The sequence below is a fragment of the Mustelus asterias genome, chromosome 7, assembly GCF_964213995.1.
Source record: "Mustelus asterias chromosome 7, sMusAst1.hap1.1, whole genome shotgun sequence".
NCBI classification, from domain to species: Eukaryota; Metazoa; Chordata; class Chondrichthyes; order Carcharhiniformes; family Triakidae; genus Mustelus; species Mustelus asterias.
In genome coordinates this window covers 46,014,423-46,158,601 of record NC_135807.1, presented here as the reverse complement: position 1 = coordinate 46,158,601, position 144,179 = coordinate 46,014,423, and the positions used below count along the sequence as shown (strand labels likewise).

At 42.3% G+C, this 144,179-nt stretch overlaps 1 protein-coding gene across 1 annotated transcript; it reads right to left on the bottom strand.

Moving 5' to 3' along the window:
• Positions 1-53,988: 53,988 nt before the first annotated feature.
• Positions 53,989-143,062, bottom strand: pip4p2 (phosphatidylinositol-4,5-bisphosphate 4-phosphatase 2). Its single transcript, XM_078216008.1, has 7 exons — positions 142,809-143,062; positions 113,586-113,734; positions 104,159-104,265; positions 95,868-95,991; positions 87,309-87,361; positions 75,129-75,219; positions 53,989-55,031 (listed from the first exon to the last, which is right to left on the bottom strand). The coding sequence occupies exons 1-7, from the start codon at positions 142,918-142,920 to the stop codon at positions 54,888-54,890; spliced, it is 780 nt and encodes a 259-aa protein (XP_078072134.1). The 5' UTR covers positions 142,921-143,062; the 3' UTR covers positions 53,989-54,887.
• Positions 143,063-144,179: the final 1,117 nt, after the last annotated feature.

Genomic DNA, 144,179 nt, shown 5'->3' with positions numbered 1-144,179 from the left:
TTTGCAATCCCTCCATATGTGCAGAGTGCCACCATTTTTAAGAACGGGAACAACTGAAGCTGCGCAACATGAGAATTGAATGGGCCCAATGATTCCAAGGCTCTGCAGCTGCTCAAACTCCTCCACCACTTTGTCTTTCATGGTGTAGGGCACTATCCTGGGCTTGTAAAAGTGAGGAATAGCCTGAGGATCTACGAACAATTTAACTGTAAGCAATGTATCCAGTTCATCTTCGAAAATTTCAGGATATTTCTGAATGGCGTATGTGTGTTTAATCTCACCCTAGTTTAACAGAATTTTACTGAGCCAGTCATGTCCTAGCAAACTAGGCCCTTTCCCTTTTTCCACCAGGAACTATGCTCATGCTTCTTTGCTGTTGTATGCAATGTTCACCTCTAACACCCCAAGCAATGATATAGCCTCCCTGATGTACGTCCAAAGTTGGTTCTTTGTCTGAGTAAGGGCTGGTGCCTGCTTAGGGCCCCTGTAGGTCTCCTCATTAATTACAGATGCAGATGTTACCTGTCCACCTCCATCTTGATTTGTTTTTTTTAAAAAATCGACTTCCACAGTAGCATAGATTGACGCCGCATGCTCCTCATTCACATTAAACAAAATTTCAGAGTGCTCCTTTGCCTGCTCTGAGCTTTCCAGGTGATCCGTAGCTGACTTGAGGTTTTGTGAATTTGAATTTCCTTGCTCAGTCTTCGACTTGCTCTCAGCAACGCTGCATTTCTTAGGTAAATGACCCTGTCTGTTGGAATGGTGACAAACAGCATCCATAAATTTGCAATGATTTGCATAGTGTGTCCTTTCACACCTGAAATATTTCACTGCTTTCACCTTCTTATTTGCAGTCTCTTTCTTTACTTGATACACTGCACTCACCTGTGCAGTGCCATTGGCCTTTTGAATATATTTTGTATCGCTGGCAGCCATTTCCATGCCCTGAGAAATTTCTAGAGCTTTCTTGAAAGTTAGTGTGGCTTCTCCCAACAAACAATGCTGAATGTGATTTGTATTAATGCCACAGACTAGTCTGTCCCAAAGCGTGTCTTCCAATACTGCTCCAAGCTCACAATGTTCAGTGAATTGTCTTCATTCAGCGACAATGTTATCTACACATTGCTCTGTCTTCCAAAAATGACAATGGAACTTGAACTACTGGTCAATCACTGAGGGCTTAGAATTGAAGTGATTCAAAATGAGTGCAACTAAAGCTGCAAATGAAATGTCCCCCAGTTTCTGTGGTGTTGCTAAATTTCTTACTAACTTGTAAGTCTTCACCCCACACACGCTCAGGAGAATTGAGTACTTTATAGCCTCACCTGCAATTCCATTTGCCAAAAAGAAGTGTTCCAACCTTCCCACATATTCAGTCCAATCCCTGTTCTCTTCCATAAGCTCAATGATAGTCCCAAACAAAATCATGGCTAATCTGTGGCATAAATCACATTGCAAACTAACTGCTCACTGTACAAATCTTCATAGCGCCATGCTGAACCTTGAATTTTTCTTGTCCTTTTATTCTGGCATTTTTTTCCTGTCGCCAAAAAGATTTGGTAACTTGACCACAAAAAGGTGGCCGAATGCATTGTGATATTCAATCTTTACTTACAAAAAATATTGAAATACAACACAGCATGGATTTAGGACTGAAGGCAGCTAGTTACACAGGTTCCTCGTGGTAAAAGCCCGTACTACCGACAACGTCATTCGCACATGCTCATACCTGTTAAAGACATTAGTGCATTCTTTCAAATAGGAAGATGCTTACTATAACAATCTATAACTCTGATCTATCATGGTTGCCAGTTAAGCAACACCTCAATTTTAAAATTCTCATTTTCAAATCCCTTCCTATATTTACATTCTCCTCCAGCTCCACAACCCTCCAAGATACTTGCACTCTGACGATTTTGGCTTTTTGAACACACCCAATTTTAATTGCTCCAGCACTGCTGACAGTGCCTTGAACTGCTGAGGCCCTGAAAACTGGAATTCCCTTCCTAAACCTCTCTGCCTCCCTACTCACTTTCTTCCTTTAAGAAACTCCTTGAAACCTACTGCTCTGATTAAGTTTTTGGTCATCTGCCTTAATATTTATGTGGCTCAAGTGCATTATATTGCATTTTATAATGCTTCCGTGAAGCACCATAGGATGTTTTATTATGTTAAACATGCTATATAAATATAAATAATAGGAGTAGCAGTAGAGGTGCTGATCCCAAACATCTGTATTGGGATTATTAGGATTAAGGAATAAATATAGAAATGTATATACAGGATTGCAGATGACATTAAGTCATGAGGCATAGTAATGTGTGGAGATGGGAGTAGAAAGTTAAGTGACAGGGGGAGACCAGTGAGTGGGTAAAACTGTGGCAAATGGAGGTCAATATGAGAAAGTAGGAGGTCACTTACTTTGAATCCAAGAAAGGTAAATGGGAATATTTTTATAATGGTGATAGACTAGGAAATGTGGAGGAGCAAAGTAATTTGGATGTCCATAAGTGCCCATCACTAAAATCAAGTGCACAGGTACAAAAAGTAATCAAAAGATGTTAATAGAATGTTGGCTTTTTCTCAAGGAGGTTTGAATACAAAAAAGTTGCTTTAGTTATACAGAGCCATCTAGAGTACTGCATTCAGTTTTGGCACCATATCTCAGGAAAGATACAGTGGCCTTGGAGGAATTCAATATAGATTCACCAGAATCATACTAGGTGTTTAAAAAATGAGGACATAATGCACAAGTCTGTTTAGAAGTAATCCAACTTAAAATGCTTAAAGTAATAAAGAAACTTTAGAGATACAGAGAATCCAGAATCAGGGAAGGGTAGAAAAGTGGAGTTAAAGGAGATGATCAGCCATGATTATGTCAAATGACAGAGTCTATGGTAACTGACTTCATTAGTGTGTAGAAGACTGTGTCAAAGAAGCAAAGTGCGTGTTTCCCAACCAGAAACCGAGGATGAGCAGGGGTAGCCAATGTTTGGTGAAGTCTAGGTCTGAGACATTCAAGTCAGGCAACCCCGACCTATGCAAGAAAGCCAGATATGATCTAAGGAGATCCATCAAAAATGCCAGAAGACCAAGCTAGTCTCAGGCTAGCCACATGGACCCACATCGACTATGGGAAGGTCTGCAAGATAAAACAGGCTACAAAATGAAGACATGTAAAATCGCAGGCTCCAACACACCCCTCCCGATGAGCTCAATACATTCTATGCCCGTTTTGAGCAAGAGATCAGTGAGAGCACGCCCTCCACCCCGGAAGCCTTGGATGAACCTATACCTGAGGTCACCATTGCAGATGTCAGAACAGCTTTCTCAAAGATCAACCCACAAAAAGCAACTGGCCTGGATGGGGTACCCGGACGAGCGCTCAGATCCTAAGCAGATCAGTTGGCAGGGTTATTTGCAGACATTTCCAACTTCTTTTTACAACAATCTGAGGTCCACATCTGCTTCAAAAAGACGACCATCATCCCGGTACCAAAGAAAAGCCAAGCAGCGTGCCTTAATGACTATTGTTCAGTGGCTCTGATGTTCATCATTACGAAGTGCTTTGAAAGGTTAGCCAAGGCATGAATCAATTCCAGCCTCCCAGATTGCCTGAATCCACTATAGTTCATCTACCGCCGCAACAGGTCCACAGCAGATGTCATCTCCCTGGCCCTGCACTCAACCCTGGAACACCTAGATAACAAAGACACCTGTGTCAGACTCCTATTTATTGACTACAGCTCAGCCTTCAACACCATTATTCCTACAAAACTCATCTCCAAACTCCGTGGTGTGGGCCTCGGCTTCTCCCTCAGTGACTGGATCCTGAACTTCCGAAAACACAGATCACAATCAGTAAGGATAGGCAACAACACCTCCCCTACGATCATCCTCAACACCATTGCCCCACAAGGCTGTGTCTTCAGCCTCCTACTATACTCCTTATACACCTATAATTGTGTGGCCAAAATCCCCTCTAACTTGATTTTCAAGTTTGCTGACAACACCACCATAGTGGGTTGAATTTCAAACAATGACGAGACGGAGTACAGGAATGAGATAGAGACAATAATCTCTCCCTCAATGTCAACAAAACAAAGGAGATTGTCATTGACTTCAGGAAGCATAGTGGAGAACTTGCCCCTGTCTATATCAATGGGAACGAAGTAGAAATGGTCAAGCGCTTTATGTTTTTAGGTTTCCAGATTACCAACAACCTGTCCTGGTAACCTCATGCCGACACTATAGTTAAGAAAGCCCACGAACGCCTCTAATTTCTCAGGAGACAAAGGAAATTTGGCATGTCAACTTGACTCTCACCAACTTTTATAGTGGCACCATAGAAAGCATTCTTTCTGGTTGTATCACAGTTTGGTATGGTTCATGCTCTGCCCAAGACTGCAAAAAACTACAAAAGGTCATGAATGTAGCCCAATCCATTACACAAACCAGTCTCCCATCCATTGACTCTGTCTACACTTCCCACTGCCTTGGCAAAGCAGCCAGCATAATTAAGGACCCCATACACCCCAGACATTCTCTCTGCTACCTCCTTCAATTGGAAAAAAGATACAAAAATGTGAGGTCACGTACCAGCCGACTGAAGAACAGCTTCTTCTCTGCTGCCATCAGACTTTTGAATGGACCTACCTCATGTTAAGTTGATCTTTCTCTACACCTTAGCTATGAGCGTAACACTACATTCTGCACTCTCTCGTTTCCTTCTCTATGAATGGTACTCTTTGTCTGTATAGCATGCAAGAAACAATACTTCACTGTATATTAATACGTGACAATAAATCAAATCAAATCAAAGGCATCAGTGGCCATTTGGTCTATTTGTGCTATTTATATTCCAAGAAAAAGGGACAGAAACTTAAAATATACGCCAGGTCATAAATGTGTTTTTTTTAATATAGAGCAGTCTTTAACACATACTTAAAACTTTATTTTTATACTACCTTACTATGGCTCCTGAGATCTGCCCAGTGCCGGATTTAGGCATAAGCTAAACAAGCTACAGCTTAGGGCCTCCCAAAATTTCAGAAGGTTTACAATGAAGAGAACATTTAAGAGCGGATACCAGAAAAAAAAAGCACCAGCTTGAAAAGCAACTCAAAAAATTACCAAAATTACCAAAATCTATGGGAGAGATCAAGCCAGCCAAATGATAAATACGTAATCAGTAAATGCATTCATTTGAAAATAATTTGTATTTTTCACTTTAAATACCTTGCTATTAAATAATTAAAAGGCATAATTGTGTTTTCAATTTTTTTTGTGGCGACCCAAGGTCCTGTTTTGGTACGCACCTTTGTGAGACCTTTTGGTGTAACTTTTTAACAAGGGGCCTCCAAGCTTTATATAGCTTAGGGCCTCACCAAGCCTAAATCCGGCACTGGATCTACCCATGATGGATGCTGCATGAATTTGCATGAAGGGTGCAAGGGAAAAGGGTAGTGGGTGGGGGCATGGGTTGGCATGATGGCAGTAAGTTGGCATAGGGGTTAAAGGATCTTGGGGATGACTGGAAGATCATGGATTGACATGAGTTGGCGCATTGGCATGGGGCTATGAAGGGCCATGTGGGTGGAGTATGTAGAGGAGCAAAGGTTGGCATGTATGGTATGCAGGACAAAGGAAGGTGGATAGAGAGGCATAGCTTGGCATGGAGGATATAAGGGGTCATTGCAGTTGCGTAGGAAGGCACTCATTGACAATGGAGAGTATGAGGGATCATGGGGATTTGGTGGGGCATGAGTTAACATGGATGGAGTATGGGCCGTTTTGTTTTGCTGCTTTTGTTGAAACTGAGATGAATCCCAGCGCACCAGAGCGGACCTTTTAAACAGTCCACATCCACACTCGGCAATCCTTCTACCTTCGCACTGTTTCTGGAGGTGGCTAACGCGACTTACGCCGCAGAACGAAAATCTAGGCTTTCGGGGAAGAATCTCCTGAGTGGAGTTTGCCGAGTGGGGGCATTTCCCAACTCTGCTCATCTGACGCTGGTGCGAAAATTCAGTCCCTTAACTCTGTTCCTCTCTCCTGATGCTGCCTGACCTGCTCAGCATTTCCGACGTTTTCTGTTTTTATTTTGGAATTTCAGCATTCACTGTGTTGATAGGTTATTAGACAAGGATATCAAAGGGGTATCAAAGACAAGTTAATGGAGTTGAGGTACGGTTCCAACCACGATTTGACTGAAGACAGAACACGCTCAAGAGGCTGAATGGCCCTGTTCTACTCTTTTCTTCCTATGTACTCCCTCCTGAACTCTCCGCTCCTCTGACTTTAGCTTCTAGGGTTCCCTAAATCCACCTCTTCAGCCACTTTTAGTTCACCCCTTCTAACATAATCTCCCTTTTGGATCAGCCTCTTTTTTTTATTGAATCTCAGTTAAATGCCTTGCGAGGTTTCCCTACATTAAATGTATTACATAAATGCCAAGTTGTTTGCTGCTGCTATGGTTTGATTATTCTTTTTTTTTTTACAATATTCTATCGCAATAATAATCTCAATCCTTGTATATTCAGGAATAACCGTGACAGCCGTATTTTTTTAAAAAGATGAAAGAAATTAAAGTAAAATGATGTCCGGTAAAAGAGAGCACGCTTTGAACAATTTTCCTTCCCACAAATTCCTCTTTGTCAACATATCCTGTCTTAGAGCAAATCCTGATGACTTCGGGACAGAGCATAACGGGTCAAGAAGCTCTCAGATTTGATCTCGGATCTTTGCGAAAATCAGCTGGACCTCGGCAAGAAATGCCATCACTGCCCTCAGCTGTCTGAGGAGAGGTGAGTGTCAGAAGCGTGAGAATCCAGATTAAAGCAAAACACACAAAAAAAACCCAGAAAATGCTGGAGGAACTCAACAGGTCTGACAGCATCTGTGGAGAGAGAACAGAGCTAACGGTTCGAGTCTCCGCTGAAGGGTCAACCAGACTCGAAACTTTGGCTCGATTCTCTCTCCGCCCCCCAGATGCTGTCAGACCTGCTGAGATTTGCCAGCTTTTTTCTGTTTGTGTTGTGAGAATCCAGTCTCAGTTGCGATGCCGCCCGCAGTTGAACAGCCCCAACATTCTCGGTCGGTTTACGCACGAAGAACCCGAACGCCCCCCCCCCCCCCATCATCATCATCACTACCCCCCAACTCAAAACACTCAAAACAACTTTTTGATTCGAAACGGCGAGTGAGTGGGGGCCATTTAAACTTCGGGTCGGGCTCCCGAAAACCGAAACCAACTGTCTCGGACAGATACCGAGCTTCGAGTGAGGTGAACAGAGATCGCTGACAGGCGGGAGGTTGCTGCCGTGAGAGTGACCCTCTGTCTCCCTCACCCTTTTAATCTTTCTGTGTCCTGTGGCAAGAAAACACGTTTATTATATCTGTATTTTTTTTTCAAAAATAAAGAATCAGCTCGAGTCCGGTCAGATTTGAACGGTCGTACTCACCCAGTTTGAGCGACGCCCTTCACCTCCGCCATCCCCCTCCTCGCTCGAGCGCCTCCCACGCGACCAGCCGCTCCGCCTCCGCCAGGTGGGGCACTGCCCCCCGCACACAGAGCTCGAGCTGCTTCGGCCGACCCCCTTCGTCAGACTCGCACGTGCCCTTCCGTTGGTCTCGAGCTCCTCCTGCGCGCAGAGCGAGCCCGAGAAAGTGAGCGAGCGAGGGAGGTGTCCCGCACCAGCCGGGGGGGAGGAGGAGGAGGTGGGGAGATGGCGTTCACCGAGAAGGGAACGTCCGACGGGGATCTATAAAAACAAACCTGCTGAAGAAATGCAGAGGGAAATGAAGATCATTAACCAAAAAAAAATTAGCAGGGGAAACAAAATCAAGGCGGTGGAGTCAGACTTTTAAATCTGGAAGGGGAGAAAAAAGTTTTAAACGCCGCAAAAAGAAATTAACGCAATGTGTCTCCAACAGGGAAAGGGTTATTTTACACATCGGGGTTTCGTTATTCTTTTGAAAAGCACATACAATCGGAGGGAGAGGTAGTTTTCTCCCCCACAATGAAATACTCACAGAGAAGTTGCATTGAGAGGAGGGGGGGTTATGAAGCTGGATAACCGATCGGACTGTCACCTGGAACGGTTGCCCCGCCAACCACAACAACAGGTACCGCAGTGACGTGGCGCGTGTCATCTGTCAGTGTGTCAGCAGCAGCTGTGGGACATCTTTCCCAGCGCATTCCTGCCAGCGCTTGGGGCAAGCTGCAGCTCACCCTCACTCGGCCTCCAACACCAGCACATACATTCCACCCCTAGGACCTGTTTGTGGGCACAGGTCCCCGAAATTTAAATCATAACGTATTGTCTCACCTGTCTGGCAGAGCGAGCCTTGTTTTTTTTTCCTTTTGGAAGAAGCACCGCCGCTCTCAAAGTCCAAAGAAGATCCTCAAACTCCAAGAGCTGGCGCTGTACTTTTAACTTTACCCGATCTTTTTTGTATTTGAATATCCAGCATCGTCGCACCAACGAATTCGGTAAACGCTTAACCGAAGAGTTGGCCTTCAAGGACGATCTTAAAGGAAGGGGGGAAGATGGTGAGGCACATGGGTTTAGGGAGAGAATTGCCGATTTTGACCTCTAAGAATCTCTGAAACTAAATTGAGAAATCAACAATTTGCTCAATATGGAGTGTGCACTGTGTCCCCAAGTGCACACTCTCCATTTATTGTTAGTACAGAGCTTAGACCTAATTGTTAAAACGAAGGAGTTTAAGAAGTCCAAGTCTATGCAAAAGTGGGGCTCGAGTTTATTTTAATTACATAAGTTAACAATACAAAACACACTAGTAAGCATCCTGCCACTGCCACTAGATTACAGGTCCCCTGGAAAGATCTCAGCATCCAATGGCAGGTTCACCTTTAGGAAAGCTATATCGAGACATTCTGTAAAACAAAGGTTTTGTCTTCTTAAAAATGAAATCCAAACTGATTATTTCTGCACCCTGGTGTTACCAGGTCACTGGGTCCTATACCTGCTTGGGTGGAAACCTTTAAGGATGCAGAATAGTAAAGTGAGTACTATGCTTTGGATCTTGTTGATAAAGCTAAGCCTTGTAAGATGGTATCACAGCTGTTAACATTTTAGTAGGTTCCATCTCAGAAAACTGGAAAGTAAAAGTCTAACACATATAGCTAAAATTAGACAAATGACTGAAGAACACAACTATATGTAATAACTCATTCAAATTGTCAACATTCACAACAAGTATAGCATCTGTATCATTATAAAACATCCCAAGACCCATCACAGAATGTGCTGAGACAAAAAGACATGTAAGGTGTTTGAACATGTGACCAAAAGTTTAGTCAAAGAGTTTTAAAAAGCATCTTCGAGAAGGAGAGTAGGTGGAAAGGTGAAGAGGTTTAAGGCAGCAATTCTAGAGTTTCATACTAGACAGTTTTGAATCAACTGAAGTTGATGTAAGAGTGGAAGATGGGAGGTTGGCCAGGAGAGTATTGGAATAGTTGAGTCATGAGTTAACAAAATCAGGAATAAAACTTTCAGCAACAGGTGGACTGAAGTACACAATATTATTGAGATGAAAGGTGAATGATTTTCTTAAGTGCTGTGACCCACAGCACTATGATCTCCGCCACAGGTAAGGCAAGGTCTCACATCCTCTCCAACCAGAACAGGTATCAAACCCCAAGCCAATCCACACCATCTGTCCAGTCAACTGACAGCATGCATTTTTATATGCATTTTGTAGCCTGAGGCTATGGATATTGATGGTAGAGGCTCCAAGTTTTCCAGCACATGCTGACCAGTAACCTTTCCTGCCTTTACCATCTACCATTGGCGTATGTTGGAAGGACTTACAAGTTGATGCTCACCTGTTTGGCTGTTTTATAAATGCAAGTTTCTTGACCATCAAGTCTTGGGGTGGGACTTGAACCTGGAGCTTCTGAATCAGAGGCAGAGACATTACCAGTGCACTACAAGACCTCATAGATGGACATTATTTAGATAGAAATAGATGGTCTTGGTGATAGAGAGGATATGGATTTGGAAGCACAATTCAGAGTTAGATAGAATGCCAATGTTGCAAGAAGTCTGCTTTATCGTGGATAGAGTGGGAGATGGAATCAATAGCTTGACAAATGAGTTTATTACAAGTGCCAAAGGCTATGGCATCAGTCTTCCCAACGTGCAAATGGATAAATTTTTGCTTTATCCAATGCTGGATGATGGTAATGAGGTGGAGCTGAATGTCATTGAGCACGTTTCAGATGATTTTGCTTATGATGATCAGTGGTGATTTCCTGAAGTAATTGTGTAGAGCCAGGAAGACAAGTCATTGCAGGAAATGCTATATCTACAATTGGATAAATGATAGTGGAATCCAGGTGAGGATGACTCCACTCAGTTTGATGATGGAGGATTGGTTTTTGAAGAAGGTGGTTTGGTCAGGCATGATGAAAGCTGCAGAGAGATTGAGAAGCAATGAGAAAGGATATTGCACCACAATCAAAATCACTAAGGATGTAATTTGTGACTTTAATTGAAGTAATTTCACTGTTGTAGCAAGAGCAGAAATCTGATTGGAGAAGTTCAAATATGGAATTTGGGGAGAGATAAGCATAAATTTGAAAGGTGGCATCACTTTCAAGAGGAAAAGGAAATTGGAAATGAGGCAGTAGTTTAATTGCTATCTCAGAGGGGTCAAGGATTTTTTTTAGGATGAGTTCATGATGGTAGACTTGACAGTATGTGAGAAGAGAGAACCAGTATGGGGACAAGGAAAGAAAATTGAATAGCCAGCATTGTAGTGAGAATAGTGTCAAGAGAGCAGGGTCTCTTGAAATCGGAATAAGGATAGGAGAGAAATTAGAGAAAGAGTTAGGGCCGAGGGTACTGGGGGAAGACTTGGCTTAGTAAACAGAGGTGCAGCAGTGGTAGCTAATAAACATTCTCAAACAAAGTCCATTAATTCCTCATACTTGTTAGAGGTAAAAGTAAACCAACTAGGGGAGAGGGGTTTAAGAGGATAGTTGCTGATTAAGAAGAGGAACTGGGGTTATCTTTGCATGCCAGGATGATCTAATTAGCAGTTTGCCAGGCAAGAGTAGGGCTAGACCAGTTGAGCAAGCAATTCTATACACATAAATAATACACACATCTCTGATATTATCGAGCTCAGGTAGCTGATTACCAAGTTTGCCACTGAGTGTTCAATTGGTTCTGAACTTGTATCACTAAGCATGTCATACTGGAACAAGTCAGATCCCCAAAGAGACATTCCTCAAGGAAGAATAGTCACCAGTTTTGAGTCCTAACTATGCAAACAGCAAATAGTATGGAACTGTGGTTCTGTTTACCTCTCCACAGATGCTGCCTGAACTGCTGACTGTTTCCCAGCATTTTTTGTTAACAGCAGATAACAAAAAATCTTCAGGGGAAGTAGGTGAACAGTAAAATATATTTCTCACCTGACCTTAGATACCTGAGCATACATTCACATATCCAGTTTTCCAGTCATCATGAATTGTCCCTTGATTTGAGGAGGACATCCATTCAATATTGTAAGTTTCTGCCATGGGTCTTCATGTGGTTGATGAGACTAATTATTGACCAACAGATCTTTGAGCACATGGGACAGGAAATCCCACAAAATAGTGGGATCTGGTGTGCAGGAATTTCTTTCTTTCCTTCTCTGTCATGCTTTGCTCAGGATGTTGGGACTCAATAAATGATGCAGCTTTATTTACAAATTGTTGCGATTCTGAACGCTTTATATCAAGTTTGTCCTAGTCACTGATGTCAATGCTGCTGCACTTCAAGGAGAGCCTCCGTGTCTTTGAAGCATATTCATTGTCCTCTCCTGGAAAGTTGGCTGTTTGAGAGTTGAGAAAACAGGACCTAGTGGGGAAGTCTGTTATTGAGCATCTGGACACAGCATGTAGGACCAGAGGGTATATTCTGAGTAAGGGATCACCTTACTCTCCTACAAGGGAAAACAACCTTACAACATCTGCCCTGGGAATCCTATATGTCTCAATAAGGTTGCCTCTTATTTTCTAAACTCCAGAGTGTACAAGGCCAATCTACTTAACCTCTCCTTATAAGAAACTCCCTCCATACCCGGAATCAACTTGGAGAACCTTCTCCGGACTGCCTCCAATACCAATATATCTTTCCTTGCATAAGGAGATCAAAACTGTTCACAGTATTCCTGGTCTGGTCTAACTAGTGTCTTGTATAATTTTAACAAGATTCCCTATTTTTATACTCCATTCCCTTTGAAATAAAGGCCAACATTCCATTTACCTTCCCTATTACCTGTTGAATTTGCAAACTAGCCTTCTGTGGCATAATCATGAAGACCCCCAAATCCCTCTGTGCTGCAGCTTTCTATAGTCTTTCTCTAATATTCAGTTCCTTGATTCTTCCTACCAAAGTGCATAACGTCACATTTTCCTACATTATATCCCATCTGCTAAGTTTTTGTCCACCCACTTCACATGGCTATATCGTTCTGCAGACTCCTTGTGTCATCCTCACCACTTGCCCTCCCATCTATTTTTGTCATCCACAAACTTGGTCAAAGTACATGCATTATTTATGTAACTAATTGTTGCCCAAGCACTGATCCCTGTGGCACTCCAGCTGCTGGTTGTACCCTGAAAATGCCCCACTTCTCCCAATTCTCTGTCTTCTATAAGCCAATCCTCTATCCATGCTAATATTCTACCCCAAACACCACAGGCTCTTATCTTATTAAGTAGCCTTTTATACAGTATCTTACCTCACACTTTTTGGAATTCCAGATATATTACACCTAACAGTTCTCCTTTATCTATCCTGCTTGTTACCACCTCAAAGAATTCTAATAAGTTTGTCAGGCATGATTTTCCCATCATGAAGTCATACTGACTCTGTTTTCTTATCTTATGTATTTCTAAATACTCTGTTCTTACATCCTTTATAATGGACTCCTACATTTTCCTAATGACAGATGTGGCTAAATGGCCTATTAACTGCTTTTTTGTTTCCCTCCCTTTTTAAATAAGGGTGTTATTTGGCAGTTTTTTAAATCCTCTGGGACCTTTGCAGAATTTAAGGATTCTTAGGAGATTACTACCAGTGTATCCACTATGTAGTTACTTCCTTTAATATCCTAGAGTGCAATACATCAGGTCCAGGGGACTTATCAGCATTTAGTCTCATGGTCCACAATAAAATATTTTATTGTCCCAAAGGATTTAGAACTATGAAGGAGTACATTTTAGAAATGACAAAGTCATTTCAGCCAGAGTTCATGATATAAAATGACACCCTTATGGCTCATAAGATGATGGTTTGCACCATAGTAGTCAACTGTGTGTTAATTATCAACTGGCGTGGCTCTGAAGTCCCACTGTGGCATGGCAGTCTCTGCCACATTTGCTGCAGCAATAGACAGTGGACTGAGAAGGTGCATGATTCATTGGCCCTTGTTTTCTCTGGGCCCTCTTCTTGGCCAACTGAGCCTGTAATTTCTGTTCATCTTTCCAAATAGTCCGCATCCAGAGGTCAGAGCCATCAGCAACTGCTGTGTAGTTGTTAGGGATAGTGTCTGCCATCTTCCTATCTTGCTTGTAGGTGTCCTTGTTGTAGAGAAATTGACACTAAGAGGTCACAACCAGTAGCAAAAAAAAGCCATCATTCATCTGATGAATGTGATGGAGCCAGTGCTGATGGCGTTGGCTTAGCTGATGGAATTAGCACAGACCAGGACCTCTGCATTGGTGACTTTGTCCTGCCAAGAGATGCTGAGGAGATGCCTGAAACAATGAATGTGCAAACTGATTAGCCTTTTCTCCAGCCCAGCATATATTGTTCAGGGCTTACCACTATAGAGGTGAGTGCTGAGGGTGTAGACTTAGTAGATTCACAGTTTGGTGTTCTCAGTCAGGTTGCTGTTACTTTATTCTCCTACTCAGTTCGGACATAGTTGCAGCTTTTGTGATGCATGTGTTGATTTCAGCATCAAGTGACAGATTGCGGGTGATTGTAGAGGCTAGATATGTGAACCTTTTAACGACCTCCAGAGTCACATTGTCAATGCTGATATATGGTAGTATGGCAATATTCTGGACAATGATATTCGTCTTCCTGATGCTGATGGTCAAACTAAACTCTTCACACGTATGAGAAAGTTTGTCCATTTGCCACTGAAGGTGTTCCTCGGTATGGAATACCGGCTCAACATCATCAGTGTAGAGCAACTCTCTCATGAGGACTTTGCACCTTTGTTTAAGATCTCAAGTGAGCAAGGCTAAACAGCTTTCCATCAGTTTTGGTATGTAAGCAGACACTCTCTGTAGATAGCCTTAAAGCATATGACAGCAGCAAAGAGAAGACTATATGGAAGAGTGTCGGTATCAGCCTCCATTGCTAAACATAGAATCAGCAGTTGTCCACCATCTCTGCACCAACTCCATGAATGAGCAATTCACCTAGTGCCATTCCCCTGCCTTCTCCCCATAACCCGGTACATTCTTCCTTTTCAGGTAACTGTCTAATTCCCTTTTGAATGCCTCAATTGAACAAGCCTCCATCACATTCTCTGTCAGTGCATTTCAGATCCCAACTACTCGTTGCATGAAAAAGGTTTTCCTCATGTTGCCATTGTGTCTTTTGCCAATAACCTCTCATTCTTGATCCTTTCATATTTGGAAATAGTTTTTCCCCATCTCACCTGTCCACACCTCTCGTGATTTTGAATACTTCTATCAAATCTTCCCTCAGCCTTTTCTTTTCCAAGGAAGACACTCCCAACTTCCAGTCTATCTTTGTTAGTGAAGTTCCTCATCCCTGGAACCATCCTTATGAATCTTTCCTCCACTCTTTCTAATTCCTTCACATTTTCCCACAAGTACTGTGCCCGGAACTGGAACCGGTACACCAGTTGAAGCTGAACCAGTGTTTTAGACAAGTTTATCATAGCCTCCCTGCTCTTGTACTCAATGCTCCAATTAATGCATCCTAGAATACTATATGCTTTATTAACCCCTCTTTCAATATACCCTGCCACCTTCAATGACCACTACACATATGTATTCTCAGATGGCTCTGCTCTTGTACCTCCTATCCAATACCTCCTTCTTTTCAATTTTAAATCCTTCTAGTGTACTAATTGCCTGTCCTTCTATCTTGACCCAAGTAACATCTTCTTCTTTGTTAATGACAGATGCAAAGTATACATTTAATACCTCAGCTATGCCTCCTGTTTCCATGCATTAATCCCCCTTTTTGTCCCTAATCAGCCCCACTCCTTTTACCAATCTTTTATTATTTATAAGCCTATAAGAAGACTTTGAGATTCCCTTTTATGTCAGCTGCCAATCTTTTTTCATACTCTCTCTTTGCTTCCCTTATTTTCTGTTTCTCTTCTCTTCTGAGCCTTCTATCTTTAGCCTAGTTCTCCATTGTTTTATCTACCTGAAATCCATTATAAGCATACTTTTCATTCTTTGTCATCTGGGGAGCACTGTGTTCATTTTCCCTACCTTTCTCGTTCACGGGAGTATACTTTAATTGTGCTCAAACTCTCTCTTCTTTGGAAGTAGTCCGTTGTTCAGCTATTGTTTTTCTTTCCAACCTTTTATTCCAATTTATCGAGCCTAGATCCATTTTTACGTCTATTAGATTTGCTTTCCCACAGTTAATTATTCTTACTTTGGATTGTTTTTTGTCCTTTTTGAAAGCCAGCCTAAACCTTATGATACAATGATTGCTGTCCCTAAATGTTCTCCTATGAACACTTGATCCACTTGACTCATCTTGTTCCTGAGAACCAGGACTAGCAGTGGCTCCTTTCTCTTTGGACTGGAAACATACTACAGAAAACTTCCCTGAACACACTTAAGGAACTTTTGCCCCTCTCTGCCTTTAACCTTACCACTATCCCAATCTAATTCTGATATTAAAGTCCCCCATTATAACTACCCTATACATCTTGCAACTCTCTGTAGTATCCTTGCAAATATAGTACATATTTTCTACTATTTGGTGGCCTATAAACCACACCAAGCAATGTAATTATTTCTTTTTTAATTCCTTAGCGCGAGCCAAATAGATTTTGTCCTTGACGTCTCTAGGACACCTCCAGCACTACCAAACCGCCAACCTTTATAAATACCTGAAACAACACTGCCACCCCCTCCCTTTTCTTCCATTCCAATTCCTAAACACCATGCATCCAGAAATATTTAATACTCAGTCCCAGTTTTCTTTGAGCTAGGTTTCTGTTATTGCCACAACATAGTATTTCCACATGACAATTTGCATCAGTAATCTTGGCAAGGGTGGTCTCTTATAGGGGAGGCATGTCAATGTTCAACCTATGATGTTCCATGTTTATCACTGCTATTTGTGTTTATCGACCAGTCTTAATCATCTGCCAATGTCATGCATATGGTCCTGATGTCCCAGTTTTCCAAAGGGTTAACCTATTCTTTCTTTTTGCTTCTTTCAGTTGTTTGCCTGGTGTGATGGATTCTAGCAAGAGTAAGAATAGAAGAATAGATCAGATGAATGTGTGGCTGGGGAGATGGTGTAGGAGGGAGCAATTTGGATTCTTGAGGTATTGGGACCAATTCTGGGGAATATAGAATCTGTACAAGCCAAAGGGGATTGCACTCCAGCAGGATTGAGAACAATATCCTTGAGGGGGTATTTGCTTTTGGGGGGGTGGGGGGATGCTTTACACTACAGTGGCAAGGAGGCGGTGACGTAAGTGGAGAGACACAAGAGAGAGAAACAAAGGTAAAAATGAAAGATGGCAAAGTAGAAAAGAAAATGTATAAAAATGTTATATAGGCACCATATTTGAATGCATGGAGCATTCGCAATGAGGTAGATTAATTAACAGTGCGGATTTGGTATAAACAGCTACGATATGATTACGATTATGGAGACATGGCTGCAAAGTGACCAAAACTGGGAACTGAATATCCATGGGTACTCAATGTTTAGGAGGAACAGGCAAAAAGGAAAAAGAAGGTTGGGTGGTATTATTAGTTAAGGATAAATCAATGCAATAGCGAGAAAGTTTATTGGTTCAGAAAAATCTAAATGTAGAATCAATCTGGGTCGAGCCAAGAAGAAACAAGGGGTGGAAAACATGGAAATAGGGTTGGAAGAGAACTGGGGTTGTCTATAAGCTTCCAATCAGCAGTGGTAAGTTATGACATTAAACTAGAAATTAGAGATCCATATAACAAATGTCTATAGGACCGCTCAGTAACCATGGGTGACTTTAATTCACATCTGGATTGGGCAAATCAAGTTAGCAACAATACCATGGTGGATGAATTCCTGGAGTGTGTTTTTAACCAGTATGTTAAGGAAACAACTAGGGAACATGCTATTCTAGATTTGGTATAATGCAATGTGAAGGCATTGATTAATCATCATGTTGTGTAGGGTTCTTTAGAAATCATAGAATCCCTATAGTGCAGAGAAAGGCCATTCAGCCCTTTGAGCCTGCAACCACACAATCTCATCCAGGCCCTATCCCCACAACCCCATGCTTACCCTGATAATCTCCCTGACACTAAGGGGCAATTCAGGGAAATTTAAATGAAGTCTTTTGGGGGTTTCCCAATCCTGGTGCAGCAGCATAACTTCTCTGTCTGGGGCACTTTCATTGGATTGCTGTCAGCCAAAACCAAATGACAGGTGCCTCTTTAGACACAGGCTGTTCAGTTTATCTGTTTTCATTAAGGTGTTGGTTGTGTCTGCCACAGGACGACCAGGTACTTCAATGCTTAGGTAGTCGGCAACATTTCCAGATGGCAATTTGGCTCCTGATGGCAGTACTGGCTGCTGGGGCAACTCTTGCTCTATATGTTCCTGGACAATCCTTACTTCTATGTCTACTTGAAAGGACAGGGGTCCAGTTTTGGATACAATGACTCCAGGCACTCAGCTCAACCCACTTCCAAATTTCCTCACATACATGGCTTCATCCATTGAAAATGACCACGTTGACTTACATGTATCATGGTTTGTCTTCTGACTGCTTTCGCTGGCCTCTATCTACCCTGGCAAATTTGGAAACACAAGGCTCAGTCTTGTTCTGAGATGACAGTTTATTAACAGCTCTGCTGGTGGGTCTCCCATTGTTGCAAGTGGAGCAGTCCTACAGACCAGAAGAAATCGTGAGATTCTGGACTTCAGGAGCCCTCAGGATTGCTTCTTTAGGCCAGACTTAGAGGTTTGGCCCTTTCTTTCAGCTAGTCCATTGGCTGCTGGGTGGGAGGTCTCTGTCCTAATGTGCTAATACCATTGAGGGCAATAAAGTTCTGAAACTCAGCACTGGTGAAGGCTGTTTCATTATCAGACAATATGGCTTCAGTTACTCTGTGGGTGGAAAAACATTGGTGTAATTTCTCGACTGTAGTGTGTGATGTCAGAGATTTTACCTAAAACACTTCCATGCACTTTGAATGTGCATTGATAAGGAACAAAAGCATTGTGCTCATAAATGGACCAACAATATGGACTTGTGCCTATGGCTGGCCAGGCCACTCCCAAGGATAGAGTGGGGCTTCAGCAGGCAACCTTTGTTGCAATTGGCACTGTTTCCAGTGCATGACCAGGCTCACCATGTCAGCATCAATGCCAGGCCATCAGACATAACTTCTGGCGAGCATCTTCATCTTAGATATATCCAGATGGGCCCTGTGCAATTCAGCTAGGAGCAACTCTCTTCCTGGTATAGGGACAACTATTCTTGCTCCCCAAAGTAATATGCCATCTTGGCAACTCAACCTTTCATATAAAATATGGTTTAATCTCTTCAGAACACTGGCTCATTCACCCAACCCATTAGTATCCTGTGCCTCACTTTGGACAGCAGTGGATCCCAACTGGTCGAATGTGTCGAAGAAATTCAATGCCATGACAAATTCCTGCAATACTGGGGGAGGTGCAACAGTCTTTTGCAAAGGTAGGTGACTAAGTGCATCCAAATTCGTTATGTATATTCCAAGCCGGTAATGTGTATTCTTAGGCAAAAGAGGATTAGCACCCAACCCTGAATTCTTGCCAATACCAATTGGCAGAATATCCTTGTCTTCTTTAAAAACTCCCAAAAACAGTCTGTGATCAGAAACAATGATAAAGTGACTATCATACAAATATTGGTGGAATTTCTTGAACCCAAAACTATTCAGAATCCTTCTTTCCCATTTTGCGGATAGCCTTTCTCGGCTTCTGAGTTGGTTCTTAAGACATACCCTATTGGCCTTTCAGATCGGTCGTCCATCTCATGGCACAACACCACACGAAGTACATTTCTCCTTCTTGACGTGAACTCCAGCCTCTTGCAATCTCTTTGGCACCTCCTCTAAGTTAGCTGGGGGCTTGTCATGCATATTATTTTTATGACTTCCTGTGTAAGTTAACTTTGCTGCAGTATTCTTTAAATTGAATGCCTGGACTTCTTCTCTCAAGTATCAAAATAAATATTCACCTATCACAGTACCAAATGCTCCAATGTGTACTTCCATATTAAAAGGATTACTATTTACCAGAAGTATTGCAGTAATGGGGCTATCTTGCCTGCTTTCACATTAAACATGGAATGAACATCTAAATTGTTGGTGCTAGCTTCTTCCACATTATATATTGTGACGCTCTACTTAATTAGTTACTGAGTAGACTTGACTTGCTTTTTCACCAATCCCTTAAGTGGCCTTTCCTGTAACAGAAAAAAACATTCAGCCCCTTTATACCTGCAGTATTCAAAGGAGTGGTTATCCCCCACCAATTGTAGCATTCTGCTTCAATCTTTGTGGATTGATTTCCTCTTATAAATCTTCTTGTTTTACTTGTGGCTGATTTTGCTTCCCACTTCACTACTACATCTTTGTGTTTAGCGTCACTGCTGACTGCAGGTTCCTACCCTAACTGATGGACGGTGGCATTTTGCATACTTTGTAACTCTTGTGCACCTTTTTCACACTCTCCATGGCCAATGCTATCTCCAACACTCGCTTAAAATTTATATCTGCCTCTGTTAGTAACTTACGTTGAATTGCCTTATTATTCACCACACAGACTAATCTGTTCCACAGTATATCATTCAAAAGTGGATCAAAAGTTGCAGTGTTCTGAGATTTCCTTCAACTGGGTGATTTAAGTCACAATAGTTTCCCCTGGAGCTCTCCACCTTAAATTAAACTTAAATACTTGCAAAAACAACAAATGGTTTTGGATAGAAATGTGACTTTACCAATTCAACAATTTCACTGAATGGCTTGGAGTCATTGGATTTGGGGTTGTGAGACTGTAAGTCAAATTATAAGCCTGGGTCCCACATGCAGTCAGGAGGATTGTGTTTCTGTCCCCTTACTCCTCTATTCCATTAGTCTGAAAGTAATAGCCCAAAAGCTCTTTGTATTATGTCCTGCCCTCCACGGATGCATCAAAAGGATCAATTCATCCAAATAGGGGCATTTTTATAATTGTTCTTCTTTGCCTCAACTTCAGTCAACTTCAATAGAAACTGTATACTCAAAGTTCAAGGCTTGCTTTTATCCTTGTTGCCAATGTAATAATTCTTGTTCACCAGTTAAGGGAAAAACAACAACACGCTTATTTTCAGTGAAAGGCTATACAGAACAGCTTTGTGACTGCAACCAGCTCCCAAGAAGGTTCTGAAACAGAAACCCGAGCTCTCAAGGGTGATTTCCCCACCCTGTTCCTGATTGGTTCCCTGGGCCATTTGACTCTTATTCTGTAAATTGATCCTGAAAGGGTTAAATCACCACAATGGTCATCAGCATAAGATCTGGATTTATTGTCAATCCCTAGTTGCACTTGAATGGCTTGCTCAGCCATTTCAGAGGGTAGTTAGGAGTCGACCACTTTGGTGTGGGTGAACATTCATCTATCAGTAAGACTGGGTAAGGATGGCAAGGTTTGCTTCTTAAAAATAGCCAAATAAGCTAATAGGGTATTATTGGCATCTTGGAACATTAACTGATACCAATCTGCTATTTCTGATTTTTTAAAAGCAGAATTCAAATGCGACGGTAAGATTTGAACGTATTCTTTGGTTAGTAATCCTAGTCTCGTGTTTACTATGAACTTTTCTCTAAATAAGCTTAATTATAAAAGTATTGAATTCAAGTTGCTAGTAGATATTGTATCGTCTGGCACAGTTTAACTTTAATTTACGTATATTATATCTACAATGCCTTTATAACTAATCCCACGAGGTAATCCACAGTATCATGATGCTGATGCCAAAACCTAAGCTCTTTGTAAAATAGAACCATTGAACCATGCCAAAAGCATATTCAGTTTCCAGAAAAGTAGCAGTGATAAGCAGAAAACATTGTCATGATTAAGCTGCTGTGGATGTTTTCATTCTACAGATGAAAACCTAATAATTGAAGAGCAGGAAGCAACAAAGCAAAAAGAATGCTGAGCAGTGTAAATCTGCAATTGTCTTGCAGAAGATCTATTGGGTAGAGTACACCTGAAGTATTAAATTCACTTCTGGTTACTGCGACACTTGGAAGTGGTGTAAACAAATTCCCACAAAATTGACCCCAACTGAACTTTGAGGAAAAGATTCGAAAAACTGTGAACCTTCACCTTTAAAAGGTGAATGAGAGATGTCTTTATTAGAAAAATAAGCAGGAATGATTGTAATAAAGAGTTCATTTTACATGAAAGACTGTGCTTTATTAAAAAATTGTTTTTCCAGAATCTGCTAGCTACAGCATTCTAGAAAACTTCTATAAATCAGTCCACATCTTCAAGGTCTCTTCGTATTTGGTACCACCCACTCTTGTCAAAAAGATAGCTGTTTTATTATTCACATAGTTCTAACATTCTGTGAGATCAATCTGTACGTTTGACAATGGTACGTGTACTTCTTCTGAACAGATAAGGAGATAAGAGAAATTTTATTATATCCTGAACTTTACCCATATACAAATTTATAGAACGAATGAATAATGTAGTCATTGTAAAACAAGAGTAAATATCATAGAATGCAGGGCATGGTGTAAAGACTTTTCAGCTGAAGGATAAAAGCAAAACCATTGCAATGCAAAGTTAGGAAACCCCCACGGGCTAATCTTTTTGCAATTCTCCTGTCCCTCCTGCCACAGAAATCGTAGTGGACCTGGGGAGGCGGGGGCGCAGACCTTCAGTTTTGGGGCAAGCGCAGCCAGAGAATCCCACCCAAGACCTCCTGTAACTTCATCATCGTCATTTATGTTGTTTGTATCATTTCCTCTAATTCATCTGTGCGAAACTCTAGATCTGAACCTTATTTCTGACACAGAGACAATGGCTGAAATTCTCTGGCTGCTCACGCCAGCAGGATTCTCCAGGCCCGTCGGCAGTACACCCCTGCACATGGGCTCCCCGTCGGCTTGGAAGAATCCTGCCGCTAGCAAACAATGCACCACTTCCTGACGGTGGGAAACACGTGGCTGGGAGGCTGGAGAATCTCCCCCAGTAGCTCCACACTTTAACTCACTCCAGAAAGAGTAGTGAGTAGTCCATACAGAGTTTTGTTCTTATAGCAGTAAGGAATGTTATAAAGGCAAGAAAGGTTATTTGTTAAATATACAGAACTACCTTCAAGGTAAGTTTCTTGGACCATTAAGTGCTCAGTTCATAAACAATTCTTTGGTAGAAATGAAGAAGCTTCTTCTTTCCCAGAAAAAGACAAGGAAATTAAGGTTCTCTACCACTTTGTACTAATTTCAAAATGTTGTCTTCAAATGGAACAATTTTGTTTTAATTTGGATTTTCAAGTCATAACACTTCATCAGTGAATCTGGAGATCACACAATAGATTTCATTGATGGTATATTGGGGATCCGGAACACAGAATATACTTGTTATTCAAAACTGAAGTTCACTCAAATTCTCTAATCTCAGCTCATACACTATCCAAAGTGTTTTTAAAGCTTAAATATCCAGGCAGGTGTCTTTATTTGGATAGCTGATTCATTGAAGTTCCCAGTAGGATTTTAGACATTTTCGAATAACTAAAATTATGCTTCCTTCACAGATATGGTACTGCAGAATCTACTTCATGGAAGCCCAGTTTCAAATGGCTACACTTAACATTAGTTCCCTGGATCACCTTGGTCTTTCTGCTATCTAATGAGAATTGCAGAAAATCAGCTCAAATTTCAAAATATATCATAGAATCATATATTATTTTAACTCTGTTAAAATTTTACCAAATCTGGGAAGAAGGGAAAAGAACATAAGAACTAGGCCCCTTGAGCTTGCTCCGCCATTCAATAAGATCGTGGCTGATCTTTTTGTGGACTCAGCTCCACTTACCCGCCCGCTCACCATAACCCTTAATTCCTTTACTGTTCAAAAATGTATCTATCCTTGCCTTAAAAACATTCAATGAGGTAGCCTCAATTGCTTCACTGGGCAGGGAATTCCACAGATTCACAACCCTTTGTGTGAAGAAGTTCCTCCTCAACTCAGTCCTAAATCTGCTTCCCCTTATTTTGAGGCTATGCCCCCTAGTTCTAGCTTCACCTGTCAGTGGAAACAACTTCCCTGCTTCTATCTTATCTATTCCCTTCATAATCTTATATGTTTCTGTAAGATCTCCTCTCATTCTTCTGAATTCCAATGAGCATAGCCCCAGTCTACTCAGTCTCTCCTCATAAGCCAACTCTCTCAACTCCGGAATCAACCTAGTGAATCTCCTCTGCACCCCTTCCAGTGCCAGTATATCCTTTCTCAAGTAAGCAGACCAAAACTGTACACAGTACTCAAGGTGTGGCCTTACCTGCATCTGAAACAGCTGCGACATAACCTCGCTGTTTTTAAATTCCATCCCTCTAGCAATTAAGGACAAAATTCCATTTGCCTTCTTAATTACCTGCTGCACCTGCAAACCAACTCCTTGAATTCCTGCAGAAGGACACCCAGGTCCCTCTGCACAGCAGCATGCTGCAATTTTTGGCCATTTAAATAATAGTCCATTTTGTTGTTATTCCTATCAAAATGGTGCAAGACAAATAAAATGCAAAGAAACACAATATGGTGACAGAGAAATGGAATTTGTGACACAAACAGAAAATGCTGGAAAATCTCAGCAGGTCTGACAGAATTTGTGGATTAGTTTTTTAAATTCATTCATGGGATATTGACATCGCTGGCTGCGTCAGCATTTATTGCCTATCCCTAATTATCCTTCAACCAAGTGATTTGCTAGGCCATTTCAGAGTCAACCACATTGCTGTGGATCTCGAGTCAGATGTAGGCCAGACCAGGTAAGGATAGCAGATTTCCTTTCCCTCAAGAACATTAGTGAGCCAGATGGGGATAATACTTTCATGGTCATCGTTATTGGGCTTTTAATTCCAGGATTTTTATTTAATGCAGATTTCACTCACAAGTAATGGAATGATCTAACAACAACCTCCTGTTTGATCACTGTTAAAGTGAACACAACTGGTACAAGAGCTAGGAACAAAAATGTTGGTGTGTGTGATATTTCCCAGAGGACAGCAGCACACTGTCTATCAGGAAATGGCCAGGATCAATGGTTTGTGCAGCACACAATGTCATGTACAGTACTTGGTAAATCTGACATGCAGAAAATGTTCTGTGCCGTGTTCAACTGGTACCCCTTTTTCAAGACAAAAGTGATAAACATGTCTCTTACAAACACTACGGGTAGAATTCTCCCATTTTCAAGTTAAGTGCTCTCACTGGCAGGAAAAGCGGAGTGAGTCGTGCTGTGCTGACAGTGGTGTTTACAAGACACCCAGCATATTCTAATGGGCTAGCCTGACCCCCATGTGAAACCCACGGATCCTCCGACCCCAGCAGTGGCTGATTCACTGGAATTGGGGATCATTTCAATGAGCAACAAGCAGAAGCAGCTTAAAAATGCTCCCTGCTCACCACATGGTCACAGCACCAGGGAAGATGGCAGGAAGAAGGCCAGCCTCACGCTTCCTTGACATGTGGACTGTATGTTGAATGCTATTCAGGTGAGGAGGGCCACCCTGTTCCTCAGGGTAGACTGGAGACTACCTGCAAAGATAGTGGCAGAAGCCTATGAAATGGTGGCTGAGGCTGTCAGCAGCAACAACATAACCAGGGGTAATGCAGTGCAATGCAAGAAGAAAATGAACAACCTCCTCAGAGCTGCAAGAGTAAGTGCCCACTTGTCCTCCCCTGGCATTATCCCCAACTCACACCGCAGCCATGTTACAATCAACAGTTCCAGCCTTCAACCAGCTGGCCTACCAGCATCTGCTTCAGAACCTCTCATTTCCTTCACCCCCAATGATCCCCATCATGGTCACCCCCCTCCCCCAGCTCCTATCATGATCCTTCACAGTCTTGGCCCAGATCCCACTCGTGGCACTGACGTTAAACCCAAACCCACCTGGTCAACCTCTCAAAAACTCATTTTTTTCTTCCCAAAGGATAAAACAGCACATAACAAGAGGGAGCGAGGGAAAACAGGCGGGGGCATTCCTGCGCTGAGGGTCCATACCCCCCCCCCCTTTGAAAAAAGGACTCTGTAAAACTCATGGGAGACCCAGGAGAGGTCAGTAACCAACTGAGAGGTCGGGATGCTCTGAGCAAGTGAGAGTCCAAAGCACCTTAATCCAGATGACATATCTCAAGTGTGCGTAGCATTCTTCATATTATTGAGGCTCCCAAAAGCTAACCCAGGTCCTTTCTCTTCCAGGATCACCAACCGCTCAGAGCAGCCCAGATCACAGCTCCAGGTACGACACTAAGTTCTCAGCACTGTTGTCACTTACACCATCAACCAGCGCATATACACACACCTCAGAGGGAAATGTTAGTGGTCAGGCTTCTGGGGCACTCCCTGGTGAGTACCACACAGCTGCTGCTGCACATTAGGTGGAGGTAGGAACTTCCAGGCATGCTAGCATTCAGAGGACCAGGAACCAGCTGTCCCGAAGGCAGATGTTGATCCTCTGGAAAAGCTCATCCCAGCACTGATAGAGATGTAGAAGCAGAGCTATGCTTTTCAGGAGGGGGTGTTGGAACCTTCCTGCAACTGCAAGGCCAATCTGGATAAAGCCTTCTATTGCAGGAAATGGTGCCAGCAATGTGTGCAATCTATTCACCGGGGCATTAGGATTCTTGCCGGCCATCTGAGGAGGTTGGTGAATCGCTTCCCACATCTATGGACAGATGTAGAATGAAACTCAGGCAGCTTCTATAAAGAGTGGGTGATTCACTTCAACAGATTACCACCCAGGCAGTGCAGAGAAAAATCCTGTGTGTATCTACTATTAGAGGGATCAAATGAAGGTGAGTATAGGCAGGTCACAAGAGAAGCAAGTACCACTGGCTAGGAAAAGGCGGCTCCTGTAACTTCCAATTATGAAGAAGTCAACATAAGAACAAAAAATGTTGGAAAAGCAGGTCTGAAAGCATTTGTGGAGAGAGAAGAGAGCCAACATTTCGAGTCTGGAAGACCCTTTGTCACAGTAGCTCTGACGAAATGTCATCTAGGCTCGAAATGTTGGCTCTATTCTCTCTCCACAGATGCTGTCAGGCCTGCTGAGATTTTCCAGCATTTTCTGTTTCATATTCCAGTATCTGCTTGGACAAGGGGGATTACAATAGGATGAGGGCAGAGTAGACTAATGTAGACTGGGAACACAGACTAATTGGTGGGACAGTTGAGGAACAGTGGAGGATTTTTAAGGAGATTTTTCTCAGTACTCAGCAAAAATATCTTCCAGTGAAAAAGAAGGAATATAAGAAAAGGGATAACCAGCCATGGATAACTAAGGAAATAAAGGAGAGTATCAAATTAAAAGCCAATGCATACAGAGTGGCCAAAATTAGTGGGGAATTAGAAGATTGGGAAGGCTTTAAAAAACAACAAAGAACTACTAAGAAAGCAATAAAGAAAGGAAAGATAGATTATGAATATAAACGAGCACAAAATATAAAAACTGATAGTAAAAGTTTTTACAAATATATAAAACGGAAAAGAGTGGCTAAAATAAATGTTGGTCCCTTAGAAGATGAGAAGGGGGATTTAATAATAGGAAACGAGGAAATGGTCGAGGCTCTAAACAAGTTTTTTGTGTTGGTCTTCACAGTGGAGGACACAAATAGCTTACCAATAATTGACGGTCATGGGACTGTAGGGGGTGAGGACCTTAAAACGATCACTATTACTAAAGAGGTAGTGCTGGGTAGGCTAATGGGACTAAAGGTAGATAAGTCTCCTGGTCCGGATGGAATGCATCCCAGGGTACTAAAAGAAATGGCAGAAGTAATAGCAAATGCATTAGTTGTAAATTATCAAAATTCACTGGACTCTGGGGAGGTGCCAGCTGATTGGAAAACAGCTAATGTAACGCCACTGTTTAAAAAAGGAGGTAGACAAAAGGCAGGCAACTACAGGCCGGTTAGCTTAACATCCGTAGTTGAGAAAATAGAACAAAGAACAATACAGCACAGGAACAGGCCCTTCGGCCCTCCAAGCCCACGCTGCTCCCTGGTCCAAACTAGACCATTCTTTTATATCCCTCCATTCCCACTCTGTTCATGTGGCTATCTAGATAAGTCTTAAACGTTCCCAGTGTGTCCGCCTCCACCACCTTGCCTGGCACCGCATTCCAGACCCCCACCACCCTCTGTGTAAAATACGTCCTTCTGATATCCGTGTTAAACCTCCCCCCCCTCACCTTGAATCTATGACCCCTCGTGAACGTCACCACCGACCTGGGAAAAAGCTTCCCACCGTTCACCCTATCTATGCCTTTCATAATTTTATACACCTCTATTAGGTCACCCCTCATCCTCCGTCTTTCCAGTGAGAACAACCCCAGTTTACCCAATCTCTCCTCATATCTAAGCCCTTCCATACCAGGCAACATCCTGGTAAACCTCCTCTGCACTCTCTCCAAAGCCTCCACGTCCTTCTGGTGGTGTGGCGACCAGAACTGGGTGCAGTGTTCTAAATGCGGCCGAACCAACGTTCTATACAACTGCAACATCAGACCCCAACTTTTATACTCTATGCCCCGTCCTATAAAGGCAAGCATGCCATATGCCTTATTCACTACCTTCTCCACCTGTGACGTCACCTTCAAGGATCTGTGGACTTGCACACCCAAGTCCCTCTGCGTATCTATACCCTTTATGGTTCTGCCATTTATCGTATAGCTCCCCCCTACGTTAGTTCTACCAAAATGCATCACTTCGCATTTATCAGGATTGAACTCCATCTGCCATTTCTTTGCCCAAATTTCCAGCCTATCTATATCCTTCTGTAGCCTCTGACAATGTTCCTCACTATCTGCAAGTCCAGCCATTTTCGTGTCGTCTGCAAACTTACTGATCACCCCAGTTACACCTTCTTCCAGATCGTTTATATAAATCACAAACAGCAGAGGTCCCAATACAGAGCCCTGCGGAACACCACTAGTCACAGGCATCCAGCCGGAAAAAGACCCTTCCACTATCACCCTCTGTCTTCTGTGACCAAGCCAGTTCCAAAATGCTGGAATCTATCATTAAGGAAAAAATAGCAGGACACCTGGAAAAAAATGGTTCAATCAAGCAGACGCAGCATGGATTCATGAAGGGAAAGTCATGTTTGATTAATTTACTGGAATTTTTTGAGGATATAACGAGTGCGGTTGACAGAGGGGAACCGGTGGATGTGGTGAATTTAGATTTCCAGAAGGCATTCGATAAGGTGCCTCACAAAATGTTGCTGCATAAGATAAAGGTACACGGAGTTGGGCGTAAAGTGTTAGCGTGGATTGAGGATTGGCTATCTAACAAAAAGCAGAGAGTTGGAATAAATGGGTGTTTTCCCGGTTGGCAATCAGTGACTAGTGGCGTGCCGCAGGGATTGGTGCTGGGGCCTCAAATATTTACCATATACATAGATGATCTGGAGGAGGGGACCGAGTGTAGGGTAACAAAGTTTGCGGATGACACAAAGATGAGTGGGAAAGCAAGTTGCGTGGAGGACACAGAGAGTCTGCAGAGAGATTTGGAAAGGCTAAGTGAGTGGGCAAGGATCTGGCAGATGGAGTATAACGTTGGTAAGTGTGAGGTTATCCACTTTGGAAGGAATAATAGTAAAATGGACTATTATTTAAATAGTCAAAAATTACAACATGCTACTGTGCAGAGGGACCTGGGGGTCCTTGTGCATGAATCACAAAAACTCAGTTTGCAGGTGCAGCAGGTAATCAAGAAGGCAAATGGAATGTTGGCTTTTATCGCGAGAGGGATAGAGTATAAAAGCAGGGAGGTCATGCTGCAACTGTACAGGGTACTGGTGAGGCCACACCTAGAGTACTGTACAATGTTGGTCCCCTTATTTAAGAAAGGATATATTAGCTTTGGAGGGGGTACAGAGAAGGTTCACCAGGTTGATTCCGGAGATGAGGGGGTTAGCTTATGAGGAGAGATTGAGTAGACTGGGCCTGTACTCATTGGAGTTTAGAAGGTTGAGGGGAGATCTTATAGAGACATATAAGATAATGAAGGGGCTAGACAGGGTAGAAGCAGCGAGGTTATTTCCACTTACAATGGAAACAAGAACTAGGGGGCATAGCCTCAAAATACGGGGGAGTCAATTTAGAACAGAGTTGAGGAGGAACTTCTTCTCCCAGAGGATAGTGAATCTTTGGAATTCTCTGCCCAATGAAGCAGTAGAGGCTACCTCGTTAAATGTGTTTAAGTCACAGATAGATAGATTTTTAACCATTAAGGGAATTAAGGGTTATGGGGAGCAGGCGGGTAAGTGGAACTGAACCCACTATCAGATCAGCCATGATCTTATTGAATGACGGAGCAGGCTTGAGGGGCTGATGGCCTACTCCTACTCCTATTTCTTTTGTTCTTATCCGCAGTACTTTGGTTTCATGAAGAAGTCATATTGGACTGAAACATTCACTCATTTTCTCTCTCCAAACTTGCTGAGGTTTGCCAGCATTTTTTGTTTTTATACCTGAACCTAGAACTCCAGTGGAAGTAAAAAGCAGTTGGTGGCTGCAAACTTATTATGCTTTTCTATTTGTTGTATTCTGCAAAGCAGAATTCATAATTCACAGGGGTGGCAGGCGAATCCTCCTGAACAGCCTGCGAAAAATCAAAGACGGGGGCAAAAAATTCAGTGTGGGATTTTCATGGAGTTTCAAGGCTGTTGGAGGATGTTCAGGCTGACACGCAAGATAAGCACTTAGAGGCTGTTGCATTGTTGGACAAGGAGTTAAACCATCTGCCTGTATGAGTGTATTCAAGAGATCCCCTAGCATTATTTCGAAGAGGAGCAGAGGAATTAACCCCAGTATGCTGGCCATTATGTCTTCCTTAATCAACATCATAAGAACAAATGATCTTCATTATCACATTGCTGTTTGTGGGTGTTTGTTGGGCACAAATTTTCTGTCACATTTCCCACATTACAACACTGACTACACTTCAAAAGTGCCTCACTGCCTGTAAAAAGTACCAAGACATCCAGTGATTTTTAAAAGTGTTGGAAAAATGCAAGTCTTTTTTTCTTCTTTCTCCCATTGATTGTTTCATACAATGGCCAATTGGCCTCCAAACCTGCTAATTATCTAAACTGTTGCTAAAAACTGTTTGTTTTTTGTACAAAGGGCTGGCCTGCAGCCTCTAAACACACTTTCTCATGCTCTTTTTTGTCAGAAAATGAGCCGAAACTCAATAAAAAGTACAAAAGGTTTTATCGTGTTTACTTAAAAATTAAATGCTACTCTCTTTTTCCTGACTATTTTAATAAGAAAAGTAATTTCTAATGAATAATGCAATCTGTACATAGAAATAAATCCTGGAGTTATATTTTAAACTCTATTCTTGCCCTAATACTATTCAAATTATTACTAATCATAAATAATATTGAAAAAGTAATGATCAAACAGGAAAACCTTGCAGAACTACATTATTAATCCTTTAGAAAAATGACCCATTGATATTAATAGTTACTACCCGAGTTGGCTTTTCCATTGTAAAGTCACTTGCAAAACCAAAATATGACAAAACAACTTTAAAAGAAGCAAATTCACTGTCAAATGGTGAACAGAATATGCGATATTGAAATGTAGGTACAGATCAGAGCAAACTTACAGTTTGTTCTCTCTATACGGCTTCCATCATGGTGCAACAGAGGCATTCTGGCGTGATGAACATTTGCTGACTTTGTACAGTGTTATTTCAATACACTGAATTCAAATCGTTCTCCAACTTGCTTTTACAACTTTGACAATCGTTCCTGGTAATACTGCCATCTTCTGGGAGAGAGACTTAAAACCAATCTGTAATATTAATTTTCATCGCAATGAAGAACTAAAGGAAGTGCCAAAATAGGAAGACATTGAGCAGAATTTTACTGCCCCTGCCATCAGCAGGATTTTCTGCTCCTGTTAATGTCAATGGACTTTTGAATTCCTCGCCGCATTTTCTGCTCTGCTGCAACAGGGATATAAAATGCTGTCCATGTTTGTATAACTTTACGGACAGTCCACAGATCCCTGCTGAGGATTTATCACATGACTTATTCCATAAGACATCATACAGTTTTTCTAATCGTGCTGCTGGACTAACCTTTTCTTGCTGCATAGAAAGAGGGCATTCCTAATTTTGGAATGAATGGGAAATTGGCTAACAGAATTTAAATGTAGTCCAGAAGTTAAAATACCATGGCCTCATTTCTGAAGCAGATTTGACTTTGCAATTCACACAACAAAAATCTGTCCCAGAGTTAAAATCAGAAGCAATGTAAACTACTAAACCACGGTGCCACAGTGGTTAGCACTTTTGCCTCTCAGTGCTAGGGACCCGGGTTCGATTCCCTGCTTGGGTCACTGTCTCTGCAGAGTCTGCACATTCTCCCTGTGTCTCCGTGGTTTCCTCCGGGTGCTCCAGTTTCCTCCCACAATCCAAAAGATGTGCTGGTTAGGTGCATTGGCCATGTTAAATTCTCCCTCAGTGTACCCGAACAGGCACTGGAGTGTGGCGACTAGGGGATTTTCACAGCAACTTCATTGCAGTATTAATGTAAGCCTATTTCTGACTAATAAATAAACTTTACTTTTCATATTTTAAGTGTTATGTCACACTCAATTATTGCACTGGATGCTCATATCTCACTTTAATCAGAAATTACTCAAAATGCTTTCTGAAAAAGTTTCTATCCATTTTCCCCCAGTAACCTATTATTTTAACGGGAAGATTTTATCAGTCAGTTTCTAACAGGTGGCTCATCTGACCTCATCACTGAAATTCATACCATTACAATAGTTCGGGCCTCACTTCAATTTCAATTTGATTTTTGGGCTGGCCATATTTTAGCAGTGAGCTGCCTTCTACTTGGAGGGTGGAATTTTCTGCATGCTATCTATCGGTAATTACAGCATGATTGTGCCTCTCAAAGGAAGATTTCATACAATGGTAATTTTTTTTTGTCTGAAATAGAACAAGAATGAATCAAAGAGCATCTTTTTTTTGTCTGAAATAGAACAAGAATGAATCAAAGAGCATCTACATTCTCAAACACAGCTGTGATGTTCACTGAGGCGAGGACACCATTTAATGGAAGAAAGGTCCCCAAGCAAAATCCTCAGCAGGCTTGGAGTTGACAATTTAACTCCAGGATTTATGTCAACCATTTTAAAAATTATTTCACTAAAAATGATTTTCCTTATTAAAATGTGCAAGAAACAGGCAATAGCATTTAAATTTATGTGCTATGATAAAATCTGCAACAGGCATGGAGATAAGTGGCATACATTGTCTATATTCATAGGATCACAACCAGGACCTGGATTCAGTGCTGGTAATTGCCCTGATGGTCCATGTAGAACAGCAATACAGCTCTTTGTATTGCTATTTTACTGCATCATATGCAGTCACAGAATTTCCATCCTCTCAAATACATTGTGGTTCTCTCCCTAAATGTATTTCTCCCTCAATCACAGGAAGAAAATTACAAGCAGAAATAACTGTTAGTTAATTGTACAAGATGAGACTTGAGCCAGCTAGCTCAGATTCAGTCATTCTTGTAAAATGGATTCAGACAAAACAGAGAATAAGTGGAACAGATAATCTTGCCACTGACTGGCTGATCAACTTGACATTCCACAAACCAACATTGTTATTCCAGAGGAGGATTATCAGTTCAGCCATGTCGCTCACAATGAACAAGTGCTATGATCTCTGTGGTGGAAGTGTAAACCAAAATATCAAATTAACCCCAAATGAAGAAATTGCTGGCAAGATTTCACTTTTGTATCTTTTATTTGAATACAAATCATGAATTTGAATACGAAAAGTGAATCGTGTGGAGGACGTAGAAGGTCTGCAGAGAGATTTGGACAGGCTGAGTGAGTGGGCGAGGATCTGGCAGATGGAGTATAACGTTGACAAATGCGAGGTTATTCACTTTGGAATAAATAATAGCAAATTGGATTATTATCTAAATGGAAAAAAATTACAACATGTTACTGTGCAAGGGACCTGGGGGTCCTTGTGCATGAGATGCAAAAACCCAGTCTGCAGGTGCAACAGGTGATCAAGAAGGCAAATGGGATGTTGGCCTATATCACAAGGGAGATAGAATATAAAAGCAGAGATGTCTTGCTGCATCTGTACAGGGCATTGGTGAGGCCGCAGTTGGAATACTGTGTGCAGTATAGGTCCCTTTATTTGCGGAAGGATATATTGGCCTTGGAGGGAGTGCAGAGAAGGTTCACCAGGTTGATACCAGAGATGAGGGATGTCGATTATGAGGAGAGGCTGAGCAGATTGGGTTTGTACTCGTTGGAATTTAGAAGGCTGAGGGGGGATCTTATAGAGACCTATAAGATAATGAAGGGATTGGATAGGGTAGAGGTGGAGAGATTCTTTCCACTTAGAAAGGAAGCTAGAACTAGAGGGCACAGCCTCAAAATAAAGGGGGGTCAGTTTAGGACAGAGTTGAGGAGGAACTTCTTCTCTCAGAGGGTGGTGAATCTCTGGAATTCTCTGCCCACTGAAGTGATGGAGGCTACCTCGTTGAATATGTTTAAATCACGGATAGATGGATTCCTGATCGGTAAGGGAATTAGGGGTTATAGGGATCAGGCGGGTAAGTGGAACTGATCCACTTCAGATCAGCCATGATCTTATTGAATGGCGGGGCAGGCTTGAGGGGCTAGATGGCCTACTCCTGCTCCTATTTCTTATGTTCTTATGAATCAAAACCAATGCAAATTACACTTGAATGAAGAAGCAAATGATATCACAAATAAGGAAGTAAATTTCACTTCAAATACTTGATACAACAAAGCTACATCTCACACAGCACTGAAGTACTTGCATCACTCCCTGAACAAATGTGACACCAGATGCAGCTTTGAAAATCTCTCAGTCTCTGGTACTTAGGAGCTCTCATTTTCCCACTCGATTCAGCCTACAAGCCACCAACGGCCATATTCCATCTGATGTTCCAGGAGATGGTTGTCATCTGAATGGCACACTCTTGCAGATCCTCCTTAGCTAGGTTCACATAGCCTTGGTGGTACAGATTATCTAGAGATTCCTTTATCTGAATCCTTTATTAAGCCCTGTTAAACAGTCTAGTTAGTTCTGGCTAACTAGAAGCAACAGCAGCAGTAAAATTGTCCAAGTCACAAGTCTTTCTCCAACATCCTTTGGGTGTTTGATTTAAGTGTATTAAACAGACACAGCTCCTTGTTGAAGTGCCTTCTCTGTTCACCCCTCTGCTACAGCTCTCCTTTGCAATGTCCAGCCACATAGCTTCCATCGTAACTTGCTTTGTGTTAGTACTGCAAGGAGTAGAGAAACTGCCAGGATGCTGGGAGAAACTTTAGGATGGCCATCAATGCTATAGGTGCACCAGTAGCATTTGGGGTATTGGTTTAAAGTGAAATTTGTTTATCTGAAGTAATTTGCCTGTAAATTAATGTTTGAATTATGTTGATTTTGGTTTGTTACAGTAAAAGAATTAAAAAGTGAAATCTTGTTCATCTGTTCCTTCAGATGGGTTCTTTTGGAAACTCGTTCTGTCTCTATGGGGATTGCGACATGACAAAGGGCTTCCTGGATATGTGTTGTGGGAAAAATCCACTAGTAGTCAGATCTCGAGATTCCAAAACACAGTTTATTCAATGGAGCTCCGTGGAGACAAGGCACAAGTCTGTAGCAAACCTTCTCTCGGTAAAATGTCGAGAACGGTCCATCTTTATACTTTTTACACAATAGATGGACCAGAGATTTGAACATTATCACATCGTTATAATGCAGATACAAACAGATACAGACATTTAACATAGGAAATGTGCCCATTCATAAGAACAATACTATGTCTGTGGCTATCAATGGTTGGTTTCGGCTCATTCAGGTGCTAATCGGTTTTCCTGCATTCATATTTTCCCGCTCTTCCTATGACTAATCTACTCCCTTTGTCTCGGGTTTTTTCCCTTATCTAAAAGATGTCTCAATCCTTGGCTGGCTTCCTGAAGTGTTTGTTAACTTTAAATCACTGTCTGTGATTCTAAATGGCTTGTCTGTTGGGTTTGATTTCAAGTGATCTTTGTCTGTTTTATGGTTCCTTTCCCAGTTAACTCTTTATGTGCCAGGCAGCTATTTTAAAGTGTGTTTCCCTTACGTTTTTCCCCTTACAATATGTACATTGATGCATTCTGCACAACACTGTCAGAGAAAAAGGATGCATTTGCAGAACATATACAGCCCCTCGAGCCTGCTCTGCCATCTAAGTCGACCTTGGTTAATGTTCTACCTCAATGCCATCTTCCCACACTATCCACATATTCCTCAAAATCATTGAATCTGGAAACCAATCAACCTCTGTTCTAAACATATTCAATGAGCCTCCACTGCCCTCTGGGGGTAGGGAATCCTAAAGATTTACCATCATCTGGTTGAAGAAATTCTTCATCTTGTCTGAAATGACCAACGTCTTATTCTAAAATGGTGTCCCCTGATTCCAGACCACCAGTCTCTCCCCCACCTCCCCCCTACCAGGAGAAACACCTTGCATGCATCTACAATGTTGAGGCCTGAAGGATTTTGTACACTTCAATGATATCACCTCTCATTCTCCTAAACTCTAGAGAATACAGGACCAGTTTCGTAACATTTTTAGGACAAACTGCCTTTTAGGCTAGCTTGTTGAGAAAGTTGAAATGGAGTACACGTTTCACTCTCTACGACAGTAAGGCATTCCAGCACCAATCCAGTCTGAAATATTCTCATTCACATGATACTTGAGATGAAGTGGCTGAATGAAGTAGCCCTACAGTGCAGAAGGAAGCCATTTGGCCCATTGAGTCTGCACCAACTCTTAGACAACAATCCCACCCAGGCCCTATGCCTATGACCCCACGTACTTCCCATGGTAATCTCCCTAACCTACACATCTTTGGACAGTAAGGGGCAATTTAGCATGGCCAATCCACCTAACCCACATATCTTTGGACTGTAAATAATGAGAATCCTCTTCAGTATACCCTAGGTCTGGCGAGTTGCTTCTGTTGTCCGGGCTCTTCTCCTGACCCTCTTGTTCTTGCTCTATCTCCCTTGACCACTTCCTCCTTCACCTCCTCCTTTGCATTGGATCCTCAAAAAGACAGTGTCAGGAGAAGAAATCCTAATAAGTTAGTAAAGATTTTTAAAGCATTAGACAATAAGGCACTGACAGAACTACCAGCATGGAGTTAAATGACTTTAAAACAGACTTATAAGCTAACAAGAAAGCATTCTACACACATATGAAATTCAGTAAGAGATTTAAACAAATGATTATGAGTTAAAACACTTATGCTGATAATTTGAATGTATTAATGTGTTTTTAAGAATCATTATTCACTTTAGCCAAAGGCAGATTGCTGCAAAGCATCATGGTAAAGGGCATTAGGACAAAGCCATATACTAAGGGAATACCTTGGAAATGTGGAAGTTTTTATCAGCAGAGTTTCTAATGATAAAAACATTCAGAACACTTAATCAACTTCATGAATAGGGTTTATTCACTGTCCAGATAAGATGAATGCATGCCCAGATGTGGAATCATGTGTTAATCTGGTTTGGCAGTGACCTGTAGGGGAACTTGTGGAAACTTTCACTTTGAACTTTGTAGCTAGTGCCTGAGGTTATTAGGCAACAGAGGAAGCTGAATTAGCGAAAAGGGGAGGAAGTGTCCCGATTCTAAGGACTAATGAAATGCCATTATGCCAGAGGGCAAGATTGGCTAAAGTATGTGACAAGTACTATTGTTGATTTATGTATATTGAAGATGATTGATTTAAAACTAATGAAAGGTGGGAGGAATTGATAAGAAAATCTATAATTGATCTGATTTGAATTGTATACATTAGAATTCATTGGAGAGGTCTCGCTGTTCCATCTCGGGAGCTGCCTCAACCCTTTGATCATTTCTCCTAGTGACCACTGGTCAAAATAAAGGTTACGTCTTTAAACTGAGACACTGCCTTCGTGAGTCTTGTATTGTCTGAAATTTCTGACAGTACCCAGCCACCTCGAAAACCCCAGCTTTTTGGTGACGAGTGACAGGATAGAATCACCAGAGTCTGACGGTGAGATGTGCTCCCTAAGAAAGGGCGAGTGCCTTTATCTTACCACCGAAATTAGTTAGGAGTAACGCATCAAGTTGTCGGATCCGTAAGTTGACCTATGCGAACGAGTGTTAGGTGTTGCAAAGTGTGACTGAGTAAAGAAACCATGCTTAAAGTGGGGTGGATGGGGGAGGGGGGGGGGGAGCAATAACATAATGTCGCTACTGGTCTGTTAGCCAAACCACAGAACCTTGGGATAGGATAAGGTGTAAAAGTATTGGCTGCGCTTAATCCGAAAGGCCAGGGACGGACTCCTGGTATGTTTCATTAATGTGGAGATGCCGGCGTTGGACTGGGGTAAACACAGTAAGAAGTTTAACAACACCAGGTTAAAGTCCAACAGGTTTATTTGGTAGCAAAAGCCACACAAGCTTTCGGAGCTGCAAGCCCCTTCTTCAGGTGAGTGGGAATTCTGTTCACAAACAGAGCATATAACGACACAGACTCAATTTACATGAATAATGGTTGGAATGCGAATACTTACAACTAATCAAGTCTTTAAGAAACAAAACAATGTGAGTGGAGAGAGCATCAAGACAGGCTAAAAAGATGTGTATTGTCTCCAGACAAGACAGCCAGTGAAACTCTGTGGGGGTTACAGATAGTGTGACATGAACCCAATATCCCGGTTGAGGCCGTCCTAGTGTGTGCGGAACTTGGCTATCAGTTTCTGCTCAGCGACTCATAGACCATTGTCCGCAGCAAACTACCCAGCCTTCAGGAGAACAGTGACCATGACACCACACAACCCTGCCACAGCAACCTCTGCAAGACGTGCCGGATCATCGACACAGATGCCATCATCTCACGTGAGAACACCATCCACCAGGTACACGGTACATACTCTTGCAACTCGGCCAACGTTGTCTACCTGATACGCTGCAAGAAAGGATGTCCCGAGGCATGGTACATTGGGGAAACTATGCAGACGCTGCGACAACGGATGAATGAACACTGCTCGACAATCACCAGGCAAGACTGTTCTCTTCCTGTTGGGGAGCACTTCAGCGGTCACGGGCATTCGGCCTCTGATATTCGGGTAAGCGTTCTCCAAGGCGACCTTCGCGACACACGACGGCGCAGAGTCACTGAGCAGAAACTGATAGCCAAGTTCCGCACACACGAGGACGGCCTCAACCGGGATATTGGGTTCATGTCACACTATCTGTAACCCCCACAGAGTTTCACTGGCTGTCTTGTCTGGAGACAATACACATCTTTTTAGCCTGTCTTGATGCTCTCTCCACTCACATTGTTTTGTTTCTTAAAGACTTGATTAGTTGTAAGTATTCGCATTCCAACCATTATTCATGTAAATTGAGTCTGTGTCGTTATATGCTCTGTTTGTGAACAGAATTCCCACTCACCTGAAGAAGGGGCTTGCAGCTCCGAAAGCTTGTGTGGCTTTTGCTACCAAATAAACCTGTTGGACTTTAACCTGGTGTTGTTAAACTTCTTACTATGTTTCATTAAGCCAAGCCAAGCCATAGTGCCACGCATTAGTTAACGCAAGAGGCTAGAACCAATTGGAGGGGGCAATGGTCAGCCTGGGTGTTAGAAGTACCCTGTGTGAGGTGGGAGAGTTGTGACATTTTTGAATTATTCGGATGGAAAATTCAGTAAGGGGTCCCCATTAAGGAGAAGTTAGGAGGCAAGGGTTGCTCTCATTAGGGAGCTGAGGGATTTGACCTAGAGTAATTCCCAGAAAGGGGTCTGAGAAATCGAAAGGGAAAGCGGATAGTTATTAGACAGAGAGTGAGCGAGAGAGAAAATGTCAGTGATAGGATATTGAAAAACACAGTGATTGAAAGGTCTAAAGCGCCCTCGTGTGGTCTTGTAGAGTATGGCAGAAGTGCAAATTTGAAATGGGGAAGGGATGACTCATTAATACAAATGATAGTAACAGAGCACAATAAATTAATTTGGAAAATGATAGAGAAAGGATATGACTCAGCAGATTCTGAATCCGGACAAAAAGCTTAGTGGAAAGGCCAGACTGAGCAAAAACTAGAAATGGCCACAGTGATTTTCACTGTTATGATGAGAAATTGCCTTCAGAAAGAGGCAGTTAACAAGCAGTTAGCCACAGCAAAAGCTGTCCAGGAAGACTCTAAACACGTGCCCACAGGGAGGATGGTAACAAATCCATTGTATCCCTACTCACAGAAGAGTCAGATGAGGAGGAAATAGTTAGGGAAGGCTTAACAGAAAGTATAACTCAGGGAGACAGAAATCCCCCTAATAGTAGTAAGGTGGGATCGCCTGTTCCGGTAGCACCACTCCATACTATAATAAAATCCTCTGGTAGAGGGAGAGGAGCAACCACTATATCTACTGAGGAAGTGCTGTTAATGGCGACTGAGAAGCAGATGCTTATGGATAAGTTAGGTCCTTTGCATCATAATCACCAAAATTCGGCTTTTGGGAAAATATGGATGAGTTAAGAGAGGTTCATAATTTGACTTTGGATGACGTAAGAATTTTCGTAAAGGGAAGGTTAGCTGGACCAGAGGGTTAAATGTTACCCGGGCCTTTAAAAGGGAGAGATTGGATATTTGTCACAGATGATCGGGAGGACCAAAGATATGAGCAGTTTAAATGGGCAATGGACCAACTATAGGTAAAGAACATGCCAATTGGACTAAGGTAACTTTAGTTAAACAAGATCCCAAAGAATCTGTAGAAGAATACGGAGAAAGAAAATTCAGGGCTTATGTAGATAATGGAGTGGTTGAAAACCCTTCTAGGGATAACGATATGTTTTTTGGGCTTGCTCAAAGAGGGGCTTGGTCCAGCTCTGACTCGAATCATAGATATGGGTATTCCGATAGGAAATAATTATCGGAATGTTATGAATTGGGCTTTGAAAACAAAATCCAATAACCAGAAAAATCCCAAAACGGCTCCAGTACAGATTGACCAGTTACAACCTAAACCTAGAATGTGCTTTACGTGTGGAAAGAAAGGGCATATCACTAGGGATTGCTGAAGCAAATCCACAGAAAATAACCAGGCTAACAAAAAAATGCAGCAATTGTCAAAATGTAGGTCACGAAATAAAAAAACTGCTGGGTGAAAGTTTGGGGGGGGGGGGGGTAAAGAAGGACAGGGGCCCAACGGGGGAATTCATCCTCCGAGGCTCAACCCCAAAACCCCACAGGAATACAGCAAGTACCACAGCCAGTAATTCAGATGACAGCAGCTGAGTTGCAGAAGTTGTTAGGTCAGAAATGACAATTAACAGCTCTTGAAACTATAGGTAGAGATCCCCGAATGTATGTAGAAGCAGGGTTAGGAGGCCAACCCGGCATCATGTTGGTAGACACCGGGGCATCTGTATCTATAATAGATTTAAATTTGCTGACAACTGGTCAGACCATACAGTTGCAAGGAGTAACTGGGGGAATTAAGACCGTGTTATTGAGTGAACTTACTATACTGGAGATTGAGGGTAAAGGGGAACAGTCTAGATGTGGATATGTTCAACGGAGGAAGGAAGTATTTTAGGGATAGACCTGTTAGGACAATTGGAAACTATAATTGATGCCAAGGCAGGTAACATGTGAAATCGGTGGGGTCAGAAGTTGGGTTGCAATATCTCTAGGATAGCGACACTCTGACAAAATTGAGAGAATGGAACAATATGGGGAAATTTGGCTGCACAGTATCCTCAGGTGTGGGCTGAACACAAACAGGATTGAGGGTATTTAGATGTTCCTCCAATAACAATTCCCAGAAATGTTTACCCTCCACATGGGCAATATCTCCTCAAACCAGAAACGAGGGAGGCAGTTAAAAACATCATTGCAGATTAAGAAAAGCAACAAGTAGTGACCAAGATCTCTTCTGAGACTAATTCACCTGTTTGGCCAATAAGAAAGCCAGATGGCAGTTATTGATTAACTATCAATTACACAGCTTTGAATCGCTACACGACTTGAGAGCACTCCACAGTGGTGAATCCAGCTAGCATCCTGAACGGCATTGGAATCGATCAGACGATATTTATGTACTGGACATAGCTAGTGGATTTTGGTCAATTCCTGTAGCTGAGGAAAAGCAATATAAGTTTGCATTTACAGTCGGGAATCAGCAATACATTTGGATTCGTCTGTCACAGGGATGCCGTAACAGTCCAGAATGTTTCACAAATACATGGCACAGATAATAGGACCTTTAGATTGCGCAGGAACATCCATTTTGCAATATGTGGATGACATTTTGATAGTATCAGACAGTTCAATAGCACATTGCTTAGCCATACACAAAGTGATTCAAGTATTCAGGAAACCGGTCTTAAGCTAAATCCCAGCAAAGCTCAGTTGGGGCAGGGAAGGTGACATACCTGGGACATGTTATATCCCAAGGTAAAAAAGAGATTCCTTTGTGTGCATAACTTGCACACAAAGCATACCACTTACGTAAAAGGGGCGAGACGAGTATTAGGACTTTTTAATTATTGCAGGAATTTTGTGGAAGATTATGCAGTGTTTGCAAAGCTCTTACAGGTTTTGATTAAAGGAGGAAGGGATAGCAATGAAAAAATAGAATGGGGAGAGAAAGAAGCACAGGTTTTCTCCAATTTAAAGCAAGCAGTGATAAAAGCTCCTGCATTAGGACCACCAGAGCTCACTAATCTGTTTCACATTTTCTGTCAAGAGAACGACAGAATACAAGCCGCTGTAGTAGCCCAACAGCATGGGGACAGACTAAGGCCAGTGGGGTATTACGCCGCCTAACTAGATTCAGTTGCCAGGGTATGCATCGATGTGTGAGAGCACCAGCATGTGTGTCATGGGCAGTAAGTGTTTCAGAGCCACTCAGCCTGATGGGAAAAATGATTCTCCACAGTCCCCATACAATCATCCAGCTTTTAGAAGCTGGGAGATTGAAAGGAGTTTCTGATCTGATTTCAGAACTAATGGGGAGGTGATGGCCTAGTGGTATTATCGCTAGATTATTAATCCAGAAATTCAGCTAATGTTCTGGGGACCCGGCATATAAGAACATAAGAAATAGGAGCAGGAGTAGGCCATCTAGCCCCTCGAGCCTGCCCCGCCATTCAACAAGATCATGGCTGATCTGACGTGGATCAGTACCACTTACCCGCCTGATCCCCATAACCCTTAATTCCCTTACCGATCAGGAATCCATCCATCCGCGCTTTAAACATATTCAGCGAGGTAGCCTGCACCACCTCAGTGGGCAGAGAATTCCAGAGATTCACCACCCTCTGGGAGAAGAAGTTCCTCCTCAACTCTGTCTTAAACCGATCCCCCTTTATTTTGAGGCTGTGTCCTCTAGTTTTAACTTCCTTACTAAGTGGAAAGAATCTCTCCGCCTCCACCCTATCCAGCCCCCGCATTATCTTATAAGTCTCCATAAGATCCCCCCTCATCCTTCTAAACTCCAACGAGTACAAACCCAATCTCCTCAGCCTCTCCTCATAATCCAAACCCCTCATCTCCGGTATCAACCTGGTGAACCTTCTCTGCACTCCCTCCAATGCCAATATATCCTTCCTCATATAAGGGGACCAATACTGTACACAGTATTCCAGCTGCGGCCTCACCAATGCCCTGTACAGGTGCATCAAGACATCCCTGCTTTTATATTCTATCCCCTTCGCAATATAGGCCAACATCCCATTTGCCTTCTTGATCACCTGTTGTACCTGCAGACTGGGCTTTTGCGTCTCATGCACAAGGACCCCCAGGTCCCTTTGCACGGTAGCATGTTTTAATTTGTTTCCATTGAGATAGTAATCCCATTTGTTATTATTTCCTCCAAAGTGTATAACCTCGCATTTGTCAACGTTATACTCCATTTGCCATATCCTCGCCCACTCACTCAGCCTGTCCAAATCTCTCTGCAGATCTTCTCCGTCCTCCACACGATTCACTTTTCCACTTATCTTTGTGTCGTCTGCAAACTTCGTTACCCTACACTCCGTCCCCTCCTCCAGATCATCTATATAAATGGTAAACAGTTGCGGCCCGAGTACCGATCCCTGCGGCACGCCACTAGTTACCTTCCTCCAACCGGAAAAACACCCATTTATTCCGACTCTTTGCTTCCTGTCGGATAGCCAGTCCCCAATCCACTTTAACACACTACCCCCAACTCCGTGTGCCCTAATCTTCTTCAGTAGCCTTTTATGGGGCACCTTATCAAACGCCTTTTGGAAATCCAAAAACACCGCATCCACCGGTTCTCCTCCATCAACCGCCCTAGTCACATCTTCATAAAAATCCAACATGTTCGTCAAGCACGACTTTCCCCTCATGAATCCATGCTGCGTCTGATTGATCGAACCATTTCTATCCAGATGCCCTGCTATCTCCTCTTTAATAATGGATTCCAGCATTTTCCCTACTACAGACGTTAAGCTGACCGGCCTATAGTTACCCGCCTTTTGTCTCCTTCCTTTTTTAAACAGCGGCGTAACATTAGCCGTTTTCCAATCAACCGGCACTACCCCAGAATGCAACGAGTTTTGATAAATAATCACTAACGCATCCACTATTACCTCTGACATTTCTTTCAATACCCTGGGATGCATTCCATCCGGACCCGGGGACTTATCCACCTTCAGTCCCATTAGTCTACCCAGCACTGCCTCTCTGGTAACATTAATTGTATTAAGTATTTCTCCTGCTGCCAACCCTCTATCGTTAATATTTGGCAAACTATTTGTGTCCTCCACCGTGAAGACCGACACAAAAAACTTATTTAAAGACTCAGCCATATCCTCATTTCCCACTATTAACTCCCCCCTCTCGTCTTCCAAGGGTCCAACATTCACTCTAGCCACTCTATTCCTTTTTATATATTTATAAAAACTTTTACTATCATTTTTTATATTAATTGCTAGCCGAGCTTCATAGTCTATCCTTCCTTTCTTTATCGCTTTCTTAGTCTCTCTTTGTTGTTTCTTAAATTTTTCCCAATCACTTGTTTCTCCACTATTTTTGGCCACTCTGTACGCAGCTGTTTTTATTTTAATACTCTCCTTTATTTCCTTTGTTATCCACGGCTGGTTCTCCCTTTTCTTACAATCCTTGTTTTTTGCTGGAATATATTTTTGCTGAGAACTGAAAAGGATCTCCTTAAAAATCCTCCACTGTTCCTCAGCTATCCTACCTGCCAGCCTGCTCTCCCAGTCTACCTTAGCCAATTCATCCCTCATCCTATCATATTTCCCTCTGTTCAAACAGAGGACACTGGTTTGGGACCAAACTTTCTCCTCTTCCATCTGAATCAGAAATTCGACCATATTGTGGTCACTAGACCCAAGAGGGTCCTTCACAATAAGATCCTTAATTCTACCTACCTCGTTACACAATACCAGATCCAAAATAGCTCGTTCCCTCGTCGGTTCCGTAACATGCTGTTCAAGGAAACTATCCCGACAGTGGAATTTGATTCAGTAAAAGAAATCTGGAATTAAGAATCTACTGATGACCATGAAACCATTGTCAATTTTATCAGAAAAACCCATCTGGTTCATTAATGTCCTTTAGGGAAGGAAATCTGCTGTCCTTATCTGGTCTGGCCTACATGTGACTCCAGAGCCACAGCAATGTGGTTGACTCTCAACTGCCCTCCAAGGGCAACGAGGGATGGGCGATAAATGCTGGCTAGCTATGTCTCATGAAATAATTTTTAAAAATAACGGAAGACGTTCAAAATGGAAGCAAATCTCTTGCCGGGGACAGGCATGCAGAAATCAGCAGAGATGTAAGGGAAAATCCTGCAGGAGTTTTGACAGCGCAAGGAATAGAGCATGAATGTGTTGTAGAAGTGAATGAGGGAGCAAGTGAAGGTTTAGCAGAAGAACCACTCACAGGTTAATGGGTGATTAACCTATATGTAGACGGAGCTAGAAAATATGTTAAGGGTGAACCCCGCACTATGTGGGCAGTGGTAAATGATGAAGGAACAGTGATTGCAGGAGAACAAATCCCAGGGAGTAATTCAGCACAAGTCGCAGAGTTGTTAGTTTTAACTAAAACTTTAGAATGAAGTAAAGGGAAACAAGTTAATGTCCATACAGACAGTCAATATGCTTTTGGGGTAGTGCATGATTATATGATAGCTTTGCACAGACATGGTTATATAACATTTGTGGGGTACATGTACAGCATGAGAATTTGATTAAAGATCTGATCAAAGCAGCCTGTAGTCCCTTAGAAGCAGCTGTAATCAAAGTGCAAGCACATAAGAAGATTAAGAGTCAAGCACAGAAGGGAAACAGTCAAACTGACAAAGCAGTGAAAGATTTGTTAGTACAGAATTTGAAAGGGGCACAAACAGCAGGTGTGGCAGCATTACAAGTTAGTGATATTACAGACATTAATGTGAAGTACGTACAGGAACAAGCGTCAGAGAAAGAGAAGCAGAAGTGGGGAAAACAAGGGTGACAAAAAGGTCAAGATGGCGTATGAAGAGAAGGGAAAATAATAGCACCAGAAGCAGTACAGCAAACCGTGTTAAAGTTAACCATGGATTACTCATAGAAACAGAGATAAGATGGTCAATTTAGTTGGAAATTGTTGGTAATGGAAAGGTATGGGAGAAGACATAGCAAAATTCTGTCAGAGATGCTTACAGTGCATCCTAGTGGAACCAGGCCATCACTGCAGGGTTAAGATACGGAACCAATCAAGACCTAAAGGACCCTAGGAATACTTACAAATGGATTTCAGAGGACCATTGCCGAGAGCAAAAGGGAAGACTTATTGTTTAGTAATTATTGATCAGTTTACTCGATGGGTTGATGCATTCCCACGTAAAGTTGCCACAGCCAAAACTGTAACTTTGGCGAATGAAGTAATACCTAGGTGGGGAATGCCTCTTCAGTTAGATTCAGACCAGGGAACTCATTTCACAGGAAGAGTTTTGAGAGAAGTCTGTTGAGTGTTAGGGATAAGACAAAGGTTTCACATACCATATAACCCACAGAGCTCAGGAATGAATTGAACACTGAAGAGTAGCTTAGCCAAAGACATTTTAGAAGAAGGAAACAATTGGGTACAGGCTATACCTGCAATATTGCTACGACAGAGAGTTACTCCTGCTCGAGGAACAGGATTAACCCCTTTTGAATTGATGACTGGTAGGGCAACATGCTTCCCACAGGATGTAACAACAGGGGGAGCAGAACTTGAAGTTGGCCGAGGAGCAGTGTTTCAGTGTAGAGATTTAGTAGACCGTTTCCATTCTCTTAAAAAGCAGGTAATCACTCAACAGCAGCATTGAGATTGGATGAGGCTGGCAGAGGAGAACATTCCTAAATTACCTACATCAGGAGATAAGGTAATGGTAAATCTCATGACAGATAAAATAAAGGGCTAGAGGTCCATTGGGAGGAGCCTTATAGCATGATTATTACAGGAGAAACATATGCCCTAATTGATGAAAAGTACAATCCGCGATTGCAGCACTGAACACAGCTGAAACCATATCTTAATGAGCAATCCAGTAATAACAAAATTGTCCCGATGGGTGGATGATCCAATAGAACAGGGGATCATCGTGGCTCTTGTAGCCACATTACTAATAATAGGAATAATTCGGATTTGCAGATGAGTTACTAGTTTAGACCAAATCATGGCATTAGGAAATCAGGGGCATATTAGGAGGGGAAATCAAAATGATTCAGTTAATGTGATACTAACTTAAGTGCCGAAGGGCACTTTGTTTATGTTTACAGAATTTGCATGAAGATACCACGATAGCTACAAGGTCAAGGGAAGATGACAACCAACAATCAAATCCCAAGACTGACTGACAAGTGCCAGACTTGAAATTAAAGGTGTTGTGATTGTTGCATTTGTAAATAAATTTTTATCTTTCTTAACATTGACCAGCAGCTGGGAGATATAAAAGAGAGTATAGAGATTGTCAGTTGATAATCATCAAAATGATTGTAAACTTATCTATTCTTTTGTTGTTGAATTTACAATTTTCAATAGACAGTCCATTAGGAACTGCATTCTAATACTTATCTGTATATGGCACACAATTATGCTAGAACTGCCAATTTATCTAAATGTTGGGTTTGCTTGCACATTTCTACATATGCTGAGGGAGGAATACCTTTGCATCCAGTGCCCCTGTCATGGTCAGAATTAATTGTGTGGGATCAGCTTACTCAATCTTTTAGAGATCATGAGACAGTGGCATTGAGCTTTCCTAGACCTCGTAACAGAGTAGACTTTTATAGAAATAGATCCTCTACAGGCGGGCCAGGTCACATGAATAGGTATTCATCTGTTTTTAACATATCCAGTCCAGCACCAGCCTTATTTTAAACGAAGCAGAATCAAAACCAAAAGGGACATTGTGTGTTGCGAATAAGAAAGGTCCGAGAGGGGACTTGAACACAAGCAGGTGTCAACACTCAGTAAATTTAACCAGCCCGATATGTATGGATCCACCCAGTAATGATCAATCCTGCAATATTCCATATTGTTTCAAGGGGGAGCACACTTATTCAACTCACAATGGCACATGTTGGATTTGTGGAAACAAGGCATATCCATGGCAACCTATTGGATGGAAGGGGTTGTTATCTTGGATATGTGGTTCCATATATCTATCATTCCTACCATCTCCCGTCTGGGAGGAATCAACATGCCCTTGTCAGACTAGACCACTATCTTGGTATAATGATGCATATACCCCATATGCATATATAAGACTGAGATTGAATTCGGTTTTTGAACAGGTTGCCAATGATATCGCTACAGCCCTCACTGTGATCAGTGATGAGATGGTTGCTATGCAGGATTGAATGGCACTAGACTTTATTTTGGCAGCTAAGGGTGGAACATGTGCTTTGATTGGATCAAAGTGTTATAGATATATACCTGACACTTCAGAGAACATAACCAATTGGGTTACATGCATTAGAAAGGAGATTAAAAAACTTAAACAACCAACATTCTTTTCTTTGTGGAACTGGGCAACTGGTTGGATGGGTTCTCTGGGTACAAACATAGTACAAGGGAAAGTGTTCTTCTTGTTATCTTAATGTCCATTGTAATTATTTAAATGCTGCTGTTCTTTAGCAGCAAAGTCTGTGAGGGGTGCAGCAGCAGTGGCATCAATCCGTGTGGACAAAGAGATGTCCTATTACCAATCACCCCTCCGGCGTATGAGAATATGTACTGTCAGACATCTATTTAATGGCCTACATGAGATAATAATACTTTTCCTTATGATTTTAGCATTAGTGGGGATTATAAATTCAAATGCAGTTATGCACAACTAAGACAGTATTAGTAATGATAATCAAAGTAAAGAAGAAAGAAATCAAAAAGCAAAATCATCTTTTAGAATTTAAGAAAATTTCCTTAGATACCTTTATTTACTGGCCTAGCATTAGGCTAGCCAATGGCCAGGAAAGGAGGGTGTCGTCAGGGAAAGAAATCCTAATGGGTTAGTAAAGATTTTTAAACAATTAAACATTAAGTTACTGACAGAACTACCAGCATTGAGTTAAATGACTAAAACAAACTTGTAAGCGAACAAGAAAGCAGTTTACACATGAAATGTAGTAAGAGATTTAAACAAGTGATTATGATTTAAAAACACATATGCTGATATTTTGAATGAATTAATATATTTTTAAGAATCATTGTTCACTTTAGCCAAAGGCAGACTGTTGAAAAGCATCATGGTAAAGGGCATTCGGACAAAGCCATATTCTAAGGGAATACATAAACCTTGGAAATATGCAAGTTTTTATCAGCAGAGTTTCGAATGGTAAGAACATTCAGAACACTTAATCAAACTTCATGAATAGGGTTTATTCACTGTCCAGATAAGATGGATGCATGCCCAGATAAGATGGATGCATGCCCAGATGTGGAATCATGTGTTAATTTGGTTTGGCAGTGACCTGTACGGGAACTTGTGGGAACTTTCACTTTGAACTTTGTAGCTAGCGCCTGAGGTTATTAGGCAACAGAGGAAGCTGAATTAGCGAAAAGGGGAGGAAGTGTCCCGATTCTAAGGACTAATGAAATGCCATTAGCCAGAGGGCAAGATTGGCTAAAGTATATGACAGGTATTATTGTTGATTTATGTATATTGAAGATGATTGATTTAAAGCTAATGAAAGGAGGAGTAATTGATAAGAAAATCTATAATTGGTCGGTTTTGAATTGTATACGTTGGAATTCATTGAAGAGGTCTCGCTGTTCCATCTCGGGAGCTGCCCCAACCCTTTGATGATTTCTCCTAGAGGCTGCTGGTCAAAATAAAGGTTACGTCTTTAACTGAGACACTGGCTTTGGGAGTCTTGTATTGTCTGAAATTTCTTATGGTACCTGGCCACCTCGAAAACCCCACCAACAGGCAGGGTTAAGCCTGGATTCATTTTTGTTTTTACCTTTGTGTTACCTATCGCAATTGTAACGGTCTATAGTGGTTTCTGCCCTACTTGCATTGTTGCTGATGCAGCCTCATCTCTGAGGTGCTATTGAGGTGACCAAGATGCCATCCCAGATATGTAACTCCTGAATCCCTCAGCGGTACGAGAAGGGTTCAATGAAATGCACTCCCTAACCTAGCTTGGTGCTCCAATCTCTGATCTGGCACACTAAGTTGTTTATGATTAATGACTGGAATTCCTTTGGGCCATTATGACTGCCGTTTCTGGACAGCACCTGGCTGGCCTCCATTGATGGAATGTCATATATACTAACCCTGTCCATCTTTAATGGCTGTCTGCAGTGCCAAATTTTACATTTTTACGTGTTAATGGTGCAATGCAGTAACTGTGTTGTTCAGACCTTCTGAATATCCCTGTTACAGCACTGATAAAGGCACGGGCTTCTAATGTTTCTTTCTCATGTAGGTCTTCTTCCTTTCTCTTTAATCAGACTCCAATTTACTTTTATCGTACCAAGTTAGAGAGCAGTACCAGAAAAGGCCCCTTAATCCAGCAGTGCATTCCTCCCGCACAACTTTAAATCCCTCCCATTCAAAATCGCTTCCTTCAAATTATAACTGTGCCATTACCCCAATAGTACAGGAAGACTATCTTGCTCTATTTCAGAATGAAGTTTGATGCTCCCTTTATCACTGCCCATGTCCTAGAAATCTACCTGAAATCTCACAAATGTAAAAGTAGAGCTCCTTCCCTCCAGCCTACCCCAATAATACTGGATTCCTAATTTCCCCCCGAGCCCATCACCACTGATGTGCCTATGCCACATGTGAACCTCCACCCTCCCCATCCAAAGGCTGTGTGGACAGCCTCCTACTAACCGCGCCCCCCCCCATCTCCCCCAAGGAAGTGTCACAAAGCTTTATTTTTCCAAATCACAGGCTGTAGATGCCTCCCATAACAAATAGCATCCCATTTGCAGCCTAGTATAGAGACAGACAAGTTGATGGACAGCAACTGTGAGACAGCTATGCACACCAAGCTGTGTATTATTTCTATTGAGCATATAACCCTTGCCCTTCCCTGGAGCTGGAGCGCAGCATGCTCCCAATGAATACTCCTGCAGCATGCCCGCTGGACCCCGTGACTGTCTCCAATATCTGATTTTTAACTGTGAAGTCCATAGAGCCCCAAGACTTTCCATAAAGCCCAGGATTATCTCTAGTCTCCGGCCCCCAACTGCAAGCCCCAGACCAAGGAATTTGAATTTCAGAGTTCTCCATTGCGCTCCATGACTAAATAATACACTTGTCTCCCTTCCCAACCTCCCACCCACTGCCTTAGTTTCCATTCGACCCATCCATCTTGTGCCATACAAACAACCTCCCCCTTTCCTATTCCTGAATTTATGTTTAACCCCCTCCTATTCATGCAGATGGTATGTGTTTCACCCTCTTGAATATTAATGTTTCAGTGTCAGTCTCCAGCATCCCATCCTTCGATCTACCCTGTACCTTATATCCGCCCTCTTCCTTGCTGCTCTGCCTTGCAATGTGCCCCATTCCCCACAAAACCCATTGCAGAGTTCCTTCCCCATTAACCCCAATGTGTTCCTGCTCCCCACCCCATTCCATTGCAAAGCCTTATTTCTCCATTGCACCCCTTGTGACAATTCTGGTCAGTGTCAGGAAGTTGAACCATGTCTGAGTACCATTGTGCAGTGGTGTTCTTGTGACTATGGAGGCAAACACCTGGAGAAGACCAACCCTGTAGCCACAGCAGTGTGATGTTCCACTGGCAGTGCAAAAAGAACAGGACACCACTGTGACAGGTAGACTATGTATGTTGCACTCACCTCGAAGTTGAGTGAAGTGAGGTCCAACCTGTGCACGCCACCTTTTCTGATAAGATTCGGAACGACGTTATTTCCCGATGGCATGATGCAAGATGGAAACATGATTCTGGCGAGCAGCTGTTTTTAACGAGCAATCATGAGATAGTAATGAATGCAAATAGTGTTTATGCCACTAGGCAGTGGGATACCCGACCCACCATTGTGAGAATTGTAAACAATTTTTATGCCGGTGGGGGTCTGACTTTTTGCCTCCCATTAGATTCTTGCTCCCGCCCGCCACAAAACCTGCCACGGGCAGGATGGGCCGATTCTGCTAATGTTTCAGCTCTACGACCTGAAACTGCTGTTGTGATGTATTGGTTAGAGCTGTACTCACTCTTGCTGCTCGAGATAATTAAGCTTTTCTTTACACTGAACCTCTCAAACAGTGGGGGAGATATATAGGTTAGCACTGCTGCCTCAGTTTCAGGGGCCCAAGTTCGATGCCAACTTGGGTGAACATTCTTCTGGTGAGTTTCCTCCCACAGTCTAAAGATGTGCCAGTTAGGTGGATTGGCTATTCTAGCTACATTGCCCCTTAATGTCCCAACATATGTAGATTAGGAGGATTACCCATGATAAATGCAAGAGGCTTCGCCTGGGTAAGATGCTCTTCTGGAGAGTTGGCGCCGACATGGACGGACTGTATGGCTTCCTTCTGCACTGTAGGGATTCTATTCTATGGTTCTGGCAATGGCCCATTGGGGGATGCTGGATTAATATCTAATTTGTGTGTTGACTTCATACCCATTCTGGGTGCAACTGTACCTAGAATGTTTTTTTTCCTCCTGACTACCACATCTCAATTGACAAGGTTGAATTATGTTCTGCAATACTGTTAAGGGGGACCCCACTTTCCATATTTCTGTTCTGGAGAGGTGAGGGCAGTACAGAGTATGATCCACTGTCTCCAGAGGCTGGCCCGAGATGACAACAGAGCTGAGTAGACGATGAGGCAGGTAGGCAAAGTGACAACTGGAACCTCAGCTTAATTGCAACCATGACTGTCAGGCCCAAAAGCATTCAACCATACCCTCATATCCTTCATGCCCCCTCCATACTTCCCACGATCCCTCCAGGCCCATTCATATCTTCAATGCCCTATTCATCTGCTCTCAGTATCTATTATGTGGAGAACCAATGAGCAATTGGCAATTCTTTGAAATGGTGAAGAAACAGACAACATGTTAATCATAATTATTCGTAGTATCAATGTCAGACACTTTTATCCACTTCAGACATCTTAGTCTCGTGTAAACAAATACACAGCCATCAAAAAACCAAATAAAAGAGTAACTTCTTATAAACTTACAAATTATGGTTGCGACATCTGCTTTTGCAAGTGGCCTTATTATGAATGTTTGGCTGTGATCTAAGAATAGCTAATCCACTTAGCTCGGAAGGCAATGGTGATGCAGTTTACAAAGGGTTTTATTTGTTTGACATCGTCATTACCTTGAAACAAGTTTTTTTGACGTGGTTTTCCAGTGCCTGTTTGCATATTTACACCAGCTTAAAGAGGTCTGAAATGGATAAAAAAATTTGAAATTTATATCATGAATGTCTGAGATTGATTAAAAGTTATGAGAAGGCAAAAGTGGCAATATATGTTGAATAGCTGTTTTTGTTGGTTGCCAACCAAGGACCAGGGCTCCCCCATGGCAACGGCAGGAGGGTTACTTATAAGCTGGCTATCGACACCCTTATCCTGTACCAGCAAAAACTGCCAGAAATTAGAATGAGTGGGAGAATCAGGAGGTACACATCATTTTTAAAGGCCTTGTGACTCGGCTCAACGCTGCGAAAATACAGGCTTCTATGTACTGCATTCTGGAGTCTCTATTTAAATAATAGGCTTTTTGTTTTCCTTCCACTAAAGTGATCAACCTTACATTTTCCCACATTGTATTCCAGTTGCCAGATTTTTGTCCACTCATCGAACCATATCTTTTTACAATTTAAAAATAAACAACTTGTCCCGTCATTGTAAATTTGCATAAGCGTTCAGTCATAAAATTAACACTATAGTCAACAAATATTTGCTTTATTTGTAGAATAGTTTTGATCACCTTACTTAAAAAAGACTGCATCCAGTTTAGCAAAGCAACATAGTTAATGGATCTGTGATTAATTTGGTACAAATTTTGACATTACATTCAATAGCTGATGTTTGTGTTTATTCTTAAATTAGGTAATCCCATTATGATAACAGCAAAAATTTGTACTTTTCCTGATGTTTTTCTGTTTAGTGGTCTGTCAGAATAATTATAGTATGGATAGTTACACAATGAGATAAATATGATTCATAAGTCAAGCATCACTAACTATTGCCACCATAATGCTTTGACAATCTCACCATAGGCATTTTAAAAAGCTTTATACTCTAAAAAGCAAATACTTAAAAATGAAAGTATTCAAAATATAACATATAGAACTTATTTTTATTACTTAGCTATGATGCAGTTTGTCCAGAATGTTCAGATTCAAGGGAGCAATTTAAACATCAAGCCTGTATAGAAATATTTTTGAAGTGTACAAAGCCAGTTTGTTCTGCTATGACGTTCCTCTGTTGCAGTTCAAAAGAGTAACACTGGTACCGACAAACATTAAAAATACTACTGCTACCAGAAAAAGCAAAGAATTTCAAGAGATTTTCAACAGATTTCAACAAAAATTAACTATGACAAATGGAATTGTACATTGCGGACAAATTATATTTAGCATTTATTTTTAAAACATAGCAACCTAGATGCAAAAAAAAATCTACTTGCTTAAATTGTAGTGCAATATGCACATGTTCTAACACCATTATCCTCTTTGGACCTAATCAGTTTATGAAGTTGATTTATATTAACTTGAAAATGTCCATTAACTTGGAGTTAAAGATTTAGTAGACCATCACACCTTCCAGTGGATAAATGATTTGTCTATGCAAAGGTGTGCTCAGGATAGCTAACTTTGATGGCTCCCCAATAACAAGCTCGGATTAGACAGATCAAGCCTAGAAGATAAGCAAAAACCCAGGAAACGTACGTTGCAGTGTAACGTCTGGCAAATTCTTGAGTCCCGACCTTTGAAAAAAGGAGATAATAGTCAAATCTTACAGTGACTTCACATTTTGAAGGCCAAAATCACAGTTCAACAGATATACTAATTATTTATTTTAAGTTAATTGACTAGCCACAATTTACTGCAGAAAGTAAAGAAATTGACTGTCAAATTGATCACACCATTCATAAATGGATTTAAATTTTATTAATATTGAACTATGTGGCTAACTGATAAGTATAAAGGAGATCACAAATAAATATAAATGAGGAAGGACATTTTCCCAACTTAGTTCAGCCTTTCTACTCCCAAACCAATTCTCCCCATACCCTAGCACAGCTGCTCTGTGTTCCCCATTCTTCAGCCAATTTCTTATCCATTCCAAGTTACACTCTGAAACTTCACTACTTAACTCATAGCCCTTCAGAAGGAACTTTATCAAATGTGCTTTGAAAGTCTAGACGCACCATGTTGTACAATCTTCCACAAACTGCTCGAGATTTACATCCTCAAAAAAAGACCAGGTTAATTCAGTGCTGCAAAATTATCTGCACACAGGAAAGACCAAACATGGACAACCAGCTTACCATTCCTAAGCATCCAAACCAGACTACAATTTTATTTATCTCAGGAACATACATACGCACCCACCAACTGCACATCAAGTAACAAAAATAATACTGGTGCAAAATGTGAACAAATGTTTCAATGTTTTAAGAACATAAGGAGCAGGAGTAGGCCATCTGGCCCCTCGAGCCTGCTCCACTATTCAATAAGATCATGGCTGATCTTTTCATGGACTCAGCTCCACTTACGCACCCGCTCACTGTAACCCTTAATTCTTTTACAGTTCAAAAATTTATCTATCCTTGCCTTAAAATCATTCAATGAGGTAGCCTCGACTGCTTCACTGGGCAGGGAATTCCAGATTCACAACCCTTTGTGTGAAGAAGTTCCTCCTCAACTCAGTCCTAAATCTGATTCCCCTTATTTTGAGGCTATGCCCCCCAGTTCTAGTTTCACCTGCCAGTGGAAACAACATCCCTGCTTCTATTTTATCTATTCCCTTCATAATCTTATGTTTCTATAAGATCTCCCCTCATTCTTCTGAATTCCAATGAGTATAGCCCCAGTCTACTCAGTTTCTCCTTATACGCCAACCCTCTCAATTCCGGAACCAACCTAGTGAATCTCTTCTGCACCCCCTCCAGTGCCAGTATATCCTTTCTCAAGTAAGGAGACCAAAACTATACACAGTCCTCCAGGTGTGGCCTCACCAACACCTTATACAGCTGCAACATAACCTCGCTGTTTTGATGTCTCTTCAATAATGAAGGACATCAAAAAGGGAAATGAAACCATCTGTAGAATTTTTTCGCTGTTTAACAGGAAAGCAAATACATAATGGTTTCACTTGCAGAAGGATAGAACACTAACAAAATGAGGATGTAATGTTGCTATAGAAGGCATTCAGGTCCTTGTTCAACAGTGCAGTGTGAAGTTTTAGTCAGTTGATTATAGGAAAGATATTATTGCTCTTGAGGCAGTACAGCGCAGAGATAATGAGGTTGAGTATAAGGAATCCTTTTAAGAGATTTGCAATTTCTTTTTGGAAAAGAGACTTGAAGCTGATGTAACCAAAATGTTCCAAGAGTACAAAAGGAACAGACTTGGCTTATTCCTGATCTTAATTCTTATGTTCTTTTGACAAGACCGATCCAGACATCTAAAGTGAGACTGCAAATTTCAGGGAACAGAAATTAAAAATAAAAGTCAGAAGTAATAACGAAAGTCAAGCTCAAGAGGAAACTGATGGTAACACTATGGCCGTCCATTACCCATCCATTTTCTTTTCCATTGACTTCCATTTACTACCACCAAAAATTCAAATTACCTCCAACTTACTGATGTTCCAAATCTGGTGATTTTTAAGGATTGAACTATTTTTTTTAAAGATGTAGGAATCAGACAGCAGTACCTCTTCATTGGTCAGGCAACTAATCCAATACATGAAACCTTGTCCCAGGTTTTCAATATGCCCTAGAGTAAGGCAACTCCAACAAGGAAATATCCCCGAGTTCAACTTTTAAAAGAGCTATTTGCTGTAAACAAGGGCACACAGCTGACAGGAAAATATGCATCAATGCAAAGATTTGTCTACATAAAAGGATTGTTTGGTCAGACTCCTTTTAACCAGAAGAAAATCAGTTCTTTTTCTAAATCCTAGTGACAAAAGAAAATGAAATAGTGATGATTAATGCATGTGACAGTATACCAAAGATAAAATGATCACTGCTAACGACTTTCTCCAAATAGGAAATTATATACAAGGTATGTTGCATGGAGTACGGAGTCTCCATCAATACGGCAGATAGGAAGCATGTGCGCATTCCAATTGTAAATATACTAACTGCAATATTGGATAAGGGAAAATACAGGGCATCATTTTACTCGTGCTTGACACTAGGTCGGGGCGGCACTGTAGCACAGTGGTTAGCACTGTTGCTTCACAGCTCCAGGGACCTGGGTTCGATTCCCGGCTTGGGTCACTGTCTGTGTGGAGTTTGCACATTCTCCTCGTGTCTGCGTGGGTTTCCTCCGGGTGCTCCGGTTTCCTCCCACAGTCCAAAGATGTGCAGGTTAGGTTGATTGACCATGCTAAAATTGCCCTTAGTGTCCTGGGATGCGTAGGTTAGAGGGATTAGTTGGTAAATATGTAGGGATATGGGGGTAGGGCCTGGGTGGGATTGTGGTCAGTGCAGACTCGATGGGCCGAATGGCCTCTTTCTGTGCTGTAGGGTTTCTAAGATTCTAAGATCTAAGATTCTAAGGTCCTTTGTACAATCAATCACTCAGCAAAACTGGTCCTAGAAACTGCTTGTAATGAAGAAACTTAATTGAAGATGGATCCAACAGAATCATAAGTCACTCTTAAACCCTGTCACTGCTCCCTTCCGAAACTTCCAACCCCAATCCATCACACTCACTTGACCAGACTGCTGTTCCTAATTTGTACCCTGCTCCAACCCATACCTCATCCCGACCCAGTCCCAGAATCCAGAGGTCTTTTACAACACTAAAAGATGCCCAAACTTGAATCCTCTTTACTGACACGCTCTCCGTCAGGAGCATAAATTAAGGCCAGAGATCTAATATCCGCAAAGCCTTGGGCCTCATAATTTATTTACAGGAAGCATGAACTACCTCATACTCCCTCCCAGATCAACAACACGTGCAAATACTGTCACAACCCAATTTCCAGGCTAAGAAGTCCAACTACCCCAAACTGTGTAGCGATGTTAACATGTCCTCGTGGAAAGGGTAAACAGGGAGATGGCAAAATCTTTAATCTCGTAACCTAGGAGAAGGGATTAATAAGAAATGTAAGCAGCCCAAATATAAACAAAAAGGGAATGGGAACATAGGCAAGAATAAAGTAAAGGAGAACATTGATGAAAAGGGAATAAAGAGGGTGGCACGATGGCTAGCACTGCTGCTTCACAGCGCCAGGGACCCGGGTTCGATTCCCGGCTTGGGTCACTATATGTGTGGAGTTTGCACGTTCTCCCCGTGTCTGTGAGTTTCCTCCAGGTGCTCCGGTTTCCTCCCACAGTCTGAAAGACATGCTGGTTAGGTGCATTGACCCAAACAGGCGCCAGAGTGTGGTGACTCGGGGAATTTCACAGTAACTTCATTGCAGTGTTAATGTAAGCCTTACTTGTGACTAATAAGTAATATATCAACTTTAAACAAGATTCTAAAAAGATGATTAAACATGAAGTGAGAGGAATTCCTATTATAAGTGAGGCAGGAAGTGGGATCCAGAAGGTAGAGTTGCAAGAGCCTCAGTCCCTGAATCTGTACAACAGGTTTGAAATTCTTGCTCCCAGTGTGGACGGGAACGAGGACTGCAAGGAGGACGAGCAAACTGCCCACGGCACTGTGGTACAGGGAGCCGTTCAGGTGGAGGAAGAAAAAAGAAATGTAGTGGTAATTGGGGATAGTGTAGTTAGGGGCATTGACACTTCTTTGTGACCAGGATCGAGAATCCCGAAGGTTGTGTTGCCTGCCTGGTGCTCAGGTTCAGGATATCTCATCTGGGCTGCAGAGGAACTTGGAGTGGGAGGGTAAGAACCCATTTGTAGTGGTTCACGTAGGTGCCAACGATATAGGCAGAACAGGAACAGAGGTTCTGCAGAGGGAGTATGAAAAGCTAGGAGCCAAATTAAAAAGCAGAACCAACAAAGTGGTAATCTCTGGATTACTACCTGAGCCACAAGCGAATTGGCGCAGGGTCAATAAGATTAAGGAGGTAAATGCGTGGCTCAAAGATTGGTGTTGGAGGAATGGGTTTGAATTCATGGGACATTGGCACCAATATTGGGGAAGATGGGACCTGTTCAGATGGGATGGTCTTCGTCTGAATCGTGCTGGGGCAAGGAGATGGTCTGGGGAAGGATAACCAGTTTGTGACAGGTAGAGACAGAGCATGCAATCAAAAGAATGCACTAACAAATTGGGTCCATATAAAGGCTCGCATAAAGACACTTTACCTAAATGCACGTAGCATTCGAAACAAAGTGAATGAGTTGATGGCACAAATCAGTACAAATGGGTATGATCTAGTGGCCATTACAGAAACGTGGTTGCAGGGTGACCAGGACTGGGAACTGAATAGCCAGGGGTATCAGACATTTCGGAAGGTTAGACAGGAAGGAAAAGGAGGTGGGGTAGCTCTATTAATTAAAGACAACATCAGGGCGGTAGTGAGAGACGAGATAGGCTCCAAGGAGCAGAATGTGGAATCGTTGTGGGTGGAGATAAGGAATAGCAAGGGGAGAAAGTCACTGGTGGGCGTGGTCTATAGGCCCCCAAATAATAACTTTGAGGTGGGTCGGGCTATAAACAAGCAAATAATGGATGCGTGCAAAAACGGAACAGCAATAATCATGGGGGATTTTAACCTGCATATTGATTGGTTGACTCAAGTCGGACGCGGTGGACTTGAGGAAGAGTTCTTAGAATGCTGTCGGGATAGTTTCCTCGAACAGTATGTTACAGAACCTACGAGGGAGCAAGCTATCTTGGATCTGGTCCTGTGTAATGATGATGTGGAGATGCCGGCGTTGGACTGGGGTAAACACAGTAAGAAGTTTAACAACACCAGGTTAAAGTCCAACAGGTTTATTTGGTAGCAAAAGCCACACAAGCTTTCGAGGCTCTGAGCCCCTTCTTCAGGTGAGTGGGAATTCTCACTCACCTGAAGAAGGGGCTCAGAGCCTCGAAAGCTTGTGTGGCTTTTGCTACCAAATAAACCTGTTGGACTTTAACCTGGTGTTGTTAAACTTCTTCCTGTGTAATGAGACAGGTAAAATTAATGATCTTGTGAGGGATCCTCTTGAAAAGAGTGATCACAATATGGTTGAATTTCTAATACAAATGGAGGGTGAGAAAGTAGGGTTCCAAACCAGTGTCCTCTGCTTGAACAGAGGGGAGTGCAATAGGATGAGGGCAGAATTGGCTAATGTAGACTGGGAGAGCAGACTAGTTGGTAGGACAGCTGAGCAACAGTGGCAGATTTTTAAAGGAGATTTTTCTCAGTACTCAGCAAAAATATATTCCTGTGATAAAGAAGGAATGTAAGAAAAGGGATAACCAGCCGTGGATAACTAAGGAAATAAAGGAGAGTATTAAATTAAAAACCGATGCGTACAGAGTGGCCAAAACTAGTGGGGAATTAGAAGATTGGGAAAGCTTTAAAAAACAACAAAGAACTACTAAGAAAGCGATAAAGAAAGGAAAGATAGATTATGAAACTAAACTAGCACAAAATATAAAAACTGATCGTAAAAGTTTTTACAAATATATAAAAAGGAAAAGAGTAGCTAAAGTAAATGTTGGACCCTTAGAAGACGAGAAGGGGGATTTAATAATGGGAAATGAGGAAATGGCTGAGGCCTTAAACAAGTTTTTTGTGTCGGTCTTCACGGGAGAGGACACAAATAGCTTACCGAAAATTGATGGTCGTGGGACTGTAGGGGGTGAGGTCCTTAGAGCGATTACTATTACTAAAGAGGTAGTGCTTGGTAGGCTAATGGGACTAAAGGTAGACAAGTCCCCGGGCCCGGATGGAATGCATCCCAGGGTACCAAAAGAAATGGCAGAAGTAATAGCAGATGCGTTGGTTGTAATTTATCAAAATTCGCTGGACTCTGGGGAAGTGCCGGCTGATTGGAAAACAGCTAATGTGACACCACTGTTTAAAAAAGGAGGTAGACAAAAGGCGGGTAACTGCAGGCCGGTTAGCTTAACGTCCGTAGTTGGGAAATTGCTGGACTCCATCACTGAAGAAGAAATAGCAGGACACCTGGAAAAAAATGGTTCGATCAAGCAGATGCAGCATGGATTCATGAAGGGAAAGTAGTGTTTGATGAATTTACTGGATTTTTATGAAGATGTAACGAGTGCAGTTGACAGAGGGGAACCGGTGGATGTGGTGTTTTTGGATTTCCAGAAGGCGTTCGATAAGGTGCCTCACAAAAGGTTGCTGCAGAAGATTAAGGTACATGGAGTTGGGGGTAAAGTGTTCGCGTGGATTGAGGATTGGCTATCTAACAGGAAACAGAGTTGGAATAAATGGGTGTTTTCTGGTTGGCAGTTGGTGACTAGTGGGGTGCCACAGGGATCAGTGCTGGGGCCTCAACTGTTTACCATATACATAGACGATCTGGAGGAGGGGACCGAGTGTAAGGTAACAAAGTTTGCGGATGATACAAAGATGAGTGGGAAAGTGAATTGCGTGGAGAATGCGGAAAGTCTGCAGAGAGATTTGGATAGGCTAAGTGAGTAGGCGAGGATCTGGCAGATGGAATATAACGTTGACAAGTGTGAGGTTATCCACTTTGGAAGGAATAATAGTAAAATGGACTATTATTTAAATGGTGAAAAATTACAACATGCAGAGGGACCTGGGTGTCCGTGTGCATGAATCGCAAAAACTCAGTTTGCAGGTGATCAAGAAGGCAAATGGAATGTTGGCCTTTATCGCGAAGGGGATGGAGTATAAAAGCAGGGAGGGTCTTGCTGCAATTGTACAAGGTACTGGTGAGGCTGCAACTAGAGTACTGTGTGCAATTTTGGTCCTCTTATTTGCGGAAGGATATATTGGCCTTGGAGGGAGTACAGAGAAGGTTCACCGGGTTGATACCGGAGATGAGGGGGTTAGCTTATGAGGAAAGATTGAGTAGATTGGGCCTGTACTCGTTGGAGTTTAGAAGGCTGAGGGGAAATCTTATAGAGACATATAAAATAATGAAGGGGCTAGACAGGGTAGAGGCAGAGAGATTCTTTCCACTTAGAAAGGAAACAAGAACTAGAGGACACAGCCTCAAAATAAGAGGGAGTCAGTTTAGAACAGAGTTGAGGAGGAACTTCTTCTCTCAGAGGGTAGTGAATCTCTGGAATTCTGTGCCCATTGAAGCAGTGGAGGCTACCTCGTTAAATATGTTTAAGACATAGGTAGATAGATTTCTGATCAATAAGGGAATTAAGGGATATGGGGAGCAGGTGGATAAGTGGAACTAAACCACTATCAGATCAGCCATGATCTTATTGAATGGCGGGGCAAGCTCAAGGGGCTAGATGGCCTACTCCTGCTCCTATTTCTTATGTTATGTTCTTAATTAGTTAAAATGTCTGTACAGCAATACACAGTTTCCCTATAAAACTGGGGAGCTACAAACACAAGCTGATATAATGGGGATTATGGAGACACGTCTATAAATCATGACTGGGAATTAAATATTACAAGGTATAACATATTTAGAAAAGGTAGAGGGGGAAAACAGGGAGGTGCACTTATAAGGCATAACAATGGCAGTAGACAAAGTAATGCAGCCATCAGCAAGACAAAAATAGAAGCAACAAGGATACAGATAAAAAATAATAAAGGATCAATCACACTAAAAGATGTAGTCTACAGACCATCTATAGCATAAGGGAGGTGAAGCATGAAATATGCAGACATATTTGGAAATTGAGTAAAAAAACATTGAATGTCTTAGGGGATTTAAACTACCCTAAATATTAATTGGGCAGAAAAGTTAGGTGAAGTGGATAAAAGGAATGGAGTTCCTATAAAATGTATAGCATTCCTTTCTAACCCAACATATAAAAAGCCCAATAAGGGAAGGTTCATTATTGGATCTAGTATTGGGCAATAAACCAGAGCAGCTGAAAAATTAAAGCGAGGCTAACATTTAGACAATAGTGACCACATTATAATGTGTTTTAAGATAATTTAAGAGAAGGATGTTAATACGATGAAAACCAGGTTTGTAGATTGGAGACAAGCTGACTCTAAGGTGCTGAGAATAGAACCTGAAAAAATAAAATGGGCAACAATATTGGAAAACAATCATATAGAAGAACAATGGGAAACAATTAAAAGTGTTCAGAGTGCAGGGAAATATATTTAATTAAAGGGAAAGAAGAAAGTTAAACACAAGGAGGACGCCTAGGTTAGGAAAGGGACATACATTAAATACATAGACATCAGAGGAATACACAATAAGAGAATCTAAAAAGATTAGGAGAGAAATTTTTTCAAAAGGTAAAAAACTCTTCTGTTTATTGATTATTTAAGTTCATAGTTCCATTTTTTTTCCAGGCACCTCACTAAAAAGGGAAAGCTGTGATAGGAATAGAGCTATTAAGAGAATGGTTTTCAAAGTGGGGATCATGACCCTCGGGTGGGCCACAGGATGTTAACGAATGGGTCACCTATATTGACTTTGCAAAGACTCCCTGATCATTTTTCGCTGGATAACTGAAATACATATTGTCTCTTCAATACATGTTGTGTCCACGAGGCAGTGTGCCCTGTACCTACAATTGGCCTGGGTGAACCATTTGGTTAAAGTGGGTCACCTGAAAAAGAGTTGGACAACCACTGTATTAAGAGGTAGAAAGAATAATACCACAGGTAATGAGAGAGAGTTGGCAGAAACGTTAAATCATCATTTTGCTTTGTTCTTTACCAGACAGAATATAGACATGACCTTGAATAATGAGATTCGCAATGATGTAAAGGCACTTAAAACAAAAGGGGATATATAGAACATAGAACATTACAGCGCAGTACAGGCCCTTCGGCCCTCGATGTTGCGCCGACCAGTGGTACCAATCTAAAGCCCCTCTAATCTACACTATTCCAATATCATCCATATGTTTATCCAATAACCACTTGAACGCTCTCAACATTGACGAGTCCACCACAGCTGCAGGCAGGGCATTCCACGCCCTTACTACTCTCTGAGTAAAGAACCTACCTCTAACATCTGTCCTATATCTCTCACCCCTCAATTTAAAGCTATGTCCCCTCGTGCTAGCCAACACCATCCGAGGAAAAAGGCTCTCACTATCCACCCTATCTAATCCTCTGATCATCTTGTATGCCTCTATTAAGTCACCTCTTAACCTTCTTCTCTCTAACGAAAACAACCTCAAGCCCCTCAGCCTTTCCTCATACGATTTTCCCACCATACCAGGCAACATCCTGGTAAATCTCCTCTGCACCCTTTCCAACACTTCCACATCTTTCCTATAATATGGCGACCAGAACTGTACGCAATACTCCAAATGCGGCCGCACCAGAGTTTTGTTACAGCTGCAGCATGGCCTCTTGGCTCCGAAACTCAATCCCTCTACCAATAAAAGCTAACACACTGTACGCCTTCTTAACAACCCTATCAACCTGGGTGCCAACTTTCAGGGATCTATGCACATGGACACCCAGATCCCTCTGTTCATCCACACTACCAAGTATCTTACCATTAGCCCAGTACTCTGTATTCCTGTTACTCCTTCCAAAGTGAATCACCTCACACTTTTCCGCATTAAACTCCATTTGCCACCTCTCAGCCCAGCTCTGCAGCTTATCTATGTCCCTCTGTAACCTGCCACTTCCCTCAGCACTGTCTACAACTCCACCGACTTTAGTGTCATCCGCAAATTTACTAATCCATCCTTCCACTCCCTCATCCAAGTCATTAATAAAAATGACAAACAGCAGTGGCCTCAAAACAGATCCTTGCGGTACACCACTAGTGACTGAACTCCAGGATGAATATTTCCCATCAACCACCACCCTTTGTTTTCTTACCAATTGTTTGAATAAACAAATCAAACTCAGAATAAAATCCTTAGTCTGGATGGATTGCTTCTATGCATTTAAAAGTATCGAGGGGAATTACAGCAGAGGCAATACTATATATATTTAACAGATTTCTATGCATCAAAAACATCAAGGGATATGGAGATAGCGCAGGAAAATGGTGTTGAAGTAGATCAGCCATGATTGAATAGCAGAATAGGCTCAAAGGGCTAAATGGTTTCCGCCTGTTCCTTTTTTTAAATGTACTTATATAGTAAATAATTTGTTAGAAAAAGGTGCAGTCCCAGTAGACTGGTGGATAGCTAGCAAAATTCCTTTCTTTATGAAGAGGGACAGATCATGCCGAGGGTACCGCAGACCTGGCAGCTTATTTTTGGTTGCAGGCAAAATAATGAGTTTCCTACTGAAGGAGAACAGATCATCCAGGAAGGGAAAATAATAATGAACAGTCATAATGGACACCATGTACTCATGGGTACTGAGAAAACAATTAGAACCAAAGGTTGACAAGTCATTAGGAGCAGGTGGACTCCATCCAAGGATCTTAAAGAAGTGAATACTGTAGACACCGATAGTAATTTTCCAAACTTCGCTAGATTCTGAAAAGGATCTACCAGATTAGAAAATAACAAATGTAAGTCCTCTATTAAGAAAGGTGAAAGACAGAAACCAGGTAACTACAGGTCAGTTAGTCTAACATCTAAGAGAGGGGAAACACTAGAATCTATTAAGAAGGTTCTAGCATGGTGCTGAGAAAATTTTAATGCAATCAGGCAGTGTCAACATGATTGTGTGAAAGGGGAATCATGTTTGATTACTTTAATATTATTAGAGTTCTTTGAGGAATTCACAAGCAACATGGCAAAGGGGAACCTTCAGATGTTGTGTACTGGGATTTACAAAAGCTGTTTGATAAGGCATCACATCAAAGGTAACTACACACAATAAGAGCTCATGGTGTAGTGGGTTACATATTTTCATGGATAGATGATTAGCTAAGTGGAAGCGAAGAGTACGGATGAATAGATCATTTTTGGGTTGGCAAGCTGTAACCAGTGAAGTGCTGGGGCCTCAACTATTTACAATTATATAAATGATCTGAATGAAAGGACCAAATATATGGTTGCTAAATTTACAGATAACACAAAGATAGGTAGGAAAGCAAATTGCAAAGAGGACAAGAGGTGGAATTTTCCGGTCCCACGCCATGGGAATTGTAGCAGGCGGGACACAGACCATGCAAAGGTCCATTGATCTTGGATAGGATTTTCTGGACTTGGGGCAAGTGCGGTGGGAAAATCCCACCCATAAAGTATACAAAGGGATTTGAACAGGTTAATAGGCAGAAAAGTGACAATGGGGTATAATGTGAAAAAATAAGAACTCTTCCACTTTGGTGGCAAGAACAGAAAAACAGTACATTATTGAAATGCAAAGGGATTGCCGAACTCTGTGATACAGAAGGATCTGGGTGCTCTGGCACATAAATCAAAAAGAGTTAGATGCAGGCGTAGCAAGTGATTAGGAAGGCAAATGGGATTTTGGCATTTATTGCAAGGTGAATGGAATATAAAAGTTAGGAGGTTTTGCTACAATTATACCCTGCATTGCTGAAACCACATTTGGAGCATGGTGTACAGTTTTGGTCTTTTTTCTTACGAATGTGATTGCATTTGCAGCAGTTCAGAGAAAGTTCACTCAACAGATTCCTGTGATGAAGAGGTTATATTATGAGGGAAGGTTAAACAGGTTGGGCTTGTATCCACTGGAGTTTCAAAGATTGAGAGGTGATCTTATTGAAACATATAAGATCCTGCGCGCGCCCTTGACAGGGTGGATACTGAAAGGATGTTTCCCCTTGTGAGAAAGGCTAGAACTGGGAACAGTTTAAAAATAAGGGGTCTTCCACTGAAGTTGTAAATGAGGATAATATTTTTTATTTCAGAGTCGTTAGTTTGTGGAATATTCTTCCCCAGAAAGCAGTGACGGATTGGTCACTGAATATTTTAAAGGCTGTGATAAGATTCTTGATTGAATCGGGAGTCAAGGGGGTTGGTTGGAAAGTGGAACTGATGCCAGAATCAGATCAGCCAGAAGTGGAACATGTTTGAAGAGCCAAAAGGGCTACTTCTGCTCTATTCATATATATTTCAAAAGGGAAAATTTTGCTTGGCTAGCCTTATTAAATGTTTTGAGGTGACAACAGAGGGAGCAGATAATGGTAAAGATGTAACATATCTGAATTCTCAAAAGACCTTTGGTAAGGTGCCCTAGAATAGACTAATGAATAAGATCAAAGAATGACAGAATGGTGGGAGTAAAGAGTAGAGAGGGGGGGAGAAATGGGATCAATGCTGAGAGCACTACTGTTCACATTGCATTAATGATCAAAACCACAATGTGTAGATATACATGATCAGGAAATGAAGAACAGGCTGGGGTGACCTAATAGAGATCCATAAAATTATGAAAGGTTTTAATACAGTGGCGAGAATCTTCCCATTTCTGGGAAACAGCATAATTAGAGGACATCAATTTAAGTTACCAAGACGTGCAATGGAGAATTCAGAAGAAAATTCTTGCTTACACCGGGAGTGTGGTTGAAATGAATATGAAGAGGAACCTAGTCAAGCTCGTAAAGGTGAAGGGAATAGAGGATTACAATGGTAGATTTTAGATGAATATAGATAGGAGGGAGCTCTAATGGGGCATAAACACCAGCATGGATTGCTGGGCCAAATGGCCTGTTCCTCTGCTGTATGCTCTAGGTAATGCTGTGAGATTGTCTCCCTTCACTCAGCAAAACCTGATTTTCATCTTAAAAGTGACTTACCAAATTAAACAGTTCTGGGTGGCCTGTATTAAGTTTCTTTTAAAATATAGTCAACTGCAAAGGTAAAGGGATAGTATGATTCTAGTTTGAAGTCATTGATGCCCTGTTAACACAAGGCATTACAATTATTAACATTGCCGCCAGTGTGTTTACATTGGATCAAGAGAAAAAGAGAAAGGTGATTCAAGTGTTCAAAATTCTGAATGGTGTAGGCCATATAGATGTGTCATTCAGTTTGATGGTCAAATTAAATAATGTTTATAAGCGGAACATAAATAACATGATTAAAATTAGAAGAAATTTGTATTCCAGACTGTAGTGGTTTCCTGGAACAGGCTTGGAGGGGAAAAAAAAGTTGTCCTTTTAAAAAGGAGGGTATGTATCTTGCCAGAAGGTAGAATGATGGAGCATTTCTGTATCATCTGGTTGATTATATGAAACATAATGGGGTCATAGGGCATTCAATTGCAACGAGTGAAATTTCAATGTTCATTATTTTTTCACTGCCAGTGATTTAGCATTGATTTTCAGTGTTTACACAAGCAAGTCACTGCAGCTAAATAATGGATTATGCTGGAGGTGCATTATCAGAGTACATATGGGACTAATGAACCAAATACACTCGAGGCTGTGTGTAAGCTTATTGTCATCTAGTTTAAACTCAATGGTTACCTTGATTAACAGCAAAAAATGTTTGCATATCACTTGGGACATGTTCCAAGTTAAAAACAAATAATAAGTATAATCACTTTGATAGATGCAGTTGTGAGTGAGATATTAGGGGCATCAATATGAACTAATAACGTGCTTCATTGAATTGCAAATTATGTTGGCATTTGAACTTAGTCTTGAGATTTTAAGTTCAGTACTATAACCACTATATTACCAAACACTCGAGACGCTTGCTAATTTTTATACTGTAGCTTGTATTTTAGTCATTTGACAGAAATTGAATTAGTAGAATAGTTCAAGCCAAGTTTTTCCAACAATATCTGTTTCTATTAAGGGCCACCCCCGGCCCTTCGGTTCACCCTGTCTCCTGCCCTGTGAGGAAATGAGAGTGGCTTAATGTAGGAAGGTTGGGAAGGAAAGCAGCGAGCATGAAGGAAGTGGCAAGCAGAAGGATCACCAAATGGAAGGGTCAGGAGGAAGCAGCAAATAAAAGGATCATGGAGGGAGGCAGTGGGCAGAAGGGGTGACAAGCAACAGTGCTGACAAGTGGGAGGGAAGCAGGAAAAACAAATGCGGAAGTAATTTTGGGCTTCAGGAACTGATGAGTAAATTTCAGCTGTTGATTCTACTCAACTATTCTTATCTAGCTTGGCTCTCTACTGTTAATTTCACATCCTTGGGGAATTCATCACTTCTTTGTTCATGGATTAGAGTGACAGTAAACCTCATTTAACCATTCGCATGTGAGTAGCACTTGGGAATGTTGCATGGCCGCATGTGTGAAGTGCTTAGTGGGAGTGCTGCCCCACAATCATCCCTCCATGCCACCCCATCAGCTCAACATCTCCATGTTACCCCATTCCTCTCACGTGTTCCCTTGCTACACAACATTCATAGAACATAGAACAGTACAGCACAGAACCGGCCCTTCGGCCCACGATGTGCCAGGCTTTATCTGAAACCAAGATCAAGCTATCCCACTCCCTATCATCCTGGTGTGCTCCATGTGCCTATCCAAGAACCGCTTAAATGTTCCTAAAGTGTCTGACTCCACTATCACTGCAGGCAGTCCATTCCACACCCCAACCACTCTCTGAGTAAAGAACCTACCTCGGACATCCTTCCTATATCTCCCACCATGAATCCTATAGTTATGCCCCCTTGTAATAGCTCCATCCACCCGAGGAAATAGTCTTTGAACGTTCACTCTATCTATCCCCTTCATCATTTTATAAACCTCTATTAAGTCTCCCCTCAACCTCCTTTGCTCCAGAGAGAACAGCCCAAGCTCCCTCAACCTTTCCTCATATGACCTACCCTCCAAACCAGGCAGCATCCTGGTAAATCTCCTTTGCACTCTTTCCAGCGCTTCCACATCCTTCTTATAGTGAGGTGACCAGAACTGCACACAATATTCCAAATGTGGTCTCACCAAAGTCCTGTACAGTTGCAGCATAACCCATTCCCCATGCTCCCCAAGTATCCTGCATAGCTACTCATCCAGTGTTCACTCTGTGTAGAACATAGAACATTACAGCGCAGTACAGGCCCTTCGGCCCTTGATGTTGCACCGACCAGTGGTACCAATCTAAAGCCCCTCTAATCTACACTATTCCAATATCATCCATATGTTTATCCAATAACCACTTGAACGCTCTCAACGTTGACGAGTCCACCACTGCTGCAGGCAGGGGATTCCACGCCCTTACTACTCTCTGAGTAAAAAACCTACCTCTAACATCTGTCCTATATCTCTCACCCCTCAATTTAAAGCTATGTCCCCTCGTGCTAGCCAACACCATCCGAGGAAAAAGGCTCTCACTATCCACCCTATCTAATCATCTTGTATGCCTCTATTAAGTCACCTCTTAACCTTCTTCTCTCTAACGAAAACAACCTCAAGCCCCTCAGCCTTTCCTCATACGATTTTCCCACCATACCAGGCAACATCCTGGTAAATCTCCTCTGCACCCTTTCCAACACTTCCACATCTTTCCTATAATACGGCGACCAGAACTGTACGCAATACTCCAAATGCGGCCGCACCAGAGTTTTGTACAGTTGCAGCATGACCTCCTGGCTCCGAAACTCAATCCCTCTACCAATAAAAGCTAACACACCGTACGCCTTCTTAACAACCCTATCAACCTGGGTGCCAACTTTCAGGGATCTATGCACATGGACACCCAGATCCCTCTGTTCATCCACACTACCAAGTATCTTACCATTAGCCCAGTACTCTGTATTCCTGTTACTCCTTCCAAAGTGAATCACCTCACACTTTTCCGCATTAAACTCCATTTGCCACCTCTCAGCCCAGCTCTGCAGCTTATCTATGTCCCTCTGTAACCTGCCACTTCCCTCCGCACTGTCTACAACTCCACCGACTTTAGTGTCATCCGCAAATTTACTAATCCATCCTTCCACGCCTTCATCCAAGTCATTAATAAAAATGACAAACAGCAGTGGCCCCAAAACAGATCCTTGCGGTACACCACTAGTAACTGAACTCCAGAATGAATATTTCCCATCAACCACCACCCTTTGTTTTCTTACAGCTAGCCAATTCCTGATCCAAACCACTAAATCACCCTCAATCCCATGTGTCCGTATTTTCTGCAAAAGCTTACCATGGGGAATCTTATCAAACGCTTTGCTGAAATCCATATACACCACATCAACCGCTTTACCCTCATCCACCTCTTTGGTCACCTTCTCAAAGAACTCAATAATGTTTGTGAGGCACGACCTACCCTTCACAAAACCGTGCTGACTATCCCTAATCAAATTATTCCTTTCTAGGTGATTATAAATCCTATCTCTTATAATCCTTTCCAATACTTTGCTCACAACAGAAGTAAGGCTCACCGGTCTATAATTACCAGGGTTGTCCCTACTCCCCTTCTTGAACAAGGGGACAACATTTGCTATCCTCCAGTCTTCTGGCACTGTTCCTGTAGACAATGACGACACAAAGATCAAAGCCAAAGGCTCTGCAATCTCCTCTCTAGCCTCCCAGAGAATCCTAGGATAAATCCCATCCGGCCCAGGGGACTTATCTATTTTTACCCTTTCCAGGATTGCTAACACCTCCTCCTTATGAACATCAATCCCATCCAGTCCAACAGCCTGCATCTCAGTACTCCCCTCGACAACACTGTCCCTCTCCAGTGAGAATACCGACGAAAAATATTCATTTAGTGCCTCTCCTATCTCTTCAGACTCCACGCACAACTTTCCACTCCTGTCCTTGACTGGCCCTAATCTTACCCTAGTCATTCTTTTACTCCTGACATACCTATAGAAAGCTTTAGGGTTTTCCTTGATCCTACCCGCCAAAGACTTCTCATGTCCCCTCCTGGCTCTTCTTAACTCTTTCTTTAGGTCCTTCCTGGCTAACTTGTAACTCTCAAGCGCCCTAATTGAGCCTTCACGTCTCATCTTAACATAAGTCTCTTTCTTCCTCTTCACAAGAGATTCAACCTCCTTAGTAAACCACGGTTCCCTCACACGTCTGCTTCCTCCCTGCCTGACAGGTACATATTTATCAAGGACGCGTAGTAGCTGTTCCTTGAACAAGTTCCACATTACAATTGTGCCCATCCCCTGCAGTTTCCTTCCCCAACCTATGCCAGCTAAATCTCGCCTAATCGCATCATAATTTCCTTTCCCCCAGCTATAACTCTTGCCCTTTGGTATATACCTATCCTTTTCCATTGCTAAAGTAAACGTAATCGAATTGTGGTCACTGTCACCAAAGTGCTCCCCTACCTCCAAATCTAACACCTGGCCTGGTTCATTACCCAGTACCAAATCCAATGTGGCCTCGCCTCTTGTTGGTCTATCTACATACTGCGTCAGGAAGCCTTCCTGCACACACTGGACAAAAACCGACCCCTCTAAAGTACTCGAACTATCGCTTTTCCAGTCAATATTTGTAAAGTTAAAGTCCCCCAGTACAACTACCCTGTTACTTTCGCTCCCTTCCAGAATCATCTTTGCAATCTTTTCCTCTACATCTCTGGAACTTTTCGGAGGTCTATAAAAAACTCCCAACAGGGTGACCTCTCCTTTCCTGTTTCTAACCTCAGCCCAAACTACCTCAGTAGACGAGTCCTCATCAAATGTCCTTTCTGCCACCGTAATACTGTCCTTGACTAACAATGCTACACCTCCCCCTCTTTTATCACCTTCCCTGCACTTACTGAAACATCTAAACCCCGGAACCTGCAACAACCATTCCTGTCCCTGCTCTATCCATGTCTCCGAGATGGCCACAACATCGAAATCCCAGGTACCAACCCATGCTGCAAGCTCACCCACCTTATTCCGGATGCTCCTTGCGTTGAAGTATACACACTTCAAACTGCCTTCCTGCCTGCCAGTACACTCCTGCGACTCTGAAACCTCATCCATGACCTCACTACTCTCAACCTCCTGTACACCGGAGCTACAATTCAGGTACCCACCCCCCTGCTGAATTAGTTTAAACCCTCCTGAAGAGCATTAGCAAATTTCCCCCCCAAGATATTGGTACCCCTCTGGTTCAAGTGCAGACCATCCTGTTTGTAGATGTCCCACCTACCCCAGAAAGAGCCCCAATTGTCCAGGTATCTGAATCCCTCCCTCCTGCACCATCCCTGTAACCACGTGTTCAACTGCTCTCTCTCCCTATTCCTCTCCTCACTATTACGTGGCGCGGGTAACAAACCAGAGATAACAACTTTGTTTGTTCTAGCCCTAAGCTTCCACCCTAACTCCCTGAATTTCTGCCTTACATCCCCATCCCTTTTCCTACCTATGTCTTGAGTGCCTATGTGAACCACAACTTGGGGCTGGTCCCCCTCCCCCTTAAGGATATCGAAAACACGATATGGTTTTCAAGAGTCATGCATTGGAATGGGAATTATTTAAAAATTATTGGGAAAACATTAAAGTTCTAACAATTTAGAAAACCCAAGTTCAAACTCACTATCACTGATACTGGATCAAAAAACCCAAGCCAAAGAAAAATTTTAATTCTATAAAAGTGCCTATTAGCTGTGTAAAACAAGCAAGAAACCACATTAAAGACACAGTGTTATTTGCATAATAATGCTTGTAAAATATTCAATAGTTCTTGCAACAATAAGGCCGCCTGTTGAGTAGAAGTTTTTGAAATCCAGCCAAGATTTCATAATGGTGTCATAACAACTCCATTAACAGAACAGATATCCATTTCCATTTCAAAGCAGTGTGCCGGGAAATCACTGGTGGAAGAGCAGATGCAGACCATTTTTCTACTTTCACAAGCAGGGTTTTACAAAAAGCCAAATCTGCTAGTCTAATTAAATCAGAGCACAAAAACATGCCTGCAGCAGATTTTTTTTACATTTTTAATATGGTGCTTTTCGCATTGGAAAAGTACTGTAATGCATGTGAATGATTATAAAACACTGGTCAATGTAGGGGCCAACTTACATTTGCATGAATCACTGCATCAAAAACACTTCTACATTACAGGACAGCAGCTGACTGTCATTTGAGGGTGTTCAAAGATTTTATACTTGCCTTTCAGAATGTTCCGGACTCCTCAGCAGGCTTTCAATTTTTCTTCACAAATGCTTAAGTCTGGCATGCTTTTAGTGATCTTACAAAACCCAGCACCGCCAGGTGAAAATGATGTGTAGGAGGAAATGTGATTTTTGTCCCACCCCATTGAAAATGGAGAACCCAATCTCAGTGGGGACAGGAGTTTGTTTTGTACACTAGGCATCCATGACCCGCAAACAGGCCGGAGGAAAATGGCACGGGATCAGAAGTAGAAGAAAATCAGATTTCCTCCAAAAAGAAAACAATCAAAGTGTGGCCATTCATGCATCAAAACACGTCTCCACACCCAAAGAGTCAGTCTTGCTGTAATATCCCTTGTAAGTGGGTTTTAACAGTATACTCAGTTCATAATTACTGTTAAACACCCTTACTGGCCCTGAAAGATAAATTTGTATTTGTTGAATGTCAAACTGCTCCATGATGATGAAAAATACATATTTTTAAATATATCAAACTGCTTTGTAATTATTTCAAGTTCTACTTTAGTCCCATGTTTATGTCCCACTCATTTAATTTATTACACATAAAATTTAAAAATTTAAACTGAAGTGAATCTGTGGGTTTTACTTCCTGTTTTGCTGTGAAAATTATTCAATATGATTGGCTGCTTACCAGTGGAATCACTGCTATTAAATGCCTGGAGGTCCCCCCTTAACTGGCATCAGAAACAAGCTGACATCGGGGAAAGGCCCATGCCACAGAGATCATTCGATCTTTGTAGACAGATTGAGGTCAGCGGCAAGTGCCACTGCTCCACCAGTGACTGCAAAATGCAGCCAAAGACACAAGTGTTTTCAGAATCAATACTGCTTTTATGCAAGTGCTGCAACACGATTAAGTTCTACTTACAGTTAAACCAACTCCAATGAAAACACATATCATTCCAACAGTAACATACGCACAGCAACGCCTTCGAGGCAATGCACTGCCAACAGACGATCTAAAAGGAAACAAAAATAAAGAGATGCTTATGTTGCATCTGTTATCCCAGCAGTTGGTTATTGTGACATTGTGGCAAGGAAGAAAAACAATTTGAATACATAAGGATTCTTTTTACACCAAAAAAAATCACACATCTAGTTGGTGAGTCATTAATATTAGCAGCACCATTTTGCCATAATACAAAATCCCCAAGTCACATTTAATGATTTATTTCTTCGACTGTCACCATTTAAAAGAGGGGGTGGTAATCTCTTCATCTTTTCTGGCATCATCATACTACATTGGTAGTCAAGTAACCTACACCATCATCACATCCAGTCTTATGGCATATGATCAATCCAGTGATGATAGTCGCTCTGAATTCTCTTTTTGGGAAGTGTTTGATCTGAGTGCAGGGAAGCAGAAGATTAGGAATTGGGACTGCAAGATTAAATGATCAAAACAAATTTATAATGCAGGTGAAAAGGGTACAGATTGGTTGGCAAGTCCACTCTGAATTGTCAATGCATTGCCATGGAGAAAGCAATGGAGATCCAAAGACTCGCCAAGTTCCCCAGTAATTCAAGGAAGGTGCAAAGTTTGAACGCATTCCTTTTGTTTTCAGAGAACAATCGCTGTGTACGAATGTATGTTGCTTCTTGCAAGGGTAAATGAACCATATTACAAGCCCTACTGATTATCTTAAACTGGTTGTTAACACACTCGGGGTTGTTCGGTAAGTGCTGCCCAATTGAAAAAATCATATCTAACAGCAGACATTTTCTTTTGGGTTTTGCAAGCATGGGCTGGCTGAGTACAGTCTCTGCTCTGCCTGCTACTAACAACCAAAGAAACATGCTGTTTATTTAATCAATCATTGGGACATACAGCCTATCTACCTGGCAATGCATTGGCACCGAAATTAGTATGTAATGTGGCTCAATTTTGTAATGGTAGGACATCTTTTCGGATTGATGGCAGCATCTTGTTAGTGGAAAGTACCACTTGTGCAGCCACTGCATTGTAGTTGAGTGAAATGGCTTGCTCAACTTGTTATTCAAACTTTTCAGATACTTTGCCTTTGTGGGCTAATTTAAAGTAAACGCGGCACTTTTCTGGTCCAAAAATGAGGTCCTTGGCCCAGTTGCAGTTTAGAAAATACACAATGATCAATGAACTGATCAGCATAGCAAATATTCCACAGGATAGCTTTGATGTGCTCCATTCCTGCATCCAGCTTGCAAAGTGAGCAAATAGCTGGAGCCTTAGTTGCAAGATTGCTGACAAGGCCAATCATCTAGCATTGAAACATGTATTTAGAACAGTGAAGGGATGCTTACAGTATAGTTTTCTCATTGCTTTCTCCATGCCAACAGCTTGGCCAATCAATGACTTGTCAACCAATCAGTATCCTTCTCTGATGTAGTATAAATTATGCTCTTTAAAATTTGCCGTTCTTGCATTTGTCCTGATGAGTGCAAGTCGAAAAGCTTTGACAACATGTCTCCCTTTTCAGCATGACACACACAAGGTACAATAGTAGGCAGCAAGGTGCCAGATAGGGTATGATGCCAGGAAGTCAGGTTATTCACTTTGGTAAGAAGATAGATAAACAAAATGTTTTTTAAAAGGCATGAAACTTGTAAACGTTGATATTCAAGTCTCTCTGAACCTACTCGTACATGGAACACAATTTAGTATGCAGATACAGAAAGAAATTAGGAATACAAATGACCTGTTGGGCTTTATTGTAAAGAGATTGAACTAGAACAAGGAAATTTTACTACAATTGTGTAGGGCTTTGGTGAGACTACACCTCAGGAACAATGCAGTTTTGGGTTTCATGTTTAAGGAAGGATGTACTTTCCTTGGAACTGATACAGCAAAGGTTCACTGGATTGTTTCCTAGATGGAAAAGGTTATCAGAGATTGAGTAAATTGGACCCATATTCTCAGCAATTTAGACGATGAACTAAGCTACAAAATATCAGTAGAAATGGCATGGTGGCACAGTGGTTAGTGCTGCTGCTTCACACTGTTAGGGATCCGGGTTTGATTCCACCCTCGAGTAACTGTGTGGAGTTTGCACGTTCTTCCCATGTCTATGTGAGTTTTCTGTACTTGCTCCGGTTTCCTCCCATGATCCAAAGATGTGCAGGTTATGTTGATTGACCTTGATAAATTGCCCTTTAGTCGCAAGGGGGATTGTCAGGGTAAATACGTGGGGTTATGGAGATAGGGTCTGGATGGGATTGTTGTCGGTGCAGGCTCGATGGGCCGAATGGCCTCCTTCTGTACTGTAGGGATTCTATTCTATCTCACGTAAACATACAAAATTGTGAAAGGGGTTGACAGGTTCCACACAGTGGTTGTTACCCCTGGTTCCACACAGTGGTTGTTACCCCTGGTTCCACACAGTGGTTGTTACCCCTGGTTCCACACAATGGTTGTTACCCCTGGCTTGGTTATCTAGTCTCACAGCCTCAGGATAAGGGATCAAACAAATAGGACTGGGCTGAGAAAAAAAAAATCACTCAGAGGGTTGTGAATCTTTTGAATTCTCTCCCTGAGTGTTGTGGATATTCCATCATTGATTATAAACAAGTCTGGGATAGATAAATTTTTGATCTCTCGGGGAATCAAGGGAAGTGTGCAGGGAAGTGAGTTGGGGCAGAAAATCATCCATCATCTGACAGAATGGTGGAGCAGGCTCGTAGGGCCATATGGTTTATTCCTTGTCCCATTTCAAATGTTAGGTTCGAAGGAGGTGAGGACTTACAGAGCACGAGTGAAGCAGAACAAGTGGTGGTTGGAGAGATGAGATGAGAGAACCTACTGGTTGCCATCAACAATCATCTGTGATGATCCTCGGCAACAACTTTGTCACGCGAATTTAGTTTCAGTTGAGCACAAACTTTACCACATTTTAATCGTATCTGTTCTCTTTTAGCACTCTGGGTATCATAAAGGGCTCAATTTCTAGGATTTGAAAACGCCAGGAATAGAGACTAAAGGGACACAGAAATACTGATACTGCCAGCAGGTCAGTTTCCGGATACCGGCTGTGGTGCTGGCCATGTTCACGAGGGCAAGTGGCCTGATCCCTGATTAAGACCAATTGTGGTGGCTGAGGAAGTCATGACAAGAGCTGGTTAATGGGGGCTTGAGATTTTTTTTTAAAAACGAGGGCTGCGCATGTTGTCTGGGGTAGACCAGAAGAAAGAAATCATTATGGTTACCCCAGGGAATTAGCTTGGTCTCATAAAAGACAAAGAACAAAGAAAATTACAGCACAGGAACAGGCCCTTCAGCCCTCCAAGCCTGCACCGACCATGCTGCCCGACTGAACTAAAACCCCCTACCCTTCCGGGGACCATACCCTTCTATTCCCATCCTATTCATGTATTTGTCAAGACACCCCTTAAAAGTCACTACCATATCCGCTTCCACTACCTGCCCCGGCAACGAGTTCCAGGCACCCACTACTCTCTGTGTAAAAAATCTGCCTCGTACATCTCCTTTAAATCTTGCCCCTCACACCTTAAACCTGTGCCCCCTAGTAATTGACTCTTCCACCATGGGAAAAAGCTTCTGACTATCCACTCTGTCCATGCCTCTCATAATCTTGTAGACTTCTATCAGGTCGCCCCTCAACCTCCGTCGTTCCAGTGTGAGCAAACCAAGTTTCTCCAACCTTTCTTCATAGCTAATGCCCTCCATACCAGGCAACATCCTGGTAAATCTTTTCTGTACCCTCTCCGAAGCCTCCACATCCTTCTGGTAGTGTGGCAACCAGAACTGAACACTATATTCCAAGTGCGGCCTAACTAAGGTTCTATAAAGCTGCAACATGACTTGCCAATTTTTAAACTCAATGCCCCGGCCGATGAAGGCAAGCATGCCGTATGCCTTCTTGACTATCTTCTCCACCTGCATTGCCACTTTCAGTGACCTGTGTACCTATACACCCAGATCCCTTTGCCTATCAATACTCTTAAGGGTTCTGCCGTTTACTGTATATTTCCTATCTGTATTGGACCTTTCAAAATGCATTACCTCACATTTGTCCAGATTAAACTCCATCTGCCATCTCTCCGCCCAAGTCTCCAACTCATCTATATCCTGCTGTATCCTCTGATGGTCCTCATCGCTATCCTCAAATCCACCAACCTTTGTGTCGTCCGCAAGCTTACTAATAAATCCAGTTACATTTTCCTCCAAATCATTTATATATATTATAAACAACAAAGGTCCCAGCACGGATCCCTGAGGAACGCCACCCGTCACAGCTCTCCATTCAGAAATGCACCCTTCCACTGCTACCCTCTGTCTTCTTTGACCGAGCCAGTTTTGTATCCACCTTGCCACCTCATCTCTGATCCCATGCGACTTCACCTTTTGCACCAGTCTGTCATTAGGGACCTTGTCAAAGGCCTTACTGAAGTCCATGTAGACAACATCCACTGCCCTACCCTCATCAATCATCTTTGTCACTTCCTCGAAAAACTCGATCAAGTTCGTGAGACACGACCTCCCCTTCACAAAACCATGTTGCCTCTCACTATGTCCACTTATTTCCAAGAAAGAATAAATCCTGTCTCGAAGAATCCTCTCCAATAATTTCCCTACCACTGATGTAAGGCTCACTGGCCCCATTCGGCCTCTGATATTCAGGTAAGCATTCTCCAAGGTGGCCTTCATGACACAGGACAGCGCAGAGTCGCTGAGCAGAAACTGATAGCCAAGTTCCGCACACATGAGAACGGCCTCAACCGGGATATTGGGTTCATGTCACACTATCTGTAATCCCCACAGCTTGCCTGGACCTGCAGAGTCTCACTGGCTGTCCTGTCTGGAGACAATACACATCTCTTTAACCTGTCTTGATGCTCTTTCCACTCACATTGTTTGTATCTTAAAGACTTGATTAGCTGTGAGTATTCGCATTCCAACCATTATTCTGTAAATTGAGTTTGTGTCTTTATATGCCCTGTTTGTGAACAGAATTCCCACTCACCTGAAGAAGGGGCTTAAGGCTCCGAAAGCTTGTGTGGCTTTTGCCATCAAATAAACCTGTTGGACTTTAACCTGGTGTTGTTAAACTTCTTACTGTACCTCCCCTGTAGCCAGTGAGGATTTAAAGATTTCTCTCAAGGCCCCAGCAATTTCCTCCCTTGCCTCTCTCAGTATTCTGGGCTATATCCCATCAGGCCCTGGGGACTTGTCTACCTTAATGTTTCTCAAGAACCCCAATACCTCCTCCTTTTTGATCTCAACATGACTCAAACTATCTGCACATCCTTTCCCAGACTCATCATCCACCAAGTCCTTCTCTTTGGTGAATACTGACGCAAAGTACTCGTTTAATACCTCGCCCACTTCCTCTGGCTCCACGCATAGATTCCCTCCCTTGTCCTGGAGTGGGCCAACCCTCTCCCTGGCTACCCTCTTGCTCTTTATATATGTATAAAAAGCCTTGGGATTTTCCTTAATCCTGCTGGCCAATGCTTTTTTGTGACCCCTTTTACATAAGAACATAAGAAATAGGAGCAGGAGTAGGCCATCTAGCCCCTCGAGCCTGCCCCGCCATTCAATAAGATCATGGCTGATCTGAAGTGAATCAGTTCCACTTACCCGCCTGCTCCCCATAACCCTTAATTCCCTTACCGATCAGAAATCCATCTATCCGTGACTTAAACATATTCATTTTAGCCCTCCTTACTCCTTGCTTAAGTTTCTTTCTACTTTCCTTATATTCCACACTTGCCTCGTGTGTTCCCAGCCTCCTAGCTTTGACAAATGCTTGCTTTTTCTCTTTGACTAGGCTCACAATATCTCTCGTTATCCAAGGTTCCCAAAACTTGCCATACTTATCCTTCATCCTTACAGGAATGTGCCGGTCCTGAATCCCTATCAACTTACACTTGAAAGCCTCCCACATGCCAGATGTTGATTTGCCCTCAAACATCTGCCCCCAATCTACATTCTTCAGTTCCTGCCTAATATTGTTGTAATTAGCCTTCCCCCAATTTAGCACCTTAACTTGAGGACTACACATCTTTATCCATCAGTACCTTAAAGCTTACTGAATTGTGGTCACTGTTCCTGAACTGCTCCCCTACTGAAACATCGACCACCTGGCTGGGCTCATTCCCCAGTACCAGATCCAGTATGGCCCCTTCCCTAGTTGGACTATCTACATACTGTTTCAAAAAGCCCTCCTGGATGCTCCTTACAAACTCTGCCTCATCCACGCCCCTAGCACTAAGTGAGTCCCAATCAATATAGGGGGAGTTAAAATCTCCCACCAGAACAACCCTGTTACTTTTACACCTTGCCAAAATCTGCCTACATATCTGTTCCTCTATCTAAAGTTTAAATACTGCAGAGAGGGAGGAGTCAGCCATTGACAAGCAGGTGGCTTGGTGCTTTGTTTGACTGTTTTAAGACTCTCCTACAACATCATAGAAAATAGCAATCCAGGCCAAGTTTCAACAGCAATTTCTGTGCTCCTTCATTACTCACATGGTAGCCACAGTAACATCTGCCACAGGGAGTTTAAATTGTTCAGCTTAATGACACTTTCCAGCCCTTTGTCTGTAGACTTGTAGGTTGGGGCATTTTCAAGAGCATACCCAAGTACTTTTTAAATGCAATGACGGTTTCTGCCTCTGCCATTCTTCAGACAGAGAGTTCCAGACCCCTTTCACTCACTGGGGTAAGTAAACCCACTCTTTTTATCCAACCTCACCTGAGATTGTGACAAATTCAGTAGCCCAGCCAGTGAATATGATCTCAGTACATTTTTTTTGCTTGTTGGATTTCCCGGTTCATTAAACTTATCATCCCCCTGGTCCTTTTGCATTGAGCGAGGAATGCCTTGATCCTGGGTTCTGTTAAGTTTTCGTCCTGCACGTGGCAAGATGGCTGTAGGGCTCCAGTGGCTAATAGATTTCAACCAAATTGTTTGGGGTTGAGGAGGATGGAACTAAAATCCTGTCGATCTCTGTCCAGGAACTCGCCCTCCCTGTGCTGCAGCTGGTTAATGCTTGAGGTGTTCTAGCACTGGCAGGGGTTTTTTAGCAGCACATCAGTATTGCTGATAGTTAGGGCTGCCAACTCCAGTCGAAGGCTTCCCTCAAGGTTTGAACATGTGATATCCTGACCACATGACTTCTCCAAGTGTTGCTGGAATTACCCCATAAAAATTGGGTCTCTGGTGGTTGAAAATTTTTATTTGTGGTTTCAAACTATGTTGTGAGACAAGTTTCATGGACCAGGAGGCCTCTCTGGACAGGCCAAGAGGGAAAAACCCAACAACAGCCAAAAATAGTACAGGAACAAATCAAAAAGGGAAAAACATCTGAGGCTCCAGTTCAGTCTCTCTCCCTCCATATCTCAAGCACTTCACGCAATTTGACCCATACCACCATGCAGTTTCTGTGCTCTCCCCCACACCTGATCATGCAGTTTCTGTTCTCTAACCCACACCTGATCCCCAATATCCTAATCCTTCCTCCACCCAAGTGGCAGTTCCTGTTTTTTCTGTAATCAGTATCTTTTTACCCAGCATCCATGGTGACCAAGAAAGCGCCTTGATATCAGTGAGAGAGCTGTGCAAGCATCCAATCCCAGGAGAGGAGGTCCTCTTTCTAGGTTGTTAATTTGTAGAGTTTCACTGTAATGTCGATAACAGGAAACTACAAAGTATTGTCAAACGTGGAACTATGCCACATGGGAATGTTCAGAATGTATCAAAAAAAAAATCACACCATAAGTGTGTTCTGGATAGGTGAGAAGGGTGGGATGTACAGTTTTGGACAGGAACCCTGAAGTGTTTTTTCCTCACATGGTGTTAATTCCACGAGTGTGTACTCTTGATACTGACAGATTCCATGCTTGGAAGCTGGCCAGTTAGATGGGGTGCCCTCCAAAACAGGACCATGTAGAGCTGATCCCATGATGATTCGGGGGTGGTTAGGAGAGGAGGCAGGGGGCTTGATTAATAGAGTCAGAGGATTACAGCATAAAAACAGGCCCTTCGGCCCAACTTGTCCATGCTGTCCAGTTTTTATAATTAAGCTCGCCCCAATTGTCCGCATTTGGCCCGTATCCAATCTTACCCATGTGACTGTCTAAATGCTTTTTAAAAGACAAAATTGTACCCGCCTCTACTACTACCACTGGCAGCTTGCTCCAGACACTCACCAGCCTCTGTCTGGAAAAATTGCCCCTCTTGTATCTCTTCCCCCCCCTCCCCTCATCTTAAACCTATGCCTTCTAGTTTTAGACTCCCCTACCTTTGGGAAAAGATGTTGACTATCTCTACCTTATCTATGCCCCTCATTATTTTATAGACCTCGATAAGATCACCCCTCAACCTCCTACGCTCAAGGGAAAAAAGTCCCAGTCTATCCAGCCTCTCCTTATAACTCAAACCATCAAATCCCAGTCGCATCCTAGTAAATCTTTTCTGCACTCTTTCTAGTTTAACAATATTCTTTCTATGATAGGGTGACCAGGACTGTACACAGTATTCCAAGTGTGGCCTTACCAATGTCTTGCACAACTTCAACAAGACGTCCCAACTCCTGTGTTCAATGTTCTGACCAATGAAACCAAGCATGCCCAATGCCTTCTTCACCACCCTGCCACCTGTGACTCCACTTTCAAAGAGCTATGAACCTGCACCCAGAGATCTCTTTGTTCTATAATGCTCCCCAATGCCCTAACATTAACTGAGTAAGTCCTGCCCCGGTAAAATATACCAAAATACATCACCTCACATTTATCTAAATTAAACTCCATCTGCCATTCATCAACCCACTGGCCCAATTGATTAAGATGCCATTGCAATCCTAGATAACCTTCGCTGTCCACTACACCACCAATCTTGGTGTCATCTGCAAACTTATTAACTATGCCTCCTATATTCTCATCCAAATCATTAATATAAGTGACAAATCACAGTGGACCCAGCACCGATCTCTGAGGCACACTGCTGGTCACAGGCCTCCAATTTGAAAAACAACCCTCTACAACCACCCTCTGACTTCTGTTATCAAGCCAATTGTGCGCCCAATTGGCTACATCACCATGGATCCTGTGAGATTTAACCTTATACAACAACCTACCATTCGACACGCTGTCAAAGACCTTGTTAAAGGCCATGTAGACAACGTCGACTGCACTGCCCTCATCTACCTTCTTGGTTATCTCTTCAAAAAACTCAAACCCAATTCATGAGACAGGATTTTCCATTCAGAAAGCCATGCTGACTGTCCCTAATCAGTCCTTGCCTCTCTATATGCCTGTAGATCCTGTCTCTCAGAATACCTTCTAACAACTTATCCACTACAGAGGTTAGGTTCAGCAGCCTGTAGTTCCCAGGCTTTTCCCTGCAGCCCTTCTTAAACAAAGGCACATCATTTACCACCCTCCAATCCTCAGGCACCTCACCCGTGGCTGTCGATGATTCAAATATCTCCGCAATTTCCTCCCTAGCCTCCCACAACATCTTGGGATACACTTTATCAGGTCCCAAGGATTTATCTATCTTGATGCATTTGAAGACTTCCAGCACCACCTCCTCTGTAACATATACACTCCTCAAGACATCACTATTTATTTCCCCAAGTTCCCTAACATCTATGCCTTTCTCAACAGTAAATACTGATGAGAAATATTCATTTAGGATCTCATCCATCTTTTGTGGATCCACACATAGGTGACTTTGTTGATTCTTAAGAAGCCCAATTCTCTCCCTAGTTACTCTTTTGTCCTTTATATATTTATAGAATCTCTTTGGATCCTCCTTTGCCTTATATGCCAAAATGTGGAGATGCTGGAGTTGGACTGGGGTGGCCACAGTAAGAAGTCTCACAACACCAGGTTAAAGTCCAACAGGTTTATTTGGAACCATGAGCTTTTGGAGCGCTGCTCCTTCATCAGGCCCACTCACCTGATGAAGTGTATCCCAAGTTGTGAGACTTCTTACTTTATCTGCCGAAGCAATCTCGTGTCCCCTTTTTTGCCCTCCTGATTTTTCTCTCAACTCTCTACTCTGACACCCTCCATACTCTTCAAGGGATCCACTTGATCTCATCTGCCTATGCATGTCATTTGCCTCCTTTTGACCAGGGCCTCAATATCCTGAGTCATCCAGGGTTCCCTACTTCTACCAGCCTTGCCTTTCACTCTAAAAGTAATGTGCTTACCCTGAACCCTGCTTAACACACCTTTGAAAGTGTCCCATTTACCAGACGTCCCTTTGCCTGCCAACAGCCTCCTCCCAATCAACATTTGAAAGTTCCTGTCTAATACCATCAAAATTGGCCTAGCCCCAATTTAGAATATTAACTTTTGGGACAGACCTATCATTCTCCGTAGCTATCTTAAAACTAATAGAATTATGGTCACTGGTCCCAAAGTGATCCCTCACTAACACTTCTGTCACCTGCCCTTCCTTATTTCCCAAGAGGTGGTCAAATTTTGTCCCCTCTCTAGTCGGACTCCACATACTGAATGAGAAATTCCTCCTGAATACACTCAACAAATTGCTGTCCATCCAAGCCCCTAATACGATGGCTGCCCCAGTCAATGTTGAGAAAGTTAAAGTCCCCTACTATTACCACCTATTTTTCTTGGAGCTATCTGTAATCTCCTTACATATTTGTTCATCAATTTCCTGCTGACTATTTGGGGGCCTGTTTCAACCCTATTAAAGTGATCTCCCCCTTCAATTTCTCAGTTCTACCCATATAGACTCAGTGAGCGAACCCTCAAAAATATCCCTTCTCAGTACTACTGTGATGTTCTCCCTAATCAAAAACGCAACTCCCTTTCCTCTCTTACCTCCTGTTCTATTTTTCCTATAGCATCTATACCCTGGAACACTGAGCTACCAGCGCTGTCCCTCCCTTGGCCATGTTTCAGTAATAGCTATAATGTCTTAGTCCCCATGTACCCATCCATGCCCTGAGTTCATCTGCCTTGCCAGTCAGGCCTCTTGCATTGAAATAAATGCAGTTTAATCTAGGCTTCCCTTGCTCTGTGCCCTGCTCTTGCCTGACCTGTCTAGTGCTAGAATTACTGACACTGCCTTTACTATTTAATGTGCTCTCTTTAACTTCCATGCTGTCCTCAACCTTCTCTTCTGTCTCCCTCCTGTTTTGGGTCCCACCCCTCTGCCAAACTAGTTTAAACCTCCTGAATGGCTCTAGTAAATTTCCCTTACAGGATATTAATCCGCCTCCAGTTCAGGTGTAACCCGTCCCTCTTGAACAGGCCAGCCCCACCCCAGAAGAGATCCCAATGATCCATAAATCTAAATCCCTGCCCCCTGCACCGGCTCTCAAGCCATACATTCATCGCTCTAATCTTCTATTCCTACTCTCGTCAGCACGTGGCACCGGCAGTAGTCCAGAAATTACTACCTTCGAGGTCCTGCACTTTAGCCTTCTGTCTCGAGGTTTACAGCATGGAAACAAGTCCTTCAGCCCAACTTGTCCATGCCGCCCTTTTTTTTTAAAACCCCCAAGCTAATTCCAATTGCCTGCATTTGGCCCATATCCCTCTATACCCATCTTATTCATGTAACTGTCTAAATGCTTTTTAAAAGACAAAATTGTACCCGCCTCTCCTACTACCTCTGGCAGCTTGTTCCAGACACTCACCACCGTGTGAAAAAATGACCCCTCTGGACCCTTTTGTATCTCTCCCCTCTCACCTTAAATCTATGCCCTCTGGTTTTAGACTCCCCTACAATGAAAGCATCATGTTTTTTCTTTTGAAAAATCACCATTCAAAACCATTAAAGCTCAGTAAGTTCAGAAGTTAGAAATAATGTTAACAAAACATTGAATTGCCTTCTGTCCCATTGATTCCAAACAGGCAGAAGTGTCGTTTTGGCACATTTGGCAATCTTTATGGCCAAATCCCATTACATAGAAGTATATCTTTCATACACAAAGTGAGTGAATAGCCTTCATCAGTAAACAATAAAATTGTTCACATTCTTACAATACTGTTTTTGAAAAGATCCTGAACCTTTAAATGTAAAATATACGGGAAAAAATAATGATTTGCCATAAAATGATTTGAACTTACATTCTTTTGCAGTGTGGGCATTTTGCCAGAGTGTTGAACCGAACTTCCATCCACTGTAAATAAACAAAACAAAATCAGGTCATGGATAAAACCTTTTCTTCCCTCCTTAAAACGTCTCCAAAAGGTCACAAAAAACTTTCCATATCTCAAACGTTAAACTTGTTTCTTCCTTCATGCCCTTGTAAGGGAAACATTTTTCAACTGCAGCATCGTTCAGACATCCAAGAAAGTTTCCCATGATGTAACAAAAATTTCAGTACGGGTAAATTTAATGACTTGGATTATGAATGGATTATGAGGCTCTTGGGACAGAACTTAACCACTAATGGATTTTCAGAGGTCGTGACCAAAAGCAGGTCCTCACCCCTCTGGTGATAATTGGTTGTCTGCCTGTACGACTTTACTGGGTGGCAGCCATTTAATAGGCCTTACCTGGGAGCTCTGGCCAATTTACAACAGTGAGTGCGACATGCATTTGGCTGGGCAGTGGGATGGCCCGCAGCATTGTCCTGTCAGCAGTCCCACCAATATAGGTAGGTTCTGCTGTAGCAGGAAAGAGAACACAAGGACACCTTAGAATAGTTAGAAGTGCCCTCTGAAGATGTTGGAAGATTTTAAAATTGTAAGTGGCCACAACTGTCAGGCAAACATTGTAGAGGTGGATCTCCTCCACAGGATAGCCGGCGATCTGTGGTAGAAGTGGCTCAGGGGGTAAGCCATAAACAAAAAGGAGGATTTGGGAGCACTCGGCACACTGCCTGGAGGCTGCCTCCGGGGATCTATCAGGCAGTACCGGCCCCAGCCACTGCCAGTATAATCATCAACATCCTGGCAGCATCTCGAACTTGGTCCCAAATCATAGAACCATAGCATCCCTACAAATGAGAAAGAGGCCATTTGGCCCATTGATCCTGCACTGACAACAATCCCACCTCGGCCCTAGCCACATAACCCCATGGATTTACCCTGTTAATCTCCCTGAAACTAAGGGAATGAGCCCTTCCATTGCTCACTTGCCTCCAACAAAACTGCCATAGACAGGAACGCATCAGGTTGCTGACCTGGCACACTTTTCAAAATTCACATTCACCACACAGCACCCCCAGCTCCCCCCAAAACCGGCTGGTAAAATCTTGCCCTTAAAAGAGCCAGATCAAATAAAGGAAATGTACCACAAAAGTTCAAAAAAATCTTGCATTGAGCCAGGTGCTCTTCTATAATGTTACATTTTATCCTTAAACTGTGACAAATACAGAGAAATTCAAGATTCATCTTGTAGAATCTGAGTCAACAACACAGCACAAGAGTTCATTCAACCCACACCAACTATTTGAACCATCTATCCAATTAGTCAGAATCTTCTGCTCTTTATCCATAGCCCTGCAAGTTTCCCCTCAAATTTTTACCCAATTTGGTTTTGAAAGCTGTTCTGGAATCTTCTCCACCTGTTCCAGCAGAGCAATCAAAATCATAGTGCACTGAGTAATTGTTTTTCATGTCGCCTCCAGTTCTTTTGTTAATTATCTTAAATCTGTGCCCGCTGGTTCCTTTCAGCCACTGGAAACAGTTTCCCTTTATTTACTCTATCAAAACTCTTCGTTATTTTGGACAGCTCTAACATTTCTTCTCAATCATGAAAAACACCCCAAGTTTCTTTTGTCTCACCATGTCGCTCAAGCCTTTCCTCCTTGATACCATTATAATAAATCTTCAACTGCTCGCTCTGAGGCCTTGGCATCTTCTTAAAGTTTGATGCCTAGAAATGGCGATAATACTCCAACTGGGGCCTAACTAAATTTCCTTGTTTCTGTACTTCATGCCTCTATATGTGAAGCTGATAACCTTTTCAACTTATCCTGCCACCCCCAACGATTTGTGTACATTGCCATCTCTATAGAATCAGAGTGGTTTCAACACAGAAGGTGGCCATTCAACCATCATGTCTGTGCCAGCACACTGCAAGAGCAACTCAGCTAGTTCCACTGCCCCATTGCCCTGCAAATTTTTCTTCAATCAATTATCCACTACCCTTCTGAAAACAACTATTTGTCTCCACCACACTCAGGAAGCACATTCCAGATCCTAAATTGATTGTATAAAAAAGTGTTTCCTCATGTCTGCTTTGAATCTTTTGTCAATCACCTTAAATCGCTGACCTCTTAGCCTTTCTGCCAATGCTAACAGAAGCTCCCAGTTCCCTTCAAAAATGGTACTATTTTGATCTCCTCATTCTTCCCAGTGTTTAGTCAATGGCGCTTTTAGTTTATAATAGTACAAGTCTTAAAAGTTAAAATCTAGTCAATCGCAGGTAGATCAATTTTATTTTATTTTTTACAAGTTACTGGTCTTTCATGGGATTGTAACAATGTAATTCCAAAAGTTTGATAAAGTGCCAGGTTAATTGCATAAATTATGATTAAGTGTCTACAGATGGGGGGCACTCATTAGATAATGACTTGTGCATGTTGGAGGGGGCTGGAGTAGATCGCCAATACCAAAACAACATTTTAATTTAATTTTGCTAAGTTTTTAGTTACAATGCCCTAAGGACTTGATCATTTGTGGTTTTGATTGCTTGGAGTATAAAGAGACGCTTATGGACACTGGTGGTGGCTTGCAGAGATAGAAACTATATATTTTTATTGTCTCACTTCGTGAGTTAATCTAAAACCCACTAAAGTTTGACTTTTGGTTCCCTCCTTCACCAATTGGTTCTAAGAAATTTAACACCAGTAGCAAAGAAAGGTTGCTGAAAGGTGAAGATTGGAAATAAAGAATTATTTTTCCAGACAGAAGATTAAATCAGAGCAGCTTGTGTGAAGAATGGCAGAAAGCAAGTCTAAATTGTCAAGGTATGGTTTACCTGCCAATATTTTCAGAGGCGGAACCAACCTTCTGCTTTAGCACATAGGTGGATTTGTACTGAAAAAGTCCTTGCAGATGACACTTAAAGCTAAAGTCAGGTTAATTCCCAAGGGTTTTGAAGTGCAACTAGGAGTTACAGACACTGAAGCTGGACATCCAACAGTTGGAAAAGTAATCCTGAACTTTTTCACACAACTCGGTGTGATTTGGACAAGCTGAGTGAGTGGCCAGTGCATGGTAGATGCAGTATAATGTAGATAAATGAGAGATTATCCACTTTGGGAGCAAAACCAGGAAGGCAGATTATTGTCAGAATGGTTATAAAAATTGAGGGGGGGAATGTGCAACGAAACCTGGGCGTCCTCGTACACCAGTTGCTGAAGGTGAGCATGCAGGTGCAGCAGGCGGTAAAGAAGGCAAATGGTATGTTGACCTTCACAGCAAGAGGATTTGAGTACAGGAGCAGGGGTGTTTTGCTGCAATTATACAGGGTTTTGGTGAGGCCACAATTGAAATAGGAAGGATGTTATTGCTATCGAGGGAATGCAGTGAAGGTTTACCAGACAAACTCCTCGGATGGCAGGACTGAAGATGAGGAGAGATCGAGTCGATTAGGATTATATTCGCTCAAGTTCAGAAGAATGAGGGGGGGTGGAGGGGTCTCATAGAAACCTATAAAATTCTAACAAGGCTAGACAGGGCAGATGCAGGGATGATGTTCCCAATGGTGGAAGAGTCCAGAACCACGGGCCATAGTCTAAGGATACGGGGTAAACCTTTTTGGACTGCGATGAGGAGAAATTTCTCCACCCAGAGATTTGTAAACCTGTGGAATTCACTACCTCAGAAAGGAGTTGAGGCCAAAACACTATGTCTTCAAAAAGGAGTTCGATATAGCTTTTGGGGCAAAGGGGATCAAGGATATGGTGAGAAGGCAGGAGTAGGCTATTGAGTTGGAAGATCAGCCATGATCATAGTGAATGACAGAGCAAGCTCAACGGGCTGAAAAGCCTATTCCTACTCCTATTTTCATGCATCATATACATCGGAGTAAAGAACAATTAATATAAAAGCCACAAGGCAATGTTTTTCAGAGCAAAGTCTTCAGAAAATGCCAAATAAGCAGCAGATGCAGAAGGAAACCTTGGAAACTACATAAATTTGTCCACAACATAAATGATGCTTGGAAGGTATTTTTCAGAGATATCCATTCTGCCTTCAACAAGTTGCAAATCCTGGACTGTTTTATTTGCATCATAAAGGAAAAGTTTCATGCACCTTCATTGTGCATATTGATGATTTATGAGGTTTTTCTGCAGAATTTGAGAAATGTGCATTTTTTAACAAGATTGGAGTAGAATTTATAATTGGAAGTCAAACTTCTGGGACTTAATATATTGGTTCAGGTATTAAGCAGAATAGTTAAATCAACAATCCTATTTAGAAAATGTTATGAATGCAAAGGTGGGCATTGCGGTTGTCTGCTCATACTTGCACTATTAAGTACCAACAGTCAAATCTACATTGTTACATGGATGGACTTTCAAGATTGCCACTACCACGCAGCTTGTCAGGCTGCTCAAAGGGGAATATCTTCTACTTTAAACAAGTAGACAACACATCTATCACTTCTCGATGAGTGAGAAAACACATTTGGTGCGATCCTGTACTCTCAGGAGTGACGGATATGGTTTTGAGGGAAGACTTTGGAACTAACATCTAACCTGAAACTCTACTCCTCCAGGAAAATGGAGCTGTCAGTACAGATAGGATGCCTGTTATGGGGGCTCAGAGTGATCATTCCTCCATCACTGAGGAAGCAGGTGTTAGAGAAGCTGCATGAGGGCGATTACGGAGTAGTATGCATGAAGGAAATAGTAAGAAGTTATTTTTGGTGGCCTAGACTTGATGTGGAAATGGAGGAGAAAACTAGAATATGTTTTTCTTGTGCGAAGGTAAAAAACCTGCCACCCTTAGCACCGCTGCATCCATGGGAATGGCCTGAAGAGGCTTGGCAATGTGTGCATGTAGATTTTACAGGACCTTTTGAAGGACGTATTTTCTTAGTAATGATTGATGCTCCCAAGTGACCAGTGGTCACTGTGATGACATCTATCTCATCTGAGAAGACTACTGAGAAGCTAGGAGAAGTATTTAGTCGCTTTAGGATTCCTGGACAACTAGTAAGTGACAACTGACCTCAATTTTCATGCAGGCATTTGAGAACTTCTACAAGAAAATGTATTCAACATTTTATTTCTGCACCATATCACCCTGCTACAAATGGACTAGCAGAACGCTTTGTCCAAATCCTGAAACACACCTTGAAAGCAAACAAGGAACAAGCTTCACTTATCAAAAATCTTAAATTCTTGCTGGTCAAATGGAATTCCACATATTCCATAACCAAGACCACTCCTGCCTTACTCAGGATAAAAAGGCAGCTACGTTTCACATTAAATCTCTTGAAACTTCTAAAAACTAAGGAGATCGTGCAACAGTGACAACAAGCACAAGAGGAACAGCAGGAAAGCAAGACGAAACAGAGTTTTCCACCAAGAACTCCTTCACAGGGAAGAAATGGGTTCCTGCCACTGTCTTCACACCTGTCTCTTACACTGTCCAGACCAGAGATGACATTTACTGGAAGAACAGATCCACCAAATTTGGAGCTTGTTGAAGATTCAGAATCAGAAAAGTCCTGACTCGAACCTTCCTACAGCCCCTACGCTACTAGACCATGTTGAGGGAAGAAAGACCACCTTTAGTTTAGACGCAGAGACAACCTTTATGTCAACACCAGTTAAAGCAATCACCGTGGAAAAACGAAGGTGCCCAAGGTTCCCATCAGTTTGAAAAAGACACACCAGTGGTTCGCCATCAACAGTTCAGACGGCAATGACCTCCAGACCGTCTGACTTATTAATATTGACTGACTTATTGACTGTGTTCATATTGAACTGGTTTTGAACTTGCTTGGGGCCATTCAACTCAAGGGAGCGGGGGGGGGGGGTTATGCATTTATATTTATTCCTATTGCTCACTGGAGGTCTGCTATATTAATATATGTAAGCGTTTTAACAACACCAGGTTAAAGTCCAACAGGTTTATTTGGTAGCAAATACCATTCGCTTTCGGAGCGCTGCTCCTTCGTCAGATGGAATGGAAATGGACATTTCCACTCCATCTGACGAAGGAGCAGCGCTCCGAAAGCTAATGGTATTTGCTACCAAATAAACCTGTTGGACTTTAACCTGGTGTTGTTAAAACTCTTATTGTGTTCACCCCAGTCTAACGCCGGCATCTCCACATCATATTAATATACGCACAGGAAATGATGCAAGTAACCTAGCACAGGAAAGAAAGAGAGAAGTAACCATGGAAGAGATCACACACTATTAATAAAGCTCCATTTTACCCAAATGTCTGTCTCACGTATTACATCTCCAATGCACAACAATAATCATTTATTGTCGTATAAAGTGCGCTCTACAAAAAGTGAGTGCAAGAAGTTTATGTATTGACCTTGCTGACTTAAAATAAATACTGAAGAGAAAGGAAATCTCTATAATTAAATAGGAGGATGTTAAGTATTCAACTGTTAGATTGTTTACAATGTACAAAGAAACAGGCCGGTCAGTTTAACCTTGGTGGTGGAAATACTTTTAGAAACTATCACCCGGACAAAATTAAGTCATCTGAACAAGTTTGGATTAATTAAGAAAGGCCAGCATGGATTTGTTAAAGGCAAATCATGTCTAACTAATGCAAAAGTAAAACATGGTGGATACTGGAAATACTCTGAACTGATGAAAGGTCATCTTGACCCTGAAACAAATTACTGTTTCCCTCCACAGATGCTTCTTTGACCCAAGTATTCCCAGCAATTTTGTTTTCATTGAATGAGTTTTTCTTGAGCTAACAGAGCGGGTTGTTCGGGGTAATGAGGTGCAAACAGATTTCCAAAAAGGTACTTGATAAAAGTGCTTTCTGCAAAGTTGAGGCCCGGAAATAAAAGGAACGGTGGCAGAATAGGTACAAAATTGACTGAGTGACAGAAAACAGAGGAGTGGTAAACAACTATTTTTCGGACTAGAGATCTCCCCAGGGCAGTTGCTGGATCATCATGGTTCTTGATATAGAAATAATGACCTAGACTTGAGTGCACAAGACAACATTTTAAAATTTGCAGATGACATAAATCTTTGAAGCACTGTGAGGACGACAGTGATAGACTTCAAAAAGAAATAGGTGGATTGGGTGGGCACGTGGCAGATGAAATTCAATGCAGAGACATGTGAAGTGATACATTTTGGTAGGAAGAACGAGGAGAGCAATAGAAATTCTTAAATGGGTGCGGGAACAGAGAAACTGAGGGTATATGTGCACAAATTGTTGAAGGTGGCAGCGCATGTTGAAAAATGATTAAAAAGACAAAGGGTTGAGGAATTTATAGAATACAAAAACAAGGAAGTTATGGTGAACTTTTATAAAACACTGGCTTGGCCTCTACTGGAGTCATGTGTCCAATTCTGGGCATCGCACTTTAGGAAGGATTTGAAGGATTGAGAGAAGGTGTAGAAAGGATTTACGAGAAAGACTCCAGGGATTTCCATTTATGAGAACAGATTGGAGAAGCTGTGGATATTCTCCTTAGGGAACAGAGCAGATGATAGAAGTCTTCAAATTCATAAGGAGTCTAGACAGGATAGACAATGAGAAACTAGAAAAATAGAGGGCACAGATTTAATGTAGTCAGCGAAAAGAACTAAAGGTGACATGGGAATTTATTTGTAAAAACACAAGTGGTTTGGATCTGGAATGTACTGCTTGTGAGGATGGTGGACGTAAATTCACCCTTCCCTGGTAGCTTTCAAAAGGGAGTTGGATAAGCACCAGAGATAAAAAGAAAATGTACAGATTACTGGGATTTGGGTAGGTGAGTGGGAACAGCTGAATTACTTTTGCAGAGAACCAATGCAGACTCACCAGGCTGAATGGCCTCCTCCTGTGCTGCAACCATTCTACGATCCTGTAATTATTTAGGGTCCCAAGAGGTGAGGTGTCTCACAATGTAACGCTTTGTATAGAATATGGAGGGTTATGATTTTATTTTTAAAATGTCCAATTGTGAAATGAACCCTAATGTTTTTGGAGGTTATCCACAACCTTGCCACTGGGTGGGGAGATGGTGGTGGAGCGGTAAATGTCACTGCACCAGTAATCCAGAGGCCAGACCAATATTATGCACACATGGATTCAAATCCCACCATGTCAACTAATAAGGTTCACTAATGTCTTTAATAGAAAGAAACTTGCTATGACTCTGAACTGCCCTCTGAGATGCTTAGCCTGCCTCTCAGTTCAAGGGCAATTAGGGATGCCCACATCCCATGAAAAGACAAGTATTTTTTTTTAAATGCAGTAGTCAGGAAGTCTTGTACATCAAATCAAATTGACCTTAAAGCATTTGGCTGTACCAGCAGTCCTCTGAACCTTTTTTGGTATTGTGTGTCCAGATAAAAAAAAATGTGTTTATTGTGCAGTGAACACATGTTAATCAAAGCAAGATATGCTGGACAGAGAGTTATTACATGGAAATAATTTGATTCACAGTTAAGCCTTTCCGAATGAATACTTGAGTTGGCAGATCTTATTCATAGTCATCAATTCAGTTAGTTGCTGCATACGTACCAGAAAGGTATTCCCACAATGTCCACACACCACACGTGTACCTTCAGGTTGCACTGGCAGGGCAGGCTGAGCAGGTTGTTCTTCTGGTATCAGCATCACTGGACCCAAATTAATTATGCGTCTACTGTGGGAAACAAGTGCTGCATTAGGTATTGCATACTGATCTCACAGCTCTGACAACATTTATCATTTGTTATGGGCATTGTAATAAGTTAGTTCCACTTCTATCAGACCCAGAATTGTGTGTGGAAGGATTCCTTTGCATAAAATCAATATAAAGCAATATAGTTCAATAATAAATAAATTGTCTAAAATGCGAGCTAGTGCTAGTTTTTACTTTTTTCTAGATTGTAATGCATACTTTTACTTAAAATCATGTTTGTTTGCATTGGAAATAGGAATAGAATCAGCTGCTGTACCTATTGTAGTATACTGGCACCTCACCTAATTCTGGAATACAAACATAGTGTACTTCTGGAAGATTTCAGCTTCACTTGAGTCAAGAGATAACAGACATCTGCTTATGTACAAATTACCTGTATCTAAATTAATCTGTTGCTCCTCCATTTTATCTACTCTCCACTTGCGTCAAGCAATATGCAATGGCATATGGTAGCAAAATTAATTACTGAACGAGTAATTCAGAGGCCTGGAGGGAATTTAAATTCAATTAAATAAATCTAGAATAAAATGCTATTGTCAGTAATAATGAGAATAAAACTACTGGATTCACATAAAAATCTAGCTGATACACTAATGTCTTTAAGGGAAGGAAATCTGCCACCCTTACCTGGTCTGACTCATACATGACTCAATATCTGCAACAATATTGTTGACTCTCAACTGCCTGGTAAAATTGTCATGCAAACCATTCAACTGGCTCGGGAACACTACTACTGACTGAGCTAGCATTGTCTTGAAGAAGATGACTACCAGATTGGGCTTGTGGCTGTTTGCAAGAGAATCAACATACGAGAAAAGCCTACTTGACCTCATCCTCACTAATGTACCTGTGGTAGACCAATCAGTCCACGGCAATGTTGGTAGAAGTGGCAACCCAAAGAGTCACTTTTTGGAGATAATGTCATGTCTTTACACACTTCTCCAATGAGCTTTGTGGCGATACTATTGCTAAATGGGGTGGCTTCACAACAGATCAAATTGGGTATCCACAAGATGCTGTAGCAGCAGCTGAACTGTATTCAACCACAATCTTCAAAATTCATGACTTGGCATATCCCTCATTCTACCGTTGTCAACATGCCAGGTGATCAACCCTGATTCAATGAGGAGTCCGAGACAACATGCCTGCAACAGATATAATCTAAAAATGAGGCGCCGATTTGGTGTAGCTAGAACATCGGAGTACATGCATATTAAATAGCAAAAACAGCAACTATATTCAGAACTAAATGATCTAGCAACCAATGGATTAGATCAAAACCCTGTGGTTCTGCCACAGCCAATGAATGAATGAAGGTGAAAAAATAAACAAACAAAAAAGTACTCGAATAATCCAATCTTCAACGATGGGGGAGCCCAGCACAGCAGTGCAGAAGAGACAAGGCTGAAGCATTTGAACCACCTTCAGCCAGGAATGCTGAGTGGATGGTCCACCTCTGCCTCCTCCTGGGGTCCCTAGCATCACAGATGACAGTGTTTAGCAATTTCCATTCACTGTACGTAACAGCAAGCAATGGCTCAGTTCAATGAATGTAGCAAAGATTATGGGCCCCGATAATGTTCCAACTTCAGTATCAATGATGGGTGTTGCAGAATTAGCCACCCGCTAGCCCAGTTGTTTCAGTACAGTTACAATATTTACACAGTGGAAAATTGCCCAGATATGGGCAATTTCCAGTCGGAAAAGAAAAGGACAAATTCAATCTGGCAAATTACCATCAGCCAATTCTTGATTAGCAGCAACATGATTGAAGCTGTCATCAACACTGCTATAAAGTAGCATATACTCACTGATGCCTGGGTTATGGACCACTCAGCTCCATGGCAGCTTTGGTCCAAACATGGACTAAACAGTTGAATTCCAGAGGTGAAATGAGAATGACTGCCCTTGACATCCAAGCAACGTTTGACAAAATGTGGCATCAAGGAGCTCTGACCAAACTGAAGCCATTGACTGAATAGGAGTATTTCATTCTGTCTGATAAGTCAGTGATTAGAAGTTATCAATTTAGACTCATTAAGAATGAGAAAACAGTTTCGGTGAAATGTCTTCATGCAGAGTTGGAACATTGAATGCTTTGTCACAGGAAATGAATGAGGCATAAATAGTTGAAGAGAAAAATGCATGACTTAGGCAAGAGAGCAGTTAGTAGAATATACGAGACTTCTTTTCTATAATTATCTTCCAATACTGTGAACACAACTTACATGAAGTTGACTCCACTCCTTAGAGACCTGATCTCAGTGAAGTTTTGGCCCAAAAATAGACAAGAGCTGAACTCTAGAGGTGAGGTGAGAGTGACTGAATCAGAGGGAAAAGTCCTCACTGTTTGGAGTTATATCTAGCACAAAGGAAGATGGTTATGGTTGGAGGGCAAACATCTGGGTTCCAGGACATCGCTGCAGGAGTTCCTCAGGGTAGTGTCGATCATCAGCTGCTTCATCAATGACCTTCCCTTCAGTATAATGGCAGAAGTGGGGAGTTTATGATTCCAGAGTTTGGTATCATTCACAATTCCTCAGATATTGAAGCAGTCCGTGTCCATGTGCAGCAAGATGTGGACAACATTAGGCTTGGAGTAATATGGTAAGTAATATTCACATTACAAAAGTGACACGGAATGACTGACTATCTCCAGCAAGACAGAATCCGACCATTTACCCATTGACAATCAACATTGTTACTGTTGTGACAATACTGTGCCTTTGAGACACGTATTTTAATCATGTTTCTTTGCAGATTTTTTCATGCAGCTCTAGCATTTTACTGGGACTGTTTTATCTGCAGCCGGTGTCCTCTAATTGTTACTGCAGCAATGTAATGAACATCATCTTTATTTTTAATCTGGTCTAATGCAGTGTCCTGGGGTTTTATTGTCCTTTTGGAATTGCTGAGTGGAGCATAATTGACAGGTCAGGTGCTGCCTGGGGACAGTTGGTTTTCCTCACAGGTTTTAATTTGATTTTTCTCAGATGCATCACGGAAAGCAGTGACTCTTGTTTTCCCCTTTCTGGAGTTGAAAATTCTGCTCTCTGTTAGTTGCTAGCCAGAAGCTAGTGGAGGCAGGCAGTGTCTCTGTCTGTCTGTCTCTCTCTCTCCAGTGGTGTGCTGAAAGTTCCAGGACAGGAAGCCTCAGAGTTTTAATCCAACGTTCAAAGGAACAATTCACGACAAGTGTTAAAAAGCCTAAAAATCCAGCATCACGTGAGCATAAAAGCAAACTACTGCGGATGCTGAATTTGAAACCAGAAGAGAAAATGCTGGAAAATCTCAGCAGGTCAGGTAGCATCTGTAAGGAGAGAAAAGAGTTGACGTTGCAAGTCCAGATGACCCTTGGTCAAAGCTAAAAGGCATAGAAAGTGGGAGATATTTATACTGCAAGGTGAAGGAATGAAAGATGAGTCATAGCCACAGAAACCAGGGGAAAAGACTGCTAATGGCAGTCCACTGAGAGAATAAAGGGTTTGAATGGCCAAACGGCAAAGAAGCTAAGATGAGAGCATCACATGAGCATCCTTGCTTTTTGTGCCAAGCCTAGAAAGGGGTGTATTTTTGTGGATGTTGTTTGACTTGCAACATTATAACTAACTATTAGGTTTATAGCTTATCATGCTTGATTCTGGCAATTAGTAGAAGTTATGCTAATTTTTATTGTATTTTAATTGTGTTCTTAAATAAACTTGGATAAAAGCTTCTTAGTGGGTCACTTGAATCATACCTGGAGTGAAACACCTTATGCTCACCCGTGCCAAATTCAAAGGTAAAACTTAGGGTCTAGGCTATCTTCATAAAACATCTTGGAGTTTCTGACCTGAATCACAACACCATCACTGAATCCCCCATCATTAGCATGCTGGAACATACCAGTGACCAGAAACTGAATTGAATGATCCATATAAATACTGGCTACAAAAGATCAGAGGTTTGGGATTCTGTGGCAAGTAACTCATCTCCTAACTATACAAAGCTTGTCCACCATCAACAAGGCACAAGTTAGGAGCATGACAGAATATTGTCCACTTTCCAAACCGAGTGCAGCTCCTACAACGCTCAAGATTTTTGACATAATCCAGGACAGGACAAAGCAGCTTACTTAATGAGCACTCCATTCACCACCAACGCACCGTGGCAGCAGTATGCATCAGTTAGCAGATGCACTGCAGAAGTCAACAAGATTCTAATAACACCTTCCAAACCTGTGACTCCTGCTAGCTAGAAGGACAAGGGCAGCAGATCCATTGGAACACCATCTTCTGCGAGTTCCCCACTAAGCTACACACCATCCTGACTTGGACCTGTACTGCCATTCTTTCACTGTCGCTGGGTCAAAATTCTGGAACAACTGGACATCACTGCAGGTGTACTTACGCCGTCCACCCCATGTCTGTGTGGGTTTCCTCCGGGTGCTCCGGTTTCCTCCCACAGTCCAAAGCTGTGCGGGTTAGATTGATTGGCTGTGCTAAATTGCCCCTTAGTGTCCCGGGATGTATAGGGTAGAGGGATTAGTGGAATAAATGTTGTGGTTGTGGGGATAGGGCCTGGGGTGGGATTGTTATCAGTGCAGACTCGACAGGCTCGAATAGCCTCTTTCTGCACTGTAAGGTTTCTATGATTCTATGATATATCGGATGGACTGCAGCGATTCAAGGCTCATCAATATCTTCTTAAGGGCAATCAGGGATAAGCAACAAATGGTGGCCTTGGGAGCAATGCTTGCATTCCATGAAAGAATAATTTAAAAATGCTCATTTCTGCACAGATAGAACGGGGCTATAACAGACTATAAGCTGTGCAATATAATTATCAACCTGGGCATGGAGCAATTAACTAACTCCTTTCCCCAGAACACACTATGGGACGTTCCTTTGCTATGACAAAATGCTTAATTAAATTCAAGCTTCACAAGAATTCAGGATTAATTGGCTGGTTGAAATATCTCCAGCAGCAAACCTTGTAACAACTCCTTTCTGGCAATGAATTCTTCTGTGCAGCATATTTTTATTAATAGTAAGGCATTATACAAGTACGAGTTATTGAAACAATGACAATTTCGAAGGTAATGGTCAGCAGGAAATGATATTAATCTTACCCGATGATACCTGCATATTCTCAAACCTATGCCGAAACATTTCACAGATATTCTTCAGATTATCATTACTTTGGCAGAAAATAGGTGGAAACCTCCGAGATACACAGTAGAACTGCCACTTAGCTTTGGGCCAAGTTACATGTGGTCAATCGGGGGGCGGGCGGAGCCACAAAGGATTTCACCATGCTAACATTTCGGAACTATCTGTTTGTGTCGTTGGAACTAGGCAGCTTTCACAAAAATCTGAAACACTATTTACATTTTTGGATAGCACGCTTTACTTACAAGTGGAACTGATGACCAAAGAAAAACAAAACATGCAGAGGTTTCTAGCTGAAGGCATTCTTCTGCCATTGTGAAGTTTGTCATTGAAGCCAAAAGTAATAAAGATGGTTTCCTTAAGCCATCCTTCTAATATTCCTCTCGCTTCCATTAATCGGAGGTCTGTGGATTTCTGCATAATTATGGAATAATCTATGCCTCCAAGAGAACGACCACTGATATACAAAATGATGGTTCTGTGGTCAGATATGTTGGAGCAGAAATTCAATGCCAACTCTCTTTCATTTGACCAAAAGATTGATATGTGGACCCCAAGCTTGGGGCCACTTTTAATGCCTTGCACGGAAAGTGATAGTTTTGCTTTCAATCTCGTAAAGGTCACTTTTCAACAAGCAAACGGATGAAGTTGTTGCCCCTTGCAAACAAAGATTTGTCACTTGTTTTGTAATGTATCCACTACAGGTTGGCTGAGGCAGCAATGTCTTCTTCTGGCAGTTTGCAGGGTTTCAACATTCATGTCTATGGGGAAAGCAATTCTCTGTTTCAGACTTTTCAGCAGTGAGTACAATAAATCAACAGCCATGTCTTGTGCAGCAGAAGCAGGGTTTCTTTGACATGTTTAGTTGTGTGGAAGGGTCTATAAACACGGATTCATGGGGAAAGATGGATCAAACAAAACATCTCAGGTTAGATTTTACTTTCATTAATTGCTGATAGCCTACTTATTATACTCTCCAGTTAATGGAAAGAAAAATGCAGTAGAATACATTATATATGACTGATCTGCAATTGCTAATTGTCCATATGGCAGTTCAAGTGTAAAGTCTTTCTGCACAGGTATTGCTGGACTTGAGTTGTCCTCTTATAAACCAGTTACCCCACATCTAAATCGTGTGAGGCTCTTAGAAACCTCAGAGAAATTCCCAGCCTAAGTACTTAAATAGTAACAACTAAGAATAAGGTAGTGCAGGTGATGTCATATACATGGATTTTAGTAAGGCGTTTGATAAAGTCCCCCACGGTCGGCTTATGAAGAAAGTAAGGATGTGTGGGATAGAGGGAAGTTTGGCCGATTGGATAGGTAACTGGCTATCTAACAGAAGACAGAGGGTGGTGGTGGATGGAAAATTTTCGGACTGGAAACCGGTTACCAGCGGAGTGCCACAGGGATCAGTGCTTGGTCCTCTGCTATTTGTAATTTTTATAAATGACTTGGAGGAGGGGGCTGAAGGTTGGATCAGTAAATTTGCTGTTTACACCAAGATTGGTGGAGTAGTGGATGAGGTGGAGGGCTGTTGTAGGCTGCAAAGAGATATAGATAGGATGCAGAGCTGGGCTGAAAAATGGCAAATGGAGTTTAACCCTGACAAATGCGAGGTGATTCATTTTGGTAGGACAAATTTAAATGTGGATTACAGGGTCAAAGGTAGGGACCTGAAGAATGTGGAGGAACAGAGAGATCTTGGGGTTCATATCCATAGATCTCTGAAGGTTGCCACTCAAGTGGATAGAGCCGTGAAGAAGGCCTATAGTGTGTTGGCATTCATTAACAGGGGGTTTGAGTTTAAGAGCTGTGGGGTTATGCTGCAACTGTACAGGACCTTGGTGAGACCACATTTGGAATATTGTGTGCAGTTCTGGTCACCTCACTACAAGAAGGATGTGGAGACACTGGAAAGAGTGCAAAGGAGATTTACCAGGATGCTGCCTGGTTTGGGGGGTAGGTCTTATGAGGAAACTTGGGCTTTTCTCTTTGGAGCGGAGGAGGTTGAGAGGAGACTTGATAGAGGTTTATAAGATGATGAGGGGGATAGATAGCGTGAACGTTCAAAGACTATTTCCTCGGGTGAATGGAGTGGTAACTAGGGGGCATAACTATAGGGTTCATGGTGGGAGATATAGGAAGGATGTCCGAGGTAGGTTTTTTACTCAGAGTGGTTGGGCTGTGGAATGGACTGCCTGCAGGGATAGTGGGTTCAGAAACTTTAGGAACATTTAAGAAGCTATTGGATAGGCACATGGAGTACTTCGGGATGATAGGGAGGAAATAGCTTGATCTGGGTTTCAGACAAAGCTCGGCACAACATCGTGGGCCGAAGGGCCTGTTCTGTGCTGTACTGTTCTATGTTCTAATAATGAATTAAAAATGAACCGATCAAAATACAGCCTAAAAAATGCATTGGCCAGCGACTCTAAACTATGACCTTATAAGTAACTTGTGAAATTCAAATCATAGAATATAAATATTTTGCATGGGAAATGTATCGACCATGGGCAGAGCCTTGTGCAAAACCATCAAGTTCAAAATATCAACACATTTCTTTAGATGATGCTTGTGCATGACTATATTCCAAAAATTGCAAATTGCTACCTGTAGAACTTTGTCAAGTTTATCTTAGAGGTTTGTCAGATAATCCTAATTTTATCCGTGATGAACTTTGAACATTGATATTATTCTTTCTCATTAGGGAAAAGGGAACCACTAATAAAAAGGGCAATTTTTTCATGGTTAGAAATTGCCATTTTGCAAGAAGTAATATCAAATTTTTAAAAAGTGGTAGATTCATTTTGATGCATTTACCTCATCAGGTGTTCTTTTAGTTAACAAGGTTTACGCAATTTATTATTTGCAAATGTCCCATGCCAAAAGGATGATAACTTGAAGATTTCAGCAAGCTCTTATTTAAGAATAGACTTGAATCTTTAGAATCTAGAATGCAGCAACTTCATACCAACCAGTTAGGCCTTGGACACCCAATGCGCCGTGATGTATCCTTGCAAATAAGGAGACAATTGCAAGGACATCGTACATACTTCTTTCCTGCTGGAGGATTTTTGATTGGCTAGGGGAAAAAAACATTTAATTAACAAAAAAGCTTCTTCTACAAATACTTAAAATATCTTGTTACTACAAAGGCTGATTAAAGTAACGCTATTTAAAATATAAAATACACAATGCAAGTCAAAATCCTGACAATAAAAGATTGCTTTGGATTAACAAACCAGTAATTCATGCTAGAAATATTGCCAATCTAATTATCACAGAAACACCTGAACTCCCACCTAATCCCATCTGCCAGCATTTGGCCCATAGTTCTGAATGTTGCAATGTGCCAAGTGCTCATCCAGATACCTTTTAAAAGGATGCGAGGCAACCCGCCTCTACCACCCTCCTAGGCAGAGCATTCCAGAACGTCACCACTCTCTGGGTAAAAAAGTTTTTCCTCACATTCCTCGTGACTGACCCTTCAACTAAGGGGAACAACTGCTCCTTATCCACTCTGTCCATGTCTCTTTTAATCTTGTACACCTCGATCAGGTAGCCCCTCAGTCTTCTCTGCTCCAACGAAAACAACCCAAACCTACCCAACCTCTCTTCGTAGCTTACATGTTCCTTCCCAGGCAGCATCCTGGTGAATCTCCTCTGCACCCCCTCGGGTGTGATGCGCTATCAATAAGGCGAAAGACTACCGATATGCCAATATAAGTGTAGGCTTTTATTCACAACAGAATCAGGAGCAGATCCCAACAAATAACCGACCTGGACTGAACAAGGGGGAGGAGACAGCCACCTTTATACTAGGTGCTGAGGGGAGGAACCAAACTGGAAGGGGATGTGTCCAGGTATGACAAACACACACAACGGTGGTCCATATAGGACAAAGGCACAACTGAGGTCCACCACAGGGTGCAATCACATCCTTCTGATAATGTGGCGACCAGAACTGCACACAGTACTCTAGCCTTGGCCTCACCAAAGTTCTATACAATTCCAACATGACTTCCATGCTTTTGTAATCTATGCCTTGATTGATAAAGGCAAGCTGCCCATATGCCTTTTTCACCATGCTACTAACATAACATGCCCTTCTGCTTTCAGAGATCTATGGACAAACACGCCAAGGTCCCTTTGGTCCACAGAACTTCCTAGTGTCCTGCCATTCAAGGAGTACTTTTTTGTCAAATTACTCCTTCCAAAATGTATAACCTCACACTTTTCAGAGTTAAATTCCATCTGCCACTTATCTGCCCATTTAGCCATTCTGTCTATATCTTCTTGTTGCCCAAGACACTCCGCCTCACTGTTCACGTCCAATCTTCACGTCATTCACAAACTTACTAATCCTGTCCCCCCACATAGTCATCAATGTCATAAATGATGAATAGAAGGCCCAACACAGATCCCTGTGGTACGCTACTGGACACTGGCTTCCAGTCACTAAAGCAGCCTTCTGTCATCACCCTGTCCCCTACAATTGAGCCAATTTTGAATCCATTTTATCAAATTACCCTGTATTACATGTGAATTTACCTTCTTTCCAAGTCTCCCATGTGGAACCTTGTCAAAATTCAATCAAATTTATTAGGCATGACCTCCCTCTGACGAAGCCATGCTGACAGTGCAAAGTGATTAGCATTGTGGCCTCACAACGCCAGGTACCCAGGTTCAATTCTGGCCTCAGGTCACTGTCTGCACATTCTTCCTATGTCTGCATGGGTTTCCTTCGAGTGTTCCGGTTTCCTCCCACAGTCCAAGATGTGTGGGTTAGGTTGATTGGCCATGTTAAATTGCCCCTTGTCGGGGGACTAGGAGGGTAAACATGTGGGGTTATGGAGATAGGACATGGGTGGGGTTGTTGTCGGTACAGGCTCAATGGGCCAAATGGCCTCCTTCTGCACTGTAGATTCTATGATTCTATGACTATTCCTGATCAGGTTTTACCTCTCCAAGTGGAGATGCTCTCCTTCAGAAGTTTCTCCATTAGTTTCGCTATCACTGACATGAGACTCTCTGCTTTGTAGTTCCCTGGTTTATCTCTACAACCCTTCTTAAATAGCAGAACCACATTAGTTGTTCTCCAATCGTCTGGCACCTCCCTTGTGGCCAGAGAGAAATTCAAAATTTGGGTCAGAGCCCCTGCAATCTCCTCCCTTGCCTCCCACAGCAGCCTAGAGCACAATTGTCTGCCACTTAATCTGCAACCTAACTCCTAGTTCCCCTTGTCCTATATCCCTTAATACCCTTCCCTAAAACCACATGGACTGCAACAGCTCAAGGGCAATTAGGAATGGGCAATAATGCCTATTTATTATTTTTAAAACCCTTTGACTAATAGCTACCTAGCAATCTAGATCAACTCTAGTGTATGGAAGAGAGTTCCAACCTTCTGCAATCTTGCGTGTGTAGAAGTGTTTCTTAATTTCACTCCTCTAATGTCTGGCACTAACTTTTAGACAATGGCCCTAGTCATAAACTACCCGAAACAATTTTTCGTTATTATCCATCCTAGCTGTTCTCTTAGCATCTTGCAAACTCAGATAAAATCATCCCTTTTCATTCCAAATTCCAGGCAACACAACCTGGGTTTGTGTAACCTCACCCTCATAACTTAACCTTTGGAGTCCAAGAATCATGCTGTTAAATCTGCATTGCACTCCCACCGATATATCCTTCCTCAGGCATAGGGCCCAGAATTGCATGCGGTACTCAAGATGTGGTCTAACCAGGGATTTGTATAGCTGAAGCATGACTTCCATCCTTTCATGTTCCAATCCTCTGGATATAAAGGCCAAAATTCCATTAACTTTGACTACTTTCTGTACCAGTTCTTGGCATTTTAAATGATCTAAATATGTGAAACCCGAACCCAGGTTCTTAGGTTTTCACCATTTAGAAAGTATTTTTAAAAAACTTTTTTAAAAAAGATGTAAAGTGGAGATCTCACATTTGCCTACGATGAAATCCATTTACCACAGTTTTGCCCATTCACTTAATCTCACAATATTTCTTTGTAATTGTATGCTTCCATCTCATTACTTACAATGTCACCCGCTGATATGTCATCAACAAATTTGGATATGTGGCTTTCTATCCCTCCATGTAAGTCATTAATAAATATAGTCAGTGACTGAGGCTCTAACACAGATCTTTTTCAGATTCCATTGCCAATCGCCGGTGGGAGAAAATTCTATAAAGCCCAAGTTTCTCAAAAACATTGAATGGGAAATGGTTCAAACCAGCCAGGAGTGTCAAAGAGAACAATACTTACAAAGAACAAAGAAAAGTAAAGCACAGAAACAGGCCTTCGGCCCTCCAAGCCCGTGCTGATCACGATGACCTCACTAAACTAAACAAAAAACCTTCTGCCCTTATTCGGACCATATCCCTCTATTCATTTACCCATCTAGATGCCTCTTAAATGTTGCTAATGCACCTGCTTCCACCACCTCCTCTGGCAGCGCCTTCCAAGCACCCACCACTTTGTGTGTGAAAAATTTACCTTGCACATCTCCCTTAAACTTTCGCTCTCTCACCTTGAACCTGTGCTCCTTTGTAATTGACACTTCCACACTTGGAAAAAACCTCTCACTATCCACCCCATCTATGCCTTCTGTAATTTTGTAGACCTCTATCAGGTCTCCCCCTCAGCCTCTGTCCTTCCACTGAAAACAATCCCAGTCTATTCAACCTCTCCTCTTAGCCAATGCTCTCGAGAACAGGCAACATCCTGGTGAACCTTCTTTGCACTCTCACCAAAGCTTCCACATCCTTCTGATAGGGTGCTGACCAGAGCTGCACGCAATACTCCAAACGCCGCATAAACATGATTTTATATAGCTGCAACATGGTTTTCCAACTCTTGTACTCAATGTCCCGGCAAATGAAGGCATATGCCTTCTTAATCACCTTGGCCACCTGTGTTGCCACTTTGAAGGAACTGTGGACCTGTACGCCCAGATCCCTCTGTATGCTAATGTTCCTAAGGGCTCTGCCATTTGCAGTATAATTAACACCTAAATTTGATCCTCCAAAATGCATCACCTTGTATTTGTCCAGATTAAACTCCACCTGCCATTTCTGTGCCCTAGTCTCTCATCTATCTATACCTATCCAGTTGTATCCTTTGACAATCCCCAGCACTATCAGTAATTCCCTCAATCTTCATGTCATCCGCAAACTTACTAATTAGACCACCCACATTTTCCTCCAGATCATTTATATATACTACAAACAACAGAGGTCCCAGCACTGATCCCTGCGGAACATCACTAGCTACAGATCTCCATTCTGAAAAGCACCCTTCCATCGTTGCTCTATCTTGATTCATCAAGCCAGTTCTGTATCGAAATAGCCAGCCTACCCAGAATCCCATATGGTTTTAGCTTTTGTACCAGTCTGCTATGTGGGATCTTGTTAAACGCTTTGCCAAAGTCCACATAAACTACATCCACACCCCTTCCCTCATCAATTAATCTGTTACCTCTTCAAAAAACTCAATCAAGTGAGACAGGACCTTCCCCATACAAAACCATGCTGCCTGTCACTAACTAGTCCATTTAGGGCTTACTTCCTTAGAAACCTGATCAGTTGAGAACTGCAAAAAGTATACAACATCTGCCAGGAGAAGAACTCCAAACCATTTTTGTTTAAATGGAAAGGCAAGAATAGGTAGTAAATATGTCCCAATGTAACTATATCTTTATATATATTCTGGCAAATCTCAAGGAAGTGAAAAATCACAACATGAAACCAACCAAAAATTGCCACATTCAGCCTTGACAAAAAACTGACTGTCAAGCTTAAAATGGACAAAAGCTGTTGTATTGTAGGTCATGTATGAACCCAGCATACTAGAATCTGGCATAGCACAAAGAATCTCAATGCTGCAGAATTGATTAAGGAATTAGATCAGCGCAGCAACAAAATGAAATACACAGTTACTGATTGCATTGCTGTCTGAAAATTGCCTATAACTAAGTTGAAAAACTGCAAACAATTTAAAGGGATTAAATTTATTATGCTATACAATACTCTACCAAGCTGTGCAAGCCAATTGATGAGTCAGTGCAGATGTTTAATTACCCAGTGTAGTCACTATTAGCTAGTTCACAGATATAGTTCAAGAAATTAATTTGTAAGTCGATGTGTTTTAGAGGAATTAATTATGTTGACTTTGAGAGATAAAATACATGCAACCTTGAGTATACAAAAGCCATGAACCCATAGAAATCATAGAAACCCTACAGTGCAGAAGGAGGCCATTCGGCCCATCGAGTCTGCACCGACCACAATCCCACCCAGGCCCTATCCCCACATATTTACCCACTAATCCCTCTAACCTACGCATCTCAGGACTCTAAGGGGCAATTTTTAACCTGGCCAATCAACCTAACCCGCACGTCTTTGGACTGTGGGAGGAAACCGGAGCACCCGGAGGAAACCCACGCAGACACGAGGAGAATGTGCAAACTCCACACAGACAGTGACCCGAGCCGGGAATCGAACCCGGGACCCTGGAGCTGTGAAGCAGCAGTGCTAACCACTGTGCTACCGTGCCGCCCGAACCCATGGACAACAAGCTCATCATGTGCTCTACTACACTTCCAATCATTCATCAACATCTCTCTCTCTCTCAACTATTCAACCCTTCACTTAGTTCACTTTATAGGCACCACTGGTATGGTGCCTTCAACTGCCTACATCCTGAACTGCGGAATGTCCTCCCAAAAACTTCAAACTCCCCAATTCTCTTTCTTCCTCTCAGCATTCCATAAAATCCATCTTTTTGATCAGGATTTTTGTCAGCTGTCTTAACATGTGTGTGACTTGGCATCAAACTTTGTCTGGTAATGTTCCTGTGAAGCATTTCTAGACATTTTTATTAGGTGAAAGACTATCAATAGAAGATGTTGTCATTCTCTTGTGCTCCAGCAGCACACGCACCATTATTGTTGGAATGCTCCCAGTTCAAACCTTACCCTAAACTGACCACAGTAAAGCATTGACAAAGTTTTGTATTGTCAGAGCTGCCATCCTTTAGATGGGGTGTTAGATTGAGGTCCATCTGCCTGATCTAGTCATTCAGATGATGATAAAAGATCATGTTACACTATTCAAAGAGCAGCAAGGAATTCAGTCGATTGACATTCTTCCCTCAAAGACTACCAAAAATACACTAATTGATCATTCTCTCACTGCTGTGCAAAATGGCTGCTGGATTGTCTGAAAAAGTTTGACTGCATTTCATAATTCATTGTATTTGAAATGCTTTAAAGTAACATAAAGAAAAAAGGTAAAAAGAACAAACTTGCATTTATATAACATCTTTCACATCCATAGGGATCTCCCAAAGTGTTTCACTTCCAGGCATTGGAGGTGAGCGGCACTTTTGTAACTGTAGTGAAATGCAGCAATTTGTTACAGCAAGGTATTATAAATTGCAATATAAATCGCTTTTAGCGATATTTGGTTGAGATACATGTATTGATCAGAACATTGGGAGAGCTCTCTTGTTCATTTTCAAGTAAACACAGTTTCATTTTCAAGTATCACAACTTGGTATGACTCTCACCAACTTTTCACAGATGCGCCATAGAAAGCATTTTTTCTGGTTGTTTCACAGCTTGGTATGGCTCCTGCTCTGCCCAAGGCCACAAAAAACTACAAAAGGTCGTGGATGTAGCCCAATCCATCATGCAAACCAGCCTCCCATCCATTGACTCTGTCCACACTTCCCGCTGCCTCGGCAAAGCAGCCAGCATAATTAAGGACCCCATGCACCCCGGATATTCTCTCTTCCACTTTCTTCCGTCAGGGAAAAGATACCAAAGTCTGAGGTCACGTACCAACTGACTCAAGTCAGACTTTTGAATGGACTTACTTTGCATTAAGTTGATCTTTCTCTACACCCTAGCTATGAGTGTAACACTACATTCTGCACTCTCTCGTCTCCTTCTCTATGAACGATATGCTTTGTCTGTATAGCGTGCAAGAAACAATACTTTTCACTGTATACTAATACATGTGACAACAATAAATCAAATCAGAAGTAATGACATGGAGTCTTCATATTGACTTAAGGGGTTAATTTTGAATCCGTTTAACATCCTTTTCAACTAACTGCACCTGCAACAGTGTAGCAGTCTTTCAGTACTCAATTGAAATGTTAAGTCTCTGAGATTGGGCTTGATCCATGATCTTCTCACACAGCAGCAAAAAGCCCAAGATCAGCCATGATCACATGGCATAAAACAGCAGTCTCAGGCAGAGCAGACTTAATAAGCCATTTGGTTTACTCCTGCTCCCAATTCTTATGTTCTTCAGAGTGTCATCTATATAGATGGTAACTCTGGTACATTACTGGATATTTGATGCTCCAACATTGGATTTTCACTGCATTTTGGAGTCTTTGTGCGGAATTTTATGACCTCGCTTGGGTGAGGCTGGTAAAATCCCACCCGAGGCCAATGGAGAATTCCGTTCTGCAAGCCTCACCCATGCCGATTCCGGGGCAGGCGAGGTGGTAAAATTCCAGCCTATAAGTGCTTTCTCATATCACCACTGAATGGCCGAGCAGTAATTTTAAGATTATGTCCCCTTATTCTGGATATCCCCATCAGGTGGAATCGTTTCTCTTTATCTACCCTACCAAATACTGTAATCACCTTGAATACCTCAACTAAATCACCTCAATCTTCTATCCACAAGAAACACAAGTCTGCAAACTGCTCTCATAATTTCTCACGCTAGTCTGTACGACCTGCTCTCATAATTTAACTCACTGAGCCTTAGTATCATTCTGATAAATCTGCACTGCACCCCCTCCAATGCCAACATATCCTTCCTGAGGTTCAGTGATGCTGTCCAAATTGAGCTTTAGACCTTTATAGTACAGCTTCTGTTCCTTTTGTATTCCGGCCTCCTAGTTTCGTTTCAGTTACATCTTCACATATTTTTGTATCTGTCTTCTAGATCTTAAAGGTTTGTATACATGGCCCCCTAAAATCTCAACTTTTCTACAGCTCCTTTCTTCTTACCATTTAGCAAATATGCTGATGCATCTTTTGCACATGCAAAATGGATGACCTCAGACTTTCCAACTCAATCTACTGCAGTTTTGCCCACTCACTTTAATTTATCAATGTCCCTTTGTAACTTTCTGCTCTCACCTACATTGCATACTGTGCCACCCAATGTAGCGCCATTGGCAAACTTGGATACGCAGCTCTCTATTTCTTCGTGAAACTGTATACGGCACTTGGGACAGTGAAGTTAGACAACTTCAGTAGTACTACCTGAAAAGAATTAGTCAGACTCAAAAGAAAATTGAGAGGGGAATGGATTATGTACATCCACAGAAAATAACATATGTTAGCGTGTCTTTTTCCCTCCCCCAGAGTAACAGGAGCGCAATTTACATTTTTATTTTGAAGCAAATGTATTGTGGATTAAATTATTGCTCCTTTGTATGGTAGTCTATTAATTGTATGCCAACTTTGTGGAACTCTACCACAAATAGGAAGAAATTAAACAATTAAGTGTCAATACTCTTATTCTAAATGAAAAATTCTATCAGTGGACATGATCTTACAAGGTCACTAGACTTGCATGACTGTAATTACTATTTTTATTTCAGCTGCCAAATTTATACAAGGTAGAAAGGATATAGGAACTGATTAACAAGAGGAACTGTTAATATACTGATAGATGATGCTTTGGTACAACCACTCTATCCTTTATCATTTCCAAATTGAACTTGTGTCCTTAATTGAAAAACATGCAAGAACTCTGAGGTTTTCCAAAGGAAACTGAATCTTTGCCTGCATCCACCTTGCTTCCAGATTTATTTTTTAAAATGGGAGAGTTGACGTACAAAAATAAATTGTGGGTTCATTTCAGTATTAATCCTAAGAAACTACAGCAGCAGCTTCTGCACACACAAAAAAGCTGCTACCGGGAATACTGATTTCTGGTCATAGAACATATACAAAGGAAATTTCAGAAGTGCTCTAATATGGGCTTATAAGTCCTTGCACAGTTAATAACAGACCACTAGCAAAGATTGTAAAGGAAACTTTGTTACATGTAGTATTTTAAAAAAGAGTATTATTTCAGCATCAACTTACTCAGAATATTAGCAACACAAACCTTTACTCGAGAAAATCATTCTAAATATCCTTACATGTTCATGTTCCATTTAATAAAATCAAATCCATTAAAAAATGCATACATAGAAGAAATTGTTCATTTTGGAAACTGCAAAAAAATTTAAGCTTCAGTGCCTTCGAGAAAATTAAAAACTATACACACATCCAGGCAAAACTGCTCTTCATTGCATGCTACTGCTGGTCATCAACTTATATAATATTTAGATATTCTTACCGTGGCTTCATTACAAACAGTGCATTTAACAACATGCTGGTGGAGCTTGCCCTCCAAATTAATCAGGGATTGGCACACACGACAGTTTATTACTGGCACCCCTCCAACATCAGGACTAGCCACTGGGCTGTAAGGAGGTGGGAGCTCTCCTGTAAAAAAAACAATCGCAAAATATTAACATGTTTTACAATAAATATTATAGAACAATGTGTTAGTGAGGGATCACTTTGGGACCAGTGACCATAATTCCATTAGTTTTAAAATAGATATGGAAAATGATAGGTCTGGCCCAAAAGTTAAAATTCTAAATTGGGGCAAGGCCAATTTTGATATTAGACAAAAACTTTCAAAAGTTGATTGGGGGAGTCTGTTGGGAGGTAAAGGGACGGCTGGTAAGTGGGAGATTTTCAAAAGAGTGTTAACCAGGGTTCAGGGTAAGCACATTCCTTTTAGAGTGAAAAGCGAGCTTGGTAGAAGTAGGGAATCCTGGATGACTTGGGATATCGAGGCCCTGGTCAAGAAGAAGGAGGGATATGACATGCATTGGCAGCTGGGATCCCTTGAAGAGTATAGAGGGTGTCGGAGTAGAGTTGAGAGAAATCAGGAGGGCAAAAAGTGGACACATGATTGCTTTGGCAGATAAGGCAAAGGAGAATTCAAAGAGCTTCTACAAATACATAAAAGGGCAAAAGAGTAACAAGGGAGAGAGTCGGGCCTCTTAAGGATCAACAAGGTCTTCTATGTGCGGGTCCACAAGATGGGTGAGATGCTAAATGAATATTTCTCATCAGTGTTTACTGTTGCATGTTAGGGAACTTGGGGAAATAAATAGTGATGTCTTGAGAATTGTACATATTACAGAGAAGGAAGTGCTGGAAGTCTTAAAGCATATCAAGGTAGATAAATCCCCGGGACCTGTTGAAGTGTATCCCAGGACATTGAGGGAGGCTAGGGAGGAAATTGTGGGTTCCCTGGCAAAGAAATTTGAATCATCGACAGCCACAGGGTGGCAAATGTTGTGTTTAAAAAGAGCTGCAGGGAAAAGCCTGGGAACTACAGGCCGGTGAGTCTAAGACCTGTAGTGGGTAAGTAGTTAGAAGGTATTCTGAGAGACGGGATCTAAAGGCATTTAGAGGCAAGGACTGATTGGGGACAGGCCGCATTCATCTGAGAGTGGAAAATCATGTCTCACGAATTGGATGAGTTTTTTTGAAGGGGAAACCAAGAAGGTAGATGAGGGCAGTGCAGTTGATGTTGTCTACATGGACAAGGCACTGCATGGTAGGTTGTTGCACAAGGTTACATCTCACGGACTCCAGGATGAGGTAGCCAAATGGATACAAAATTGGCTTGATGTCAAAAAACAGGGAGGTTGTAGAAGGTTGTTTCTCAAACGGAAGGCCTGTGACCAGCGGTGTGCCTCAGGGATTGGTACTGGGTCCACTGGTATTTGTCATTTATATTAATGATTTGGATGAGAATTTAGGAGGCATGGTTAGTAAGTTTGCAGATGACACCAAAATTGGTGGCATAGTGGACAGTGAAGAAGGTTACCTAGGATTGCAATGGGATCTTGATCAATTGGGCCAGTGGGCTGATGAATGACAGATGGAATTTAATTTAGATAAATGTGGGGCGATGCATTTTGGTAGATCGAATCAGGACAGGACTTACTCAGTTAATGGTAGGGTGTTGGGAGAGTTATAGAACAAAGATCTAGGGGTACAGGTTCATAGCTCCTTAAAAGTGGAATCACAGGGGGACAGAGTGGTGAAGAAGGCATTCAGCACACTTGGTTTCATTGGTCAGAACATTGAATACAGGAGTTGGGACGTCTTGTTGAAGTTGTACAAGACATTGGTAAGACCACACTTGGAATACTATGTACAGTTCTGGTCACCCTATTATAGAAAGGAGATTATTAAACTAGAAAGAGTGCAGAAAAGATTTACTAGGATGCTACCAGGACTTGATGGTTTGAGTTATAAGGAAAGGCTGGATAGACTGGGACTTTTTTCCGAGGCGTAGGAGACTTATGGGTGATTGTATAGAGGTTTATAAAATAATGAGGGGCAAAGATCAGCTAGATAGTCAACATCTTTCCCCAAAGGTAGGAAAGTCTAAAACTAGAGGGCATAGGTTTAAGGTGAGAGGGAAGAGGTACAAAAGGGTTCAGAGGGGCAATCTTTTCATACACAGGGTGGAGTGCGTCTGGAACAAGCTGCCAGAGGTAGAGGCGAGTACAATTTTGTCTTTTAAAAAGCATTTGGACAGTTACATGGGTAAGATGGGTATAGAGGGATATGGGCCAAATGCAGGCAATTGGGACTAGCTTAGTGGTTAAAGAAAAAAGGGCGGCATGGACAAGTTGGGCCGAAGGGCCTGTTTCCATGCTGTAAACCTCTATGACTCTATAACAATGGGTTAGCGGATGAATGTTTGTTAAGTTTCAGCAAAGGTTTGATCCCTGGGCTGATCTAACCTTGGGATATCAATGGGGTAATGGAGCTGGCTTTAGCAACCTTGAACCAAGGAAGGAAAGAATAAAAAAGCCAGAATTTGCACTCTCATCATATCAGCGTACCCGTTTCTGAAAGTGTTTTGTGGATGCTAGCGAAGGACACAATCACGATTCAGGTTCAGCAAATGATGTCAAAACTGTCATTTAAATTGGTAATCAATCTCCTGAAACATTGCTCAAGACAAGTTCTGAATCAACCATGCCACCAGAAGGAGTGTGTTTTTGGTCAGAAGGAGGAGGACAGGTTGACGGAGTAACGGAGAGCATGCATGTGCAGCAGATTGAAAGGTTCCACCCACATGGGGAACCAACACATAGTTGAACAAAGCAAGCTCCAGGAAAAAAAAGAGAAAAACTCAAAACCAGGTTCTCAAGAATGAGTAAACTTTCAGGGACAAGTAGTTACCAGACAAATTTACAGTAGGACACTGCAAGTGTCTCCGATGTGAGACTTCAAGTAGAGTGCAGCAGAATTTGCATCACCTGCAGATGAGGACTCAAGACTCTACTGGGACACAGCATGGTACAAGGTCAACCAGTGGAAGTAGTTCCTTTCCATCTGTTCCCGATTATATCTTGGGAACTTTGATCAAATCATCTTTAACCTTCTAATTTTCAGCAATTCCAACCCTAGGTTATGTGGTGTCACTTTGTAATTAAACTCACGTGGTTCATCTATCATTCTTGTAACTCTACGCCGCAATCCCTCCAAGGCTAGTATATCTTTCCTAAGGTGTGGTGCTCAGAATTGTTCACTGTGGTCTAACCAGAGCATTGTATAGCTGAGGCAAGACTTCTGTCCCTTTGTGGCTCTGGTCCTTTAGATATAAAGGAATTATACGTTTGATACAAAATCCACACTCCCAATAGTTAAACTAGATTTGCACCCACCAATAACTTGGTGTGTTGACTCCAATCAGAGCTTGTGGAACACTAAGGCCCTTCATTGGCACTGGGTTGCAAAACGTGCTCCCTGACAACCAGAGGAGTGATGCCAATGGCGCTACAATAGCCATCTCTACTTCAGACCAACTATGCAAAGGAGGCAACACATTATTTGTCAAAATAAAAATGTTATCAGAATCACACGATCTCTACAGTACAGATGGCAGCTATTTGTCTCATTGGGTATGCACCAACCACAATCCCACCCAAACCCTACCCTCGTAACTCCACATATCTACCCTGCTAGTCCCCCTAACATTAAGAGGCAATTTTCCATGGCCAACCTAACCCGCACACCTTTGTTCCTTCTTTCAGTTTTGTAGGTCACTGTCCTTGCCTATAATCCCCCTCCCCGCAACCCACTGTGGCATACCAATAAGCATCAGCTTGTGTTCCTACACCATGGTTCATTCCAGACAAGGAAACCTAGGACTTGCAGTGTGCAGAGTCCCCACCTCAGTTAGGCCCTCTTGCCATTACTGGCTTTGTAAGTGGTGAACAAAGGTTTACCACTTTATGCACTAAGAACTCTAGGATTAGCGATGGGTTGGCCTAATTGGCTAGCTGCTTTTTCAGGTTCAACCCAAGAAATTCAAGGCCAAGATCATTTTCATTATCAGGCGAGCAGACTGGTAGGTAGGACGGCTGAGGAACAGTGGAGGATTTTTAAGGAGATTTTTTAAAGTACTCAGCAAAAATATATATTCCGGTGATAAAGAAGGACTGTAAGAAAAAGGATAACCGGACGTGGATAACGAAGGAAATAAAGGAGAGTATTAAAATAAAATCAGATGCGTACAGAGTGGCCAAAAATAGTGGAGAATTAGTGGATTGGGAAAGCTTTAAAGAAAAACAAAGAACGACTAAGAAAGCGATTAAGAAAGGAAAGATAGATTATGAAACTAAACTAGCTCAAAATATAAAAAATGATAGTAAAAGTTTTTACAAGTATATAAAAAGGAATAGAGTGGCTAGAGTGAATGTTGGACCCTTGAAAGAGGAGAAGGGGGATGTAATAGTGGAAAACGAGGAAATGGCTGAGACTTTAAATAAGTTCTTTGTGTCGGTCTTCACGGTGGAAGACACAAATAGTTTGCCGAATATTAGAGATCGAGAGTTGGTGGGAGGGGAGGTCCTTAATACAATTACTGTTACTAAGGAAGTGGTGCTTGGTAGACTAATAGGACTGAAGGTAGACGAGTCCCCGGGCCCGGATGGAATGCATCCCAGGGTACTGAAAGAAATGGCTGAGGTAGTAGCAGATGCGTTAGTAGTAATTTATCAAAATTCGCTGGACTCTGTGGTAATTAAGAAGGCAAATGTAATGTTGTCATTTATCTCAAGAGGCTTGGAATACAAAAGCAGGGATGTACTTCTGAGGCTTTATAAAGCACTGGTTAGGCCCCATTTGGAGTACTGTGAGCAATTTTGGGCCCCACACCTCAGGAAGGACATACTGGCACTGGAGCGGGTCCAGCGGAGATTCACACGGATGATCCCAGGAATGGTAGGCCTGACATACGATGAACGTCTGAGGATCGTGGGATTGTATTCGTTGGAGTTTAGGAGGTTGAGGGGAGATCTGATAGAAACTTACAAGATAATGAACGGCTTAGATAGGATGGACGTAGGGAAGTTGTTTCCATTAACAGGGGAGACTAGGACGCGGGGGCACAGCCTTAGAATAAAAGGGAGTCACTTTAGAACAGAGATGAGGAGAAATTTCTTCAGCCAGAGAGTGGTGGGTCTGTGGAATTCATTGCCACAGAGGGCTGTGGAGGCCGAGACGTTGAGCGTCTTCAAGACAGAAATTGATAAATTCTTGATTTCTCGAGGAATTAAAGGCTATGGGGAGAGAGCGGGTAAATGGAGTTGAAATCAACCATGATTGAATGGTGGAGTGGACTCGATGGGCCAAATGGCCTTACTTCCGCTCCTATGTCTTATGGTCTTATGGTAGTGCCGGCTGACTGGAAAACAGCTACTGTTACGCCGCTGTTTAAAAAAGGAAGTAGACAAAAGGCGGGTAACTACAGGCCGGTTAGCTTAACGTCCGTAGTTGGGAAGATGCTAGAGTCCATTATTAAAGAGGAAATAACAGAGCACCTGAATAAGAATGGTTCGATCAAGCAGACGCAGCATGGATTCATGAAGGGAAAGTCGTTTTTGACGAATCTACTGGACTTTTATGAAGATATCACTAGTGCGGTTGACAGAGGGGAACCGGTGGATGTGGTGTTTTTAGATTTCCAGAAGGCGTTCGATAAGGTGCCTCACAAAAGGTTGCTGCAGAAGATTGGGGTACACGGAGTTAGGGGTAAGGTGTTGGCGTGGATTGGGGATTGGCTATCTAACAGGAAGTAGAGAGTTGGGATAAATGGGTGCTTTTCTGGTTGGCAGTTGGTGACCAGTGGCGTGCCGCAGGGATCGGTGCTGGGGCCTCAATTGTTTACCATTTACATAGATGATCTGGAGGAGGGGACTGAATCTAGGGTATTCAAGTTTGCTGATGACACGAAGGTGAGTGGGAAAGCGAATTGCGTGGAGGACGCGGAAAGTCTGCAGAGAGATTTGGATAGGCTGAGCGAGTGGGCGAGGATCTGGCAGATGGAATATAACGTTAGCAAATGTGAGGTTATCCACTTTGGAAGAAATAATAGTAAATTGGAGTATTATTTAAATGGAGAAAAATTACATCGTGCAACTGTGCAGAGGGACCTGGGGGTCCTTGTGCACGAATCGCAAAAACTCAGTCTGCAGGTGCAGCAGGTGATCAAGAAGGCGAATGGAATGTTGGCCTTTATCGCGAGGGGAATAGAATATCAAAGCAGGGAGGTCTTGCTGCAACTGTACAAGGCACTGGTGAGGCCGCAACTGGAGTACTGTGTGCAGTTTTGGTCCCTTTATTTGCGAAAGGATATATTGGCCTTGGAGGGAGTGCAGAGAAGGTTCACCAGGTTGATACCGGAGATGAGGGGTGTAGCTTATGAGGAGAGATTAAACAGATTGGGTCTGTACTCGTTGGAGTTTAGAAGGATGAGGGGTGATCTTATAGAGACATATAAGATAATGAAGGGGCTGGATAGGGTAGAGGTGGAGAGATTCTTTCCACTTAGAAAGGAAACCAGAACTAGAGGGCACAGCCTCAAAATAAGGGGGGGCCGGTTCAGAACAGAGTTGAGGGGGAACTTCTTCTCTCAGAGGGTAGTGAATCTCTGGAATTCTCTGCCCATTGAAGTGGTGGAGGCTTCCTCGTTGAATATGTTTAAATCACGGGTAGATAGTTTTCTGATCGATAAGGGAATTAGGGGATATGGGGAGCAGGCGGGTAAGTGGAACTGATTCGCTTCAGATCAGCCATGATCTTGTTGAATGGCGGGGCAGGCTCGAAGGGCCAGATGGCCTACTCCAGCTCCTATTTCTTATGTTACATTTCATTACACTTGCTTACTATAACATATTTCAACCCATTTGGTAAAAAAGCCTGGTTTTATCACGTGTCATTTTCAAAGGCATATGGATGTAAATTGGGAGAGGGGAGTGTGCAGCGGGACCTGGGTGTCCTTGTGCACCAGTCACTGAAGGTAAGCATGCAGGTGGTAAAGAAAGCAAACGGTACGTTCCATTGCAAGAGGTTTCGAGTACAGGAACAGGGACATGTTGTTGCAATTATACAGGGCCTTGGTGAGGCCACACCTAAAGTATTGTGTGCAGTTTTGGTCTCCTTTTCTGAAGAAGGAGGTTCTTGCTCTCGAGGGAGTGCAGCAAAGGTTTACCAGACTGATTCCGGGGACGGCAGGACTGACGTACGAGGAGCGATTGACTCGGTTAGGGTTGTTTTTGCTGGACTTCAGACGACTGAGGGAGGGATCTCAGAGACTTATAAAAATTCTAACAGGGCTAGACAGGGTAGATGCAGGGAGGATATTCCCAATGGTGGGGGAGTCCAGAACCAGGGATCACAGCCTAAGGATTCAGGGTGGACCATTTAGGACGGAGGTGAGGAGACATTTCTTCACCCAAGAGTGGTGAGCCTGTGGAATTCATTACCACAGGAAGCAGTTGATGCCAAAACATTGTATGTATTCAAGAGGCGGCTGAATATAGCACTTGGGGCGAATGGGATCAAAGGTTATGGGGAAAAAGCAGGATTGGGCTATTGAGTTGGATGATCAGCTATGATTGTAATGAATGATGGAGCAGGCTCGAAGAGCCAAATGGCCTCCTCCTGCTTCTATCTTCTATATTTCTATAAATTATAAAACTCATGGGTCACAGGACCTAATAGTCACATACTCAGTTGAACTGTCCCAGTTAATTTGTTTCAGAAAGAGTCTCATTGTTAACATAAAAATACATGTAAAAAAGCTGATAGTAAAGCATGTCCCCCAACTGGCTGGTTACTCTGTAGAAGCAAGCAAGTTTTGAAGGGAGTGCTGCTTCTGCAAAATAAAAAGTTTGGGAATCCATTTCAAATCAATTAATAAATGAATATAAAATTTATTACAAATAAACCAAGCTGTTGGGAAGTTGTTACAACATTGACATGAGGTTCAGATAATATATTGGACCTGAAAAAATAGTTGTGAATGCTATCCAAACTCTGAATTCATTCTCATCGTTCAAGGTCTGCTGGCCTTTATTATAAAATACATTTACAACACCTTCCTTTCATTATTTTGATAGTCTTGTCTGTGAAGGCAATTGAGGATTATAGCAATAAGCATAATCACAGATGATCACAAGCAAAGCACTGTGGCTCGTGTCCGCTTCTGACCATAGGAATGTTATTTACAAATTGCAGGAAGTCAAGCTAAATATTAGAGTGATAGTCTGCAAAATATATACCCAACTGCCTTCATGGTAAAGTACAAATTACAAGACTTTTTTCCAAGTTTAATGACCATTATTTGATTTGAGAAAACTAAGGAGGCCCCCCCCCCTCGTGCCAGCATATGTTGTTCATCCTTAATTGTCCTGGACAAGATGGTGATCTGCTGCCACCTTGAATCGCTGCAGTCCATGTGTTGTAGGAACACCCACAGTGTTGTTGGGAGGAAATTCCTGGACTTTGACCCAGCAATAGTGAAGGAATACTGATATAGCTCCACGCGAGGACGGTGTGTGGTGTGAAGGGGAACTTGCAGGTGATGGCGTTCCCATGCATCTGCTGCCCTTGTTCTTTGGGTGATGGATGTTGCATGTTTGGAAGGTGCTTTCAAAGGAGCCTTAATGCAGATGTTGAGCAGAGGGCATCACATTTAAGGTAATGGATGGGGTGCCAATCAAATGGATTGCTTTGTCCTGGCTGGTGTCTCTTGAATGTTGTTGGAGCCACATTCATCCAGACAAGTGGAGAACATTCCATCAAACTCCTGATTGTGTCTTGGACAGGCTTTGGTAGCTCTGTAACCACATTATTTATATGCTTGATCGAGTTTAAGTTTCAGGTCAATGGTAACCGCAAGCATTTTGATAGGTGTGAGACTCTAATGGTAATGCCACTGATTCCCTTTAATTGAGTTGGCCATTGCCTGGCACTCAAATTGCACTCAAGTTACTTGCCACTGATCAGACCAAGCCTGAACTTATACCTACTTATAAACGCCTCAGCTTTGTCTTTTGCAGTCATACCCTATCCACCAAAGTTCATAATGGAGAAGTTTATGGAGCCACGTCCTTTCATTTGTTGTCTAGTCATCATTCTTAAATGGAAGGCAGGGCTCAAGAACTTCAATCCACTGGCTATGGGACCACTCGCTGTTCACACAGCCTGCTCCTTTGGCATTTAGCACATACAGATAACATTGTGTACGGCTTTACCAGATTGGTGCCTCATTTTAAAGTATGCCAGATGTTGCTTCAGGCACAGCCTTCCACACACCCCATCGAATTGGTACCACCACGTTAGTCTTGGACTGACTGCACATCTGGACCAGATTGGGCAGAATGCATTCAGATTGGAAATAAGAGTGCAAAGGAGAGTTACCAGGATGCTGCCTGGTTTGGAGGGTAGGTCTTATGAGGAAAGGTTGAGGGAGTTACGGCTTTTTCCTTAGTGCGGAGGAGGTTGAGAGGCGACTTAATAGAGGTTTATAAGATGATGAGGGGGATAGATAGAGTGGACGTTCAGAGACTATTTCCTCGGGTGGATGTTGCTGTTACTCGGGGGCATAACTACAAGGTTCGTGGTGGGAGATATAGGAGGGATGTACGAGGTAGGTTCTTTACTCAGAGTGGTTGGGGTGTGGAATGGACTGCCTGCTGTGATAGTGGAGTCAGACACTTTAGGAACTTTCAAACGGTTATTGGATAGGCATATGGAGCACACTAGAATGATAGGGAGTGGGATAGCTTGATCTTGGTTTCGGAAAAGGTTCGGCACAACATCGTGGGCCAAAGGGCCTGTACTGTGCTGTACTGTTCTATGTTCTATGTATAAACACAGAAATTCAAAAAGAGCAATTTAGAAAAAAAGCTGTAATATGTTTTCTCAAGCATCCCTGAAAAAAAATAATTTGAGCATTGGAATCTAAACTACTACAACCTCAACCAGAATAAATTTTAAAAGCCTTTGGCCTCAAGGTCTGCTACATTCGCAGGTTGGGTCGACTGAACCTGAAGACTCCCTCCACAAGATATTTAACAAATTAGCAGACTCAAGGTAGAAGCTGCATGATTAATGTTAAAAGAGAAATTTAAAGCAAGGCTATGCAAGTTGGATGCAGCCTACAATGTTGAAGGGTAGAGGTACATCCTTTGATGTGCCACAATGTAATAGAAATGTTGAACTGGTACAAATCAAACAAACATTTGTCTATCCAAATCCCTGCAAGTAAACAGAATAAAAGGTTGACTGATGCTTTTCTCTGTTGTTTCACTTCCCACACCTAGTGGTGCACAAAGCAGATTTTAACCTGTTCCCATAGCGAGGTTTTTCTTGGAACAGATCGCTAGCCTGTAGCCAGAGGCTTATTGCTTGAGGGTGTCACTCTGGATCAAGCATGGCTGATCACTTCCGCTCTTACTGCAGGCCGTTGGCTTGTTGGAAGGATTTTGCAGGTTAATACTTAACATGTTTGGAAGTGTTATCTCCTCTGTACGCCCCTCTAGTGTGGCATCACATCCTTCCCATAGTGAGGTGACCAGGACTGTACACAGTACTCCAGCTGTGGCCTAACCAACGTTCTGCACAGCTCCAAAATTACCTCCTTGCCCTTATACCCTAGGCCAAGATTGATAAAAGCAGGTGTCCCATATGCCTTCTTAACTATCCTTCAGAGATCTGTGAACAAGTACCCCAAGATTCATCTGTTTGTCTGAGATTCCTAGTGTCCTGCCATACTCCCTTTCTTGTTATTTCTTCCAAAGTGCATCACCTTGCACTTATCAGGGTTAAATACCATCTGCCACTGTTCTGCCAATCTGACCAGCCTGTTTATATCTTCCTGTAATCTACCAACACCTTTTTCACTATTAACCACCCTATCAACCTTAGTGTCATCTGCAAACTTGCTTATCATCCCCCCCACGCTATCACCTATATTATTAAGTACTGGGGAGGAAGGGAGGAATTGTGGCCAGTGTCAACAGCACCAAGGACACATTGGTGGGCACTGCCGGGATCACAAGTAGGCCTAAGAAGGCAGCCCGTGGATCCCGGAGCAAGTCCTGGGTCTTGGGCAGTTAACAGAGCAGGCAGGTAGTAAGAGGTCAAGGCTACTACCTTCCGCTACCAGCAACCCCTTCCCCCCAACGGCAAAAGACTCCCCCACAAATAGTAGCCCCCCTTCCTTCCCACTCTTTTAGAAAGATTTTTTTTCTTAAAAAAAACAGCCTGTCCACCCCTGCCAAACATATAATGGGATGGTCAGCATATTATTGGGATCAATTGGCTTGTTAACAAGCTGAAATGACCACTGATTTAAATGATGTGGAGGTGCCGTCCATGCCGTTGATTTTGTGTCTCTGTGCCCTGTTTGAGAGCAGGTTTCCACTCCATCGAACGAAGGAGCAGCACTCCGAAAGATAATGGTATTTGCTACCAAATAAACCTGTTGGACTTTAACCTGGTGTTGTTAAAACTGTTTCTGTATTTATTTAAATACAGTGGACAGGCTACCGATTTTGACATCTGTCCTATTTTACATGCACCTCCCACCCCCTCACCCCTGACACCCCTCCCCCTGCTCCAAGACACACCAAGCAAATGCACATACAATCCAGCCCAATGAAACAGTCGTGATTAACATAAAGCTTCAAAATATCTGGAGAATAATTTTCAGAGATCTAGTTAGCAAGCACATGAAAAATCAGCATGGGACAGACAGGCAGAACACATTCAGGAAGAAGGGTCATGTTTAACTATCCTGCTGGAAATTTTCCAGAGATCACTAACATCAAGCAGCAGCAAAATAGTTAATTTTATATACGTGCGTTTTCAAAAGAAGCTTTTTGGCAAGATTCCACAATTGTCACGGTAAAAGTCACTAAAGGAAGGGTGCTACGGCAACAAGAACTATTAAATTGGTAAATGAAGCAGCCATTATTCTGCACTAATATGTCACAAAGAGGATTGGGCATTTTTTTGTGGTGGTATTGGTTCAGTGAGAAATGTTGGCTAGGACAGTGGGAAAACTCCCAGCTGTTCAGAGTTTTGGCACAGGATATTTTAGTGTCAATCTGAACAGACTTACAGAACCTCAGTTTAAAAGCCTCACACAAACGACAGCAACGGTGACCATGTGTATTTTTGTGATATTGCACAAGTGTCAGCATAGATTATATGCTTAAATCCTAGTTATTTTACACTTCCTTCTTTTAGCTGTGATACACGTACCCCAAATCCTTATGTCTTAAGGAGCATTTACTCACCTAGGCAATTTCATAGTGTCTAGGCAATTTCATAGCATGCACGAGGAAAGGCAGCTTTTATCAGCTGTTGGTTTATCACAATTTCATGCAATCTTCAATAACTTTAGAATGTATAATATTACAGTACACAAAACACTTTACAACCAATGGATTACTTCTTAAGTGCAGTAATCGCTGTTGTTCAAGTAATATTCTTATGTAGAGATTATTTTCCTTTGCCACTATCTACAGAAGGTATAGCTCAACTATATCTCCTGACAGACTTCAGACAGACTGGTAAATCTCTTCAGAAAAAACTAGGAACAAACAGATTAAACTGGCTATTAAATTCAAAAAGGTTATAAAGTACCTTTGAATTGAAGGGAGAATGTATTCAGACCATCAGAAAGGCAAAGAAAGATCTCGGGATACAGGTAAACAAATCACTAAAAGCAGCATTGCAGGTCAGCATAGAAACCTTTGAACAAATATCACCAAGGTTTATATTTGGATAACAGGCTTGGATTTTTCCTCAGACATCTGGCCCCAGAAAAATCAATGCTTCAAGTTAAGCTGGTTGGAATTTAGCCCATAATTTTTTTTATTCTTTCATGGGATGTGGATGTTATTGGCTCGGCCAACGTTTTTATTGCCCACCCCCAATTGTCCTCGAGAAGGTGATGGTGACCTGCCTTCCTGAACCACTGGAGTCCATATTTTGTGGGTACAACCACGGTGCTGTGAGAGAGAGAGTTCCAGCATTTTGACCCAGCAACATTGAAGGAACAGTGATATAGTTCTAAGTCAGGACAGTGAGTGGCTTGGAGGGGAAATTGCAGGTGGTGGTGTTCTCATGTATCTGCTGCCCTTGTCCTTCAAGATGGTAAAGGTCACGGATTTCAAAGGCGCTTTTGAAGAGGCCTAGGTGAGTTGCTACTGTGCATCTTGTGGGTGGAATACACTGCTGCTACTGTATGTCAGTGGCGGAGGGACTGGATATTGGAGGTGATAGATCGGATCCCGATCATGCTTTACCCTGGATGTCGTCAGGCATATTGAGTATTGTTGGAGTGGCATTCATCCAGGCAGGTGGTGAATACTCCATCACACTCCTGACTTGTACCTTGTAGGTGGTGGACAGGCTTTGGGGAGTCAGGAGGCGAGTTATTCTCCACAGGATTCCCAGCATCCGACCTGTGCTTGTAGTCCAGCATTTATATGGCTGGTCCACGGTAATCCTGAGGATGTTGATAGTGGGGGATTCGGAGATGGTTATGCCAGTGAAGGTCAAAGAGATGGCTAGATTCTCACTTGTTGGAGATAGTGACTGCCTGGCACTTTGTGGTGTGAAGGTTACTTACCAATTATCAGCTCAAGCCTAAAAGTTGTTCAGGCCTTGCTGCCTATGGACACGGACCGCTTTAGTATCTGAGGGGCTGTAAATGCTGCAGTCATCAGTGAACATCCCCACTTCTGACATGAAGAAAATGTCATTGATGAAGCAGCTGAAGATGGTTGAGCCAAGAATACTACCCCGAGGAACATCTGGGACTGAGATGAGTGATCTACATCTTCCTATTCACTAGGTATGATTGCAACCAGTAGAGAGATTCCCCTCCACCTCCCTGATTCCCATTGACTCCAGGTTTGCTCATTCAGTCTAATGCTGCCTTGATGTCAAGGGCAGTCAGCTCACTTTTTTTTGTCTAAGCTTGCACTAAGGCTGTAATGAGGTCAGGAGTGGATTGGGCCTGGGGGAACCCAAACTGACTGTCAGCGGGTAGGTTATTGTACCCAGACAGAATTAAAGCTAAACCTTGGATACATTTATAGCGTCCACCAGCTTCTGAACCACAAACTGCAAGCATTATCAATTAAGTCAACAAGCAGGTAATCAACAAGTCAACCAGGTGGTAACTGGGTCAATACACATCTCGGTGAATAGGTAGCAGATACTATTCAAGCTGAATAGGTATTAACAAAAAAGGAGCCAAGAAGGAACATTCTTCACACTTTAAACACAACATAGCAAATCAGGAAAAGATCTCCAAGTTATGATTCTCAGCTCAAGCTCAACTAAAAAAGGCAGATAAGGTATAATTCATAAAATCTACAGTGCAAAAGGAGGCCATTTGATCCATTGAGCCTGCATCGACAACAATCCCACCCAGCTCCTGGCTTATCCCCGTAACCCCACATATTTACCCTTCCAATCCCCCTGACATTAAGGGGCAATTTAATCATGGCCAATCAACGTAATCCACACATCTTTGGACTGTGGGAGGAAACCAGAGCACCCAGAGTAAACCCATGCAGACACGGGGAGAATGTGCAAACTCCATGCAGACAGTCGCCCAAGGCTGTAATTGAACCCGTTCCCTGGCATGGTGAGGCAGCAGTGCTAACCACTGTGCCACCATGCCCCCCATAGTTGTTACAATGGGTCCCATATGGAATAATGTCTGCAGTTCTGGTCATCCAATCACAGAAATAACTGTAAAGTACTTGAAAGAGTACAAAGGTGGACAATGGAAATAATCTGAGGCATCCAGAATTTAAACATATGAAGGAAAGATTAAGGAAGCTTCTGAATAAAAAGAGTAATTAAGTTTATAGAAAGGGTAGCAAGGAGTGATCAAAAGCAGGTCAAAATATAAACCTCTAGGGATTCAGTTGTAGTTAAGACACGAGTAGCAGTCGAACCCCAAGATTAGAATACTACTTCAGAACCAGTGTGATAACTTTTTATAGAACCGACATTGACCTAGTGGGTGTTTATATGCCAAGAGCAGCTGCTGGTACACTTCAAGTTGATATCCAGTCTTCTTCAAGTCAACAGATGTAACGACTGCGGGCTTGCTACTTACGAGCTTATCAGAAATTCAATGGCTGACCTTAAAAAGGTAAATTCAGTGGTTCCATAGCAAAAAGGAAAAGGGAATATGGTTCAGCAGATAGGGCTACAATACTGTGCATGGATTATCCAACCCATGCTCCCTTCAAGAGTGGCCCTCCTCTAGGAGGCCCGAGCACTGAAATTACCCACCAGGATTTAGAAAATACCTCCCTAAACTTCTCTACTTCACCACTGCCCTCTCCTACGCTGGAACCCAACTTAAAATCCATCCCTTCAGCCCAGTGGTTCCCAACCTTTTATGTGTCTTTGGCAACACCTCCACACTACAAAAAGAATTATGGGGCACACATTGGCTCCATTCTCTCCCCACAAATGCTCTCAGAGACCTGCTTTGATTTTCCACCATGTTCTGTTTTTCCTATTTTGTCTTCTCCTTTTACTTTGCTTTCTTACTGCCCACAATCAGTATGTTCTGTCCGGGAAGGGGGCGTGGATTTTTTTTGCGCTTGGTGTGCATTCCAATTAAACAATTCAGCAGCAAGCTTTCAGAAATTTAAAATAAAGATTATTTATTCTCACAAACTAGGTCCTAATTAACTCAATGTCACACACTCGGTCTCATGCCTGCACATACATACACAGATAGATACTGCACATTTTCAGATTATAATTAATTCATTGATGGTCTTTGAAAGCAAAGGGTTCACAGCAGACTGCGAGGTTTCTTGTCGGTGAATATCTACGAGGTTTATTCTCAGGTGAACTTGGAAACTGGGACAGGTTAAGTACTTTGAAATTAGCAGCAAGTTGTCAAACAGCCAGAGAGTCTGGTTCTTGGACTGGCTGATGACTAATTTATCTGCTGGGTCCTGGGGTAATAAGGCTGCAGTGCCTAAAACCAGCATTAATCGCATGATCACTGGGTTAACACTTCTGAGGCCCACCCAGTCTGGTTTGCAGTGCAATGAGAGAAGATAACCAAAGTCAATGGCGGTTAGTAGGCCTGCACTACATGCAAACACAAAGCTAACTTTGTAATTTGCCACATGGAATGTAGCTAGGGCTCACTCTCAGTTTGGACTTCATTACAGCTGGTGGAAAAATGCAGAGTCGTCCTCACAGAGTCTTATGGCAAAAGAAAGCATCCAGCAGATTAGCTTGGAAACTTTGAGAAGGCAACCAGAGCAAGGGAATGAGGCATTGCATGAAAGAGGTAGTAAATGAAAGTTTTATCTTGGAACTGAGTAGTAATTTTCAGAGGACTATGGCATACCTTTGAATGGCCCCAACAGAAATAAATAACTTTAATTCATCATAAATAAGAGAATTGTGGGGTAATTATTATAAAACTATGTTCCTTCATTTTTGAAAATATAACTTTTCAACTTACAACTGACTGGCAATATTGCACATGAATGTCCCCATTCAATGTCAATGCTTTATTAGAGGAAGATGAGGTAACTGGTGTGAAGTTAAGGGCACTATCCTGGAAGAATTAAAAGGTGTAGCAAGACATTTAGGCGTGAAGTTCTGCCCAAAAGCAAGTAAGATGGAAGTTTTAAAATGTAAAACAGCTGGCGGTGGAAATTGAGGATACAAACAGATCACAGAATACTACAGTGCAGAAGAGGCCCTTCGGCCCATCAAGTCTGCATCAAGCCATGAAAGGCCTTGACCTGCCCACCTAATGCCACTTGCCAGCACTTGGCCCACAGCCTTGAATGTTATGGCGTGCCAAGTACTCATCTAGGTACATTTTAAAGGATGTGAGGCATCCCGCCTCCACCACTCTCCCAGGCAGTGACGTCCCGCCTCCACCACCCTCTGGGTAAAAAAAGTTTTACCTCAAATAACCCCTAAACCTCCCAACCCCTCACTTTTAACTTGGGTGCCTTTGTAACTGACCCTTCAACTCAGGGGAACAGCTGCTCCCTATCCACCCTGTCCATGCCCATCATAATCTTGAGGGGACAAGTTAGCAGCAAAAAAATTAAAATTGGAGCAGCATAAAGTGGAACTGGAATTTGAGGAAAAGAGAGCGATAGAGAGGGGGTGGCAGGAAAGGGAAAAAGAGAGGCAGGAACAGGAGGAGGAGAGAGAATTCCAAAGAAAGCAAGCGAGAAAGGGAAAAAAGACTACGTGAACCATGTAGAGACAGGCCGAGGCAGGGTCAAAAATACTACTCTCAAAAAAGTTAGAGACAGTCTAGAGAGGCTTAAAAGGCTGGAGAAAGCGAGCAGGAATCTGAGGAGTTCAGACGTCCTACAGGAGGTGATAGAAGCTATGGAGTTGGAGTGACTGAGGAAGAGCTACTGGGACTTAAAAATACCAAGGATAGGCCAGTAGAAGTAAAACAGATCAGGATAGAATCCAGGGGAGTTGTGGTAGCTAAGGAATGGCCATTTGAATTTAGAAGAGCCAAAGCCAGGCCAGCAGTAAAAAGAATAAAAATACAAAGTTAAAAAAGGACCAGTGGCACAGTGGTTAGCACTGCTGCCTCAGTGCCAGGTTCAATTCCTGCCTCAGGTCACTGTCTGTGTGGAGTTTGCATGTGTTTCCTACGGGTGCTCCAGTTACCTCCCACAGTCCAAAGATGTGTGGGTTAGGTGGATTGGCCATGCACAATTGCCCCCTAGTGTCAGAGGGACTAGCAGGATAAATACATGGGGGTTACAGGGATAGGGCCTGAGTGGAATTGTTGTCGATGCAGGTTCAATGGGCTGAATGGCCTCTTCCTGCACTGTAGGCATTCTACAAATCTATGACCAAAGCCACACCAGCAGGAGTGAAGAGATCCATGAAGGTCCAGTAAAAGGTTCAAAAGGATGAAGGAAAGTAGCCAGTAATCTGTTTAGCTGACACCTTTGTGGCAGATTTAAACGGGGACAAGGGAAATTCCCAAACAGACCAAGAAAGACTGAGGGTGATGCCCCACTCAGCTGAAGAGGCACAGAAGCAGAAGCTGAACATCCACCTGGGGACATGGAACATGTTCAAGGAACTCCCATTCCCAAGAATGAGGGAGAGAGAACCTATGCCAAACCAGGAAACACTTATTGAGATCACAAGGGAAATAAATAGCAGTCAAACTCATGAAGGGTTAACCACTGATGAGCAAGGAAAGCAGACCTCACTAAAAATGAAGTACCAGATGCAAAACCAGATTTCCCACAAGAGGCAAAAATTCAATTGCAACCCACTAACTTCCTAGGAATCAGATTTGTAAGTGTGGCTGGTTAAGAGATAATAAATGTCCAGGTTATAGAGGTGGACAGAGGGGGGTTAAAAACAAGCTGAGGCGACCAGGCCAACAATCCAGAAAATGTGCGCATTAAAAGCCTCTGCTAAACATCATAAAGGAGGGGCCAGCGAGAAGCACGGAAAACCCCTACAGGTAACCAAGAACAGCTTGGCTGTTACATGCAATCCGGGAGCTAACAGCCACGAAAACCCTTCAACGGTACTTATTCCAGCGACAAGGAACACTGACCAGGATTACTGACCAAATTATCTGTCATGCCTACCAACAACAAAAAAAGCAGCAACTTCAAAACCCTGATATGCCAGCCTAATATTTTCAAATTAAGACAGGTTTTTTCATAACCAACCACCAGAAAAAAAATTAAGAAATAACATGTTAATAAATAAACTCATTTTATTTCTTGTGATATGGAGATGTCACAATTTATGCCCTTCATTTTTGAAAATATGACTTTGCAACTGACTAGAAATTTTGTAATTTGAAACGAGATGGAACTAACTACTTAAAATGTAAGGCCACCTTTCCAGGAGAAGGTGATAAACAATCAAGCTTGCAGGCCCATCGACAGTCATCACTATGAACTAGACATAAAAATACAAAGTGCTGAATATTGACACAATGGCTGCCACAGACAGACCCATCAAAACCCCTCAGAAATACACAATGGGTGAGGTATAATAGAACAGTCTGAAGTTACTGCATAGGTAACATCAAGATATTTTTCAGTGGAGGAATCACGCTGAAAATAGGTGCTCTCCCTGTCTCTTGGGAAAAGTGTGCATCATTCAGTTCAAGACGACAACTATCAGGAATATAGCAATAAACCTAGATCTCATAATAACTGCAACACCATCTAAACATGACCACATCCAAGAAATCAGCTAATCTAAATCGTAGAATCATACAGCACAGAAGAGGCTCTTTGGCCCATCGCGTCTGCACCAACACATTAGAAGCACCTGAACTCCCACCTAATCTCATTTGCCAGCACTTGGCCCATCGCCCTGTTGATTACCTGCTTGTTGACTTAGTGAGGGTTGATAACGCTCACAGTTTCTGGTTCAGAAGCTGGTGGACACTATAAATGTATCCAAGGTTTAGCTTTAATTCTGTCTGGGTACAATAACCTACCCGCTGACAGTCAGTTTGGGTTCCCCCAGGCCCAATCCACTCCTGACCTCATTATAGCCTTAGTGCAAGCTTAGACAAAAAAAAGTGAGCTGACTGCCCTTGACGTCAAGACAGCATTAGACCGAATGAGCAAACCTGGAGTCGATGGGAATCAGGGAGGCGGGAGGTGGGGAGGAATCTCTTTACTGGTTACAGTCATACCTAGTGAATAGGAAGATGTAGATCACTCATCTCAGTCCCAGATGTTCCTCGGGGTAATATTCTTGGCTCAAGGATGAGAGGCAACCAGCCTCTACCATCTTCCCAGTTCATTCCTCCTCACGTGGTCATAACAGAAGTAAAAAGTGAACCTGACTGTGTATAACATACGCAGGTATAAACCATATTATTAAATTAATAGTGCTCGTTTTAAATCTTTTATATACAGTAAAGCTTTTGTTTAAAAACTTTAAATCTTGTGGCGTAGTTCCATTCGTTAAAATTAGGTGTTCAGTTTTTTAAAAGTTAATGGCCCCGAAGCAGGTCATAGCACAGTAGCGAAAACAAGTGTCAAAACCAGCTTTACCCAAATCAAAACACTGCAGATGATGGAAATCAGAATTAGAAACAGCAAAGTCTGGAAACATTCAGAAAGCTCGGCAGCATCTGTGCAGAAGGGCAGGACTAATGTTATTAGTCAACCTTTCATCGGAACACACATGACAAACAATCATTGACCTGAAATGTTAGCTCTACCTCTTTTTCTCTGACTGACCTGCTCTTCTAAGATTTTTCTGTTATTTAAAATATTCAGCATTTGCACTTTTCTTTTCTTGCTTAATTCACTGTCAGTTCACCCTCAGGAGTGGCCATGCTGAAAAATTCTTTCTCCAAGACGTTATTTTATTTTGTTTCCTTTACCTCACTTGCCTTCATTGTGGTTTGCCTCATGCTTTATTATGCGTTTACTAAAACCTGTTTTCACAGACACATCTCTTTTCTAAGCAACTCTCTCTGGCTTTGAAGCATTTCAGATTTCTCCCACTGAAGCTCAGGCTCCCTGTAATGTACACACAAAATGCTACTTCTCAGCATCTATTTCCCATGTTTGGCAAGTGGGATGAGGAAGTGGTGGTAGCATTGCTGACAAAAATGCGAATAGCATTGACGTAGCAACCATGTAATTCAATTCTAGTTTGCATCTATTCCTGCCCGCTTCCAACAGGAACTCTGGCTGTCTAACTCAAGGCCCACTCAAAATCTGAGTAGGTATATAAGTGATTGCACCTATTCATTCAGGAGCATTGCATCCAATTCGGAGCACCACACTTTCGGAAGGTGTGAAGGCAATAGAGAAACCTCAGAAAAAAAAAATCACAAGAACTGTCCCATGAATGAGTAACTTCCCTTTGTGTGTACATTAAAGGGAACCTTAGTTACAGTGAGAGAAATCTGAATTGCTTCAAAGAGAAGGTTAAGAGGAGATTTTAATAGAGGTATTCAAAATCATGAATGGTCTGGACAGAGTTGATAAGGAAAGGCGGTTACGACAGGTGGAAGGACCAAAAATAAGAGTGTACAGATTTAAGGTAATTGGCAAAAGAAGCAATGGGGGAGGCAATGAGGAAGAATTTATTCACGCAGCAAGTGGATTGGATCTGGAATGCACTGTTGCAAATGTGGTGGATGCAGGTTCAATTGAGGCATTCAAGAGGGAATTTGAGTATTTATCTGAAAAGCATGAATGTGCTGGGTTATGGGGAGAAGATGGCACTAGGTAAATTGCTCCTATGAAGATCTGGCACAGGTACAACATGCCAAGTACACTCCGTGATGTTGCAATTCTGTGATGAGTTCAATGCCACTACTGCCCCATTTTTAGATACAAACTGGGTGGTAGGGATAGAAATGACACCTAAAAGCCTCCATAAAGTTAAAGCTTTATAGCTCTCATTCATTTTTATGGAAAGTGGAAGCTAACATTATCTTTTAACACCAATAATAAATGGAATTTCCCAGCTGTTTTTAATTACTTGAAAAAAATACTTTGCAATAACAACCTTACTTAGAAAACATGTAGCCCCCTCTGAAGACAGTTACACCAGCTCATTTCAGCTTAATTGAAATTTTAGTGAAAGGACACATTTAGAGCACTTGTCAGTGTATAATCCTTACCCGATAGGCAGCATTCGCTAATATGGAACGAGCCAGAGCACATAAAAGGAAAAGCAGGAGAATATCTAAGCAAGAGCGACCACGATATAATATGCTTTAAGATATGCTTTAATATGCATAAGTATGAAGATGAAAGGATAATAGACTGGAGAAACTGAGAAAGCTGATTTTGGGGAACTCAAAATAGAACTTGGGAAAATAAAATGAACTTACCACGGCTCCTTAGACATCCTAAACTTGTAACAAATCTTGTTAAGACCACACTTGGGAGCACTATTTACAATTCCAGTTGCCATATTATAGAAATATAGAAAATAGGAGATGTAGGTCATTCAGCCCTTCGAGTCTCCGCCACCATTCATTATGATCATGGCAGATAATCCAACTCAATAGCCTGTTCCCGCCTAGCCCCCATATCCTTTGATCCCCTTCGCACAAAGAGCTATATTTAACTCCTTCTTGAAAAGATATAGACACTGGAGAGGTTCACAAGAGATTTACAAGGCTGGTGGGTGAGGAAGATTAGGTTGAATCTTTTTTCCTCTTGAACTTGAGTGACCCAATAGGAGTCTTTAAATCTATGAAAGGCTTTGATACAATAGGTAGAGGGTGAGAGCATGTTTACTCCCATGGGGAAAAGCGGAACATCAATATAAGATGGTCAGTTGCAAATCCAATAAGGAATTCAGGAAAATCTTGGTTACCAAAGGACTGGTGAGGACGTGTAACTTGCCACTCCAGGAAATAATTAAGGTGAATAGTATAGGTTTGATATGATTTTTGTTAACCATGGATGGTCCTTTGAATTTTCTTCCTTGTTAGAACCTACCTATTCTGTATATTCTGGAATATCCCCTGAAATGTCCGTCACTGCACCTCTATTGAACCATCCCTTAATCTAATTTGGCAGTTCACTTCAAATAGCTTTGCTTTCACGCCGTAATAATTGCCCTTTTTTAAGTTTAAAATGCTAGTCATAGATCCACTCTTCTCTCCCTCCAATTGAATATAAAATTCAATCATATTATGATTGCTACTACCTAGCATACATTCACTACTGGTGCCAATGCCCCACGATCTCGAACTTACTTTTTCTACGCCAGTCTTTGAGACACTCATATGCCAATTTGCATGTGGCTCAGGTAATAATCCAGAGATCACCACCTTTGAGGTTCTGGTTTTCAATTTAGTGCCTAATTCTACTGACTATGCAGAACTTGTTTCCTAGTTCTACCTATGCTATTGTTACCTATGTGGACCACAATGACTGGATTTTCCCCCTCCCACTGCAAATTCTTTTCCAGCCCTGAGCAGATACCTTGAACCCTGCCACCAAACACGCAAAACAGCTTGTGGATTCTCACTCTCAGCTACAGAAAACAGTGCCTATCCTCCTCAATAAAATGTCTCCTCCTTTAACCTTTCTTGCTACCCCGCCCTCCTCCCACAATCCCCCATACCCCCAAGTTCTTTCACATTCGAAAGACCTCGCTTTCATCTGCACAAGTTGCAAGCACCTGAAACATGTTTGACAACTGCAAACCTGAAGGCTGCTCCACTAATATCTGTGTCTCATTACCTGTTTCACTTAGCATCACACCTTCCTGTCCCTTACCACTGACCAAAACAGATGATGCTATTCGAAGAGATGTGACCGTTTTCTGGTACAAAGCATCCTGGTATTTTTCCTCTTCCCTGATGCTGTGCATTGTCCGCAGTCCAACTTCCAGATCAGTAAAACGTTTATAAAGTTTAGTTATTAGTCACAAGAATTCTTACATTAACACTGCAATGAATTTTACTGTGAAAATCTAATCCAGAATTCCTCTAGCTGCTTACACTTTCTGCAGATGTGTTAGTCCTGGATTACGTTGGCATCTGACATTCCACAGCTGCAACACAACACCCTGTCCTTCCACTGTTCATTTAGTTAATTTAACTACATTCTTAATGAGTTCAGAATAATTCCTATATATGCTACAATTTACTATACATATAAAATGCCAGTACCACCTTTTACGACTTTACAAATTTAATCCGTTTTTAATTACTTCAAAAACACATTTTAGTAATGCCAGTACCACCTTCAACCAAGAGTTATATAATTTCTTAATTCCTAATCACTTTACCAGTTACTCACCAACCAGCTCATTCCACAGCACCAAATTAGGAAAACACACACCTCCATATTCACCATACTCATTGCAAAGCTTCACCCAGACCTCTATATTTATAGTCATTGGAGCTGAGACTACAACAACTAGATTGGACTAGTTATCCAATTAACTAATAAACTGCTCTCCTGTACAGCTTGTTTATCCCTGCCCAAGGCTGGAAGAAACTTTAATTAACTAACCTGCTTTTAGTTTATTTAAGTAAATACCAGTCAAATGCTAACTGCAGACTAGATATTTGTAAAAGCATTGACATTTAAAACTTGCCACTCACCAAACTTGTATTAGTTCACTTTGTTTGCAATCTTCATGAATCACAAGAAGTTACTCTGCTGTAAAGGAAGTAATTAGGGATGCTAATAGAATGTTATCATTTATTGCGAGGGGATTTGAATACTAAAGGAGTAAAGTTATACTTCAGTTCTACAGGGCATTGGTGAGGCCACATCTGCAGTATTCATCTCCTTATTTCAGAAAGGATGCAAATGCATTAGAAGCAATTCAGAGGTTTACTGGACAAACACCGGGAATGGGCAGGTTGTCTTATGAGGAAAGGTTGGACAAGCTAAGCTCGTCTCTGCTCGTGTTTGGAAGAGTAAGAGGCGACTTGGTGAAACATGCCATTGGGTTGGAATCACAGAAATGCTACAGAACAGAAAGAGTTAGGCCATTCTGCCTATCATGTCTACACTTGCTCTCTGAATGAGCAATTCACATGGTAACATTCTCCCACCTTTTCCCTAACACAGCACAAGGGCAGCATGGTGGCACAGTGATTGGCACTGCTGTCTCACAGCGCCAGGGACCAGGGTCACCGTCTGAGTGGAGTTTGCACATTCCCCGTGTCTGCATGGGTTTCTTCCAGGTGCTCTGGTTTCCTCCCACAGTGCAAAAATGTGCAGGTTAGGTTGATTGGCCATGGTAAATGGCCCCTAATGTCAGGGGGATTAGCAGGGTAAATATGTGGGGTTGCAGGAATAAGGCCTGGTGGGATTGTGGTCAGTGCAGACTCGATGGGCCAAATGGCCTCCTTCTGCACTGTAGTGATTTTATTTTATTCATTTTCAGAAAGCAGCTCTTTTGAATGCCTGCCTCCAACACACTCTAATCACTTGCTGATTTTTCCTTATATCACTTTATGCTTCTTTAGCCAATTACTTTAAATCTGTGCCCTCTCATTCTTGATCCTTTCACGAGTGGGAACAGTTTGTCCTGCTTAACTCTGTCCAGACACCTCAGGATCTTGAATACGTCTATTAACTCTCCTCTCAGCCTTCCTTTCTCCAAGGAAAACTGTCCTAGTTTTCCAATTTATCTTCAAAACTAAATTGCTACCACTATGCAGCAATATTTTCTTTAAAGTTTTCAGCAATTTAAACACAGGAAAAATGAGGTTATTTTAAGTACTGGGAGAGTGCTTCCCTGCTCTTAAAAAGTAATTTAAAAGAAATGCTAGCATTGCAAATAGGGAATGGGAATCCTGGACACAAGTGTCATTCATCAAATCCTCCAACTGCAATAAGGGAAAATATTCTACTTGCTTGTGTTCACTGAAAGTATTTTATATTTGTTTCGAATTTTAAAAACACTTTACATTCCAATAATATTTTAGTGGGGTTAATATGTTTTGGAATGTATTTAATGTATTTATTTATAATATTAATAGAAAACAACAGGGGTCGAAGTATTCTTCCAAAAAAAAGGTTAAATTCCACACTTCTAATAAGGGGCTTTTTTAAAATAAAAAGCAGTTCTATTATTTTTCTCATTTAAAAACACTGGTGGTTCTAACAATTACGAGGAGAACTAACTTAAAATGAGAAAATTAGCAAATTATGTAATATTACATTTTAGGAATTTAACCCCAGTGCAGAACAAACATGAAGAGACAAACCATTCATAAGCTTTAACAAGGATGAAAATAATCTCAATAGGACGTCTTATGGCGCAGTGGGAAGAGTCCCTGCCTCTCAGCCAGAAGCTTTGGGTTCGAGTCCCACCCCAGAGCTCCGTACTGGCACTGGGCCTCTTCAGCATCATGTTCTGAGTCATGCTCATTGATGCCTTCCGGGATGAGGATTCAGGCGTAGACATCAAATACCAAATAGGCGGCAAGCTCTTCAACCTGTGATGCCTCTAGGCCAAGACAAAAGTCTTCGTTGACAGACTGTCTGACTTTCTATTTGGTGATGACTGTGCACTAAACGCTGGAAGTGAGGTAGACATGCAGCGCACTATGGGCCTGTTCTCCGCATCCTGTGATAACTTTGGTCTCACCATCAGCACAAAGAAGACAGCCTGCTCCAGGAAAGCTCTACCAAGAGCTGACAGTGAGAATAAATGACCAGAAACTGACCACTCTGGACAGGATCACCTACCTAGGCAGCATTCTCTCACACTGTGTCCGTATTGATGATGAGACTATGCTAGAATTGTCAAGGCCAGTGTGTCCTTTGGAAGACTTTGCTGTTCAATATGGGAATGTAGAGGGATGAGCCTAAAACCCAAGCTCAAGATCTACCAAGCAGTGCTTATCTCCACTCTTCTCTATGTGAATGAGACCTGGACCCGTGTACCATCTAGACCTAAAGAAAATCAATCACTTCCATCTTTGCTGCTTCTGCAATCTCCTCAACATCAAGTGGCAAGACAAAATCCCAGACATGGAAGCCCTTGGGAGAACCTTCAAGGTCAGCATCTTCACAATATTACTACAAAAACTGCTCCGATGGGCTGGACATATCACCAGAATGCCTGACAACCGACTCCCTAAGTGAATCTTCTGCAGTGAACTGCAGAACAGAGCATGGTCCTGTAGTGGTCAGAAGAAACGCTTCAGGAATAGCCTGAAAGCATGCCTTAAAGACTTGAAAATTGACACTGTGTCATAGGAGACTCTTGCCCAGGATCGCTCAGCCCAAAGGGGTGTAATTGCTAAAGTCACATCAGCATATGAAGAGTAACAGATAGTGTCAGCCCAAAACAAGCGCAAGACACTTAAAAACCATGAGAACAGCGCCCCCAACAACCTGCCAGCCTCATTTTTCTGCCCTCACTGCATTAGAATGTTTTGTGCCAAGATGGGATTTATCAGCCACCTTTGCACCCACACAACCCAGCGCCTGGATGACTAATGAAAATGGTCTTCTTTAATACTGGAGGATGAACAATGAAGAATAATAATAGGAATAATACAATAGCATTTTTGTGCTATTTACACTGGGTTTGTATCACGATCTATTTCTGAATGTAAACAAGTACACAGAGCTGCTAGGCCTGTATACAGGAGAAAGATTCAAAGGCCAGGAAGAAGGTTTGCTCTATAACTCCTAGGCCATATTTATTTCTTTTAAAATGTTTAGTTCTTTTCCTGCTTTTAGGTTATGAACACATTTGTTAATTGTCCTCAATTATTATTTGCCAACACAATAGGAAATTTATTATCTGAGGGACTTACAACAGAAGCAACAATAAAAGGAAAATATGAAGTCTGTGCTTCTTGTGCTCTATGCCCACTCACCAGCACATCAACATTTACAGATAAAGGTGAACATAACTGAATTCTGCAGGTGATTCATACATAGAAGATCCAACTCTGAAGTTAGGTTATGACAGCAAAACCATTGACACAGGTGCATGTGAGTGCCTGAGTTACCATTATGCTAAATAGTTCTTCAAAATTATTCTAATGACACAATGGCATACTTTACACAATGCTGCACTGGAGAGATGATGCCAGGATGACCAAGCAAAACCTGTTTGGTCATGTTGGTAAGTACAGTTACACCAACAAGGAGGTAGTGACGACAAGCAGGGAGGCAGTGGCGTAGTGATATTGTCGCTGGACTAATAATCCGGATAGCTAGGGTAATACTCTGGGGACCTGCGTTCAAATCCTGCCATGGCAGATGGTGAAATCTGAACTTAAATTAAAAGTATACAGCAATGTGGTTGACTCTCAAATGTCTTCAGGGATGGGCAATAAATGCTGGCCCAGCCAGCGATGCCCACATCCCAGGAACAAATTAGAAAAAACAGTTGCAGGTATTTTCATGCTGCCTGTTAGCAGCTGGGTTGTCACAAGGGCTGAGTCAGCAGAAAGGCAGAGTCAGGCCTGGGTTGTAAGGATAGCTGCTGCTAGAACCATGCATTTGAAGGTTGCTCAACTCTGACCCAAAGGGACACCCCCTGTGCAAACCTGCTGCAATGTAAATTTGTGGGAATGGTGAGGTGGGTGACCATAGAACAACCTCCTCATGCAGCACCAGCTCCAATTTGACAGCTGTCAGACAAGGGATATGAGCTGCACACACGGGACTTCCTATCACCATGTTTCAGTCTGTCAGCTTTAATCCCCTGGCCTCTTGACTTTGCATTTGTTCAGCCCTACAAGCGATTCCAGGCCTTCTCAATCCACTCTTCCCAACCTCTCTGCACTAATTTTTCTCAAAGCTTTGCCCACGTTAAAAGGCGCTACAAAAAAAAATGCAAGTTGTTATTTGGGATTGGGATATGATTCATACCAGATCTCAAACCATTTTCAGCTGGCTCACAGTTGACAAAATTAGGGCCCATATTGTGAAATGAACAGTGCAATTTGATGAAGTTGTTGGGAGGGAAGCTGATGCAGACAGACTGAAGAATTGACCAGTCTCTGTCATGCAGCTAAATGCAAGAAAACAAAAGCAGGGTATTGAATATATTCAACCCGTTGCAGCCTGGTATCAGACTCACACAGCCTGATTTCACAAAGCAAGGCCGCCTTTCAGAATGATGTGCCTGCAAATCTCAGCAAGATCCAAATCTCCTCTCACCCTCCGCCCAGGGGCAGTAGAAATGTGCCTACGGGACGCCGCTTTGGTTTGCTTTAAGTTTATTTTTTTGAAATGTGTGCCAAATGCACTCAACAGTAAAGGGGGAAAAATAAAGACTAAAGTTGTGCTGAAACGCTGCCGCATCCCTGAACCCCGGGAGCTCTTGGGGTAAAAATAAAGAGAGGATGTAAATAACGCTATACTTTCCTGCAGATATTGGGGGGGTTCATCTGCAGTGGGCTGTGTGCGCAGCGCAGACTGCCCGGGATTTTAACCCGGCCATCTCCTTACTGCAGCTCGCCCATTCACAGCCTCCCCAGTGCCGCCACTTGGCCTCCCACACCGCAGTGACATTGTAGCCATCCCCAATGCAGGGGAGCGAGAGGCCGGCCCGCCGCTACTGCTCCTTTCTCCAAAGCTTTCATCGGCTCGGGATTGAAACAAAAGTAACTCTGTGTGTGTGTCCCCCCCAAAAAATATACTGTCCCTACAATAAAGCAGCGTGCACTCACCCCGAGGACTGGGCTCCTCCACGTACAGGGGGGTGGTAGGAGTGACATTGCCAGAGTTATTGCCCGAGAGTAGCGGAGATCGTTCATCCGCCGCCCCGTCTGTATCAGCCATAGCTTCAGCCCGGGGCCGCAGAGCGGAGAATGGAGAGAGAGCTGGAGAGGAACTCTCTACTGAGTGGGGAGGGGCTTCACTCTGTCACAAGGGGGCCACGAGGGAAAAGGAAGGTTCCACACAGCAGAGGCAAGGGTGACATAGTTAATTCAAAACAAAGGTGACGCTCAGAGTGTGGGTATGCACCTACAGGAGTTGGATTGCAGAGGAGAAGGGTGCAGCAAACCCCAAGAGGAGAGCAAAGGGCGCAGAAAGGATGAGGACGATAGTGTACATATATCAGTCACAGTAAACAACAATTGCAATGCAATAAAACACCCCAAGGTGCTTCATAAACCCATTATCAAAACAGCATTTTTTAAAAATTAGTTTGTGGGACATGAGTGCCGCTGACTGCCAACATCTATTACCCATCCCTAGTTACCCTAGGACAGTTCAGAGTCAACCACATTGATATGGCTCTGGAGTCATGTGGAGGCCAGACCATGTAAGGACGGCAGATTTATTTTCCTAAAGTTAATCAGATGGGTTTTCTGACAATCAACATCAGTAGATTCTTAATTACAGAATTTTTTTTAAAATTCAAGTTTCACCACCTGCGGTGGGATTCGTATCCAGGTCCCTAGAACATTAGCTGAGTTTCTGGATTGGATAATGGAAGACTAGCAATAATAGCACTAGGCCATTACCTCCCCATTTGATACTGAGCCGAAAAAAGGAAACCAAAGCAATGTCAAATAACTAGGTTTTAAGGAGTTTCTTAAAGGAGAGCGAGATAGAAAGAGGCAGAGGATTGGAGATATTTAGGGTCTAGCTAGATGAAGGCACGCATGCCGGTACTGGGGCAGGCAGTATTGCACATTGTGTTTGTGTGCACAAGAGACCAGAATAGAGGAATGGAGAGTAGTTGAAGGGTTGTGGAGCTGGAGAAGATTACAGACGTAGACAGGGACATGGGAGAATTTTAATCAAAGGATGAGATTTATAAAATTGATGGGTGAGTAGAATTGAAGTCAATGTGGGTCGGCAAGCACAGGAGTGATGGATGAATAGGACTTGGTGTGAGTTAGGCTAAGTGGAGCAGAATCTTAAGTTTATGGGGCTTTCAAAATGGGAGGCTGACCAGAAGAGCATTGGGACATACGAGTCCAATGGTAACAAAAGAATGGGTGAGGATTTAAACCGTGCTAAATGGCCCACCCCATACCTGTGAGCTCTTGTTCTAATCCCCTCGGCCAGAGGGAACAAAATCCGATCTG

What these genes read in the sequence shown, in the direction of transcription:
- pip4p2 (XM_078216008.1), bottom strand. Translation starts at nt 142,920, where the DNA reads ATGGCTGATACAGACGGGGCGGCGGATGAACGATCTCCGCTACTCTCG. An exon ending in GGAGGAGCCCAGTCCTCGGG is followed by an intron (nt 113,735 to 142,808) that starts GTGAGTGCACGC and finishes TTTTTTTTACAG; the next exon opens with GAGAGCTCCCACCTCCTTAC. An exon ending in GGGTGTCCAAGGCCTAACTG is followed by an intron (nt 95,992 to 104,158) that starts GTTGGTATGAAG and finishes TGTTTCCCACAG; the next exon opens with TAGACGCATAATTAATTTGG.